Source organism: Ovis canadensis, chromosome 1 (assembly GCF_042477335.2).
Source record: "Ovis canadensis isolate MfBH-ARS-UI-01 breed Bighorn chromosome 1, ARS-UI_OviCan_v2, whole genome shotgun sequence".
In the NCBI taxonomy this organism is placed as follows: Eukaryota; Metazoa; Chordata; class Mammalia; order Artiodactyla; family Bovidae; genus Ovis; species Ovis canadensis.
The window spans coordinates 109,984,637-110,128,815 of NC_091245.1; the positions used below are offsets into that span (position 1 = coordinate 109,984,637).

The 144,179-nt window shown below is 38.1% G+C and overlaps 4 protein-coding genes and 2 pseudogenes across 4 annotated transcripts; 3 read left to right on the forward strand and 3 right to left on the reverse strand.

The window, feature by feature from the left end:
* Nucleotides 1-13,766: 13,766 nt before the first annotated feature.
* On the reverse strand, nucleotides 13,767-14,705 carry LOC138430016 (olfactory receptor 10K2). The gene has a single exon (XM_069571649.1). The coding sequence runs from the start codon at nucleotides 14,703-14,705 to the stop codon at nucleotides 13,767-13,769; it is 939 nt and encodes a 312-aa protein (XP_069427750.1).
* A 10,718-nt stretch (nucleotides 14,706-25,423) lies between these two features.
* LOC138437397 (olfactory receptor 10T2-like) lies at nucleotides 25,424-26,346 on the reverse strand (annotated as a pseudogene).
* A 9,374-nt stretch (nucleotides 26,347-35,720) lies between these two features.
* LOC138430019 (olfactory receptor 10K1) lies at nucleotides 35,721-36,662 on the forward strand. Its single transcript, XM_069571664.1, has one exon. It carries the CDS (start codon nucleotides 35,721-35,723, stop codon nucleotides 36,660-36,662), a length of 942 nt encoding a protein of 313 aa, XP_069427765.1.
* Nucleotides 36,663-58,029: 21,367 nt separating this feature from the next.
* LOC138430021 (olfactory receptor 10R2-like) lies at nucleotides 58,030-58,986 on the forward strand. Its single transcript, XM_069571673.1, has one exon. It carries the CDS (start codon nucleotides 58,033-58,035, stop codon nucleotides 58,984-58,986), a length of 954 nt encoding a protein of 317 aa, XP_069427774.1. The 5' UTR covers nucleotides 58,030-58,032.
* A 971-nt stretch (nucleotides 58,987-59,957) lies between these two features.
* On the forward strand, nucleotides 59,958-113,025 carry LOC138437448 (olfactory receptor 10R2-like; annotated as a pseudogene).
* Nucleotides 113,026-128,783: 15,758 nt separating this feature from the next.
* Nucleotides 128,784-129,761, reverse strand: OR6Y1 (olfactory receptor family 6 subfamily Y member 1). Its single transcript, XM_069571689.1, has one exon. The coding sequence runs from the start codon at nucleotides 129,759-129,761 to the stop codon at nucleotides 128,784-128,786; it is 978 nt and encodes a 325-aa protein (XP_069427790.1).
* Nucleotides 129,762-144,179: the final 14,418 nt, after the last annotated feature.

A 144,179-nucleotide genomic window follows, 5' to 3' on the forward strand; every position in this document is an offset into this window, starting at 1 on the left:
TTTTACAAGTCCTGGTTTACAGAGGGAAGATGCCAGCACTCTGTTGAAGCAAAAAACAAAAAACCCACAAAATATGTGCATTGAATATGGAAGAAGACATTTTTCAGTGCCACCCCTCCTCTAGGTGTCACGCTTGGGACTGAACTAGCTGGCAACAACTCTCCTGAGGAAAATGGGAGTGAAATGACTGAGTGCCCATGTCCCCCAGCTGTGTGGGATGTTGCTGGAGGAAAGTTTTTCTCTCCTAAAGCACCCAGGGTACAGGCAAGACTTTCATGACTAGATGGAGAGAGGGGATCAGGAACTGCTAAGCCACTTCAGTCGTGTCCGACTCTGTGCGACCCCATAGACAGCAGCCCACCAGGCTCCCCTGTCCCTGGGATTTTCCCAGCAAGAACACTGGAGTGGGTTGCCATTTCCTTCCCCAATGCATGAAAATGAAAAGTGAAAGTGAAGTTGCTCAGTTGTGTCTGACCCTCAATGACCTCATGAACTGCAGCCTTCCAGGCTCCTCCGTCCATGGGATTTTCCAGGCAAGAATACTGGAGTGGGGTGCCATTGCCTTCTCCAGGGATCAGGAAAGGTAGATACAAATATGAGAGCGCATTTAAAGGATCTGGTTTCTGTTGACTGTAATCAAGATGCTAGCAGCAAGTCCACATACAAGCTTTTGGAAAACCTCACTTGAAGATCTCCCCTAACTGGCCCATGGGTACCCCAAATACCCAAGTACCAAGCCCAAATCTTCCCTGCTTTTCAGCCAGCTCCTTTTGAAGGATCCTGAAATGACTGTGAGAGTGAGCTATGGTATTTAAAGAAGGCAAGCAGAAAACAGAGTCTATGGGCAAGGGACAAAGCACAAAGTTGGGCTATAGCACCACCTTCAGGAAAATGAAAGAGATTTCCAATATCTGATCAGGTGTGTTAAAAGATCAAGAGAAGACAGGAAAAATTAAGAATTCTGCTACTTAAAACACAATGGATGATACAAATTACAATATTGGATGAATCTTGAAAACATACTAAGTGAAAGAAGCCGGTCATGTATGACCACATCATATATGATTCCATTAATATAACATGTCCAGAATAGGCAAACATATAGAAACAGAAAGTAGGTTAGTAATTGTCTAGGGATGAGAGTTGGGTAGGAAGACGGAGGCATGTAGGCTAAAGGTGTGGATTAACTTCTTAGGTTAATAAAATGTTCTAAAACTGATTGTAGTGATGGGTGTATAACTATGTGAACATACTAAAAGCCATTGAATTAGACTCTTTAAATGATTGACTTCTGTGGTACATGGATTATATCTCAACAAAGCAGTTAAAAGAATAATTCTGCTACATGAGGGAGCATGGAGCAGATGTTCCCATGCAAGGTCAGGAACGTCCAGTGTATAAGTAGGACCAACAAATGTATCTTCCACCTGAAGACAGTTAGTAAGGAATGCGGAGGTTACAACTCCTTCAAGTGCCAAAGTAGCAATGTACAATTTCGAGATATGCAAACAGTCAAGGAAACATGACTTGATCAAATGATCACAATAATCCTCTAATAACTGAGCCCAAAGGTACAGAGATATGTGAATTGTCCAATAAATAATTCAAAATAACTTTTTTGAAGAAACTTAATCACTTCATACTTTGGCCACTTCATGCGAAGAGTTGACTCATTGGAAAAGAGTCTGATGCTGGGAGGAGTTGGGGGCAAGAAAAAAGCGGATGACAGAGGATGAGATGGCTGGATGGCATCATCAACTCGATGGACGTTAGTCTGAGTGAACTCCAAGAGTTGGTGATGGACAGGGAGGCCTGGCGTGCTGCAACTCATGGGGTCGCAAAGAGTCAGACACGACTGAGCAACTGAACTGAACTGAAATGAAATCACTTCATGGGAAATAGATGGGGAAACAGTGGAAACAGTGTCAGACTTTATTTTTTGGTGCTCCAAAATCACTGCAGATGGTGACTGCAGCCATGAAATTAAAAGACGCTTACTCCTTCAATGGATGTTATGACCAACCTAGATAGCATATTCAAAAGCAGAGACATTACTTTGCCAACAAAAGTCCTTCTGGTCAAGGCTATGGTTTTTCCAGTAGTCATGTATGGATGTGAGAGTCAGACTGTGAAGAAAGCTGAGCGCGAAGAACTGATGTTTTTGAACTGTGGTGTTGGAGAAGACTCTTGAGAGTCCCATGAACTGCAAGGAGATCCAACCAGTCCATTCTGAAGGAGATCAGTCCTGGGTGTTCTTTGGAAGGACTGATGCTAAAAGTGAAACTCCAGTACTTTGACCACCTCATGCGAAGAGTTGACTCATTGGAAAAGACTCTGATGCTTGGAGGGATTGGGGGCAGGAAGAGAAGGGGATGACAGAGGATGAGATGGTTGGATGGCATCACTGACTCAATGGGCATGAGTTTGAGTAAACTGCGGGAGTTGGTGATGGACAGGGAGGCCTGGTGTGTTGCAGTCCTTGGGGTTGCAAAGAGTCGGACATGACTGAGTGACTAAACTGAACTGAAATAGTATAGTATGTGAATTATCTCTCAGTTAAAAAAAGCTAATTAAGTCATAAATACATACTTGAAAAAATTCATTAATATTTGTAGAATAATTTAAAGATTGATAGTAGATTATCTACCTATCTATCATCTATCTGTCATGATTCTCTCTCTAACTAAGGTGTTTTTGTGTGTGCATGTGTGTATATTCATAATCAGTTTAATTATAAAGAGTGGAAATTCAAGGAAATAAAGTTGAGGAAGAGAGGACATTCACGATATTTGTTACACATTGTTTCTTTTTTTACTCTGAGCACCATGTTATTTAGATAGTTTGACATTTATTTTTAAAAAACCAAATATATTTTATATAAAAATGTACTAAGGAACCACTAAGAAATTTGCTATTGGAACAGACAGCAAAGTGTATTGTTTTTCACTGCATCTAAAAAATAATAATTAGTTTAATAGAAATGGGGAGGGGTATTTTTTTAACAAGATAATTTTTATTGAAATATATTTATTATACAAACCTAATAGCCTCTTTTTATTTTTTTTAATTTATTTGCTTTTAATTGGAAGACAATTGCTTTAGAATATTGTGTTGGTTTCTTCCATGCATCAGTATGAATCAGCCATAGGTATATGTATGTCCCTTCCATCCTGAACCTCCCTCCCATCCCAACCGATGCCTCTATGTTGTTGCAGAGCACTGGATATGAGCTTCCTGAATCATACAGCAAATTTCCACTAGCTATCTGATTTAAGATCTTCACGACCCAGATAATTATGATGATGTGATCACTAATCTAGAGCTGACATCTTGGAATGTGAAGTCAAGTGGGCCTTAGAAAGCATCACTACGAACAAAGCTAGTGGAGGTGATGGAATTGCAGTTGAGTTGTTTCAAATCCTGAAAGATGATGCTGTGAAAGTGCTGCAGTCAATATGCCAGCAAATTTGGAAAACTTAGCAGTGGCCACAGGACTGGAAAAGGTCAGTTTTCATTTCAATTTCAAAGAAAGGCAATGCAAAAGAATGCTCAAACTACCGCACAATTGCACTCATCTCACATGCTAGTAAAGTAATGCTCAAAATTCTCCAAGCCAGGCTTCAGCAATACGTGAACCGTGAACTCCCTGTTGTTCAAGCCAGTTTTAGAAAAGGCAGAGGAACCAGAGATCAAATTGCCAACATCTGCTGGATCATGGAAAAAGCAAAAGATTTCCAGAAAAAACATGTATTTCTGCTTTATTGACTATGCCAAAGCCTTTGACTGTGTGGATCACAACACACTGTGGAAAATTCTGAAAGAGATGGGAATACCAGACCACCTAACCTGCCTTTGAGAAATCTGTATGCAGGTCAGGAAGTAACAGTTAGACCTGGACATGGAACAACAGACTGGCTCCATATAGGGAAAGGAGTATGTCAAGGCTGTATATTGTCACCCGGCTTATTTAACTTCTATGTAGAGTACATCATGAGAAACTCTGGACTGGAAGAAACAAAAGTTGGAATCAAGATTGGCGGGAGAAATCTCAGTAACCTCAAATATGCAGATAACACCACCCTTATGGCAGAAAGTGAAGACGAACTAAAAAGCCTCTTGATGAAAGTGAAAGAGGAGAGTGAAAAAGTTGGCTTATAGCTCAACATTCAGAAAATGAAGATCATGGCATCTGGTCCCATCACTTCATGGGAAATAGATGGGGAAACAGTGGAAACAGTGTCAGACATTATTTTTTTGGGCTCCAAACTCATGGTAGATGGTGACTGCAGCCATGAAATTAAAAGACACTTACTCCTTGGAAGAAAAGTTATGACCAACCTAGATAGTATATTCAAAAGCAGAGACATTACTTTGCTGACTAAGGTCCGTCCAGTCAAGACTATGGTTTTTCCAGTGGTCATGTATGGATGTGAGTGTTGGACTGTGAAGAAGTCTGAGCACTGAAGAATTGATGCTTTTGAACTGTGGTGTTGGAGAAGACTCTTGAGAGTCTCTTGGACTGCAAGGAGATCCAACCAGTCCATTCTGAAGGAGATCAGTCCTGGGTGTTCTGTGGAAGGAATGATGCTGAAGCTGAAACTCCAGTACTTGGGCCACCTCATGTGAAGAGTTGACTGATTGGAAAATACTCTGATGCTGGGAGGAATTGGGGACAGGAGGAGAAGGGGACGACTGAGGATGAGATGGCTGGATGGCATCAAGGACTTGATGGACGTGAGTCTGAGTGAACTCTGGGAGTTGGTGATGGACTGGGAGGCCTGGTGTGCTGCGATACTTGGGGTCGCAAAGAGTCAGACACGACTGAGCGACTGAACTGAACTGAATGTACATGTTTTATTACTACTCTCTCAATGCATCCCACCCACTCCTGGGACATTTCAAAATGAAGAATTGTGTTATGGGTTGGATTGTGTCCCTCTGAAATCCATATGGTGAAGTCATAACCACTGGTACCTCAGAATATGACTGTTTTGGGAAAACAAGGTTTTTAAGCAGGCAATGAAGCTGAAAATAGGTCATTAGAGTGGACCTTAATCCAGTATGACTGGCATCTCTATAAGAAGAGGAAGTTTGAATACAGAATTACAGAAGAGAGATGAATGAAGGCACAGGGAGAAGATAGCTAAACACAAGTCAAGGAGAGAGGCCACAGAATAAACCAAGCTGATGACATTTTGAATTGGATTTCTAGCTTTCAGACTGTGAAAAAAAAAATTCTGTTATTTAACTAGCCAGGTCTATGATACTTTGTTACAGCAGCCTCAGCTAACTAATACAGAACAATGTGGCATAAATATATTTTGCATATTTAGAAACTTGGCTGGAGGAGCAGGTGTGAGGAGAGAGGAATTTGAGGATAATTCATGCAGGATCTTAAGACCAGCACAAAATGTCTACTTTTGTTGGTTGTAAATTGTGAACTTTTGAAACTCTGAGGAAGAGAGGAATTTGATCTGAAATTTTCTTAGCTTGAGATCCATGAGCATCATTAATTTAGTAGTGGAGAGACCAATAGGAACAGAGATTTTAGGAGCAGTTTAGTGACCTAGGAAGATCAATTACTGCCAGATAATTATGACACAACTGTTTATCTTTCTACTTTACTCAATACTGTTCAAAATAATCTCATCCTTATCTACTTTAAATGAAGACGTAGATCAATAGAGCAGAAGACACCCATATCCTTATTTTACAATGAATAGTCCATGGCCCAAACTAAGAAAGTAATTTACTTGGTAATTTTCTAGGTCAAAGAGGTCACACATTAAATATGTTCTCTTTCCTTGCAAATTTTCACTTTGTATGACCCCAAACAGTATGGGAAGTGAGGAGGAAGCAGTGGTACTGGTTGATTTATGAGGTCATCCTCAGAACTGAGTTCTGTGTCATTGCATGGGAAGAGGGTCATGGTGTCCAGGAGTGTGTGTGACAAAACACGGGAAATAGTTTCCATGACTGTTGGGCAATGTTAGTGCCTTAATCACAGCATGAGGCTGTGGGGACAGTGGTACTGGACATACCGCTGGAGTGAAAATTCAACTGAGCTCTAGGAAAGGGGTAAGAGTGGTTTCTCTGCCATATATTTACCTGCAGTGTGATTTTAAAAAATTACATAATCTCTACTATATCCAGTGTTTACAAATGTGGTAGAGGGCTAAAAATCCTTACTTAGCTTATCAAAAATTTTAAAGTAACAAATTCACACACAGAGACATATATATTCCTCTATATATGTGTATTCCTGGAGAAGAGCATGGCAACCCACTCCAGTACTCTTGCCTGGACAATCCCATGGATAGAGGAGCCTGGTGGGCTACAATCCATAGGGTCACAAAGAGTCAGTCACTGAAGCAACTTAGCATTCATGCATCTATGTGTATAAAGGTGACTTGAGGGATTTATGATTAATATTATGCTTGAAACTTGGGAATATTTATCATATTATCAAACAATGTATATTTGAGTGGCATTGATTTAAATTTAAAGATGAAATAAGGACAACTGGTATGTCTTCACAGTTGAGGCATCCTCTCCTTGTATACAGAAGCTCTATATCCAAGTTTTATTCTGTATCCCTCAAAAAGGTTTCTTTGTATCTTCATTTTAATAGGTCTCAACTAGAAATTATGAAATGTTTCTAGATGATTTGCAAGGTAAACGATTAAAATTCTCCAATTTGCAAATACCTTCCTTTAATCTTTTCACACAGATCTATGTTGAACTTCCAAAGGAACTCATATACCAGAACTAACCCTTTCATTTGCAAGCTGTTCAGGGATTTACACCTAAATTTTCCTGCGGGCACACACACAGTTTCTGTCACATCTTCCTAATCCCCCAGATCATTCTCTGTAGAGTTCACTTCTACAAATTCCTTCTGAGCAGTTGAACCACTGATTGTTACCAATGATGTCTCTTTCGTCTCTTGCCAAGCCCAGATAGATACATTTGCTCTGTAGCTGTGTTATCAAATCCCCTGGAAATGATTATGACATTATGTTTGATACAAATTTTTTCCATCTTAATAATAAAGATTCACCAGGGAAAATGAGCAACTTTCTTGATTGGGACATAAGTTTAAAACCGGATATCGTGCAAAAACTGACATCACGTTTCAAAAGATTTTCCATAGGGGAAAGTGCAAGATAAAATGAAATGGTTGGAAAATTATCTGAGAAAGTATAGAAGACTTTGAGGGGGGAAGGGTGGAAGAAGTATAGGAAATTACTTCACGAGCATTAAAGGAGTTTCAATTAATGCATGAAAGTTGAGTTAGTTAGTACAGAAAGAATGAGGGGTATTTTGCTGGAAACTGGGAATTTTTAGAACCCTGTTTTTACCATGAGCTGGTCACCTTCTTCCTACAAGTTATATGCGTGTGTGTGCTAATTTGCTTCAGTTGTGTCCAACTCTGTGTGACCTTATGGACTGCAGCCTAACAGCCTCCTCTGTCCATGGGATTCCCCAGGCCAGAATGCTGGGGTGGGTGGTTGTGCCCTCCTCCAGGGGGTCTTCCTGACTCAGGGATCCAACTGGTGTCTCTTCTTGCATCTCCTGAATTATCAGGCAGGTTCTTTACCACTAACTCCACCTGGGAAGCCCTTTTACTGACTGTATTTCTGGTCACTTGTCTCAAGGCCCTGTTGTGCCACAGTCCCATCTTAATTACAAGGATAGTAGGAAGAGGATGACTCTACACTTATAAAATGTACATGTGTGCTTTTCTAAGGAATTATCTTCTCAAATGAAGGATGTCTGGGAAAAATTAAGATAGTTCAAGTAGAATTAATCTTTTATTTGACAATGGCTGGTTTTCTCAAAATGTGTGAAACTATTAGCAGCTCATTAAATTCATCAGGAAAGGCAAAAAGGCAGTCAGGAATTTAGAAAAAAGTAATATATTGAAATTTTCTCTGAATATTTCTACCCAATCAACCAATCAATTCTCAATCTTTGTGAAAGCTAAGTTTGTTTTATTTAAAAAAAAAAAACTTTTTATTTTGTATAGGAGTATAGCCAATTAACAATGTTGTGGTAGTTTCAGGTGGACAGTAAAGGGATTCAACCATACATATACATGTATCCATTCTCCCCCCAAATAACTTCCCATTTAAGTTTGTTTTATTTCACTGATTGGGGAAACAAAAATCTGTGTGTCTTTCACTGACTTATATGGAGTATACATCCTAAAGGCAGGAGAATCATTGTATTTTCTAGGCACAAAGTTATTTATCTTTCTCTATGTAAATGTCTATGTGGTATTATCTAACTGCTCTCAACTGTAATTCACTCTTCTATGTATAACTTAGGTTGATATCTTTAAAATTACATTTTATTGAATCATAATTGATTCATTTATTCATGGTAAAATGTGTTTTAGAAAATCAGTTCTAACATATAGGGCCAGCCTGATAAGCCACAAATCCAATTTACAGGCAACTATGTTACATCATGTGGCTTCCTAGGTGGTGCTAGTTGTAAGGAACCCACTTACAGATGCAGGAGGCCTAGGAGACATAGATTTGACCCCTGGATCTGGAAGATCTTCTGGAGCAGGGCATGGCAATCCACTCCAGTATTCTTGCCTGGAGAATTTATGGACAGAGGAGTCTGGTGGGCTGCAGTCCATGGGGTTGCAGATAGTCGGACACAACTGAAGTGACTTAGCACACATGCATGCATGTTATAATCTTGCCAACATCACAGAAATTCCCTAATTCATCCTCGATTTTCCTGCAGTGTATTCGAAAGAGATATATACATAGGATATGTGGGGAAAGAGCAAATTAGCCACGATGGTGTGGTCAGGCCCTCTAGCCCCAAGGCCTCTTACTCTTGCCCCGTGTTTTGTAATGTAAGCCTGAGATCACTTGTAGCACTGCACGTGTGCACCACGGGGCACTCACTTGGTCACGGGCTGCTTTGTGTGGTGTGCCTATAGGCGCTCCACCTAAACCACGGTGGAGTTACTGCTGTGTCATGGCCCTGTCCATTGGGTCAGTCACAAGAGGAGAAAATAGAGTGTCTACTGCTACAGTTTCTGCATCAGCCAGGAGAGAATTCTGTTATGGCTGCTGTGCCAGCAGAGGAGAGGTTGTTGTGTTAGGTTATGCTATATCTGTTGCCAGGAGAGAATAATCGTGTCTGCAGTTCCTACGGCTCCTTGAGCCTTTTTCCTGTCTCTTAGCTTGAGCCTTGCCTACCCTGGGTTCAGCAAACAGCATGCACAGTGAGATACAAAGAGACAATTAGTTTCGCAAGCAGGATCAGCAATTAACTGGTGTAGTTGGTAGGATACCCAGCAGGTAGGGAAGCCTGAGGCTCTGCTGGAAGGAGGAAGCCACAGGCCACACACAGTATGTGGTAACTTGTGGCTGTGATCCTCTAGGTGTGGGCTCGATTGGAAGATTGGGAGGCAGTTGACAGGTCACTGGATAATACTGAAAAGGCTTTAGAAGTGGTGAGTTCCTGTTTCCCAAACAAGGCAGCATGGACTGCTGCGCGCACTTTGGGGTGGATTTTTCTGACTGCCCTGAAGGAGAATATGGATAGTGCTCTACATAATGTCATGCCAGGGAGAAATATGCAGAGATGCTTGGAAGAACTAGAGCAATGTATCCTGGCATACAAAGCTTCCTTGGTGGCTCAGATGATAAAGTGTTTGCCTGCAATACGGGAGACCTGGGTTTGATCCTGGGTTGGGAAGATCCCCTGGAGAAGGCAATGGCACCCCACTCCAGTACTCTTGCCTGGAAAATCCCATGGACGGAGGAGCCTGGTAGGCTATAGTCCATGGGGTTGCAAAGAGTCAGACATGACTGAGTGACTTCTCTCTCTCTTTTCTCTCTATCCTGTTATTAGAGCAAGAAGCCCTTGGGCCTGAAGAACCCAGAATTTCTAACAGTGAGGCAGTAAGTGACAGTGATGATGAACATTATGAGAATGCGGGTTCCTGCATGGCAGCAGGCCTATGGTACAGTGGAAAATGAAGCATGAGCAGTCCATAGCCTGGGGGGTCATCCTTCAGGGATCCCCGATGTGACTGAGTTCTGTGATGTAGATTTAGGCTGTGTTCTCTGATGTAGGTTTAGAACAATGTACTGTAAAGTCTGTGTCCTGTGATGTAGATTTAGTTGATGGAGATTTAGGCTTTGTCCTCTGATGTAAGTTTAGAACAGTATACTGTAAAGGCTGTGTCCTGTGATGTGCTACTGACCTCTGATTCTCTTGTAGTTTTAGAACAATATGAAAATATTTGGTATCTTGTGGGTAGGCTGGGAATGCCACAAAAATCCCCTCCTTGAAGGGGTGGGCCCTGTGCCTATGGGGGTTTTGCGGGTCCTTAATAATAAAAACTCCTCAGGGTTGGAATTGCAGAGATGGTGGACTGGAGCTGGCCATGGATATAAGGGCACTCCACATGTAGTGGGTGTCTCTTCTGGCACTGTGAGGGTGGAGACTGTGACGTGAGCTCCAGGTGATCCCTGGCGTTGGGTTTTTCTTTGTGCTGGGGGTGTGACTGTTTTAGTTTCTACTGTCGTTGCAGGATGTGGGTTCAGGTAGTGGCATTATGCTCTGGGGGGATGCTGCAGAGGGTGGAACCTGCATTGTGAGATGAGAGATCCTGAAGGAGTGGAGTGTAGGGAAAGAGCAAATTAGCCAAGATGGCCTGGCCAGGCTCTCTCACCCCATGGCCTCTCACTCTTGCCTCACGTTTTGTAATGTAACAGTTGAGATCACTTATAGCACTGCATATGCACATCGCAAGGTTTATGTAGCAGCTGAGTTCACTTAGAGCACTGTGAATGCATGGCATGAGGTACTCGGTCATGGGCTACTGTGTGCCTTATGCATATATGCTGCTGCTGCTGCTAAGTCGCTTCAGTCGTGTCCGACTCTGTGCGACCCCATAGACAGCAGCCCACCAGGCTCCCCTGTCCCTGGGATTCTCCAGGCAAGAACAGTTGGAGTGGGTTGCCATTTCCTTCTCCAATGCATGAAAGTGAGAAGTGAAAGTGAAGTCGTTCAGTTGTGTCCGACTCTTAGTGACTCCATGGACTGCAGCCTACCAGGCTCCTCCGCCCATGGGATTTTCCAGGCACGAGTACTGGAGTGGGGTGCCATTGCCTTCTCCGATGCATATATAAGCTCCCCATAAATAATAGCAGAATTACTGCTGTGTCAACAGCTATGTCCATTGGGTCAGCCAGAGGTGGAGAGAATAAACAAACCAATTTATTATTATTGGCTGAATTTATACCTGAAACTTAAGTGTAGATTTCTCTGTAAGCTCAGCTGAAATACATGACCTAGTTTGGAGGCTGAAGGGGCTTTTCTTTCTCACTCAAGCCAATCCCAAATTCGAAGATCTTACCTCTTTCCTGCAAGTTACATACGAATATAGAGGGGAGCTAAAATTAACCATGGGCCAAGGGTGTATGTGAGAGACAGGGACTTTGCTCATGTGTCTATGAAAAGAGGAAAGAGGGCAAGATGTTTAGTTCTAACCCATGAGCACAGGCTCAAGGCCAAATTAATGTTATGGTCATATAGGAAAAAAAAAAAAAAAAGAGGAAGCATAAACTGCCAAAAGGAGGATCATTCTAATATACATTACCTCTTCACACACAGTGATCCTTCCTACTTGTGAGTGTTATGCTATCTGACTCAAAATGATGGTATCCATAAATCTTGGGAAAGAACAAAGCAAGAGATGGGAGGCTTTTTTGTTCCTCCTCCTTTAATACCGTGTACAGCAGGATAGGGATTAACTACACCATATGATATAAAGGCCATTTACATCATACTTATCAGTAGATTTTTTACACAGACGTTAATGAGTCTACAGTTTTTGGTTTTTTTTTGTAATCTTGTGTTGAAGATGAATTCTTGTGCATTCTAAACTCTGTTAAGAAAGTCATAGCCTTCACAAAGGGTCATGCAAGAGCATTGTAGGAGCATTAAAACAGGAAGTGAGTGATGTGGGATCAGTATTAATTCTACTCACTAATGGAAAAGGCATTTTAATTTTCTGAGAGTCAGTTTTCTGATCTATAAAAAGTAGATTATAATATGTACTTCCTAGGTCTGCTCTAATGTTCAAGTAAGGTGACATTTTTAAACAGAAGCACATAATTACAGATTGGACAATTAACACATTAAACTGATTCACATGAGAGGTTATCAGTTTATTTCCTTTTCATGAGACAACTTGATAGGCTGGAAGTCTGGGCTGAGCAATGGAGCTAAAGAAAAGACGACTTGATGGCCAAATTAAATTTGCTCTGGTCCCTGGGGTTTCATAGGTGGCACTAGTGGTAAAGAACCTGCTGGTCAATTTAGGAGATTTTGATCCCTGGGTTGGGAAGATCCCCTGGAGGAGGGAATGACAACCCACTCCAGTATTCTTGTCTGGAGAATCCCATGGACAGAGGAACCTCATGTGCTACAGTCCATGCCATCACAAAGATTCGGACATGACTGAAGTGACTTGGCATGCACTATGATCTTCAGGCCCCTCCTTCAGGAAGTTTCAAGCTTCAGAGAAGTGCAGTCGGCTTGCGTTAGTAGCAGACAAGCTCAGCATCCCACATTAAATCAGGGCTTGTGAATAAAACAGTCCAGTTTCTACCCTCTTCCTGCAATCCCTGAGAGTATATAACATTGATGAGGAAACTTGTGGAAGAAAATAATAAGAATGGAACGATTCTGTCAGAAGACCTTTATTAGCAAGTCAATCTTGGAAAAAATATATAAAGCAGGGAGGCAGCTTTCTCCAAGGAGCTCTTTGTTTGCTCTCATTTCTGTAGGAACATAAGTAAAATGTTCAACTCAAAATCTGGCTTGAAGTGCACATGAAGATCCCCAAGCTTCATGAGACAGATGCTATTTGCTCTTTACACAGACTTTTCTACTTAATGGAGTGGTTAAACTTAGCCTGCTTTTCTTGCCCAGTCTGTGTGATTTTAGGTCTTCTCTTTAACCAATGTCCTTGTGAATATCTTTAAGGAATTCTACTAAATTTAGATTTGTACTGGTGCATAAAAAAATACATTAAAAAAAACAGTTCTCAATACACTAGAAACATAGAAATTGATATCTTTTTGAATAATATTCTTATTTGAACATTGGATATAACTTATGCACCAAAAATTGTAACTTTACAAATGCCATCTCATCTAAAAATTGTGTCCTAAGTTAAGCCAAAGACAATGAAGGGTGTTTGTTCTTTATAAAGACTGAATATTATTTGATGGTTTTGTCTACTTACTCTGCTTTATAAATACAAATAATGTTTTCCATCTATAGGTTAAAATTTTTTGGAGAATAGAATAAAAAATTAAGATTTTGAAAAAATGATAAAATAAAATAATACAAATTGTGATCTGACTATCTTAACATCCAGAAAAGGAGGTAATAAAGAGAAGGAGCTTTCTGGGTTGCTAAACCAGAGAGTTAATATTGTACAGTATTTTGTACATTTACAATCTGGCTGAGATTGGGTAATAGTGTTTGCAAGAGTAAAAATTCTGAATCTGTGTATATTTTCCTACAGTAGCCATCCAATATTTTTCTGCTAATCAAGAGGACTTCAGTAGACAAAAATTTATGTGACCATGACAAGATAATATTTTTTTTTAATAACTGAGAAATATCTCTGTTCTTGAACACTGCTCATTGCTTGATCATTTTTACTCAGGGAATTCTTTCCCCATGTATTTAAAAATGCAGAATCTAGATTAATGTCATGATAAACAAATTGTTCTTCCCACAACTCTTTGAAGAGCTAATTTGAACTCTTTATTTCTCAAACTGTAAACCATAGGATTGAATAATGGCGTTAGGATCGTGTAGGATACTGATATGAGAGCATCCTGGCTTGAGGAATAGTTGGATTTAAGCCTTAAGTAGATAAAGGAGGCACAGCCATAATGGACAATGACAATAATGAGGTGAGAAGCACAGGTGGAAAAAGCTTTGTACCTGCCTAATGTGGAAGGAAACTGGAGTATGGCAGAGATGATGCGAATATAGGATACCAAAATCAACAGCAGGGGGATAATCAGGACCAATGCGCAGAGCATGATAATGACAATCTGACTAAAGTGGGTATGGTAAGATGCTACCTTAAGAACAGGAGAGATGTCACAGAAGAAGTGGTGTAGTTGGTTGGAGGAGTTAAAGGGCAGGTGAAATACCAAGGATGTGATGATCTGTGCGACAATAAAGCCACAGGCACAGGCAGCAGCCACTAGTCCCACACACACCCCATGCCCCATGAGCACTGTGTAGCGCAGAGGGTCACAGATGGCCACGTAGCGATCATAACCCATGGCTGCCAGCAGGAAGGAGTGAGAGCAACCTAGAAAGAGGAAGGAAAACATCTGCATAGCACAGCCCAGAAAGGAGATGGTCTTCTTCTGGGCCAGCAGGTCAACCAGCATCTTGGGTACAATGACGAAGGTATAACAAGTTTCAAAACAGGAGAGGACAGTAAGGAAGAAGTACATGGGGGTGTGGAGGGCTCTGTCCAGCACAATGGTGGAGATGATGATGGCATTGGTGCCCAGGGTGAGCAGGTAGACGAGCAGGAAGGCAGCAAAGAGCAGCCGCTGTAGCCCAGCCAGAGAGGAGAAGCCGAGGAAGACAAACTCTCTCACCAAGGTCTCATTGACACACTCCATGGACGATATATCATCAGGAGACAATCTGAGAGGGAAGACAGTGCCAAGAAAAATCCCTGAAAAAGAGAAGAATCCCAAGAAACTGGTGATAATAGAACATGTATTCTCAGGTTTTGAGTTTACTCATTATTCTCCTTCCTTTTTTTTTTTTAACTTTACTATTATTATTTTTATTTTACTTTACAATATTGTATTGGACAGTCATCATTCTCCTTCCTGGTTTTTGTAAGACATGAAGAAGCATCTAAAATTATTCAAAGCTAGCATCCAACTTTGAGTTGCCCCAATATTTTTAACATCATAGGAAAACTTTCTTGACATTTCTTTTTTACAGATGTATAAAGATTTTAGGAAACCAGTTACATCTCCTGATTTCTGGAGAAAAGTGTTGTGTTCACCCTGATGTTTTCTGCTTCTATAGGTATACCATTCCATCTCCCCAACTTAAACCTTATGAAATAGACACATCTTTTCTTCCTCCATCTATCCCCTTGATTCTTTGTCCAGTGCCTAAAACAATGATTTTTATTGCTTAGAAGGTAAATTTATTACTAAATAATTACTATTATATTTCTAATTCCAGGATCCTCAATTCTCAGGACAATTAATACATTTATACAAATATAATCTTAAATTTTATCCTTGCAAACACATGTAAAATTGAATACTGTAGGAATAAAATTAATTTTGAATTTAGATAGATATAAGCTTTAATCCTGACTCTGGCATGTTCTTGTGGTAAGATCATAAGTTCTCTAAGTCCCACTTTCTCATTTGTATCATGAGAAAAGTAATTCTTACCTTCTAGGGCTATACAGTAAATTAATTGGAACCATGTATTACAAAAGAGACATTCAATACATAGTGCTTAATAAATAATTTCGTCTAATCACTTTTTTTGTTGTTCTTTGGGAATTGGAAATATTTTCATCAAGGATAAAATGAGCATTTATTTAACTCATGGCAAGTTGTTGAAGCTGCCTTTCTGTACTTGCTTAGGGGTGCAGAGGGGATTTAAGAGAAATTATCATTCCTCTGAGTTCTCCAAGCTTGATTAAAAGTAACTTGGTCTTGCTGGAGTCCTGTTCTGCACTGAAACGGAGGCAAGGTGACTGATCTTGAAGTTCCAAGCAAGTTCTTTGGTATTTGGTTTGGTTTCCTCGGTGGCTCAGAGGTTAAAGCGACTGCCTGGAATGCGGGAGACCCGGGTTCGACTCGGGAAGATCTCCTGGAGAAGGAAATGGCAACCCACTCCGGCACTCTTGCCTGGAGAATCCCATGGAGGGAGGAGCCTGGTAGGCTACAGTCCATGGGGTCACAAAGAGTCAGACATGACTGAGCAACTTCACTTTCACTTTCTCTGTAGTCTGAGTCACACAGGCAGGTTATCCACACCTTGCAGAGAGCAAAGGTGGTTTCCCAAAATTCCTATTTTGGAGGGTGGGGGTATATAGGATAAGTTTAGAAGATAAACTTGTATTGCATAGTCAGACTTAGTCACGTACGAATAACAATTTAGAAGTTTCTCATTGTGGATGCTCTATAAATAAATGATGCACACTTTATGTATGTTTTAGTCTACATATTTGGAAATCAGCATCAGCTCTTTGAAAATGAAAACATGAAACTGTTAGTCACTCTACATGGCATTCTACAGGCAAGGATGCTGGAGTGGGTAACCATTCCCTTCTCCAGGGGATGTTCCCAACCAAGAGACTGAACCCAGGTCTCCTGCATTGCAGGAAGATTCTTTGCCATCTGAGACACAAGTGGAGTCCTTTATTGAGTTCTTACAGATTAGAGATGAAACACAAGCTGGAATCAAGATGCTGGGAGAAATATCAATAACCTCAGATATGCAGATTACACCACACTTATGGCAGAAAGTGAGGAGGAACTGAAGAGCCTCTTAATGAAAGTGAAAGAGGAGAGTGAAAAACTTGGCTTAAAACTCAGCATTCAGAAAATGAAGATCAAGTCATCTGGTCCCAGCACTTTATGGCAAATAGATGGGAAAACAGTGGAAACAGTGACACAATTTATTTTGGAGGGCTCCAAAATCACTGCAGATGGTGATTGCAGCCATGAAATTAAGACACTTGCTCCTTGGAAGGAAAGTTATGATCAACCTAGACAGCTTATTAAAAAGCAGAGACATTGCTTTGCCAACAAAGGTCCATCTAGTCAAAGCTATGGATTTTCCAGTAGTCATGCATGGATGTGAGAGTTGAAATATAAAGAAATCTGAGTGCTGAAAAATGGATGCTTTTGAACTATGGTATTGGAGAAGACTCTTGAGAGTCCCTTAGTCTGCAAGGAGTCCAACCAGTCCATCCTAAAGGAAATCAGTCCTGAATATTCATAGGAAGGGCTGATGTTGAAGCTCAAACTCCAATACACTGGCCACCTGATGCGAAGAGCTGACTCAGTTGAAAAGACCCTGATGCTGGGAAAGAGTGAAGGTGAGAGAAGAAGGGGATGACAGAGGATGAGATGGTTGAATGGTGTCACTGATTCAATGGACATGAGTTTGAGTAAACTCCGGGAATTGGTGATGGACAAGGAGGCCTGGTGTGCTGCAGTCCATGGGGTCACAGAGTTGGACATGCCTGAGCAACTGAATTGAACTGAACTGAAAGATTAGAGTAGATTACTTAATAATATCCATATTTTATGACTTTATCATTTTATTATATTTTAAGCATTACAGTTATAAATATAAATAAAATAATTTTTCCTTTCTCATGGAAGTGATAATAAAATAGTTAGGCATATTATAAGACATACTATCATAAATATCATCAAGGAAGAAGCAAAATATCTCAAAAATCTTGAGAAAAACCAAGCAACTTCATGGAAATCTTTGAAGAGCAAATGCCATTTGAATGTCACCTATAAACATTTTGATAAAAATATGGACTGTCAGAGTCAGTCTTTATGTAAACCTTGTGATGTAGCTGACTAATCTTCCTTAATGTTGATTAGCCCTTCAGAATTGAACAAATACATGTCATTTTGTTGTCAAGCATAGAGATACATCCTTTTTACAAAGGAAATACCTAAATTTACATAGTTCTGTGAACTGAGAGACACTCCTTTCTTCTCTTTTTCTTCCTTTCCTTTCTTTACCAAAACTGTCACATTGAGGTCACAAACTCAAAAACAAAGAAAAAACCCAATTCAGTTAACTTCTTTGGGGATCATCATCCCAAATATTATTCCATCTGTACGTTTCCAGGAAGAAAAAATAGGATATAACTTTGCTATCAGCTTATCAACAGAAATTTAGATCCATTATGTAGAAATATAACATGAACTATCATTTATTATGTTTTTCATAATGCAGATAGGATGAAAATACTGTTATATTTGGTTTCTTATTTGGTCCTCATCATGATCTCATGAGGTACATATTACTTTTGATTTCTTCACTGTAAGAGAGAATAATTTGAGAATCAAATTGTTTGGAGACTCCTTTCAAATTCACACAGCTAGTGGAACAAGCACCAAACTATGAGTATTCTGACTGGCATAGGAATAAAATGTGTGTGTGTGTGTGTGTGTTGGTGAGAAAGGAAAAATAGTATTCTGTCACCTCCTTACATAGGATGGTATTTTAACAAAAGGATTCCTCCCTAGAGAAGGAAATGGCAACCCGCTCCTGTACTCTTGCTTGGAAAATTCCATGGACAGAGGAGCCTGGCAAGCTAAAGTTCATGGGGTCTCAAAGAGTTGGCCACGACTGAGCACATCTGCACATACTGTGATCTAAAATAGTTGTTTCATTTTTATATTCCTTCCAAAAGAGTTTGGGACTTCCAATTCTTCCATATCCTTACCAATAAGTTTAGGCTTTTTTAAAATATAAATTTATTTATTTTAATTGGAGGTTAATTACTTTACAATACTTTTGATGTCTTTAATAAATGTGTAGCATTAAGAAAAAAAAAAGGAAAAAAGGATTCCTGTTACAATTTTGTTACAGGCTCAAGTCCCAACCCCCATGTGTATTAGCTATAGGACTTCAACTTGTCTGAAGTACTTTCCTCTTCCTTATAACAGGGTTCATTCAGATACCAGCTAACCTACTTTTCAAAGTTTGTTCAAAATGAATAAGAGAATATCATTGCAAAGCTTAAAAATTACAAAATATTAGTTCTGTAATTGTAATTTGGAGTTGAAAAGGGGAGATGGTTTTGAGAATATTTTTTATCATACTGCTTGGTATACTCCATTGATTTCAGGAAGGGTATATAAGATAAAGATTATTCCCAGGACTGAGGAAATGATATTGCATTTTTGTCCTTGTTTCATACTCAAGAGGATCTCCAGAAAACTGGGGTCATATATGTTATGTATAGCTGTGACAAAGTAAAAATGTTAATTGCTCATTCATGCCTGACTCTTTGCGACCCGATGGACTGTGGCCTGTCAGACTCCACTGTCCATGGAATTCTCCAGGCAAGAATATTGGAGTGGATTGGCATTTCCTCCTCCAGGGGAACTTCTTGACCCAGGGATAGAATCCAATCCACATCTCTTATGTCTCCTGCATTGGCAGGTGGGTTCTTTACCACTAGTGCCATGCTAAGTAAAATAAGCCACACACAGAAGGACAAATTCCATTTGTAAGTGTTATCTAAAATAGTCAAATTCATAGAAAGAGAAAGTTGAATTGTGGCTGCCAGGGCCTGGGGCAAGGAAGAGAGAGAGGAAGTGGCTGTTCATTGGTGTTAAGTTTCACTTCTGTGAGATGAATGTGTTCTAGAGATCTGTTGTATAATATTGTACCTATAGCTAACATTTTGTTATTGTATACTTAAACATTTACTAAGAGGGTAGAGCTCATGTTTGTTGTTCTTACTAAAATGAAACTAAAGTCTTGTGAATAAAGTGTTGTTGAATGTACTTTTGAATTAAATCAGAACCAAGACTGTGTCTATGTAAATTTAGGAAAATCAATGAGACAATTAATTTAAAATATATATATAAAATGTACATGCATAGTTCCATAAAAGTTCATTTTAAAATGTCACTAATCGTGACTAACATTATTTGGAGTCCTCATTCTTGGGTGTGGCTATCTCTGTCTTTCACTGCCACTGCACCAGTGTGGGCCCCTCACCCTTCTCTGTCTCTTACCTGAGCTGAGACAGCACAGGTCCTGCTGGGGATTAGATGTTTACTCTTATTCCCTGTCCATTGTCCAGTTGCTCATTTCTGTAGGTGCTCAGTCCAATGTGTTGTCTGTTATTCATAGATGGGCCCCCATTTGCCTCTCTCTTTCCCAGAGGCACAGTGACTACAGGAGCTAGAATTCAGTTGAAATGGGAAATGGGAAAAGATCAAAAGGGCAGAGGCTACTGATCTCTACTCAGGGGTAGAGATATGCTGATGGTCTGGGGCTAAGACCCAGACCAAAATCAAATGTAACTAATTTCTTCTTGACATTCTGTGGCAACCGACCAAAGACCACAGGTCATATCTAATAGTGACCACAGAAGTGTTGGCACTTTCATTGCATTTATTGGTAGTGGGAGGTTTCTCTGTGGGTCTCCTGATGCCAGAATCATCACCACGGAGATGTCGCACTGGGTTTAATTAAACAGCTGAATTGATTGTGGAAAGTAGAGGCAAGTTATCAAATACCAAATTGCTCCAAATTGTACTCAAGCACTAGGGCTTGGGGAATGGAAGGCTCTAAGCCTTACTCTCAGATGTAACAATTTTCAAAAATTGACTATTTTAAATTGATTTCTCAATTTTATGTTACCAAAGGATTGAAAGATGTAATTCATGATGATAGGTACATTATAAAGCATGTTTGTTCAGTGTAAAATGTGCTTTTGCACTTATAATTGGGGATATATCTTTCTGTTGGGCTGAGAGGACCAATTGAGCAATGTTGCTTTAACAGTAAAGGCCCAGGTCAGGAAAAGTTGAAAGGAGATTGATTTCACCATTAACCACTGAGTTCATTTTTATTGCTCTTTATTCCATTATCCAGAAACTAATATAGCATACTGTTACACATAGGAGACACTAAAGATGTACTGAATGTTGGATGAATAAATGGTCACAGGTAGCATTATCCAAATTATATAAGTGACCTCTTAAACAAAAATATCATCATTTATTTTCCAGTTTCCAAAATTTCTGGTTTCTACTTGCCTGTGGCTAAGCTAGAAATGGATGATTTCAAAAGCAATGTCAATAAATGTCAATAAATATTAAAGTCCCCTAACAATGGCTTGATGCATAGTAAGAACTCATCAACTATCTGATAAATTGAGAAATAATGATATTGAGAGCAAATGTGAAAACAAAGGAATAACAAAAAATAAGTGAGATAGAGAAATAATAAGTAATAAAAGTGAAATTTTAGATATCTGATTCTAAATGCCAAGCATTTTTGTTGTTGTTGTTATTGGTGTCCATCATTTATTCCCAATGCACGTAGTTTTTTTTTTTTAAACTTTTTTAAAGTTTTTTTTTTAATTAACATATGATAGAGATGGAAAAAGCTGTACATATTTAATGTATACAACTTGATGAATTTTATATAAGTATATATCCATGACCAGACAACCTTATCTGCCTCCTGCTAAAACTGTATGCAGGACAAGAAGCAACCATTAGAACCAGATATGGAAAAAGGCACTGGTTCCAAATTGGGAAAAGAATACATCAAAGGTGTATATTGTCACCCTGCTTATTTAACTTATATGCAAATTACATCATGTGAAATGCCAGGCTGGATGAAACACAAGCTGGAATAAAATTTCTGGGAGAAATATCAATAACTTCTGATATGCAAATGACACCACTTTTATGGCAGAAAGCAAAGAACTAAGAGCCTCTTGATGAAAGTGAAAGAGGAGACTGAAAAAGTTGGCTTAAAACTCAACATTCAAAAAATGAAGATCATGGCATCCAGTCCCATCACTTCATGGCAAATAGAAGCGGAAACAATGGAAATAGTGGCAGACAATTTTTTTAGCTCCAAGATCACTGCAGATGTTGGCTGCAGCCATGAAATTAAAAGATGCTTGCTCCTTGGAAGAAAAGCTATGACCAACCTAGACAGCATATTAAAAAGCAGAGACATTAGTTTGCTGACAAATATCTGTCTAGTCAAAGCTATGGTTTTTCCAGTAGCCAGGTATGGATGTGAGAGTTGGAACGTAAAGAATTGATATTTTTGAATTGCGGTGTTGGAGAAGACTCTTGAGAGTCCCTTGGACTGCAAGGAGAGCAAACCAATCAATCCTAAAGGAAATCAATCCTGAATATTCATTGGTGGGATTGATGCTTAACTTGAAGCTCCAGTACTTTGGCCATCTGATGGGAAGCACTGACTCATTAGAAAAGACCCTAATCCTGGGAAAGATTGGAAGAAGGAGGAGAAGGGGATGACAGAGGATGAGATGGTTGGATGGCATCACCGACTCAATGGACATAATTTTGAGCAAGCTCCGGGAGATGGTGAAAGACAGGGAAGCCTGGCGTGCTGCAGTCCATGAAGTCACAAAGAGTCGGACACAACTGAGCAACGAACAACAATATATATCCATTAAACAAACACCACCATTAAAACCATAGACATATTCATGACCTACCAAAATTTTCTCTAGCTAACTTTATTATCATTTATTATTAATTGTGATAAGAAGACATAAGGGCTATCCTCTAAGAAAATTTTAAGTATATAATACACTACTGTTATCTCAAAGCAATATACTGTACAGTACATCACCAGTTATCTTGCTAACTGAAATTTTGTACCCTTTAACTAGCATCTCTACATTTCCTTTATTCCCATCATCCTATTGTCTGCTTCTATGAGTTTAACTATTTTACAGATTCCGCACATAAGGAGATCATGCAGTGTTTGTCTTTCTGTGTCTGGCTTATTTCTCTTAGCATAACACTCTTGAAATTCATCCACGCTGTGGTAAATGTTAGGCTTTCCTTTGTTTTTTTTTTTTTTTTTTTAATATTGTGCTCTCTCTATATATACCACATTTAAAAAATCTATTTTCTTTGATACATACCATTAGGTTGTTTTCATATCTTTGGTATTGTGAATGGTGCCACAATTAACATGAGAATGCAAGTATTGCTTTGTGATTCTAATTTCAATTCCTTTCGATAACTGCCCCAAAAGTGGGATATCTAGATCATATGGTAGTTTTATTTTGAATTTTAAAAGAACTTCCATGCTGTTTTTCCTAATGGCTGTACCAATTTGTATTTCCACCAACAGTGTACCAGAGTTTCCCTTTCTCCACATCCTTGCCAATGTATTATCTTTTCATTGATAAAGGTCATTCTATCAGATGTGAGATGATATCTCACTATGGTTATAGTTTGCATATCCCTGATGATTAATGATTTTGAGTATTTTTTATACACCTTTGACTTTTTTTTTTTTTTCAAATTGGGGAATGCATAGCCTCTATTAATGGTTCTAGGAAACACTGGATAGCAACATGCAAAATAATAAAATAGGGCCCTTCTGCTACACCATACAAAAAGATGAACTCAAAATGGATTAAAAACTTAAACATAAGGCCTGAAACTATAAAATTCTTAGTAAAAAAAAAATAGAGAAAGAACTTCTTAACATTTGCCATTGCAGGCTTTTTTAATATGCCCCCAAAAGTACACATAACAAAAGCAAAAATAAGTAAGTAGAATTATGCCAAACAACTTCTGCACAGCAAAGAAACAATCAACAAATTAAAAAGACAATCTGTGAAATACAAAAATAGTTTTGCAAACAATGTTTCTGGTAAAAGAATAATATCCAAAATATATAAGGAGCTCATACAATTAATAGCAAAAAATGGCATTGAAACATGTATAATATCATATATGAAATGAATCTCCAGTCCAGGTTCAATGCATGACACTAGATGCTTGGGGCTGGTGCATTGGGATGACTCAGAGGGATGGTACCAGGAGGGAGGAGGAAGGGGGGTTCAGGATGGGGAACACATGTATACCTGTGGTGGATTCATGTTGATGTATGGCAAAACCAATACAATATTGTAAAGTAATTAACCTGCAATTAAAATAAATAGATTTATATTAAAAATTTGATTAAAATTGGGTAAATAAGCTGAGTAGAGATTTTTCCAGAAAGAAATATAAATGGACACACCCACTACTTGGAGTAATATTCTGATTTTATTATATTTTAAATTTTGTTCTCATGTTCATTGAATTGCTTCATCCTGAAATTTCAGGAGGAGCAGGTAATATTTACTAAGTCAGTCAGAACATTGGATTTTTCCTGTAGTGTTTGATTCAAGATGAGTATGTGATCCAAATCTGTTCAACCAGGATTAACAAGATTCAGTTTCCCAACTTTTGTTTTTACATCCAAGGAAGTGAATTATTTCTTCCTCTGGACTAGATTTTGTGAGCTAAAGTTGTTAGAGCCTGCTGAGCTTAGGCTAAAAAAAAAATGGGGCCAAGACTGAAGAAGCAGATCTATGTGGTGCATCCAGATAACTAAGGATGACTGTTTGAACTCTGTATCAAATGTGGTGCCAGAACCACAGTAGCACTGAATTTTTCAAGCTTAAATAAACCACATTATATTTTTTGTTAATGCCAGTTTGAGTTCAATTATCTTTTATTTGCATCCCAAAGAATCTTAAATTATAAGACCTGACTGCATTCCATGACAGATTGACGATGACTTGGAGTATGTCCTATTAAGGCAAGAATTACTGTGTAAAAATATAAGAAATTAGAAAAAAGGTAAATAATGATACCTTAATAAGGTAAATTTGGAACCATTACATAGAAATGTATATAGTGAACAAACATATGTATTAAATTTAATTTTAAAATTAAACAACAAGGTTCATACTAGCTAATTCAAAACATTTGTAATTGAGTCTTATTGTTCTCAGGTATAAAACATCTAAAGGATGTGATTTCCAATAGTACTTCCAATAGAAGTATTGATCATATTGATTAAATCATAAATAATAATTGGATATCCAGGCAGAATGAAAGATCTGCAAAACAATGTGACCACATCACACATTTAAATATCAGCCTAATATCCTAAATGAAAAGTGTAAGTATATCTACTCTCAGCCCACTCAGATCTCTGGTTTCTATGAACCATCACTATGGATTTAAGAGTGGAGTCTCTATTTTGTACAACCCTCTGACTTTCCTGAAAGTAAGCTCTGCTGGCTTTCAAAGCCAAACATTCTTGAGGTCATCATTCTGTCATAAGGCCCCTGATTTGGGGCTCAGCTCAGGCTTCTTACTTCTTATGGAGAATCTCTGTGATTGTAATAATAATCTGTCTGTGAGTTTCCCACTCAGGTCATCAGTTGTGACTCTTCTTGTGGCTGTAGTTCCTTCCTTATATCTTTAGTTGTAGAAGATCTTTTCTGCTAGCTTTCCAGCCTTTCTCATCAATAGTTGTAACTGATGAGGTTATAAATACTGTAATTTTGATGTGTCCATAAAAGGAGTTAAGTTCAGAGTCTTCCTACTCCACCATCTTGTCCAATCCACTCATAATGACTTTCCAATAAAAACGATTCAGGTAACTTTAAGTCTTTCTATCTTTCTTTTTTGACACAAAAGATTTATTTGCCTATCAAATTGAAGTTCCATCCAGGACACTTTCACGAATATAATTTTGCCAACTTATCAACTCACACATATCATTTTGGGAAATGATACTATAAGAAACTTTTCAGAGTAGGCTTCCCTTCCTTATTCCTCAATGTGTAAGCAAGTTGTTTGAGTAGAGTGGTGATCACTGCATAGGTCACTGCCGCAAGCTGGTGTATGAGGAGTACAGGGATCAATAGATAAATGAAGCACAGCAAGAGTGGACAATGACCACTGTGAGGTGGGAGGACCAGGTGGTAAAGCCTTTACACCTCCTTATACAGAGATCTTGAGGATTGTGGAAACAATGAAGGCATAGGACATGAAGATCAGCACTAAGGGAACCAGCAACACCAGAATACTGAGGAAGAAGATAACCATCTCCTTCAGGTTGGTGTCTGTGCAGCCCAGTTTTATGACTGGGAAAATGCTACAGAAGAAGTGGTTGATCTGACTGGAGGCACAGAAGGGAACACTAAACACCAAGGTGTTGACAACCACAGAGGTCAGGAAACCACAGAAGCTTAAGGCTGAAACCAGCATGCAGGTGGCACAGCTTACAATGAGTGTGTAGTTGAGAGGGTTGCAGATGGCAGTATAGTGATCATAGCCCATCACAGCATTTAGAAAACAGCATTTAGAAAACAGCATTTCCACAAAGAAATAAACAGGGAAGTAACTATATTCTGAGAAAGAAATAGTATTGTGGAAACAGCTGGTCAGCATTTTGGTACAATGAGCAAGATGTAACAGGTTTCAGAGCACGAGGAGATGAAGGAAAAGAAGTACATAGGAGTGTACAAAGCCTGATCCAAAGGAATGACAGCCACGGTGGTGGCACTGGCCATTAGAGTGGTCAGGTAGACCAGGAGGAAAAGAAGAAGAGAAGGATCTGCAGATGGCCCAGCTTTAAGAAGCCTATAAGGATGGACTTGGTGGTCATATTCTGGTTCTACCTCACCAATAGGCACTGGGAACCAAACTCAGACATCCTTACCTCCAGAACAGAAAGAATATGACAAAAGTGAGGTGCTTCCATGGAAACCACGAATGCATTTCTGTACAAAGCTAATGATATTGATACGAAAACAATTAGTAACAAGTTAAGCACACTAATAAAGGAAGGAGGGGAAAGCAGGAGGCATGAGAAGCAGCGACATAAGTTTAAAAATATTCCAAGTTAATGATACCTGAATAAGTTAATCTCTATAATTGTTCTCATTCTTTGTATTATGATTTGCATGGAAGATTCATACAAAGCACATTAAAATCAGTCAGTGATTTTAAGCTCATCTCATCCAATCCTGCCATTTTATGGAAGAAGAAAATGATTTATTTAATTGACGTGTTAATCCAAAGCTAATGAAAGGAGTAAAATAATGAACTTAGAGAGGAAATCAATCAAATATAGACTAAGGAAATAGACAAAAGAATCAATAAAACTAAAGCTTTTTTTAAAAAATTAAATTGACAAAGTCTTAGCTAAATCAACCCTACACATGGACATCACCAGGTGGTCAACACTGAAATCAGATTGATTATATTCTTTGCAGCCAAAGATGGAGAAGTTCTATACAGTCAGCAAAAACAAGACTGGGAGCTGACTGTGGCTCATATCATGAACTCCTTATTGCCAGATTCAGACTTAAATTGAAGAAAGTAGGGAAAACCACTAGACCATTCAAATGAAGTCACTCAGTTGTGTCTGACTCTTTGCAACCCCATGGACTGGAGCCTATCAGACTCCTCATCCATGGAATTTTTCAGGCGAGAATACTGGAGTGGGTTGCCATTCCCATCTCCAGGGAATCTTCTCAACCCAGGGATCGAACCAAGGTCTCCTGCATTGTGTGCAGACGCTTTACCATCTAAGCAACCAGGGAAGCCACTAGGTCAGATCATTCAGGTATGACCTAAATCAAATCCCTTATGATTATACAGTGGAAGTGATTTAAGGGCCTACATCTGATAGATAGAGTGCCTGATGAACTATGGAATGAGGGTTCAAGCTGGTTTTAGAAAAGGCAGAGGAACCAGAGATCAAATTGCCAACCTCTGCTGAATCATGGAAAAAGCAAGAGAGTTCCGGAAAAACCTCTATTTCTGCTTTATTGACTATGCCAAAGCCTTTGACTGTGTGGATCACAATAAACTGTGGAAAATTCTGAAAGAGATGGGAATACTAGAACATTTGATCTGCCTCTTGAGAAACCTATATGCAGGTCAGGAAGCAACAGTTAGACCTGGACATGGAACAACAGACTGGTTCCAAATAGGAAAAGGAATACATCAAGGCTGTATATTGTCATCCTGCTTATTTAACTTCTATGCAGAGTACATCATGAGAAATGCTGATCTGGAAGAAGCACAAGCAGGAATCAAGATTGCCAGGAGAAATATCAATAACCTCAGATATGCTGATGACACCATCCTTATGGCAGAAAGTGAAGAGGAACTAAAAAGCCTCTTGATGAAAGTGAAAGAGGAGAGTGAAAATGTTGGCTCAAAGCTCAACATTCAGAATACAAAGATCATGGCATCTGGTCCCATCACTTCATGGCAAATAGATGGGAAAACAGTGGAAACAGCGTCAGACTTGATTTTTTAGGGGTCCAAAATCACTGCAGATGGTGATTGCAGCCATGAAATTAAAAGACGTTTACTCCTTGGAAGAAAAGTTATGACCAATCTTGATGGCACATTGAAAAGCAGAGACATTACTTTACCAACAAAGGTCTGTCTAGTCAAGGCTATAGTTTTTCCAGTAGTCATGTATAGATGTGACAGTTGGACTGTGAAGAAAGCTGAGCACCGAGAAATTGATGCTTTTGAACTGTGGTGTTGGAGAAGACTCTTGAGAGTTCCTTGGAGTGCAAGGAGATCCAACCAGTCCATTCTAAAGGAGATCAGTACTGGGTGTTCTTTGGAAGGACTGATAAGAAAGCTGAAACTCCAGTACTATGGCCACCTCATGCAAAGAGTTGACTCATTGGAAAAGACTCTGATGCTGGGAGGGATTGGAGACACAGGAGAAAGGGATGACAGAGGATGAGATGGCTAGATGACATCACCAACTCAATGGACGTGAGTTTGAGTGAACTCCGGGAGTTGGTGATGGACAGGGAGGCCTGGCGTGCTGCGGCGATTCATGGGGTCACAAAGAGTCAGACACGACTGAGCGACTGAACTGAATTGAACTGAACTAGCTAAATTAAGGAGGAAAGAAGGGAAGACTCAAATAAAATAAAAGAAACAAAAGAGGAGATGTTATAATATATGCCTCAGAATGTTAAAAATGTAATAAAAGATATTATTACCAACTGTGTACCTCTGAACTGAGTAATTTAGAAGAAATGAATAAATTTGTAGAAACATTAATCTACCAAAACTCTATGAAGAAGAAACAGAAAGTTTAAGTAGACAAATAACAGATAAAGATATAAATCAGTAATTAAAAATCTCCCAATAAAGAAAAATCCAAGATCAGGTGGTTTTTGAGCTAATTTTACCAAGCATGCAAAGAATGATACACACCCTTATTAAATGCTTTGAAAAAATAGAAGAGGATGGAATACTTTCAAATTTAAATAATGAGGCTAACATCATCCTGATAACAATACCAGATAAAGACAACAGAAAGACTACAACCCAATGTCCCTAGAGAGTATAGATGGAAAAACCTCAACCGAATACTAGGAAACTAAACACAAGAGAACATTACATTTATCATATTTTATTCTTACGATACAAGGGTGGTTGAAGATGTACAAATCAATCAATGTGCTGTATCACATTAATGAAATAAAAAGCATCATCAAATAAATATATGTAGAAAAAGTATTTGACAAAGTTCAACATCCAATCATGATTAAAACTCTCTCCCAATAGTTATAGAACTTACTTTGACACAGTAAAGTTGGTGTACAAAAAGCCCACAGCTAAATCATAATCAATGAGAGAAAATGTAAAGCTTGTTATCTAAGATTGGGTACAGTGGAAAGGATTCCCACTTTCATCACTCCTATTCAGCATAGTGCTAGAAGTCCTAGTCAGAACAATTAGACAAGGAAAAGAAATAAAAGGCAACCAAATCAGAATGAGAAAAGTATTTCTATTTGCAGATGATGCAAACATATACATAGAAAACTCTAATAATTCAATCTGAAAATGTGTATTAAAACTAATAAACAAATCTAGTAAAGTAGCAAGATACAGAATCAACATAAAGCTAAGTATGTTTCTATACACTGTCAATAAATTATCCAAAAAGGAAATTAAGAAAATAACCCCATTCATAATAGCAACAGACAGAATAAGACATTTAGGAATTAACTCAGCCAAAGAGGTGAAAAACTTGTACACTGGTAATTGTAAAATACCGAAGAAGGAAATGAATGAAGAAACATGAAAGAAAAGACATCTAACCACCAGATAAATGGAAAGACTTGCAGCATTCACAGGCTGAAAGAATTTATATTGTTAAAATGTCTATATTATCCAATGTGATCTACAAACTAAGTTCAATTCCTATGAAAATTCTATTGACATTTTTTTAAAAAATAGGGAAAAAACCCCTTGATATTAAATATAGAACCACAAAAGACATGGAATAGCAAAGCAATCTTGAAGAACAAAGGTTGAGGCCTCACTCTTTAAGATTTAAAAATATATTACAAAGCTACAGTATTCAAAATGGTATGCCACTGGCAAAATAAAAAACACACAGACCAAAGAAACTGAATAGAAAGCACAGAACTAAGTCCATTCATTTATGGTCTATGTATAACTTGCAGATCTATACTTTACATTTAAATTTTTGCATTAAGCCAAACGTTTTCAGAAAAATAAAATCAATTATATAGTAATTATAAAAAGTAGGATCAATATCCTAACTAGTGTAAAAATCTCCTTTCCATCTGTGGATGATTTGTAAATAGAACAAAGTAGACTCAAATAACCAAGGGCAAGTTTCAACTTCTGTTTTTGTGTTTCCTGATAGAAGCAACACTCCTTGGAAAAATAACAACTCTAAACTATGAAGCCCAATATTATGTAAGTCATTAGAGGTAATAATGAAAAGAATCATTTCCACCCCCCCTCCCCCCATTACATTGATTCACAGATGTAACATATTTTTGTTGTTGGAGAATAGGCACGATACATTGTTTGCTAGCTCAGAGCATACACTGCTTTGAGTAGACCTATGACATTCCATCATGTGTTGTCACACAGGTGGTGCTTTGCCTGAGCCTTCAGTAAGCCATTTTATTGTATATTATGACACCTACTTCTAAGTGATGTGTACATAGAGAGAGCCTGGTTTCTCAGTTTTATTTACTAAATAAAATGGTCTTACGGATTTGTGAGGTAATTAGTCAAAGACAAATTTTCCAAATATACATAGATCAATTTCATAGATCTCCTATCTGCCTCTTTGTAATAGAAGCAAGCTCTTTTTATTGCTAAGGCATCTGACTATTGGGGAAAGTGAACCTCTATATCACTTGTCCTTTTACAAAAGTGTCTTATTATTCCATGTAAACTTTATAAATTTGTATTGTTGGGTTGCTTTCACAATTTATGCTGGAGTTTGAATTAGAATTATGTTGATTTTGGATTAGCTTGGATGAAATTGACAACTATATATATCTAGTTATTCTAGTAAAAATTTGTAAAATAACCAGAAATTTAATGATAATGCTCAACTAGATTTTAACAAGACACTTGTCAAAAATCTAGATTTTTGCAGAACACTCCTATGCTCCTACTTAGAATTTCTATGAACAAGGACCTGAGAAGATAAATTTGCAATTATGCCCTCCTTTGACTCATAAATAAAGCTTAGACTCATTGGACAAACATACTTGTTTCCTGACTTAAAATTCAATGAAAAATTTCCTCTTGGTCTTTGCATTACAGTCTCAATTGTGGTGATTTCTCCTTCAGAATCCTTAACAGATGGACTCAACTTCCAGTGAAGACAGGGGCCAATTATCCTTATGGCTCCTACTCCCCAGGTTCCTCAACTAAAGCTACCTTGTGACATTATTTTTCCATAATGACCTTAACTTCTAATAAACCCCAGGACAATGTCTCCAAGGCAATAGATCAAGCCTCAGGAGTCCAACAATCACAGCATATGCTTCTAGTAACCACACCGGATGTTGGTCATCAGAATTTCTAAAGATAATGATTTTGCCTGGAAATGCTGAGAGTCCTTATGAACAGGAGAGGCTACCTCTGTTGATATAGAGGAGAGCTTCTGTCTCAAGGCAGATTCACACTCTTCTGCTGATATTTCTTCAAGTACTGATCTTTGGCATAGCATCTACTTGTCAAGGGAACCTAGATTCTGAATAGCTGTTTCAGTCTGAGTTGAAAGGAGGAGAGCAATGTAGGTATTTGTTGAGCAGTGAGAAATATCAATCTAGTTAGTCTGGGGCTTTGTGGGGTCTAAACCTTGGTGAGTGGTAATATTGTCAACACCTCCTCCCATTGCAATTCTGGTGGGTGACAGGATTAAGAAGGAAAACCAAGGTCTGCTTTTAACTCCAGGTACTAAGAGTGACTGGAGTTGGTTCATATAGTTCTTCAAATTTTCCTTAATGATCAGACTGGGTCAGTTTTGCTCCCAGCTAGATCTTCTTTTCTTTTCTTTCTTTCTTTTTTTTTTTTTTTAACTGTTTGCCTCATGAACTAAGTGAAACACATACTTACTGAACCTGCACTTCTCTATTTGCTGTGTACTTATGGATATATTTTTAGCTATAATTGAAACCTGAGTACTTAAGCTCCATTTTAGTAAGGAAATTCAGGATTTTCATGTGTATCTAAGAAAACAAAAATTCCACTTCTTTAATATCTGAGGCTGTGTACATGATTTCTCTCGATTTAACTGATTGATGAATGTTTTCCCTAAGTATTTGAAAACGTCAAAATGTTTGGATCTGAAAAACGATAGATTTGCCCCTTTTTGAGGTACCCAGTAGCCTGGATTATTGGGTCAGTATTTAATTCTAAATTATATAAAATTCCTTGAAGCATCTAAAGAGTTACAAAAATAAGAGCAGAAATGTCATCTCTAAGGATCATAACCTGAATTCCATCCCTAGGTTCTAAAATATCATAAAGGGAGTTTAGGGATCATCTAACTAGAGAGTTTTGGACTTTCTCAGTTGAAATGTCTCTTGAAGGTCAGTAATGAACTCTTCAGTTCAGTTCACTTCAGTCGCTCAGTTGTGTCCGAATCTTTGCGACCCTATGAATCGCACCACGCCAGGCCTCCCCGTCCATCACCAACTCCCGGAGTTCACTCAGACTCACGTCCATCGAGTCAGTGATGCCATCCAGCCATCTCATCCTCTGTCGTCCCCTTCTCCTTCTGCCCCCAATCCCTCCCAGCATCAGAGTCTTTTCCAGTGAGTCAACTCTTCGCATGAGGTGGCCAAAGTACTGGAGTTTCAGCTGTAGCATCATTCCTTCCAAAGAAATCCCAGGATTGATCTCCTTCAGAATGCACTGGTTGGATCTCCTTGCAGTCCAAGGACTCTCAAGAATCTTCTGCAACACCACAGTTCAAAAGCATCAATTCTTCAGCACTCAATGTTCTTCACAATCCAACTCTCACATCCATACATGACCACAGGAAAAACCATAGCCTTGACTAGATGGACCCTAGTCGGTAAAGTAATGTCTCTGCTTTTGAATATGCTACCTAGGTTGGTCATAACTTTTCTTCCAAGGAGTAAGTGTCTTTTAAGTCAAAACTTTTTCTACAGGATATTATTTTAAGAGCCTCTTGTTAAGTACTTTCTGTTTATTACAGTTATTGCCTGGTTACATTTAGTTTTAAAAATAAAGAAACTGAATACGCATGTTAAGTACTTTGACAAAGTCACATAAAGCTATACCTAAAATATATATCTCCAATTGAGGCATCTTTAACCTTAATTTTACAGCCTGTGAGTTTTCAGCTGGAAGATCTTTTTAATCTTCTACTCTTAAATCTTTCTATCGCTAATACTGATATAACACACTGTGGTGGTCTTTGATGTTTTCTTGGGCAGAGCGGTCTGATCTGCCTTCTCAGATATACTTTGCCAGTGGGTCTCCGTAAATCATGAAAAGGGCAAATATATAAATCATGTAACTCATTTAGAATATGGGGTTATATTTACAATATAAAAATGTCATCTAATTGAAATCAGCTGCCCTTATGAGTCTGAGTGATATATATATATATATATATATATATATATAGTATTGGATAGATACAGGTGCTCCTTCAGTAGCAGATAATTTTAACTTCTGTGGTCTACTCTACAATTTACACTCAGTGGCATGAGAATATAGTTAGAATTAGATATGGATTAGTTGACAGTAGATCCAGAAAAATCTTGGGAAAATGATAAGAAAACGATAAGCAATGATCATAAATTGAGATTTCCCTCAGTGTTTTGAAAGAGACAGAAATTCCTTTACCCAGATAAAGATATTATATAGATAAACTGCCTGATTGGTTTGCAGTTTCTTCATGTAGAAAACATACATATATTATATATTTAAGTATACACATACATATGTATGTGTATATACATACAAGTATACACATACACATACATATATATATATAATGGTGATATACATGATATTTACATTCTTTATATGTAATAACAATACATCCGCAGTTACAGAATGAAAAAAATTCCCTGTCATTTGTGTTAAAGAACTTTAAAATCATCATGTATATCTTAATATTAACTTCAAATAATTACATCTACTAAGTTTATGATCAATTTGTAGTAATTGAGAAAGAAAAAAAACATATCTTTTCAGAAATTTCTTGTTACCTAACTTAAGGTCTAGAAAATCAAGTTTTGCTATTGTCATAAAAAATGTAAAAACAAAAATTTCTGGTAGTGGATGCAAGTAATTCCTCAACACAAAATGATGAAAAAGTTTAAACATACTGAAAAGGGCATAAATGAAGGCTGGTTACAACCAATAAATGCTAAATGATTTTGTACCCAAGAAGCATTTTATTGGCTTTGACAGTTGGGGAATACACCCACGATAGAATTATCGGATATAAGCCCTATAAACGACTTTAAAATAGCAGTTTGCAAACTGGATGTAGTAGCAGAATATTTAAAAGGAATCTTTCTTTTGGACTCTGGGAGAGGGAGAGGGTGGGATGATTTGGGAGAATGGCATTGAAACATGTATAATATCATATATGAAATGAATCGCCAGTCCAGGCTCAATGCATGATACTGGATGCTTGGGGCTTGTGCACTGAGACGACCCAGAGGGATGGTACGGGGAGGGATGAGGGAGGGGGGTTCAGGATGAGGAACACGTGTATACCTGTGGTGGATTCATGTTGATGTATGGCAAAACCAATACAATATTGTAAAAAGGGATCTTATTGTCATAACAATATGAAAAATATATAAAGCTTATTATTTGATTAGGAGTTGTAATCCTGGAAAACTGTCCAATTGTCTCATTCTCTGTCACTTTGTATAACATTTTTGCAAAGCTCTATTTTCCTGAGGCATCTCAGAATGGGGGAAGGTGAAATGTGTTTAAAATGCCACAAAGTGCATGAGATTCTTTTTAAAGTCTGATGATTCTTTTCCTAAAAAAAGGAGAAACTTTTCTTTAATGTTATCTTCTGTTCCACTCTTCCTCAGTGCTCTAGTTTGTAGAACTTCTGGCAGTGTTCCTAGTTGGTCTGAAAACTATTTTTTTTTCATATTGTTTTGGCTATTGACATAAAATTTGACATAAAATTGTCATAATGAGTAACTGACATAAGGTATATGATAGTCTTTCCACATATCTTATAACAAGCTGTCAATGACACATATCCCCCCACACTTTTATTCAGAGATCATCTAATTCTTCCTGTCCCTTCCCATTTTGTGGTTGGTTATCTAAAGTTCACCTACTGTGTCTAAGCGTCTCATTCTTAATTCTACTTTCTGATCAAGCTCAGATAGCTGAAGTTTAACATGTTTTTCACTTTTGGAGAGCTATTTTCCTTTGGCTTGTAGTGAGCAAGAAAAACACAGTAATTCATAAGTACAAGGGAAAAATAATTTCATGTATGTCCTTAATCCTTAGCTAGAGAGATAATATGTTCTTGGCCTTGACAAAAAGTCTGTTAATTGGTTGTCAGTTGCTCTGTTCCACATTTAGCCTTAATTCTTATTTTGGCAGGTGTTTTTTGGAGGGAATCAATGAGTTCCATCAAACATCTGGAGATGCCTGCCACCTGAAGACTTTGTGCTCAATTCCTCATGCACGTCTCCATCTCTGAATTCTGGCCTCGGGCTCTGGCTTTTGTGTATTGCAGTGACCATGGAGTGGGTCAATGAGACCTTGGTGAGAGAGTTTGTCTTCCTCGGCTTCTCATCTCTGGCTGGACTGCAGCAGCTGCTCTTTGCTGTCTTCTTGCTGGTCTACCTCTTCACCCTGGGCACCAATGCCGTCATCATCTCCACCATTGTGCTGGACAGAGCCCTTCACACCCCCATGTATTTCTTCCTTGCTGTACTCTCCTGTTTTGAGACTTGCTATACCTTCATCATTGTACCTAAGATGCTGGTTGATCTGCTGGTCCAGAAGAAGACAATTTCTTTTCTGGGTTGTGCTATCCAGATGTTTTCCTTCCTCTTTTTAGGTTGTTCTCACTCCTTCCTGCTGGCAGCCATGGGTTATGATCGCTATGTGGCCATCTGTGACCCTCTGCGCTACACAGTGCTCATGGGTTATGGGATGTGTTTGGGACTAGTGGCTGCTGCCTGTGCCTGTGGCTTCACTGTGTCACTGGTCACCACCTCATTAGTATTTCACCTGCCATTCCACTCCTCCAATCAGCTCCATCACTTCTTCTGTGATATCTCTCCTGTCCTCAAGCTGGCGTCTCATCACTCTCGTCTAAGTCAGTTGGTCATATTCATGCTTGGTGTATTTGCCTTAATTATTCCCCTATTACTTATCCTGGTCTCCTACATCCGCATCATCTCTGCCATTCTAAAAATCCCATCCTCTGTTGGAAGATACAAGGCCTTCTCTACCTGTGCCTCCCATCTCATTGTGGTAACTGTTCATTATGGTTGTGCCTCTTTCATCTACTTAAGGCCCAAATCCAATTACTCTTCAAGTCAAGATGCCCTAATATCTGTGTCTTATACAATCCTCACTCCATTGTTCAATCCAATGATTTACAGTCTAAGAAATAAGGAATTCAAATCAGCTCTTCGAAGAGCAATGGTCCAGACTTCATATCCTGTTAATTAAAGAACTAGTTTTTTAACCGTTCAGTTAATTGTAAACCTTTTATGTGCCAAGTAAAATGTGCTTTCAAATATTTTTTATTTAAATGACAGTTTTCATATGAAAAGAATGGGACTCAAAGAACTTAAGATATTCTGGCTATCTGCCATGAGTAATACTCTAAGAAGGCCATGCAGACATGAAAATATAATTCATTTCTAGAATAAATTTCATTTTATTTCATTCCTGTAAAGATTAATCATTCAAAAACAAATATATCAGTTAATGAGAGCAAAGATACACCCAAGCTATCTAGTTCAAAGAATAGAAGAAAAAATAACTATTCTTACCCCTCCTGTTATCAGTTCTCCCTTTCCTGAAGAAAACAGGTAACCTTGGTCCCTTTCATTCTACAACAAACTTTAGTGCCCCTTTTTGTTTCCTGATTCTTTCCCTCCCAGCTCAATCTACATATTGAAATGGCTTTGCTTTTACCTGAGGTTGTTCTGTCCTTTCCTTTGAGATTGGAAGCTTACTATGGAGTTTCCTTCCTATGTATGTTTATGCTGTTTTAATATTATCCTATCATAGCCTCCAAATTTATACCCTGAACGCGATACCTATTTATTCTCTTCAAGGCAGCTACTAACACTGAATAACTGATGAAGTATCTCAAGTAATCTAAACAAAGGAGCTGAGTTAATATTAATAGGATGAAGAACATGATTTTTCTAATGACCAGAAAATCCATGGAAAATTCCTTCAGTGACTCCACTTTCCATAGAGGATGACATCAAGAATTCCCTGTTAGCAAGGATTTATCACCTAATCCCTGCCTGCTTCTGTGGCATTATTATTTCTAACATTATTACTATCCATTTCTCAGATGTGCCTCATCATGAACTTTGAAATTAGTGTATTATTTACTGGTCCTCAAAGTGACACTATTCTGTGTCCTGCCATGGTTTTGCACCTGCTGCTTCTTCTTGGAATAATATTAAAAAGGAATGATGGAACCACTTTTAGGTGCATGGCTGCCTGTGTGGATGAGCTGACATTCACCAAGGTTGGACGTGAAGGAAGCTGAGCAAATTTGGCAGCAAAAGACGGCAAAATAGGCAAGGCTATTCTACAAACATCCCTTTGGTTCCAAGCATTATATGAGGAACAGTGTAGACAAGGTCATGTTTAGTATAATGAATTTGAATTTCCTGAAGGCCACAGATTTTATATAAATACAACATTGTCAACACTGTTTGGTTTTCTTCAATATTCTTTCATTGAAATGATTCTGAGATGAAATATAAAGGATTTTTTTCCTTCCATAGAAGGGTGGAAAATCTAAGCCAGCAAGATCTCAGAATTCTATTTTACTTTTATGGGAGTAATTTTGCTTAGCTCTGTTCAATAGCTTGAATAGCCCTGTTCAATAGACTCCTTGACCACATTATTTTTTGGTAATTACAGCAAATTATGCCTTTGTTCACAATGGGATGGAGTGAGGGAACATGAAGGCATATGCATAAATCCATTCTTAATACAAATAACATCACTCAAAGAATAAACCATACATTTGGATTCCTGTGAAAAAGGGAATTATTATAAATTTCTATTTCAGATAATGTGGAACTAAAAGTCAAAACTTACTGGGCATAGACTTAAGTATTTCTCAACTCTAACAGAAAATCTTACAGTCTTACAGTGACACTCTTCAGATCTTTACTCTGAGGCAATAGTTTCCTGAAGTAACTTGAATCTGATCTTTCCCTTGAAGCCATTTTTTATTTTCAGAATCTTTGCTGGAGAGATTAGGGATAGTATGAGGAAACATTTCATTTTCAAGCCTGGCACTTTCTTTCACCTTACTAGAAATTTCTCATGAGTTCACTAAATATTTTTTCTGTATTCCAAGCCATAACAATGCAAACTTTCCAAGAAAGCACACAAATGCCCCCCACTTTTTTCTGTTTGATTGCTATTTTGTTTCTACTCTTTGCAACCCCATGGACTGAGCCTTCCAAGCTCCTCTGTCCATGGGATATCCCAGGCAAGAATACTGGTGTAGATTACTGTTTCCTCTCCAGGGGATCTTCATGACCCAGGGATCAAATCTGTGTCTCCTGCTTGGCATGTATCACTGAGCCTCCTGGGAAGCCCGTTTTGTGTCAAACTATATAACCGCTTCCTCTCTGTCCTTCAATGGCTTGCCATCGGTTGTCTCAAGGTTCTTACTCCTTTCAGTGACAGATACCTAAAGCAATTACAGATTTTCCTACCATCCACTGCAAACTCAATGCCATATTTTAAAGTTTAAGTTATAATATCACCTTGATTTTACATACCAAATTCTGTTTTAGCTATTTTTTACCATTTAGTAAACTAGCCAGAAGTTTAGCTAAGATAACAATAGTTATTTGTTTTACACACAAATCCACAGTTTTGGCAGGCCTTCATGTGATAACTTGTATCTACTCTTTGTGAGGTCACCTTGGTTGGCCCAACGTTGGCTGAAGGGTCATTTACAAAATTGATCACTTATGTGACTGGTTAGTTCATATTAAATGCTGATTGTGTGGAAATTTGGGGCTGTTCAGTCTTGGTTTCTTACCACAAGGGTTTTATAAGCCTGCTTGGGCTTGCTCAAAATATGGTACCCAGAGAAGGAGATCAAGATAGCAAAGAAGTAGAAAGCCCAGAGATAAACCTGTGCACCTATCAGAAAGTTATCTTTAACAAAGGAGGCAAGAGTTTACAATGAGGAGCCTCTTCAATAAGTGGTGCAGAGAAAAATGTGTGAAAAAAGTGTGAAAGAATGAAACTAAAACCCTTCCTAATATTATACACAAAAATAAACTCAAAATGGATTAAAGAGCTAAATGTAAGGCCAGAAACTATAAAGATCTTAGAGGAAAACATGGACAGTACACTTTTTGACATAGATCTCAGCAAGATCCTCTTCGATCCAATTCCAGGAGTAACGGAAATAAAAATGAACAAATGAGGCCTAATTAACATTCAAAGCTTTTGTACAGCAAAGGAAACAATAAACAAGATGAGAAGACAACTCTCAGAATGGGAGAAAATAATTGCAAACAAAGAAACTTACAAAGGATTAATCTCCAAAATATCTAAGCAGCTCATGCAGCTCAATACCAGAAAAACAAATAACCCGATCAGAAAATGGGCAGAAGACCTAAACAGATATTTCTTCAAAGAGGACATACAGATGGCAAAAAAAAAAAAAAAAAAGGAAAAGCTGCTCAGCATCACTAATTATGAGAGAACTGTAAATCAAAACTACAAGGAGGTATCACCTATACCAGTCAGAATGTGCCATGCTAAGTCAGTTCAGTTGTGTCTGACTCTTTGTAACCCTGTAGACTATAGCCCATTGGGTTCCTCTGTCCATGGGATTCTCCAGGCAAGAATACTGGAGTGAGTTCTCATTCCCTCCTCCAGAGGGTCTTCCCCACCCAGGGATGGCCATCATCAAAAAATCTGCAAACAATAATTTTGGAGAGGATTTAGAGAAAAGAGAACCCTCTTGCATTGTTCATGGGAATGTTTAGTGATAGAGCCACTGTGGAGAACAATATGGAGATTCCTTAAAAAACTAAGATTAAAGCTACTACTGTATGACCCAGCAAGCCCACTACTGGGCATATACCCTGAGAAACCATAATTGAAAAAGACACAAGTAGCTCAATGTTCATCGCAACACTATTTACAATAGCCAGGACATGGAAGCAACCTAGATGTCCATAGACAGATGAAGAGATGACAAAGCTGTGGTACTTTTATACAACAGAATATTAGCCATAAAAAGGAGTGAATTTCAGTCATTGGTAGTGAGGTGGATGAACCTAAAGTCTGTTACACAGAGTGAAGTAAGTCAAAGAAAACAAATATAGTATATTAATGTGCATATATATGAAACCTTAAAAATGGTATTGATAAACCTATTTGTAAGGAAGGAATGGATACAGAGACAAAGAGAATAGACTTGGATATAGAGGGGCAAGAAGAGGGTGGGATGAACTGAGAAAGTAGCATTGAAATATATACACCACCATGCATAAAATAGACAACTAATATGTTAGTCATTCAGTCATGTCCAACTCCTTGCAACCCCGTGGGCCATAGCCCACCAGGGTCTTCTCTCCACAGAATTCTCCAGGCAAGAATACTGGACTGGGCATCCATTCTCTTCCCTGGGGACCTTCTAGACCCAGGGACTGAACCCAGGTCTCCTGCATTGTGAGCAGATTCTTAGCTATCTGAGCCACCATTGGGAAGCTGCTCTATAACACAAGGAGCCAAACTTGGCATTCTGTGTTGACCTAGAAGGGTGGGATGGGGAAGTGAGAGGGAGGCTCAAGAGGGAGGGGGGATATATGTGCACAACTATATATATAGTTATGACTGATTCATGTTTTATGGCAGAAAGCAACAGAATATTGTAAAGCAATTATCATCCAATTAAAAATTAAATTAATAAATAAAAATTTAGAAAGGAGATTACAGAGCAGGACAACCTGCTCCACCCATGCATTAAAAATACAGGTTCATGTGGAACAATTCTCAGTGAAAACAAACTGTAGACTAGTGGAAAGACTCTTATATAACTAAGACTATAAGAAAGAGCCATCAGGTTGGGCCATGCACCTCTGAGAGCAGACAGAGGAAAGGAGGGAAATTACACAGACATAGATCAAGCAGTTGAAACCATATATTGCTGCCATTTTCTTGAGGTCTGATACCAGAAAGTCTAGGTCATTAGCTGGTTTGAAAAGCAGTGGGACTGACAGCAGGGCTGTAGAACCTAGGCCCTACTCATGAAGTACATGCACATGCTTGCTTACACACCAAACAAGGTGGAAGAAACAGATTGAAACTGCCCAGAACTGTGGCCAGGTTTCCACAACCATCCTGGTGCTCACTCTAGCCCCTTTCTGGTCCCTCTTTCTCTGTGACACAGCTCCCACTAGGGTGAAGGTGCTGCAGCAGGGGAGAGTCCACAGTTTCAGGGGACAAAGTCTGCTCAGATGAGCCCAAGATTCAAACTGAGTGCTGGCAACAATTATTGGCATCCATGGGAGCAGAGGGTCAGAAGTGGTCCAGAATTCTGACTGGTGCTTGGATAGCATCAGCCCATGCCCTTATTTATGCCATATCAATTTAATATCATAGAAGTATACAGGCTGTTTTATCCAAAACACATCAACATATATATAGTTTCCCCCTCCCCACCAAGTGCACAGGGAACATTCCTCAGGATAGATACAATACTACCACAATACAAGTCTTAACAAATTTAAGAGAACAGAAATTATAGCAAGCATTTTTTTTCTTGTCATAACAGTATGATACTAGAAATAAATTATGGTAAGAAAAATGAGAAAAAAAACAAAAATATGCAGAGACAAAACAACATGTTACTGAAAAACCAATAGGTCAGTGAAAAATTACTTTTTTCTTCAAATAAGAACTCAGAAATGTCTCAAGACAAATGAAAATAAAACATACTTTCCAAAATCTAAGAGATGCAACAAAGGCAATTTTATGAGGAAAGTTTATAGTGATACAGGCCTACCTCAAAAAAGAATATCAATATCAAAAAAAACACTATGTAACATACCATTTAAAGGAATTAGAAGAACAAGCAAAGCCATAGTTAGTCAGTAGAATGAGGGAAAATAAAGAGAGAGAGAAAATAAATTAGAGACCAACAAACAATAAAAATGATAAATGAAACAAAAAACGGTTTTTTTTGAAAAAATTACAAAAAATTCACACTTGAAGCTCAATAAAAGAGAAACAATTAAAAAGAGAAAAGAGAAAAGATTAAAATAAACAAAATCAAAGATGGAACAAGAGAAATAGCAACCAATAGCACAGAGATAAGAAAAAAAATCATGAGACTACTACAAACAATTACATGCCATCAAATGTGCTAACCTAGAAGAACTGGATGAATTTCTAGAAATATACATTTCTTAATACTGACTCAGAAAGAAATATACAGTCTAAACAAACTTACCATTAGAAATAAAATTAAATTTGTAATTTTAAAAAGAAACAAAACCTCCCAGCAAACAGAAGTCCAGGACAGGATAAATTCACAGGGCAAATTCAAACACATAAAGAAGAATTAATGTTTATTATCAAATTATTCCCTCAAATTGAAGAGGTGGAAATACCCCCAACTTTATATATTATTCAACACCACCTGTTACCCTGATACCAAAACCAGAAATAAAGAAAATTATAGGCCAATATCTCTGATGAATATAGAGACAAAAATCCCCAACAAAATTTAGTAAACCTAATTCAAAAATATATAAACTGACTTGTACACCATGATCAAGTGGGATTTATTCCAGAGACACAAGGATGGTTCAATATCTGCAAATTTGTCAATGTCGTACACCATGTTAACAAAACTAAAGGACAAAAATCATATGATGATCTCAGTAGATGCAGAAAAAGAATTGGAAAAAAAATATTTATTCATGATAAAATCTCTCATCAATATTGGTATAGAGATAGTATATCTTAACATTATAAAACCCATTTATAACAAACCTACAGCTAACATGATACTCAATGGTGAAAAGCTGAAAGCTTTTTCTCTAAAGTCAGGAACAATAGAAGCATATCCATTCTTAACACTTCTATATAACATAATATTGAAAGTTGTAGCCACAGCAAACAATAACAAGGAATAAAAGTCATCCAAATTAGAAGATAAGAGGTAAATTGTCACTATTTGCAGTTGACATAATGCTAAATATAGGAAATGCTAAAGTCTCCATAAAAATATTAGACCTAATAAACAAATTTAGTAAAGGTGCAGGATACAAGATTAACTCATTGAAATCTGTTGTTTTTATATACACCAATAATGAACTGTCAGAAGGGAAAAGAAAGAAAACAATTCCATTTAAAATCACATCAAAAATAATAAAATACCTAGGCATAAATTTAACCAAGATGTGAAAGATCTGTATTCTGAATACTATGAAACAATGAAGGGAATTGAAGATGCTACAAAGAAATGAAACTATATCCTGTGTTTATAGATTAGAAGAATTAATATTGTTAAAATGTTCTTACTACTGAAAGCAATATACAGAGTCAGTACAACTCTTACCAAAATACTTTCACAGAAGTAGAACAAATAATCCTAAAATTTATGCAGACCCATAAAAGACCCTAAATAGCCAAAGTAATTTTGAGATGAAAAAATAAATCTGGAGGTATCACACTCCTGATTTTAGATCATATTACAAAGTTATAGTCATCAAAACAGTATGTGCTGTTTTGAAATATACCCATATACCTATGATAAGTTAATCTATAACACACAAAGCAAGAATATGTACTGGAGAAAAGACAGTCTCTTCAATTAATAGTTTTGAGAAAAGTGGAAAACTAGCTACATGTTAAAGGAAAAGATCAGAACATTTTCTTACACCATACAAAAATAAATTCAAAATTGATTAAAAAACTAAATGTAAGACTGAAAGCTATAAAACTTCTAGAAAAAAAAAAAATCAAGACATGCTTTGACAGAAATCATAGCAATTCTTTCTTTCTTTTTTTTTTTTTTTTTTTTTGATCTGTCTCCTACCTCATTCTGTTCCATAGGGAACAAAAGGAAAAATGTAAAACAATGAAACAAGAACACTTTCTGACACCATACACAAAAATAAACTCAAAATGGATTAAAGCTTTAAATGTAAGGCCAGGAACTATAGAGCTTTTAGGGGAAAACACAGGCAGTACATCACAGCAAGATCCTCTTTGACTCACCTTTTAGAGTAATGGAATTAAAAACAAAAGTAAACAAATGAGACTTAATCAAATGTAAAAGCTTTTGCAAAGCTAAGGAAAAATTAAACAAGATTAAAAGGCAACTCTCAGAACGGGAGAAAATAATTGCAAAGTAAACAACTGACAGGATTAATCTCCAAAATATTCAAGTAACTCATGACTCTCAATGAGCTCCTTGAGCTCATTAATTGAACTGAACAACAAACAACCCAATTAAGAAATATTTGGAAGACCTAAACAAGACATTTCTCCAAAGTAGACATACAGATGGCCAGCAAATACATGAGAAGATGCTGAACATGGCTCATTATTAGATACAAATCAAAACAACAATGAAGTATCACTTCACACTGGTCATAATGGCCATCATTTAAAAAAGCTACAAACAACAAATACTGGAGAAGGTATGGAGAACAGCAAACCTTCTTGTGCTGTTGATGCGAATATAAATTGATACAGACACTATGGAGAACAGAATGGAGAGTCTTCAAAAAACTAGGATTAGAACTAACATTTTTTGTTGTTCAGTCATTAAGTCACGTCTGACTCTTTGTGACCCTATGAACTGCAGCATGCCAGGCTTCCCTGTCCTTCACTATCTCCCTGAGTTTGCTCAAACTCATGTGCATTGAGTCAGTGATGCCATCCAACAATTTCATCCTGTTTGCCCTCTTCTCCTCTTGCTCTCAAACTATCGCAGCATCAGGGTCTTTTCCAATGAGTCACTTCTTCCCATCAGATGGCCAAAGTATTGGAGCTTTAGCTTCAGCATCAGTCCTTCCAATGAATATTCAGGACTGATTTCTTTTAGGATTGACTGGTTTGATCTCCTTGCTCTCTAAAGGACTCTCAAGAGTATTCTCCAGCACCACAGTTTGAGAGTATCAATTCTTCAGCACTCAGCCTTCTTTATGGTGCAGCTCTCTTGTCCATACATGACTACTGGAAAAGCCATAGCTTTAACCATATGGATTTCTGTCAGCAAAGTGATGTCTTTGTTGTTTAATATGATCTATAGGTTTGCATAGATTTTCTTTCAAAGAGCAAGCATCTTTTAATTCCATGGCTGCAGTCACTGTCTGTCGTGACTTTGAAACTCAAGAAAATGAAATCTGTCACTGTTTCTATTGCTTCCTCATCCATTTATCATGAAGTGATGGGACCACATGCTACTATCTTAGTTTTTTAAATGGTAAGTTTTAAGCCAGTTTTCTCACTCTCCTCTTTCACCTTCATCAGGAGGCTCTTTAGTTTTTGTTTGCTTTCTGCCATTAATGTGGTATGATCTGCATATTTGGGGTTGTTGATATTTCTCCTGGCAATCTTGACTCCAGTTTGTGCTTCATCAGCCCCACATTTTGCATGATGTACTCTGCAGATAAATTAAATAAACAGAACTACCATATGACTCAACAGTCCCACTACTGGGCATATAAGCTGAGAAAACCATAACTGAAAGAGACACAGGTACCCCAATGTTTTTGATCACTTTTTACAATAACTAGGACATGAAAACAACCTAGATCTCCATCAACAGATGAATGGATATAAAAATTGTGGTACACATATATAATGATATATTACCCAGCAATAAAACAAAAGCATTTGAATCAGTCCTAATGAGGTGGATGAAGCCTATTATACAGAATGAAGTAAGTCAGAAAGAGAAAGACAAATATTGCACATTAGCACATGTGTATAGAATCTAGAAAGATGGTGTTGATAAACCTATTTGCAGGATGGAAGTAAGAAATAGATTTAAGGGACTAGATCTGATAGATAGGGTGCCTGATGAACTATGGATGGAGGTTTGTGATATTGCACAGGAGACAGGGATCAAGACCATCCCCATGGAAAAGAAATGTAAATAAGCAAAATGGCTGTCTGAGGAGGCCTTACAAATAGCTGTGAAAAGAAGAGAAGTGAAAAGCAAAGGAGAAAAGGAAAGATATAAGCATCTGAATGCAGAGTTGCAAAGAATAGCAAGGAGAGATAAGAAAGCCTTCCTCAGTAATCAATGCAAAGAAATCAAGGAAAAGAACAGAATGGGAAAGACTAGAGATCTCTTCAAGAAAATTAGAGATACCAAGGGAACATTTCATGCAAAGATGGGCTCAATAAAGGACAGAAATGGTATGGACCTAACAGAAGCAGAAGATATTAAGACGAAGTGGCAAGAATACACAGAAGAATTGTACAAAAAAAGATCTTCATGACCAAGATAATCACGATGGTGTGATCACTCATCTAGAGCCAGACATTCTGGAATGTGAAGTCAAGTGGGCCTTGGAAAGCATCACTATGAACAAAGCTAGTGGAGATGATGGAATCCCAGTTGAGCTATTTCAAATCCTGAAAGATAATGCTGTGAAAGTGCTGCACTTAATATGCCAGCAAATTTGGAAAACTCAGCAGTGGCCACAGGACTGGAAAAGGTCAGTTTTCATTCCAATCCCAAAGAAAGGCAATGCCAAAGAATGCTTAAACTATCACACAATTCCACTCATCTCACACACTAGTAAAGTAATGCTCAAAATTCTCCAAGCCAGGCTTCAGCAATATGTGAACCATCAACTTCCTGATGTTCAAGCTGGTTTAGAAAAGGCAGAGGAACCAGAGATCAAATTGCCAACATCCGCTGGATCATCAAAAAAGCAAGAGAGTTCCAGGAAAAAACCCTATTTCTGCTTTATTGACTATGCCAAAGTCTTTGACTGTGTGGATCACAATAAACTATGGAAAATTCTGAAAGAGATGGGAATACCAGATTACCTGACCTGCCTCCTGAGAAGCCTACATGCAGGTCAGGAAGCAACAGTTAAAACTGTACATGGAACAACAGACTGCTTCCAAATAAGAAAAGGAGTATGTCAAGGCTGTATATTGTCACCCTGCTAATTTAACTTCTATGCAGAGTACATCATGAGAAATGCTGGGCTGGAAGAAGCACAAGCTGGAATCAAGACTGCCGGGAGAAATCTCAATAAGCTCAGATATGCAGATGACACCACCCTTGTGAAGAGGAGCTAAAAAGCCTCTTGATGAAAGTGAAAGAGGAGAGTGAAAAAGTTGCCTCAAAGCTCAACATTCAGAAAATGAAGGTCATGGCATCTGGTGCCATCACTTCATGGGAAATCGATGGGGAAACAGTGGAAACAGTGTCAGACTTTATTTTGGGGTGCTCCAAAATCACTGCAGATTGTGATTGCAGCCATTAAATTAAAAGACACTTACTCCTTGGAAGAAAAGTTATGACCAACCTAGACAGCATATTCAAAGGCAGAGACATTATTTTGCCAATGAAGATCTGTCTAGTCAAGGCTATTGTTTTTCCAGTAGTCATGTATGGATGTGAGAGTTGGACTGTGAAGAAAGCTGAGCTCCGAAGAATTGATGCTTTTGAACTGTGGTGTTGGAGAAGACTCTTGAGAGTCCCTTGGACTGCAAGGAGATCCAACCAGTCCATTCTGAAGGAGATCAGCCTTGGGATTTCTTTGCAAGGACTGATGCTAAAGCTGAAACGCCAATACTTTGGCCACCTCATGAGAAGAGTTGACTCATTGGAAAAGACTCTGATGCTGGGAGGGATTGGGGGCAGGAAGAGAAGGGGACGACAGAGGATGAGATGGCTGGATGTCATCACTGACTCGATGGATGTGAGTCTGTGTGAACTCTGGCAGTTGGTGATGGACAGTGAGGTCTGGCGTGCTGCGATTCATGGGGTTGCAAAGAGTCGGACATGACTGAACGACTGAACTGAACTAAACTGAATGGAGATGCAGAGATAGAGAACAGACTTGTGGGCACAGTGGGGGGAGGAAAAGGTGGGACAAACTGAGAGAATACATGGAAACATATACATTACCATATACAAAATAAATAACAAATGGGAATTTGCCGTGTAACATGGTGAGCTCAGCTCAGTGCTCTGTGATAAGCTCGAGGGGTGGTATGTGGCGGGAAAGAGGAGGGGTTTCAGGAGGGAGAGGACATACATATACTTGTGACTGACTCATGTTGATGTGTGGCAGAGGCCAACACACTACTGAAAAACAATTATCCTCTAATTAATAAAAACTAAAAATAATATAAGCAGAATATGTTATGACAGAAATCATAGCGTTTTTTTTTTTTTTTTTTTGGTGGGGGATGTCTCCTACACCATATGGAACAAAAGCAAAAATCAGCAAATGGACCCAATTAAACATAAAAGATTTTGCACAGAAAGGGAAACCAGTGACAAAATGTTTTCCTGCTGAATAGGAGGAAGTATATGCAAATGATGTGACTGGTAAGGTGTTAATATTCAAAATATATAAACAGCTCATACAACTCAATATAAAAAAAGATTAAAAAATGAGTAGCTGTTCTGAATAGACAGTTTTCCAAAGACATACACATGACAGACACATGGAAGTATGCTCAATATCACCAACAGAGAAATGCAAGTCAAAACCACAATGTAAGAATTACTATCATCAAAAAGTCTATGAACAACAAATGTTGGCAAGTATAAGGGAAAAAGAGAAACCTAGCACACTGTTTATGAGAATCTGAACAAGTACAGCCACTATGGAAAACACTATTGGGTTTCATCAAAAAAATAAAATAGAACTACCACATGATCTAGCAATTCCACCTGACATATATCTAAAGTAAATGAAAGCAGTAATTTAAAAAGATACATGCACCCTAATGTTCATAGTAGCTTTATTTATAATAGCCAAGGTACAGAATCTCTCTCTCTTTCTCTAGAGATTCACTATTACTGAGTGAATATATACACATATATACACACACATATACAATGGAATGTTACTCAGTCATGAAAAGAATGAAATTTTGCCATTTGCAATAATTTGAATGAACTTGGAAGGCATACTTAATGAAATTAGACAAAGACAAATATAGTATGCTATGTTTATATGCAGAGTCTGAAAAAAAAATAAAATAATTCACAGATATAGTGAACAATCCTGTAGATATCAATAGGGGAGGGAAGGTGGAATGGGAAAGATGGATTTAGAAGATTAAGAGATAATTTTGGGAATGCATGTAAGAATTAAAGATTTTAAAATTTAAAAAATAAAAAACAAAAAACAAAAAAAAAATAAAAAAAAATAAAAAAATAAAAGCAAGAAAAAAAAATAAAAAAATAAAAGAGATAGCAAGATATGTAAACTAAGAAAATAGTGTCAACCCATCTAGCAGCTAGGAAAGATACACAGGACAGAAGCCAACAAGGATGGTAGAGGGGGGAGCCCCCAACTGCAGTATCCGTCTGTCCCCATGCCACTGAATAGCCCGCTATGGGACTAGCTAACCTTGGTTAAGGCAATTAAGTATTTTGTTACTTATAGCCCAAACCGAGATAACAGAGAAGCTAAATTAAACAAAACCTGAGATAATCTTGGTAAGATAACTAAAACGACAGCAGGTATTTTGGGTTAGCTTATGAATCTTTTTTTGAAAAAGAGTATGCCTTTCATTATATTCACAATTTTTTAACTTCAAATTTCAAAACCCAAAATTGTTTTAAGAGAACCAGAAGCAATGGGAAAACAATAAATTCCTTTGTAATTTAAAAAAATAAAATAAAATAAAATAAAATAGCTTGCATATACATGGAATCTAGAAAAATGGTACTGATGAACCTATCTGCAGAGTAGGAATAGATGCCACTGTACAGAACAGACCTGAGGTCAAAGAAGGGGGAGGAGAGGGCTGAATAAATAGGGAGAGTCTCACTGACTTATGCACAGCACCACGTGTAAAACAGATAGCAAGTGGGAAGCTGTTGTTAACACAGGGAGTTCAATTCGGTGCTCTGTGATGACCTAGAGGGGTGGGATGGGAAGGAGGCTCAAGAGGGAGGGATATATGTATACACATGGCTGATTCATATGGCAGAAATCAATACAACAATATAATTATTCTCCAATTTAAAAAAAAAACACAAAAAATAATTCATTTCTGGTTTTTAACTGATCTTTCTCAGAGTCAAAGAACTCAGATGATCTATTGGTTTTATAATTTTTATGATAAGCAACTTGTGCCTGCATGATCAGTCACTAACTTGTATCTGACTGTTTGCAACCCCATAGACTGTAGCCCACCAGGCTCCTCTGTCCATGGGATTTTCCAGTCAAGAATACTGGAGGGGGTTGCCATTTCCTCCTCCAGGGATCTTTCTGACTCAGGGATCAAACTGGCATCTCCTGCATTGGTAGGCGGATTCTTTACTATTATTGCCACCTGGGAAGCCAAAGCAACATGTACTAAGATGCTAATAAAGCCTCCTTAAATGAAGATCTACACAGGGTAAAATATAAAATTTATATAAAGTACAATATAAAGTTTGAAATTACTTGAGCATTTTCTTTTACTTTGATTAGATCTGTGGAATTAAATTTCTCAAAAAGATGGAGTTAATAAAAAACTATATAGCCTTTATCTTCAACTAAAAAAAAAAAAAAGAGATAATTTACTATGTATAACACAAATAAACTGTCAGTATATATACAGTATACTGGTGATATATATATATATATATATATATATATATATATAGAGAGAGAGAGAGAGAGAGAGAGAGAGAGAGAAACTGGCAGACTCTAGAGATCAAAGTTTGTAAACCACTGTGCCATCACGTTTGCTATAATCTATTGATTTAAGTAGTCATTTGGCCTACCCAAATTCAGTGGGAAGTATATATATATATATATATATATATATATATACACTGCCAGTATATACATATATATGTGGTGTGTGTGCGAGTTAGTTGCTCAGTTGTGTCCAACTCTGTGAATCCCAAGGACAGGGGAGCCTAGTGGGCTGCCGTCTATGGGGTCGCACAGAGTCGTACACGACTGAAGTGACTTAGCAGCAGCAGCAGCAGCAGCAGTGACCCCATGGACTGCAACCTGCTAGGCTCCTCTATTCATGAAATTATCCAGGCAAAAATACTGGAGTGAATTGACATTCACTTCTCCAGGGGATCTTCCTGACCCAGGGATCAAACCCAAGTCTCCTGCATTGTGGGCAGATTCTTTACCATCTGAGCCACCAGTTTATGTTGTAAACAGAGGGAATATAGCCAATATTTTAACAATAATCATAAAGGGAGTATAATTCATGAAAAAATAAATCACTATGTTATGTACTTGAAACTAACCTAATATCAGCTGTGTTTCAATTTAAAAAGTGCTGTTTAGGGAACAAAAGTTGATATTCCGAGTTAGGAAGTAGAAACTGGCAGACTCTAGAGATCAAAGTTTGTAAACCACTATGCCATCATGTTTGCTATAATCTATTGATTTAAGTAGTCATTTGGCCTATCCAGATTAGGCCTATCCAGATAGACTGCTGATGAATTTTTTCACTAAAGGATTTCCTGAAAATCTAGCATGGTCACAACCTATGACATAATTGAAAGACAGTAAAGTCACTAAATCCTAGTCATCAAATTCTTATTTAATACCTTGGAATTGCCTCCTCCTTTTCCATCCCTGTAGCATCTCTAATGTAACTTATAAAAAATTGGGTCACATGAGTCCCTAAGAGAGACATCTTTGAGTATCTAGTACAATATTTTCCCATTTCTAGCCCAGAGTATATGAACTCACTGGCAGAGGGAATAAATATGCAGTATGAAAATTGAAGGTAGTCCTACTAAGGGAGAAGTCTCAACTAACATCTGTAACAGGCACTGTAACATTTTAGTCTACAACCTAAATGTTCTTTCTTTCTTTATTGAACAAATATCAATCATGGTCACATTATATTCCAGGAAAAAATTGTTTTCTTATGTGCCTGAAAGACTTATGTTGCCTCTGATATTCTAACATATTCTCTATTCTTTGTGTCTTTCTTCCCCTTCTAACTTTCAGAAAGGAGAATATGAAGTGAATATTTTTTGCCAGCTTGAGTACAAAAATTTAGCCATTAGGTAGGGATACTCACAGGAAGTGTTTCTACTATGTTTGTTTTAACAAATAAGACCAAGACAATTTTAACGCTCTAATAAGTCCACAGAGAATTTCTATGAGGTAACCAATTAATGCCACAATGTGTTAGAAAGGGCCTTCTCTTTGACCAACTGATTCTCATAGTGTATTACTATAGTTCTACTTGCTAACTGGGGATATTATGAACAAGTATTGGACAGAATGTGGTAATTAGCTCCTTATGGAGATAGAGATCTCAATAACAAACAACGCATTGAGGTCATTCTTGATGCAAAAAGAAAAGACCATGTCATACTCACTGGGGACACACCTAAACTATCCAAGGCACAGGTGGAATTTTTGTGTTGAACAATGTATATAGCTCTCTTATACTGGTCTAGAGTTTGCAGAAAATGGAAGAAGAGCCCTGGGACATTATGATGGGGAAAATAATTTTGGCAAATTTCACCAGAAAGTTTAATAGAAGGTTCCAAGATGTGTCTGAGAGTAAAGACATCAGTATGTCACTGGGCATTAAATTCTCATTTGAAACAATATGAACATTTTATTTTTATTTAGGGAGTTTTATTTTCTTATTGAGAAGAGCAGTGACAATCTCATCATTTATCTTTACGTCAAACTTTTTAAACAGTAGGGTTTTTCATGGAGCTACTGATCTGTTTCCCCCTAGTTGTTAGTATTGGAAAATAAAAAAAACTGGTCAAATTATCAATGGGGCAATTGGATGCTGAAAAATGTAAGGATAAAAGTAAAGACCACAGTAAGAAGAAAGTAAGGCTGCAGGATAAGTTTTGAATTTTTTCATGAAATTTTTCATATTTTATGCAATACAAGAAAGAAAGATGACAAATTTAAATGGAATATGGAACATATGGAAACACAAAGTAATTTTACCTAGGAGGCACATGATGGTACAAAGGGGGCCAAGTTGCTATAAAGTAAGCTGAGATCATTATTATCAATAATTCATTAATGAACTATTTATTCATCAAGTCTTTGTATTTCACATATTCCATATATTTAAATATAGGTTATGTTTTGATGACACAGAAGGCGTGTGTTGTGGAATTCATCATTGAGGTTGTCTAGTCTATTGGAGAGATAATCAGGAGAAAATAAAGACACATGAAACAACCTCTAAATATACTAAGCTTTAGATACACTAGAAACAACAAATTCTCCCTAGACAGATTAGAGAAAGTTCAATAACTGGTGCCTGTAAAAAGCATGAAGAATGAGTGAGCCACAGATGAAAATTAAAAGATATTCAAGGCTGAGATTTCCCTCTGTCCCTTTCTATGAAGTCTTGAAATATAAAAGCATGTTTGGAAAACTGTGTGCATTTTAATGCAAATTCTGTGTTATTAAGATTTAGGTTGCAAATGTTGATAGAAGATAAAATTAGTTGCCTTTTTAATCAACTTAAGAAATTGGCTTTACTGTGTAGGTGATGAAACAAAATAATGAAAAATCAGCTTTTTTTCCCTACTTTTTGAGAAGGCAGTTTAATTATCCTATATGTTCTTTTCCATCTTTTCATTTTTTCCCAAGGTTTCTTTGAACACAAAATATCCCCATTTCCAAATTAAAAACAAAACAAAACCCAGCAATACCACTTGTTTGCTTGCATACCCCAAGGACTGTGGCAGCAGCCTCCCTATGGTTCTTTTGTAAAATATATAATGTAATGTAGTGATCTAAAGGGCCTTTATTTTCTTTCCTGTCCAAGTCTGCACATCCAAGTTCAAAATAAATTCCCTAACTCATTTCAACTGTCATCTCTCTGCCATGCAGCTATCTCAGATCCCAGGCTCTGTAAGTAGCAAAGCTTTTCCCCCTTCAGAATTCCCATATTCGTTTCATGGTGCTTCATGTTCTACTTTGTGTAAATGTCTCATCTCCAATAGACTATAAGCTACTCGTAACCAAGGAACTTGTCACTTCTTCTTTTATTTACCCACAGTTCTTAGGATAGTACCTGACATGTTACAGAAACTCCATAAATATTTGTCAAATGAATAAATCAATAGCTATATTTAAAGCATTTTTCCTATTTACCAATATCAATATAGTATACAATATCCCAGACTGGGTTAAGTACAGCCAACATTTTCCAAAATAAATTTATTTTCCAACTTCAGCTGCCACACAAGTTCTGAGGATGAGTTTGAAAAATTATGTGATATGTTGAAGCAGTTGGCAGGGAGGGTCATGGAATAACCATTGAATAATGTGGATTTTCTTTCTTTTCAGAAGCTCCGTCTTTCTTTGAATAGCTAATCACTGTTCTTTCTGAGGATGATCTTATAAAAGAGAAAATACTTAAAGAAAGAAGACCAGGAAGTTGGAAAGGTAGAGATTATATCCCAGGAGGAATAATACAGGAGTATTTGTTCTGGTCAAAAGCACAGTGTGTACTTTTTGTTTATAAAGTTTACAGATAAGGCTTCCATGGTGGTCAATGCGGGAGATGTGGGTTTGATACCTAGGTTGGGAAGTTCCCCTGGAGAAGGAAATGGCAACCCATACCAGTATGCTTGAATGGGAAATCTCATGGATGGAGGAACCTGGTGAACTACAGTTCATGTGGTTGCAAAAGAGACAAGACTTAATGACTAAAACCAACAAAAACAAACAACAGATGAGGTAATTCAAAAGTTCCATTTCAAAATTTTACTAGACCTTTGTCTAAGCAAAAGAACAAAAAACAGACATTTTGCTGTTTGTAGAGTATTTTGAGATCAATTATTGTTGTTTAGTTGCTAAGTAGCTTCTGACTATCTTGTGACCCCATGGACTATAGCCTACTAGACTCCTCTGTCCATGGGCTTTCCCAGGCAAAAATACTGGAGTGGGTTGACCAATAATAAAGCACTATTAAAATTAAGTTTAATTAGTGAGACAATGGAGAAAACTTCCCAATAATCAGAAAGAAAATGAGAAAGCAGCACTTTTTCTTCCAGTTTTACTGAAATATGATTGACATACAACACTATATAAGGTATATAGCATAATAATCTGATTTATATACATCTTGAAATGATTATCACAAGTTTAATGAATGCTCATCATCTCAAATAGGTAAAATCTTAAAGAACTAGAGAAAAATATTAATAATTATATTTTTTTCTAGTGACGAGAACTCTTAGGGTTTAATTTGTGTGTGCATGCTCAGTTGATTAGTTGTGTCTGACTCTTTGTGATCCCATGGGCAGGAGACCACCAGGCTTTGCAGTCCCTGGAATTCTCCAGGCAAGAATACCGTAGTAGATTGCCTTTTCCTGTTTTGGGGATCTTCCCTGACCCAGAGATCGAATGTGCATCTCCTGCACCTACTGCATTGACAGGTGGATTCTTTACCATTACACCACCTGGGAAGCCCATTGACTCTTAATAACCATCATATGTAACTTACAGCAGAATTAATTATAGTTTGGGGGATGACAGCAGTTTTTAATGAAGCATTTGCCTCTGCATTTAGAGAACAACTTTAGAGAGATTTTTCATCATGAAATGTTGAAGCAGGTTAACATTGTATGCTAGATTAATAGCAAGGGAACAAGTTTAGAAAATCCCTGAAATCAAATGACATCTACCTGGGAGTTTTCCAAAATAATTTAGAAGAGAAACTGGGGTTATTGTTATTGGTCACTTTGTTTCTTCAACAAGTTTTCGAGGACTAATATATACTAGACAATATGTCATATGTGGGTATGCAATTTCTGTCTCTGGTAAGTTATAATTTGTGGAATCAGAGATAAGCTTAAAATACTAATGGCAAAGCCAGTACAATTTTAATGATTGCGAAAGGCACCCAGATAAAATAATACAGAAAAATTAAGAAGTTGTAGGAAGGATCAATGAGTACATGCAATTTTGAGACTTTAAAGAAGGTTGCACAATTAAAAGAAGAAGAATAAAAGGACTTCTCTAGTGGCTCAGATGATAAAGAGTCTTCCTGTAGTGCATGAGACCCGAGTTCAATCCCTGGGTCAGGAAGATCCCCTAGAGAAGGAAATGGCAACTCACTCCAGTACTCTTGCCTGGAAAATTCCATGGATGGAGGAGCCTGATAGCTACAGTCCATGGGGTAGGAAAGAGTCAGACACGACTGACCAACTTCACTTCAAATATGCACTATTTCCAGATGTAGAGGATAGTATGTAAAAGGAAATGATTGTTCAAATTTTCTCTATGCTAAAGTTCATTTGAAGGAATATGTATATTGACCATTATGAGAGGAAAGGTATGTTTGGAAACAGTATGAAAGACAGAATATAATTACTTTAACTTCATAAATAATTGAAGGCCATTTATTTTTGTTAATAGGGTAGAATTTGCCCTATAAAAATACAACTCTACTGCTATTATGAAGGTGACAGAATGGGAAGAGGACTCCTTGGAGTCTATCCAATTAAAATAAATTTTAAAAAAAGCTCTTGTAATATTGCAGGTTAAGAGTTAATTTCTGGAAAAATGGGGAAAAAATGTATCATAGAAGTGTTACACACCCACACACACAAAAAAACTGATCCGATGTGGAGGATGAGAATTTTTGTGTGTCTAAATAGGCCCCAGAAGTATACAGCTTGCATGCCTAAGCAGCTTTGGAAACTTCTTAATGAGATACAGAACTTAGGTAAAGGAAGAGATTTGGGTGATAGGTTGGAGAGGATAAGAAGGTTTCAAATAAAAGTATGTAATCCAGTACCAGCAATAAGAACTGTGTCAGAATCATCAGGGAAAGTATCTGAGCCTCCTGCTTAAGAATTCAGAGATGGAGCCTGGGAACAACAGTCTGTTGGGTTTCCAAGTCAGGTATATCAAGAATAAGATATATAACCAAGTGGGAAAACAGTGAATGCTGAAAAAAATCTAATGCTAGAGTCTGTAGAGGAACCATACATTAATTCTAAAATAGTAGCACTAGTTGTAAGCCAAATTAATTTCAACAAATGACTGCATGGAAATGGGGTATGTTGTTAGTAATGAAAGAGAATTCTGTGTTTTAAGGACAAGCAACAAAAGGACAAATCAACTATTACTGACTGACCTAGATGAAGAAACTATTACAATCATGTGGGATGTAGATCTTCATACATTGGTGGTATTCCTTGTGGAATATATGTATCAGTAATATGGATAAAATTATGACCACTTAAAATCCCAATTAATGTAGATAAAAGGTTTTTTGAGGGTTAGATTATCAACAAACTAAGCAGAGATTGATTATAAAAGTCTACAAGCAGGGACTATATTTCTTAGGTATTTCTTAGGTGGCAGAAGAATAGACTTTCTTTGAGTAAATGTCTGTCCATTTCATTTGAACACTTGTCCCCAAATTCTCTGCTAAAATCATTTGCAGAAAATTAGCAATGTGGGCACATATTAATTTAGGATAAATTTTGCTTAGTTTATTGTAAAATGCTTTATTATTTTATTTTGGTTTCCTTTTTTCTCTCCCATACCAGTTGTTTCTCTTTCATACCAGACTGGTGACTTTATGAAGATTAAATCTCCCTGATTTCTTAGTTTCAAAGGACTCTTGACTTAATCATATTGACTTTATTCCATGGGATCAACTCTTCATGGCCAATTCCTCCTGTGTTACTGAGTTCTTCCTGCTGGGTTTCTCCAGTCTTGGGGAATTGCAACTTATCCTCTTTGTGGTCTTTCTTTGCCTCTATTTGATCATCTTGAGTGGAAACATCATCATCATCTCAGTCATCTGCTTGGATCAAAGCCTCCACACACCCATGTACTTCTTTCTCTGTGTCCTTTCTACCTCTGAAACTTTCTACACAATTGTCATTCTGCCCAAGATGCTTATCAATCTTCTCTCTGTGCTCAGGACACTGTCCTTTGTGAGTTGTGCTTCACAGATGTACTTCTTTCTTGGTTTTGCTGTCACCAATTGCCTGCTTCTGGGAGTGATGGGCTATGATCGCTATGCTGCTATCTGTCAGCCTTTGCACTACCCGATTCTCATGAGCTGGAGAGTTTGTGGGCAACTGGCAGTAACTTGTATTGTCAGTGGTTTCCTAATATCTCTATTGGGAACAACTTTGGTCTTTAGCCTCCCTTTCTGTGGCTCCAACAAGGTCAACCATTATTTTTGTGACATTTCACCAGTCATCCGCCTCGCTTATGCTGAAACCTACATTAATGAACTGGTCATCTTCATTGGTGGGGTCTTGGTCCTTGTTGTGCCCTTGATCTTCATCTTCATCTCTTATGGATTTATCGCCTCTGCTATCCTGAAGATCTCATCAGCTGAAGGCAAACGAAAGGCATTCTCCACCTGTGCCTCCCATCTCATTGTGGTTGTTGTCCACTATGGCTGTGCTTCCTTTGTCTACCTGCGACCCTCAGCCAAATATACATCTGGAAAAGACAGGCTGGTGACAGTGACCTATACCATCATCACCCCACTGTTGAACCCTGTGGTATACAGCCTCAGGAACAAAGATGTACAGCTGGCTATTAGGAAAATGATTGAGAAGGCTAGGTTAAGATTTTGTAATTATGTTAAGACTTTATAATTAATTTCTTTTTTCAATAGCACACACACATTTGGATCAAATGTACCACTAATGTTTAAGTCATGAAAGTTTCTAGTCTACAACTCTGTGGCCTTGGATGAGTTTTTTGACATTGTGAGGCTATAGTGTTCTTATGTAAAACAGACTTAGTAGTATGTTCATCTCAAGTCTTTTTGCCAAATTAAGGGCAAAAGTTTCCTCATCAAGGCAACTGTCACTAAAAGACAACTCTCCTACTCTTACTCTTCCTTCAGAGATAGTTCTCAAAAGGATCTTAACAAGCATTATCTCTTACCGTATGTTTGGCTTTCTAGCCACAAATCTCTGATTGTCCCTTTTGTTTAAGATTATGCCCAGCTGAAAATGAGTTGCTGAGGCCTGAATATAATGGGGATATAAGAGGAACACGTGATGGGGGGAAAATTTACTGTACTAGTTATTAGAAAACTATTTAGGTCATGACTTTAAGAAAACTATGGTTGTTCTCCAAATCTAAACTTTGTATATAGAATACAAGGATGATATAATTTTCCTTTTATACTTTGCAGGGTTTTTGTTTGCATCTAATGGATACGATGAATGTAAGCATAAGTAAAATGCAAAGCTGGATAGAACTTAAAACTCTTAAGACTTAAAAGTCAGTCTAAGACTTTAAGTCTTAAAGTCAATTTAAGACTTTACACATCTCTGCATGACCTTCTATTTCCTTCAGATTCTCAAAAAATTATATTTATAGGTGTCTTTTCGGACCAGCCATTTGAACTACTCCTTATATAACATAGGGAATGTGCTACATCAAAAAATACATCTACATGTGAAATAAATCCTTCAGTACACTTTCTGAAAATTGGCAGAAGACCCCAGACTTCCAAAAAGGCAAACTAATCTCCACAGAATGAAGTAGGGCAAAATATATGGAAAAATAGAGACAAAGGATTTGGAACAAGCACCTGTGCCTCGGAGAGGGCTCCATGAAGGAGGAAAGTTTCCTCACACTTGGAAACCCTCGGATGGATGGGGAAAGAGGACGCTGTGGAACCTCTGAGGAGAATACAGCAACAGGGGCTCAGAAGGCAAAATGGAGATAATTCATCACAGGGATTGTTGTTGACCAGCACTTTCCAGCTGAGATGCTGTTTGCAAGCCTGTCATGGCAAACAGGGACTGGGTGCTGAGGCACAGGGCTTCAGGGGTTGGACTTCAGGGAGAGGACTGGGGTTGACTGCCATGAAGATTTTCTGAGGGGGCTAATTTAACACAGCTGAAGGAGTCCAGAGAAAAGCCTGAGCCTGCCAGAGAGGCAAGAGATCATTGTCACAGGGACCCTGTCCCTTCACACACACAGATCAAAGGACCCTGCCTTTGCAAGTGCCATAGGTGGGATGAACCATGGTGTGGACTGCAACCTCAGAGGTAGACTGCCAAAGCTAGCATGAATGCCAGAGGTGGGACTACCTACGATTGCAGTTTGAGATACCAAAGGGGTAAATGCAGGTCAACTGGTCACTGCCAAAGCCAGGGCAAGTTCCCGAGGTGGGGGAAAAAATGGCTCTGTGGTTCCAACCCCAGAAGTAGCAGCTACCACCAACCCATTAGCAGGCACAGGTCATTCCCCACCCATTCCCGGGAACCTATGTAGCTTGGCTGTGTTGAGGAAGACACAACCTGGGGCCAACTTCCCTGTTGGAGCACATAAACCAACTTGAACTGTAGCAACTTCCCACAGGCTTTGGCTGCAGCAGGCACCATATGCACATCCCATTTGTGTCTAATGTATCCTTTCCTCTCCCCAGGCTGAAGGAGCAAATAAGCCCTCATACGCTGTCACTTTCACCTTTCTTGTCTGGGTAGGGAGCAGACATTGGAGGGAGGCCTATGAGCAAAGGGAGGGTGAAAAATCAAAGCTGGTCACACAGGCCCTGTGTGAAAAGGGTAAATTGCTTCTTAAGCTAAAGGTACAGAAAACTTACCCCTCAATTAGCCTGCTACTGTGGACTTTGGGAACAACTGTGGACTTTGGAAGCAAGTACAAGCTGGAGTAAGGCCAGATATGAGTCTGAGCTGACCTCAGGACATCCACAGCAGGTCCAGAAACCTTTATAGAAATACTAGAGGACTTCCTGAGTAGGCAGATTGGCTCATGCTTAATGTGTGGTTAGGAACATGGAGGACACAGAGGAATACTCTTCTCACTACCACTCTATCTCTCTATATATTTTATGTTTTTTTGTTTTTGTTTTTTATATTGTCCTATTATTCTTTTTTATTATTCCATTAATTTTTACTTTTAATTTACTTTTTCCTTTATAAAAAGCTTTTATTTTTACAAAAATTTATCTTTTCCCTCCTATTTTTATAGTACTCTTTAGTTATATTGCATTTTCCCACGTTATTGATTTTGTATTTTTGCTAGACTAGTTTTTAGTATTCACCTTCATTTATAGGTTTGATTATTGGCTTGATTGCTCTCTTCTCTGGTTTCTGTTTTTATTCTTTTTCCTCTCATTTCAATTTTGTGAGTGTATGAGTCTCTTTGGGTGTTCTTTTTTGATGAGTGTTGCTTTCACCATTTGCTTTGGGGTTTTATCTGTTTGTTCCTTTTTGTTTTGTTTGTTTACATGACTTTTTCCCCCCTCCTATATATCTTTCTCTTTATCTTTTGTGCTGGGTGGCTTGTGGAATCTAACTGCTAGAGTAGGGGGTTGGCCCTGAACCTCTGAGGTGGAAGACCAAGTCCAGGACATTGGACCACTGCATAACCCCCAACACCATGGAACATTAATTGGCAAGAACTCTTCCAAAGCTCTCCATCTCAACACTAAGACCAGGCCCCATCCAAAGTCCAGCAAGCTCCAATGCTGGACCCCTCATGCCAAACCATCAGTAAAATAGGAACACAATCCTTCCCATTAGTAGAAAGCCTGTCCAAACCCATACAAAATCCCCAGATATTCTAAAACAAACCACTGGATGTAGCACTACCCTTCAGAGAGACAAGATTCAGCTCCACCCACCAGAACACAGACACCAGTCCCTCCAACCAGAAAACGTTCAAAAGGTACTGGTCCAACCCCACCCACAAGGGGCAGACACCATGATTAAGAGGAACTATGGCCTTCCAGCCTGCAGATAGAGGACCCCAAATACACTAACTTAAGCAAAATGAAAAGACAGAGAAACAAGCAGCAGATGAAAGAATATAGTAAAAGTCCACAAGACCAAATAAATGAAGAAGACAGGGGCAGTTAACCTAAGAAAGAACTCAGAATAATAATAGTAAAGATGATCCAAAATCTTGGAAATAAAATGAAGGTACAGACAAATAGAATGGAGGCAAGGATTAAAAAGATACAAAAAATGTTTAACAAGGACCTAGAAAAAGGAGAGAATAGACAATCAGCAATGAATAATACAATAACTGAGATAAAAATACACTAGAGAGAAGCAATAGCAGAATAACTGAGACAGAAGAATGGGTAACTGAGCTGCAAGATAGAACGGTGGAAATAACTGAAACAGAGAAGAATAAATAAAAAAGAATGAAAGGAAATTAGAACGATCTCAGAGATCTCTGGAGAATTCTCTGGACAGAGGAGCTGGTGGGCTATATTCCATGGGACCACAAAGAGGCACAATGGAGCAACTAACACTGGAACAACATTAAGTACTCCAACATTCAAATTATAGTGGTCTCAGAAGAAGAAAAGGAAAAGAAAGGGTATGAAAAATTATTTGAGGAGATTATAGGTGAAAATTTTTCTAACATAGGAAAGGAAATAGCTACTCAGCTCCAGGAAGCCCAAGAGTTTCATACAGGATAAACCCAAGGGGAAACATGCCAAGACATGTATTAACCAAACTAACAAAAATTAAAACCAAAGGAAAAATGTGGAAAACAGCAAGGGGAAAGCAACAAATAACATATAAGGAGATCCCCATAAGGCTAACGTCTGATCTTTCAACAGAAACTGCAGTCCAGAAAAGAGTAGAAGGATATACTTAAAGTGATAAAAGAAAAAATCTACAACCAAGATTCCTCTATTCAGCAGGGATATCCTACAGATTCAAAGGAGAAATCAAAAGCTTTACAGACAAGCAAAAGCTAAGAGAATTTAGCACCACAAAACCAACACTACAACACAGGCAAAAGTAACTTCACTAGATAGGAAACACAAGAGAAAAAGATCTGTGAAAACAAATCTAAAATGATAAAGTAAATGGTAACAGGATTATACATACCAATCAGTTCAGTTCAGTTCAGTTCAGTCATTCAGTCGTGTCAGGCTCTTTGCGACCCCATGGACTGCAGCATGCCAGGCCTCCCTGTCCATCACCAACTCCCAGAGCTAACTCAAATTCATGTCCATTAGTTAGTGATGCCATCCAACCATCTCATCCTCTGTTGTCACCTTCTCCTCTCACCTTCAATCTTTCCCAGCAACAGGGTCTTTTCAAATGAGTCAGCTCTTCTTATCAAGTGGCCAAAGTACTGGAGTTTCAGCTTTAGCATCAGTCCTTCCAATGAACATCCAGGACTGATCTCCTTTAGGATGGACTGGTTGGATCTCCTTGCAGTCCAAGGGACTCTCAAGAATCTTCTCCAACACCACAGTTCAAAAGCACCAGTTCTTCTGTGGTCAGTTTTCTTTAGAGTGCAACTCTCACATCCATACATAACTACTGGAAAAACCATAGCCTAGACTAGACGGACCTCTGTTGGAAAAGTAATGTCTCTGCTTTTAATATGCTGTCTAGATTGGTCATAACTTTTCTTCCAAGGAGTAAGCATCTTTTTATTTCATGGCTGCAGTCATCATCTGCAGTGATTTTGGAGCTAAAAAAAAAAAGTCTGCCACTGTTTGTGCTGTTTCTCTGTCTATTTGCCATGAAGTAATGGGACTGAATGCCATGACCTTAGTTTTCTGAATGTTGAGCTTTAAGCCAACATTTTCATTCTCCTCTTTCACTTTCATCAAGAGGCTCTTTAGTTCTTCACTTTCTGCCACTAAGGGTGGTGTCATCTGCATATCTGAGCTTATTGAGATTTCTCCTAGCAATCTTGATTCCAGCTTGTGCTTCCTCCAGCCCAGAATTTCTCATGATGTAGTCTGTATATAAGTTAAATAATCAGAGTAACAATATACAGCCTTGATGTACTCCTTTCTTATTTGGAACCAGTCTGTTGTTCCATGTCCAGTTCTAACTGTTGCTTCCTGACCTGCATACAGATTTCTCAAGAGACAGGTCAGGTGGTCTGGTATTCCCATCTCTTTCAGAATTTTCCACAATTTATTATGATCCACACAGTCAAAGGCTTTGGCATAGTCAATAAAGCAGAAATAGATGTTTTTCTGGAACTCTGTTGCTTTCTCCATGATCCAACGGATGTTGGCAATTTGATTTCTGGTTCCTCTGCCTTTTCTAAACCCAGCTTGAACAACTGGAAGTTCACAGTTCACGTATTGCTGAAGCCTGGCTTGGAGAATTTTGAGGATTAATTTGCTAACACGTGAGATGAGTGAAAATGTGTGGTAGTTTGAAAATTCTTTGGCATTACCTTTCTTGGGATGGGAATGAAAACCGACATTTTCAAGTCCTGTGGCCACTGCTGAGTTTTCCAGTTTTGCTGGCATATTGATTCCAGCACTTTCACTGCATCATCTTTTAGGATTTGAATGGCTCAACTGGAATTTCATCATCTCCACTAGCTTTGTTCTTAGTGATGCTTCCTAAGGCCCACTTGACATTGCATTCCAAGATGTCTGGCTCTAGATTAGTGATCACACCATCATGATTATCTAGGTCATAAAGATCTTTTTTGTACAGTTCTTCTGTGTATTCTTGCCACCTCTTCTTAATATCTTCTGCTTTTGCTATGTCCATACCACTTCTGTCCTTTATCGAGCCCATCTTTGCATGAAACATTCCCCTGGTATCTCTAATTTTGTTGAAGGGATCTCTAGTCCTCCCCATTCTATTGTTTTCCTCTATGTCCTTGCACTGATCACTGAGGAAGGCTTTCTTATCTCTCCTTGCTATTCTTTGGAACTGTGAATTCAAATAAGTATATCTTTTCTTTTCTCCTTTGGTTCTGGCTTCTCTTCTTTTCACAGCTATTTGTAAGTCCTCTCAGACAACCATTTTGCTTTTTTGCATTTCTTTTTCTTGAGGATGGTCTTCCTCCCTGTTTCCTGTACAATGTCTTGACTTCTGTCCATAGTTCATTAGGCACTCTGTCTATTAGATCTAGTCCCTTAAATCTATTTCTCACTTCCACTGTATATAAGGAATTCATGATCTGAGCCATAGTTAGCACCCAGTCTTATTTTTGCTGACTGTATAGAGTTTCTCCATCTTTGAATGCAAATAATATAATCAATCTGATTTCAGTGTTGACCATCTGGTGATGTCCATGTGTAAAATCTTCTCTTGTTTTGTTGGAAGAGGATGTTGCTATGATCAGTGCATTCTCTTGGCAGAATTCGATTAGTCTTTGCCCTGCTTCATTCCATACTCCAAGGCCAAATTTGCCTGTTACTCCACGTGTTTCTTGACTTCCTACTTTTTCATTCCAGTCCCCTATAATGAAAAGGACATCTTTTTTGTGTGTTAAATCTAGAAAGTCTTGTAGGTCTTCATATCCCATCAGGAAGCTTTTATAACCCTCTTATCTTTCTCTATCAGAGGGCAGACAGATTGAAAACTATCATCACAGAAAATTAACCAATCTAATCATATGTACATATCAATAATTTACCTTAAATTTAAAGGCAAAAGACACAGATTAGCTGAATGAATACAAAATGAATACAAAATGAATACAAAATGAATACAAAAACAAGACCCTTATATATGCTGTGTACATGAGACCCACTTCGAACTGAGGGACAAACACAAACTGAAAGTGAGGGGCTCAATAAAGGTATTCCATGCAAACAGAAATTTAAAAAAAGGTGGAGTAGCAATACTCATATCAGATAAAATAGACTTTTGAAAAAGACCATTACAAGAGACAAGGAAGGACACTACATAATGATCAAGGGATCAATCCAAGAGGAAGATATAGCAATTATAATTACATATGCACCCCAAACAGGAGCACCTCAATACATAAGACAAATGCTAACAACTATTAAAGGGGAAATTAACAATAACATGATAATAGTGGGGGACTTTAACATCCCATTCATACCAATGGATAAATAATCCAGACAGAAATTTAATAAGGAAAAACAAGTTTTAAATGATAATTTGCACCAGATGCACCTAATTGATATCTATAGATGTTTTCCCTATTCCCTGGAGGTTCAGACAGTGAAGGTTCTTCCTGCACTGCAGAATACCTGGGTTCAGAAATCATAAAGCAGAAATAAATGAAAAAAAAAAAGTGAAGGAGACAATAGCAAGGATTAATAAAACTAAAAGCTGGTTCTTTGAGAAGGTAAACAAAACTGACAGACCATTAGCCAGATTCATCAAGAAGAAAAGTAAGACTCAAGTCAACAAAATTAGAAATAAAAAAAGACAAGTTTCAGCAGACAACACAGAAATACAAATGATTAAAAGAGACTACTATGAGCGACTATATGCCAATAAAATGAATAACTTGGAAAAAATGGACAAATTTTTAGAAAAGTTCAATATTCCAAGGCTGATCCAGGAAGAAATACAAAAGATGAACAGACCATCACAAGCACTGAAATTGAAACTGTGATCAAAATTTTCCAACAAAAAATGTCCAGGGCCAGATGGCTACACAGGCGATTCTACCAAACATTCTGAGAAGAAATAAAACAGATATGGTTCAAACTCCAGAAAATTTGCAGAGGGAGAAAAATGCCAAAAACCATTCTACGAGGCCACCATTACCCTGATACCAAAACTGGAGAAGGATACCACCAAAAAAAAAAAAAAAGAGAAAATTACAAGCTAATATCATTGATCAACATAGATGCAAAAATGCTCAACAGAATTCTTGCAAACAATCTAGCATACAATAAAAAGATCATATATCATGTTCAAACGGACTTTGTCCTAGGGATGTGAAGATTCTTCAGTATATAAATCAAACAATGTGATACTTCATATTAATAAACTGAGAGATAAAAGCCATATGATAATCTCAACAGATGCAGAGAAAGCTTTTGATAAAATTAGAAACCTATTTATGATAAAAACTCCCCAGAAAGTGGGCATAGAGAGAATATACATCAATATGGTAAAAGTCATGTATGACAAACCCACAGCACACACTATTTTCAGCAGTGAAAAACTTTAAAGCATTTCCTCTAAGATCAGGAATAATACAAGGGTACACAATTCCATTTCTATTATTCAACATATTTTTGAAAGTCCTGTGAACATCAACAGATGGTCAATACTGAAATCAGGTTGATCATATTCATTGCAGCTAAAGATGGACAAGCTCTTTACAGCCAGCAAAAACAAAACCAGGAGTTGATTGTGTCTTGGATCATGAACATCTTATTGCAAAATTCAGACTTAAATTGAAAAAAGTAGGTAAAACCACTACACTGTTCAAGTATGACCTAAATCAAATCCCTTAAGATTATACAGTGACAGAGAGAAATAGATTCAAGGGATTAGATCTGATAGAGCGCCTGAAGAACTATGGACAGAAGTTCATGACATTGTGCAAGAGATGGTGACCAATACCATACCAAACAAAAAGAAATGCAAAAAAGGCAAAATGGCTGTCTGAGGAAGCCTTACAAATAGCTGAAAAAAAAAAAAAAGAGCAGTGAAGGCAAAGGAGAAAAGAAAAGATAAAAGCATCTGAATTCAGAGTTCCAAAGAATAGCAAGGAGAGATATCAAAGCCTCCCTCAGATCAATGCAAAGAAACAGAGGGAAATAATAGAATGGGAAAGGTTAGATATCTCTTCAAGAAAATTAGAGATACCAAGGGAACATTTCATGCAAAGATGGGCTCGATAAAGGACAGAAATGGTATGGACCTAATAGAAGCAGAAGATATTAAGAGGAGGTGGAAAGAATACACAGAAGAACAATACAAGAAACATCTTAATGACCCAGGTAACCGTGATGGTGTGATCAATCACCAAGAGCCAGACATCTTAGAGTGCAAAGTCAAGAGGGCCTTAGGAAGCATCACTATGAACAAAGCTGGTGAAGGTAATAGAATTCTAGCTTATTAATTTCTTAAAAGATGATACTGTGAAAATTCTGCACTCAATATGCCAACTAATTTGGAAAACTCAGCAATGGCCATAGGACTGGAAAAAGTCCATTTACATTCCAATCCCAAAGAAAGGCAATGCCAAAGAATGTTCAAACTAACATACAGTTGCACTCATCTCACATGTTAGCAAAGTAATGCTTAAAATTCTTCAAGTCAGGCTTCAACAGTACACGAAATGTGAACTTCCAGATGTTCAAACTGTTTTTTGAAAAGGCAGAGGAACCAGAGATCAAACTGCCAACATCTGTGGGATCATCAAAATAGCAAGAGAGTTCCAGAAAAACATCTGCTTTATTTACTATGTTAAAGCCTTTGACTGTATGGGTCACAACACACTAAAAATTTCTTAAAGAGGTAGAAATACCAGACCACCTTATCTGCCTCCTGAGAAATTTGTATACAGGTCAAGAAGCAACAGTTAGAACTGGACATGGAACAATAGACTGGTTCCAAATCAGAAAAAGAGTATATCAAGGCTGTATATTGTCACCCTGCTTATTTAACTTATATCCAGAATATATTATGTGAAATGCCAGGCTGGATGAAGCACAAGGTGGAATCTAGATTGCCAGGAGAAATATCAATAAACTCAGATATGCAGATGACACCACCCTTATGGCAGAAAGTGAAGAAGAACTAAATAGCCTCTTGATGAAAGTGAAAGAGGAGAGTGGAAATGTTGGCTTAAAGCTCAACTTCAGAAAACTAAGATCATGGCATCTTGTCCCATCACTTCGTGGTAAATAGATGGGGAAACAATGGAAACAGTGAGAGACTTTATTTTTTGGGGCTCCAAAATCACTGCAGATGGTGACTGCAGACATGAAATTAAAAGACACTTGCTCCTTGGAAGAAAAGCTATGACAAATCTAGACAGCATCTAGGTTAAAAGCAGAAACATTACTTTGTGGACAAAGGTCCATCTAGACAAAGCTATGGTTTTTCCAGAAGTCGTGTATGGATGTGAGAGTTGGACTATAAAGCTGAGCACCAAAGAATTGATACTTTTGGGCTGTGGTGTTGGAGAAGACTCTTGAGAGTCCCTTGGACTGCAAAGAGATCCAACCCATCAATCCTAGCGGAAATCAGTCCTTACTATTCATTGGAAGAACTGACACTCCAGTTGAAACTCCAATACTTTGGCTACCTGATGCTAAAAGCTGACTCATTAGAAAAGACCCTGATGCTGGACAAGATTGAGGGTCACAGGATAAGGGGATGACATACGGTGAGATGGTTGGATGGCATCACCGATTCAGTGGACATAAGTTTGAGCAAACTCCAAGAACTGATGATGGATAGGGAAGCTTGGAGTGTTGCAGTGCATGGGTCTCATAGAGTTGGACATGACTGAGAGACTGAACTGACCTAAACTGAATAGATATGCAGATGACACCACGCCTATGGCAGAAGGTAAACAAGAGCTAAGGATCCTCTTAATGAAAGTGAAAGAGGAGAGTGCAAAAAATGGCTTAAAATTTAACATTCAAAAAGCTGAGATCATGGCATCTGGTTCCATAACTCCATGCCAAATAGATGGGAATCAAAGGAAACAGTAACTCACCCTACAAGGCCACCATCACCCTGGTACCAAAACCAGACAAAGACAACACAAAAAAGAAAACTTCAGGCCAATATCACTGATGAACATAGATGCAAAAATCGCAAACAAAATTTTAGCAAACAGAATTCAGCAACACATTAAAAAGCTCATACACCATGATCAAGTTTGGTTTATTTCAGGGATGCAAGGATTCTTCAATATATGCAGAGTAATCAATGTGATACATCATATTAACAAATTTAAACAGAAAAAACATAGGATAATCTCAATAGATGCAGAAAAAGCCTTTATCAAATTTCAGAATCCATTTATGATTAAAACTCTTCAAAAAATGGGCATAGAGCGAACCTACCTCAACATAGTCAAGGTCATATATGATAATCCTACAGCAAACATTATTCTCAATGGTGAAAATCTGAACGCATTCACCCTAAGATCAGGAACAAGACAAAGGTATCCACTTTCACCACTATTATCAACATAGTTTTGGAAGTCTTAGCTACAGCAATGAGATGAAAAAGAAATAAAAGAAATCCAGATAGGAAAACAAGAAGTGAAGCTCTCACTGTTTGCAGATGACATGATATTGTACATAGAAAACCCTGGTGGCTGTACTAGTTTGCATTCCCATTAACAGTGTAAGGAGATTCCCTTGTATCCATACCCTCTCTAGCATTTATTGCTTGTAGACTTTCAGATAGCAGCCATTCTGACTGGTACCTTATTGTGGTTTTGATTTGCATTTCTTTGATAATAAGTGATGTTGAGCATCTTTTCATGTGTTTGTTAGCCATCTGTATGTCTTCTTTGGAGAAATGTCTGTTTAGTTCTTTGGCCCATTTTTTGATTGGGTCTTTTGTTTTTCTGGAATTGAGCTGCAGGAGTTGCTTGTATATTTTTGAGATTAATTTTTTTTCCCATTGCTTCATTTGCTATTATTTTCTCTCATTCTGAAGGCTGTCTTTTCACCTTGCTTATAGTTTCCTTTGCTGTGCAAAAGCTTTTAATTTTATTTAGGTCCCATTTGTTTATTTTTGCTTTTATTTCCAGTAATCCAGCAATCCCACTGGTGGGCATACATATTGAGGAAACCAGAACTGAAGGAGAAATGTGTACCCCAATGTTCATTGCAGCACTATTTATAATAGCCAGGACATGGAAGCAACCTAGATGTCCATCAGCAGATGAATGGATAAGAAAGTTGTGGTACATATACACAATGGAATACTACTCAGTCATTAAAAATACATTTGAATCAGTTCTAATGAGGTGGATGAAACTGGAGCCTATCATACAGAGTGAAGTAATCCAGAAAGAAAAACACCAATGCAGTATACTAACACACATATATGGAATTTATAAAGATGATAACGATAACCCTGTATGCAAGACTGCCAAAGAGACACAGATGTATTGACCAGCCTTTTGGACTCTGCGGGAGAGGGCGAAGGTGGGATGATATGGGAGAATGGCATTGAAACATGTAAATTTTCTTATGTGAAACGAATCGCCAGTCCAGGTTTGATGCATGATACAGGGTGCTTGGGGCTGGTGTATTGGGATGACCCAGAGGGATGGGATGGGGAGAGAGGTGGGGGGGGGGGAGGTTCAGGATGGGCAATACATGTACACCCATGGCAGATTCAAGTCAATGTATGGCAAAACCAATACAATATTGTAAAGTAAAATAAATAAATTAATTAATTTAAAAAATAAATTAAAAAAAATGAAAACCCCAAAGACGGTATCAGAAAATTACTAGAGCTAATCAGTGAATTTAGCAAAGTCTCAGGATACAAACTCAATACACAGAAATCACTTGCATTTCTATATACTAAAAGTGAAAAATCAGAAAGAGAAATTAAGGAATCAATCTCATTCACAATTGCAACAAAAAGAATAAAATATCTAGGAATAAACTTACCTAAGGAGACAAAAGAGCTGTACACAGAAAATCATAAGACACTGATTAAAGAAATCAAAGATGGCATAGACAGGTGGAGAGATATTCCATGTTCCTGGGTAGGAAGAATCAGTACTGTGAAAATGACTACCAAATGCAATCTAAGGATTCCATGTGATCCCTATCAAATTGCCAATGTCATTTTTCATGGAACTAGGGGAAAAAATTCACAGTTCATATGGAAACCCAAAAAAGCCTGAGTAGCCAAAGCAGTCTTGAGAAAGAAGAATGGAGCTGGTGGAATCAACTTTCCTGACTTCAGGTTATACTGCAGAGCTACAGTCATCAAGACAGTATGATACTGGCACAAAAACAGAAGCATAGGCCAATGGAACAAGATAGAAAGCCCCAAAATAAACTCACGCATGTATGGGTACTTTATTTTTGACAAAGGAGGCAAGAATATACAATGGACAGAAACAGCCTCTTCAATAAATGCTGCTGGGAAAAGTGGACAGCTACATGTAAAAGAATAAAATTAAAACACTTTTTAAGACCATACATAAAGATAAACTCAAAATGGATTAAAGAGCTAAATGCAAAGCGAGAAATTATAAAACTCTTAGAGGAAAGCATAGGCAGAACACTTGATGACATAAATCAAAGCAAGATTTTCTATGACCCACCTCCTAGAGTAATGGAAATAAAAACAAAAGTAAAGAATTGGGACCTGATTAAACTTAAAAGCTTTTGCACAGCAAAGAAAACTATAAACAAGACAACCCTCAGAATGGGAGAAAATAATAGCAAAGGAAACAACTGACAAAGGATTAATTTCTAAAATATATAATCATCTCATATAACTCAATACCAGAAAAACAACCTAATCAAAATGTGGGAAAAAGACCTAAACAATATTTATCCAAACAAGACATACAGATGGCTAACAAACACATGAAAAGATGCTTGACATTGTTCTTTATTAGAGAAATGTAAATCAAAACTACAATGAAATATCACCTCACACCACTCGGAATGATCATCATCAAAAAGTCTATAAACAATAAATGCTGGAGAAGGTGTGAAGAAAAGGGAACACTCTTGCACTGTTGTGGTAATGTAAATTGATATAGCCACTATGGAAGACAGTATGGAGATTTTTTTAAAAACTGGGAATAAAATCACCATATGACCCAGCAATCTGATTCCTAGGCATATACCCTGAGGAAACCAAATTGAAACAGACACATGTATCCCATTGTTCATTGCAGCACTATTTACAATAGCTAGAACATGGAAGCAACCTACGTGTCCATCAACAGATGAATGGATAAAAAAGGTGTGGTACATATACGCAATGGAATATTACTCAGCCATAAAAAGGAACATATTTGAGTCAGTTCTAATGAGAGGATGAAGCTAAAGCCTATTATATAGAGTGAAGTAAGTCACAAAGAGAAAGATAAACATTGTCTACTAACTCATATATACGGAATCTAGAAAAATGGTACTGAAGAATCTATTTGCAGGTCAGCAATGGAGAAACAGACGCAGAGAATAAACTTATGGATATAGGGAGAGGGGAGGAGAGGGTGAGATGTATTGAAAGAATAACATGGAAACTTTCATTACCATATATAAAATAGACAGCCAACGGGAATTTGGTGTATGACTCAGGAAACTCAAACAGGGGCTCTGCATCAACCTAGAGGGATGGGATGGGGAGGGAGATGGGAGGAGGTTCAAAAGGGAGAGGCTATGTGTTTACCTATCGCTGATTCATGTTGAAGTTTGACAGGAAACAACAAAATTCTGTAAAGCAATTATCCTTCAATTTAAACATTAGTTAATTAAAAATAAATTAATAATACTCTGAGAAGAGGATAAAAGAAAGAAAGAAACATAAAAGCATTTATTAAGAAGTCAAACAGGAAAGGACAGAATACAGGAGATATTAAAAAATTATGGAGAGGGAGGGAAAGATGGCGGAGGAATAAGACGGGAAGATCACTTTCTCCTTCACAAATTCCTCAAAAGAACATTTCAACGCTGAGCAAACTTCACAAAACAAATTCTGTAGGCTGGCAGAGGACATCAGGCAACCAGAAAAGCAGACCTTTGTCTTCAAAAACAGGTAGGATAAAATATAAAAGACGAAAAAGGAGACAAAGGAGGTGGGGAGGGAGCTCCGTCCCTGGAAGGGAAGCCCGTCCCGGGAAGGGAATTTTAAGAAGAGAGGTTTCCAAACACCAGGAAACACTCTCCCTGCCGAGTCTGTGGCGAGCCTTGGAAACACAGAGGGCAACATAACAGGAAGGAAAAATAGATAAATAATTAAAACCAACAGATTACAAGCCCAACAGTAACTCCCCCAGCGGAAAAGCAGCACAGACGCCTGCATCCGCCATTGGGAAGTGGGGGCAGGGCAGGGACGCGCGGGAGGCGCGGGCTGCAGAGCTTTGTAAGAATTGGGCAGGAACGCCCCACGCGCAACCAGAACGATCTAACTTGGGCTAGCAAACCAGACTGTGGGATAGCTACCACGCGAAAAGCTCGAACATAAGACCCCGCCAGGACCGAGCACAGAACAAAGGACGGAACGGAAAAAGCCGGCTGCAGACCATCCCCCGCCGGGGACAGGCAGCCAGAGCCGTAAGGTCTGGAAAGGGGCAATTGCAGACCCGGAGAGACTTTACTTACCTAACTGCAAGCAGGCTCCTTTGCTAAGACTTCTGGGGGTGTTGGACAGTCACAAACTGCCTCACGGGGTGCGCCAGCGGTCCACCCAGAAAGCTGAGCAGCAGCGGCAGAAAAGGTGACAAGCCGCGGCAACTGCGCTCGCCAAACTCCTGAGCTACTCGGACCTGGGAAGGGCACAAAGCGCAGTTCCAGCCGAATCTGTGCCTCTGAGGGCTGCCTGAGCGCCGAACCTGGGCGGCTTGGACCGGGGAAGTGCACGCAGCCTAGGGCCAGCCCCAGACGGTTCCCTGCTGAGCATCGTAGAACCGGAGCAGTTTGTGCGCCGCGAGAAAGGACAGGTCAAGCGGAGCAGAGATACTGTATGCACACGACAGTGCTATTTGTTTGCAGCATCCCCCCTCCCCACAGCGCGACTGAACTAGTGATCCTAAAAAACCAGCAAACAGAAGAAGTTAATCAGAGGGAACCACCTTGGAAGTGATCCCACACGGCCCATAACACCAGAAAGGGCCAGATAAATATTCTTTTTTAATATTTTTAAAAGCATTCCCTTTTTTTTTTTTGCTTTTTTTTTCTAACTTTTTTTTTAATTCTTAAGTCTTCTTTTTCTCCGCTAATTTTTATTTCTATAACCTATTATTACTATTTTTTTTTAAAGACCTTTTTTTTTTTTTTTTTTTTTAAGGCAAACACCATATATAGTCTTTGGATGGTTGTTGATGGTTTTTTTTTTTTTGATTGTTTGTCTGTTTATTTGTTTTTTAATAATTCTTTTTCTTTCCTTTTTTTTCTTTCTTCCTTTTTCCTTCTGCTTCTCTTTAATATTGTATCTTTGAAAATCCAACCTCTACTCTAGATTTTTAATCTTTGCTCTTAGGTGTTTATTGCCAATTTTGTACATTTAAAAACCCAAACTTCACTACCCCAGTTTACCTGAGAGCGAGATTACTGGCTTGACCACTCTCTCCTCCTCTGGACTCTCCTTTTTCTCCACCAGGTGGCCTCTGTCTCTTTTCCCCCCCATCTCTCCTCTATCCAACTCTGTGAATCTCTGTGTGTTCCAGACGGTGGGGAACACCTAAGGAACAGGTTACTGGCAGGATTTGTCTCTCTCCTACACATTCCTCTCTCTGATCCTCCTGGTCACCTCTGTCCACTTCCTCCCTCTCCTCTTCCCCGTATAACTCTGTAAATACCCCTGAGCGGTCCAGACTATAGAGCGCACATAAGGAAGTGACTACTGGCTAGTTTGCTCTCTTCCCTTTTGATCTCACCGCATCTCATTCCAGTGACCTCTAACTACCTCCTCCATCTTCTCTTCTCCTTATAACCCAGTGAACCTCTCTGAGTGTCCCTCAATGTGGAGAAACTTTTCATCTTTAACCTAGATGTTTTATCATCGGTGCTGTATAGATGGAGAAGTCTAGAGGCTACTGTAAAAATAAAACTGAAAACCAGAAGCAGGAGGCTTAAATCCAAAGCCTGAAAACATTAGAGAACTCTTGAATTCAGGGAACATTAAGCAATAGGAGCCCATCTAATGCCTTCATACCTACACCGAAACCAAGCTCCACCCAAGGGCCAACAAGTTCCAAAACAAGACATACCACGCAAATTCTCCAGCAACACAGAAACAATCCCCTGAGCTTCAATATACAGGCAGCTCAAAATTATCCCAAAACCTTTGATGTCTTGTAACCCATTACGGGTTACTCCACTGCACTCCAGAGAGAAGAAACCCAGCTCCACCCACCAAAACTCCAACACAAGCCTCCCTAACCAGGAAACCTTGACAAGTCACTGATAGAACCCCACCCAAAGTGAGGAAGCTCCATAATAAAGAGAACTCCACAAATTACCAGAATATAAAAAGGCCACCCCAAAAGCAGCAATATAACCAAGATGAAGAGACAGAGGAATACACAGCAGGTAAAGGAATAGGAGAGCTGCCCACCAAACCAAACAAAAGAGGAAGAAGTAGGGAATCTACCGGAGAAGGAATTCCGAATATTGATATTGAAAATGATCCAAAATCTTGAAATCAAAATGGAATCACAGATAAATAGGCTAGAGACAAAGATTGAGAAGATGCAAGAAAGGTTTAACAAGGACCTAGAAGAAATAAAAAAGAGTCAAAATATAATGAATAACACAATAAATGAGATCAGAAACACTCTGGAGGCAACAATTAGTAGAATAACGGAGGCAGAAGATAGGATTAGTGAAATAGAAGATAGAATGGTAGAAATAAATGAATCAGAGAGGAAACAAGAAAAACGAATTAAAAGAAATGAGGACAATCTCAGAGACCTCCAGGACAATATGAAATGCTCCAACATTCGAATTATAGGAGTCCCAGAAGAAGAAGACAGAAAGAAAGATCATGAGAAAATCCTTGAGGAGATAATAGTTGAAAACTTCCCTAAAATGGGGAAGGAAATAATCACCCAAGTCCAAGAAACACAGAGAGTTCCAAATAGGATTAACCCAAGGCAAAACACCCCAAGACACATATTAATCAAATTAACAAAGATCAAACACAAAGAACAAATATTAAAAGCAGCAAGGGAAAAACAACAAATAACACACAAGGGGATTCCCATAAGGATAACAGCTGATCTTTCAATAGAAACTCTTCAGGCCAGGAGAGAATGGCAAGACATACTTAAAGTGATGAAAGACAATAACCTACAGCCCAGATTACTCTACCCAGCAAGGATCTCATTCAAATACGAAGGAGAAATCAAAAGCTTTACAGACAAGCAAAAGCTGAGAGAATTCAGCACCACCAAACCAGCTCTCCAACAAATTCTAAAGGATATTCTCTAGAAAGGAACCAAGAAAAGGGTGTTTAAACCCGAACCCAAAACAACAAAGCAAATGGTAACGGGATCATACTTATCAATAATCACCTTAAATGTAAATGGGTTGAACGTCCCAACCAAAAGACAAAGACTGGCCGAATGGATACAAAAACAAGACCCCTCTATATGCTGCTTACAAGAGACCCACCTCAAAACAAGGGACACATACAGACTGAAAGTGAAGGGCTGGAAAAAGATATACCACGCAAATAGAGACCAAAAGAAAGCAGGAGTGGCAATACTCATATCCGATAAAATAGACTTTAAAACAAAGGCTGTGAAAAGAGACAAAGAAGGCCACTACATAATGATCAAAGGAACAATCCAAGAAGAAGATATAACAATTATAAATATATATGCACCCAATATAGGAGCACCGCAATATGTAAGACAAATGCTAACAAGTATGAAAGGGGAAATCAACAATAACACAATAATAGTGGGAGACTTTAATACCCCACTCACACCTATGGACAGATCAACTAAACAGAAAATTAACAAAGAAACGCAAACTTTAAACGATAGATTAGATCAGTTAGATCTAATTGATATCTACAGGACATTTCACCCCAAAACAATCAATTTCACCTTTTTTTCAAGTGCTCATGGAACCTTCTCCAGGATAGATCACATCCTGGGCCATAAATCTAAACTTGATAAATTCAAAAAAATCGAAATCATTCCAAGCATCTTTTCTGACCATAATGCATTAAGATTAGATCTCAATTACAGGAGAAAAACTATTAAAAATTCCAACATATGGAGGTTGAACAACACACTTCTGAATAACCAACAAATCACAGAAGAAATCAAAAAAGAAATCAAATTATGCATAGAAACTAATGAAAATGAAAACACAACAACCCAAAACCTGTGGGACACTATAAAAGCAGTGCTAAGAGGAAAGTTCATAGCAATACAGGCATACCTCAAGAAACAAGAAAAAAGTCAAATAAATAACCTAACTCTACACCTAAAGCAACTAGAAAAGGAAGAGTTGGAGAACCCCAGAGTGAGTAGAAGGAAAGAAATCTTAAAAATTAGGGCAGAAATAAATGCAAAAGAAACAAAAGAGACCATAGCAAAAATCAACAAAACCAAAAGCTGGTTCTTTGAAAGGATAAATAAAATTGACAAACCATTAGCCAGACTCATCAAGAAGCAAAAAGAGAAAAATCAAATCAATAAAATTAGAAATGAAAATGGAGAGATCACAACAGACAACACAGAAATACAAAGGATCATAAGAGACTACTATCAGCAGTCGTATGCCAATAAAATGGACAACGTGGAAGAAATGGACAAATTCTTAGAAAAGTACAATTTTCCAAAACTGAACCAGGAAGAAATAGAAAATCTTAACAGACCCATCACAAGCACGGAAATTGAAACGGTAATCAGAAATCTTCCAGCAAACAAAAGCCCAGGTCCAGACGGCTTCACAGCTGAATTCTACCAAAAATTTCGAGAAGAGCTAACACCTATCCTCCTCAAACTCTTCCAGAAAATTGCAGAGGAAGGTAAACTTCCAAACTCATTCTATGAGGCCACCATCACCCTAATACCAAAACCTGACAAAGATGTCACAAAAAAAGAAAACTACAGGCCAATATCACTGATGAACATAGATGCAAAAATCCTCAACAAAATCCTAGCAATCAGAATCCAACAACACATTAAAAAGATCATACACCATGACCAAGTGGGCTTTATCCCAGGGATGCAAGGATTCTTCAATATCTGCAAATCAATCATTGTAATTCACCACATTAACAAATTGAAAAGTAAAAACCATATGATTATCTCAATAGATGCAGAGAAGGCCTTTGACAAAATTCAACATCCATTTATGATAAAAACTCTACAGAAAGCAGGAATAGAAGGAACATACCTCAACATAATAAAAGCTATCTATGACAAACCCACAGCAAACATTATCCTCAATGGTGAAAAATTGAAAGCATTTCCCCTAAAGTCAGGAACAAGACAAGGGTGTCCACTTTCACCGCTACTATTCAACATAGTTCTGGAAGTTTTGGCCACAGCAATCAGAGCAGAAAAAGAAATAAAAGGAATCCAAATTGGAAAAGAAGAAGTAAAACTCTCACTGTTTGCAGATGACATGATCCTCTACATGGAAAACCCTAAAGACTCCACCAGAAAATTACTAGAGATCATCAATGAATATAGTAAAGTTGCAGGATATAAAATCAACACACAGAAATCCCTTGCATTCCTATACACGAATAATGAGAAAGTAGAAAAAGAAATTAAGGAAACAATTCCATTCACCATTGCAACGAAAAGAATAAAATACTTAGGAATATATCTACCTAAAGAAACTAAAGACCTATATATAGAAAACTATAAAACACTGATGAAAGAAATCAAAGAGGACCCTAATAGATGGAGAAATATACCATGTTCATGGATCGGAAGAATCAATATAGTGAAAATGAATATACTACCCAAAGCAATTTACAAATTCAATGCAATCCCTGTCAAGCTACCAGCCACATTTTTCACAGAACTAGAACAAATAATTTCAAGATTTGTATGGAAATACAAAAAACCTCGAATAGCCAAAGCAATCTTGAGAAAGAAGAATGGAACTGGAGGAATCAACTTGCCTGACTTCAGGCTCTACTACAAAGCCACAGTCATCAAGACAGTATGGTACTGGCACAAAGACAGACATATAGATCAATGGAACAAAATAGAAAGCCCAGAGATAAATCCACACACATATGGACACCTTATCTTCGACAAAGGAGGCAAGAATATACAATGGAGTAAAGACAATCTCTTTAACAAGTGGTGCTGGGAAAACTGGTCAACCACTTGTAAAAGAATGAAACTAGATCACTTTCTAACACCGTACACAAAAATAAACTCAAAATGGATTAAAGATCTAAATGTAAGATCAGAAACTATAAAACTCCTAGAGGAGAATATAGGCAAAACACTCTCAGACATAAATCACAGCAGGATCCTCTATGATCCACCTCCCAGAATTCTGGAAATAAAAGCAAAAATAAACAAATGGGATCTAATTAAAATTAAAAGCTTCTGCACAACAAAGGAAACTATAAGCAAGGTGAAAAGACAGCCTTCTGAATGGGAGAAAATAATAGCAAATGAAGCAACTGACAAACAACTAATCTCAAAAATATACAAGCAACTTATGCAGCTCAACTCCAGAAAAATAAACGACCCAATCAAAAAATGGGCCAAAGAACTAAATAGACATTTCTCCAAAGAAGACAAACGGATGGCTAACAAACACATGAAAAGATGCTCAACATCACTCATTATTAGAGAAATGCAAATCAAAACCACAATGAGGTACCACTTCACACCAGTCAGAATGGCTGCGATCCAAAAATCTGCAAGCAATAAATGCTGGAGAGGGTGTGGAGAAAAGGGAACCCTCCTACACTGTTGGTGGGAATGCAAACTAGTACAGCCACTATGGAGAACAGTGTGGAGATTCCTTAAAAAATTGCAAATAAAACTACCTTATGATGCAGTAATCCCAGTGCTGGGCATACACACTGAGGAAACCAGAATGGAAAGAGACACATGTACCCCAATGTTCATCGCAGCACTGTTTATAATAGCCAGGACATGGAAACAACCTAGATGTCCATCAGCAGATGAATAGATAAGAAAGCTGTGGTACATATACACAATGGAGTATTACTCAGCCGTTAAAAAGAATTCATTTGAATCAGTTCTGATGAGATGGATGAAACTGGAGCCGATTATACAGAGTGAAGTAAGCCAGAAAGAAAAACACGAATACAGTATACTAACACATATATATGGAATTTAGGAAGATGGCAATGACGACCCTGTATGCAAGACAGGAAAAAAGACACAGATGTGTATAACGGACTTTTGGACTCAGAGGGAGAGGGAGAGGGTGGGATGATTTGGGAGAATGGGAATTCTAACATGTATACTATCATGTAAGAATTGAATCGCCAGTCCATGTCTGACGCAGGATGCAGCATGCTTGGGGCTGGTTCCTGGGGATGACCCAGAGAGATGTTGTGGGGAGGGAGGTGGGAGGGGGGGTCATGTTTGGGAACGCATGTAAGAATTAAAAAAAAAATTAAAAAAATAAATTAATTAAAAAAATAAATAAATAAAAATTTTTATTTTTATTTTTTTATTTTATTTTTTTTTTAGTTTTTTATTTTTTACATTTTAAATTCTTTAATTCTTACATGCATTCCCAAACATGAACCCCCCTCCCACCTCCCTCCCCATAACATCTAAAAAAATGTAAGCAAAAGGCTAGTTACAATGACTGGTATAGTTTGCCAATGATGTAAAGATTAAGGATTTTTCAAACTTAACCACACCATGAATCCTAGGTACAAATTTCCTCCAGAAAACATGTTACTGAAAAGCATTTTCTGCTTTGCCCAAAAAAAGTGAATGATGTTTTTTTAAATGAGGCATCTCTCCAATAACACAACTGTAGGCTATAGAACAATCTAATAGCTGATGGTGCTAAGCAATGATTGTTCCTGAGCTGTAATATAAAACCTTAAAAATCTGTCTAATTTTTATGTTTAAAATTATAATCATAAAAATGTTTTAAAAAAACAAAAAAATAAAAAATTATGGAATCAAAGCAAAAAAGCAGAAGAATGAGTGCTGAAAGTAGAGCAGCACAAGGCGGAAAATAAACCAAAAGGAACCAGTCACAACACAGAACTCTTTGGAATCCTCCTCACAAGTAAGTCCCTCAGAATAAAATTTCTTTAACGTTTTCCTAAGAAACAGCTTCTCAGTCAGTCCTTCTCAACTTATCTGCTATGAAGGATCAGTTAGTTTACTTTTTCCATTTGCTCACAAGCCAATACTTCAGCAAAACATAACAAAAATGAATTGTTGGAAAAAAGAAAAGAAAAACCTAACTTTTCCATTCTCTGTTCTAAAAAATGTGTTCACTGATTAGATGTTTCAATAATATAAAATTTTATAAAAGTTGCTTAATACTTACAATTTACTTATTTATTTTTCTTCTATTGAGATATAATTGGCATACAGTGAAATTAAAAGATGCTTACTCCTTGGAAGAAAAGTTCTGACCAACCTAGACAGCATATTCAAAAGCAGAGACATTACTTTGCCAACTAAGGTCCGTCTAGCCAAGGCTATGTTTTTTCCTGAGGTCATATATGGATGTGAGAATTGGACTGTGAAGAAGGCTGAGCACCGAAGAATTGATGCATTTGAACTGTGGTGTTGGAGAAGACTCTTGAGAGTCCCTTGGACTGCAAGGAGATCCAACCAGTCCATTCTATAGGAGATCATCCCTGGGATTTTTTGGAGGGAATGATGCTAAAGCTGAAACTTCAGTACTTGGCCACCTCATGCAAAGAGTTGACTCACTGGAAAAGACTCTGAAGCTGGGAGGGAGGAGGAAAGGGGACGACAGAGGATGAGATGGCTGGATGGCATCACTGACTCAATGGACATGAGTCTGAGTGAACTCCAGGTGTTGGTGATGGACAGGGAGGCCTGGTGTGCTGTGATTCATGGGGTCACAAACAGTCGGACACGACTGAGCGACTGAACTGAACTGAACTGAACTGAATGTACAAGTTTAATGTATACAGCATAATGCTTTGGCTTATATTTACCATTAAATGATTATCATAATAAGTTTAATGAGCATCTATCACTTCATATACATACAAAATTAAAGACTTTGAATCTTAGTGTGAAATCTTAGCGTTTACTTTCTTAACTTTCTGATATATCATACAGAAGTGTTAATTGTAATTATCATGTTGTACATTGTCTCTGATATTTATTATATTATGATTTGACATTTTAACCTTTTTACCATCTTCCTCCAATTGCCCCTCTTCCCATCTACCAACTCTGATAACCACAAATGTGATCTCTTTTTGTATGTCTGTCTATTTGATTTTGAAGTTTAAATGTTCTACAACACTATGTTAGTTACTGTTACAGAATATAGTGACTCAATGTTTCTATAAATTTCAAAATGATCACCACAATAAATCTAGTTATATAAACTATACAAAGATACTACATAAATATTGACTCTATTCCCCATACTGTACATTGTCACATACATTCTCAGACGAAATGTAAAAAGTGCATAGAATAGAAAATAAAATTAGTTTACTCATGTGAAATATATTTATGAAAGAACAGCACATTATATTCACTTTTTTATGGAAACAAAAACACTGACAGAAAAGTTGACAAATAATGGTTGGCATATTGATAAATTATCACAAAGTGAACATAAATGGGTCAAAAAATAGAATATTACACACTCTTTGCTCACTCCCTCTTCTCCAACAGAGACAAAACTTGTGCCTTCTAATATCATGCATTAGCATTTTTCTAGTTCAAAACTTTATAATGATAGAATTATAGAGAATGTATGCTTTAAAACTATTATTATAGTTTTCTCCTGTTTCCCTCCCCCCCCCCCCTTTATAATCTGCTTTATCCGTTATGGTCTTGTCTATGGGCAGGTCATGGTGGAGAGGTCTGACAGAATGTGCTCCACTGGAGAAGGACCACTTCAGTATTCTTGCCTTGAGAACGTCATGAACAGTACGAAAAGGCAAAATAGTAGGATACTGAAAGAGGAACTCGCCAGGTCAGTAGGTGCCCAATATGCTACTTGAGATCAGTGGGGAAATAACTCCAGAAAGAATGAAGGGATGGAGCCAAAGCAAAAACAATACCCACCTATGGATGTGACTGGTGATAGAAGCAAGGTCCAATGCTGTAAAGAGAAATATTGCATAGGAAACTGGAATGTTGGGTCCATGAATCAAGGTAAATTGGAAGTGGTCAAACAAGAGATGGCAAGAGTGGACGTCGACATTCTAGGAATCAGTGAACTAAAATGGACTGGAATGGGTGCATTTAACTCAGACGACCATTATATCTACTACTGTGGGCAGGAATCCCTCAGAAGAAATGGAATAGCCATCATGGTCAACAAGAGTCCGAAATGCAGTACTTGGATGCAATCTCAAAAATGGCAGAATGATCTCTGTTCGTTTCCAAGGCAAACCATTCAATATCACGGTAATCGAAGTCTATGCCCCAACCAGTAACGCTGAAGAAACTGAAGTTGAAAGGTTCTATGAAGACCTACAAGACCTTTTAGAACTAACACCCCCAAAATGTGTCTTTTTTAATATAGGGGACTGGAATGCAAAAGTGGGAAGTCAAGAAACACATGGAGTAACAGGCAAATTTAGCCTTGGAATACAGAATGAAGCAGGACAAAGACTAATAGAGTTTTGCCAAGAAAACACACTGGTCATAGCAAACACCCTCTTCCAACAACACAAGAGAAGACTCCACACATGGACATCACCAGATGGTCAACACTGAAATCAGATCGATTATATTCTTTGCAGACAAAGATGGAGAAGCTCTATACAGTCAACAAAAACAAGACCAGGAGCTGACTGTGGCTCAGATCATGAACTCCTTATTACCAAATTCAGACATAAATTGAAGAAAGTAGGGAAAACCGCTTGACCATTCAGGTATGATCTAAATCAAATCATTTATGATTCTACAGTGGAAGTGACAAGTAGATTTAAGGGCCTAGATCTGATAGATAGAGTGTCTGATGAACTATGGAATGAGGTTCATGACATTGTATAGGAGACAGGGATCAAGACCATCCCCATGGAAAAGAAATGCAAAAAAGCAAAATGGCTGTCTGGGGAGGTCTTACAAATAGCTGTGAGAAGAAGAGAAGTGAAAAGCAAAGGAGAAAAGGAAAGATATAAGCATCTGATTGCAGAGTTCCAAAGAAGAGCAAGAAGAGATAAGAAAGCCTTCTTCAACGATAAACGCAAAGAAATAGAAGAAAAGAAAAGAATGGGAAAGACTAGAGATCTCTTTGAGAAAATTAGAGATACCAAGGGAACATTTCATGCAAAGATGGGCTCAATAAAGGACAGAAATGGTCTGGAACTAACAGAAGCAGAAGATATTAAGAAGAGCTGACAAGAATACACAGAAAAACCTTACAAAAAAGATCTTCATGACCCAGATAATCACAATGGTGTGTTTATTAACCTAGAGCCAGACATCCTGGAATGTGAAGTCAAGTGGGCCTTAGAAAGCATCACTATGAACAAAGCTAGTGGAGGTGATGGAATTCCAGTTGAACTATTTCGAATCCTGAAAGATGATGCTGTGAAAGGGCTGCTCTCAATATGCCAGCAAATTTGGAAAACTCAGCAGTGGCCACAGGACTGGAAAAGGTCAGTTCTCATTCCAATCCCAAAGAAAGGAAATGCCAAAGAATGCTCAAACTACCACACAATTGCACTCATGTCACATGCTAGGAAAGTAATGCTCAAAATTCTCCAAGTCAGGCTTCAGTAATACATGAACCATGAACTTTCTGATATTCAAGCTGGATTTAGAAAAGGCAGAGGAACCAGAGATCAAATTGCCAACATCTGCTGGATCATGGAAAAGGCAAGAGAGTTCCAGAAAAACATCTATTTCTGCTTTATTGACTATGCCAAAACCTTTGACTGTGTGGATCACAATATACTGTGGAAAATTCTGAGAGAGATGGGAATACCAGATCACCTGACCTGCCTCTTGAGATATCTGTATGCAGGTCAGGAAGCAACAGTTAGAACTGGACATGGAACAACATACTGCTTCCAAATAGGAAAAGGAGTACATCAAGGCTGTATATTGTTACCCTGATTATTTAACTTATATACATAGTACATCATGAGAAACACTGGGCTGGAAGAAACACAAGGTGGAATCAAGATTGCTGGGAGAAATATCAATAAGGTCAGATATGCAGATGACACCACCCTTATGGCAGAAAGTGAGGAGGAACTAAACAACCTCTTGATGAAAGTGAAAGAGGAGAGTGGAAAAGTTGGCTTAAAGCTCAACATTCAGAAAATGAAGATCATGGCATCAGGTCCCATCACTTCATGGGAAATAGTTGGGGTAACAGTGGAAACAGTGTCAGACTTTATTTTTTGTTTGGCTCCAAAATCACTGCAGATGGTGATTGCACCATGAAATTAAAAGACGCTTACTCCTTGGATGGAAAGTTATGATCAACCTAGATAGCATACTCAAAAGCAGAGATATTACTTTGCTAACTAAGGTCCGTCTAGTCAGGGCTATGGTTTTTCCTGTAGTCATGTATGGATGTGATAGTTGGACTGTGAAGAAGGCTGAGCACCAGAGAATTGATGCGTTTGAAATGTAGTGTTGGAGAAGACTCTTGAGAGTCCCTTGGACTGCAAGGAGATCCAACCAGTCCATTCTGAAGGAGATCAACCCTGGGATTTATTTGGAAGGAATGATGCTAAAGCTGAAACTCCAGTACTTTGGCCACCTCATGAGAAGTTGACTCATTGGAAAAGACTCTGATGCTGGGAGAGATTGGGGGCAGGAGGAGAAGGGGATGACAGAGGATGAGATGGCTGGATGGCATCACTGACTCGATGGACATGAGTCTGAGTGAACTCCGAGAGTTGGTGATGGACAGGGAGGCCTGGTGTACTGGGATTCATGGGGTCGCAGAGTCAGACACGACTTAGGGACTGAACTGAACTGAACTGATCATGCTTATTCAGTCTTATTATTTCTCCAAATTTGAACAATTTATGAAATAGTTTCTCTTTTTTCTTTCTGAAACTTCCCCCATATTGTACAGTATGTGCTGTGCTGTGCTTAGTCACTGAGTCGTGTCCATATCTTTGAGACCCCAAGATCTGTAGCCTGCCAGGCTCTTCTATCCATGGAGATTCTCCAGGCAAGAATACTGGAATGGGTTGCTATGCTCTCCTCCAGGAGATCTTTCCAACTCAGGAATAGAACCCAGGTCTTCCCCATTGTCGGCAGATTGTTTACCATCTGAGCTACCAGGGAAGCACAATTTTATAGCTATATTCCATTATCCCCCATGTTGTACAATCTATTCTTATAACTGATTTTCTACATAACAATTTGTACCTTTTAATCCCTACCCGTGTATTGCCCATCCCCCTTTCCTCTCCCCACTGGTCACCACTAGTTTGTTCACTATATCTGTGAGACTACTTTTTTTGTTGTATTTACTAGTTTGTTGTATAATTTAGATTTTACATATGAGTGATGCAATGCAGTGTTTATGTTTATTTGTCTGACATTTCCCTAGAGGAAGAAGAGAGCAACTCACTTCAGTATTCTTGCCTGGAGAAGCCCTTGGAAAGAAGAACGTGGAGGGCTACAGTCCATGGGGTCACAAAGAGTCAGAGACGACAAACTGACTAAGCACACACACACATCTGACACTTCACCTAGCATAAGACACTTCAAGTATATACCAAGTCTATCCATGCTGCTGCAGACAGCAAAATTTTGTCAACATATTAATACACATATATATGTACACTACATTGTTTTTCTTTCCATTCTTCTGTTGATGGACCCTTAGGTTGCTTCTACATCTTGGATATTTTTAATAACCCTGCCATGAATATTGGGGTGCACATAATTTTTAAATTAATGTTTCTTTCTTTTCTTTCTTTTTTTTTAGATTTTACCCAGGAGTAGAATTTCTGGGTCATATGATAGTTCTATTTTTATTTTTTTGGAAAAATCTTCCTACTGTTTTTCACAGTGGCTGCACGAATTTACATTCTCAGAAATGGTTTTATTAATACCTTCATTTCTGCTTCCAGGTGCTTCTCTATTTCCAAAACTCTTTCTCCGACCTCTCATAATGAAATTATTTTGAATTCTGATTTTTGCTGTTATTTCACATATTCTATGGATTCTTAAACTTCTTTTAACTTATTTTGAAATGTTTGGTTAGTTTCCACTTATTTGTGAGTACATCTTCCAGGCTTTTGTAGATTGTATTCCCTGGGAATCACACTCTGAGAGACAATGGCATGGGGAATATGTATTAATACATGCCTGGCATTAACAACTGGGGAATGAAGGGGATGTATTGGGCAGGGAGAAAAGCCCAGCTGAAGGCACTCCCAGTGTTAGCCTCAGCTTGCCTGACGGTGAGCTCTTTAGAAGTGTTCTGAGTTGGGCCAAGATGGCCAGGAGTTGATAAAACGGTGTCAATCATCGTTTGGATATGGCTGTTACAGAAAGAGTGGTAATTTGTGTGAGGTGTCTATGTTGCTGACAAAAAGCTTAGAGAGACAGACCCTGAAGTCTAACTACCCAAAGCTGGGGCAACAAGTCCTTTCTTTGAAGTAAAATTTGCACCGGGCATCTTGGTTTCCACTACATAAGTGCAGGATAATTTTCTACAAGGTTATTGTTATGCTTTTTTTTCTATAATAATTTTATATGGAATCTGAGCATGCTTTTTTTCTGAGTTCATGTTTCAGTGAGACTGATTTTCACGTACTTTTAGAAGGGGAGGCTGCTATAACATAGTATTGCTAGCTTTGTAGCAGTAGGGCTCCCTCTTGTGCTGTCATTAAAATGTATTGAACTCTTAATTGGAGGCTGTAGACTTTTCTGTTTTTGGCTAATGCTTTCAGATTGGCCAATTGAATTTTGAGCTTTTGCTTTAGGAAGTTGCTTTTTTGTCCTTGCTGTTCTCATGACATTAGGACTGTCAGAAGAATTTGCTTCTTTGCTTTCTATTTCACAATTTTAATACCATCCATTTTGTGTTCCTTGAATATATTTTGTTGATTGACTTTTTGAAATGTAGCCTCTGGAGTCTCCGTGTACCTTTTTCACTCACATTTTTCCTTATCTTACATTTAAATTAAAGGATAATTTACATAAATAAAGTTTAGGTATATTAAGTGTAAGCTATTTGTGAGTTTTTACAATAACTTTACAATTTTACAATTGTATGTTTTTACAATAACCCATTTAACTACCACACAAATCAAGAAATACAAGATTTTTGTCACACAAGTTATTTTATGCCATTTTCTAGTTGACTCCCTACCTCAGAAAAACATAGCTTTGGTTTCTCTGATCTAGCTTTATTGAGACGTATTGACAAATAACATTCTGGAAGGTTAAGGTGTACAATGTGATGGTTGACACATGTATATATTACAAAATGATTTCCACAATAAGGTCATATAACACTACAATTATATCACATAATTATCTCTCTTTTTTGGTGAGATGATTTAAGATCTACTCTCTCAGCAACTTTGAATTAGATAATACAGTAGTATGGTTAACATGATTGCCATACTGTGTATTAAATCCCCAGAACCTATCCGTCTTATAAATGGAAGCATACACCCTTTGATAAATATCTCCTTATTTCTTTCAACCCCATTGCCTGGCAACACCATTCTACTCTGTATGTCTATGATTTTAACATTTTTAGATTCCACATAAAAGTGAGATCACATAGTATTTGCCTTTCTGATTGACATATTTCACTTAGCATGATGCCTTCAAGATCCATTCTCATTGTTGCAAAAAAGCAGTATAAGTTTTTTTCTAGATAAATAAAAAATAATTTTTACAATATATTTTATTGGGAACTAATGTGTATATGCATGCATGCATGGATGCTCAGTCTCTTCAGTCACGTCTGACTCCTTGTGACACTATGGGCTGTAGCCTGCCAGTCTTCTAAGTCCATGGGATTATCCTGGTCTGTTCTTCTCCAGAGGATCTTCCCAACCCAGGGATTGAACCTGTGTCTCCTACACTGCAGGCAGATGGTTTACCAACTGAACCACCAAGGGAAACCCAAAATATTTAGACTTATATGTAAATATTTATATATTTTTCCTTTTTTCTTAAAGAGTTTTTTAAATATTTGGTGTTTCTTTTGTCTTGTCTAAGAAGCATTTTCTTAAACCAAGGCTAAATAAATATTCCCTTACATTTATTTCTAGAAGTTTTATACCTTTAGCTTTTATGCATGCTGTGAGTTTATGTTTCATCTTTTCACTGAATACATTGAGACATAATTAAATATACTTATTTATATTTAATAAATATAAATATACTTATTTATATTTGATATAATGTGTTTGATGTGTTTTGACAAAACCACCCATGTAACCACCATCATGGTCAAGATACAACACATATTCATCACCCCTAAACTTTCCCTCATGCTCCTTCCTTATGAGTACCCTATATCGCCACTAGTCCCAAGAAACCAACTTTTTGTCACTAAAGCCTTGACAGTACTACAAATTCATGTGAATAGAATCACATAGTATGTAATTTTTTACTGTTTGGTTTCTTTCACTGGATCTATTTTTGAAATATTGGGGTGATGCAATAGTTTACATTCTTTTTTTTTTTTCATTGTATAAATACACCACACTTTATGTATTCAGGTACATGATGATGGACATTTAGCTTTTTCTCAGTTTATAGCTCTTAGCAATAGAGCTGTACAAATATTTGTGTACATGCATTTACATAACTCTGTGGAGATATTTTTCATTCTACTATGTAAATATCTAGGTGTGGAATTGATCTATATATGTAAATATATGCTAACTTTATGAGAGTTTGACAAAGAATTTTACCATTTTACACTCTATGCACACTCTCAACAGCAATATAGGAGGGTTACCAATTGCTTGACATGCTCAATACAACTTGCCAGTCTTAATTTCATCCCTCAAGTGGATACACAGTAGTATCAAATTATGGTTGGAATTTCCTTGATGACTAAAGATATTGATTAATTTTTTGTGTATCTATTGGCCATCTCTGTAATTTCTTTAGTTAAGTGCCTCTCAAATTTTTTATCCATTTCCTAATTTAAATGTCTTTCCAATTTCTAGATTGGATCATTTGTCTCTTTATTGAATTTTAAGAGTTCTTTATATTTTCTAGGCATAAGTTTTTTCACATATATATCATGCAAATATTTTACCACGTTTTAATTTGCTTTTGCTTTTTTATCAGTGTCTTTTGAAGAGCAATCTTTTTTGGTATTGCTAAAGAAGTACAATATACTGATTTTGAATTTTATAGTTTGTATGTTTTGTCTTATATTCAAGAAATATTTGCAAAATGTAAGCTAACTGACATTTTATCCAATTCTATTTTCAAGAAGTTTTTTTTTTAATTTTATTTTTACTTTATTTTACTTTACAATACTGTATTGGTTTTGCCATACATTGACATGAATCCACCACGGGTGTATGCGAGCTCCCAATCCTGAATCCCCCTTCCACCTCCCACCCCATATCATCTCTCTGGATCATCCCCATGCACCAGCCCCAAGCATCCTGCATCCTGCATCGAACATAGACTGGCACAGATGTATAGAACGGACTTTTGGACTCCGAGGGAGAGGAGAGGGTGGAATGATTTGGGAGAATGGCATTGAAACATGTATACTATCAAGAAGTTTTATAATATCAGCTTTTGCAGCCAGGATATAATCCATTTTCAGTTGATTTTGTTTTATATGGTGTGAGAAAATTGTATGTTTTTATGCAACATTATTGAAAAGGTTATCCTCTTAGGACTTTGTAAATCATATGTTCTTTTATCTCTGCTAGGAAAGAATTCATTGAGAGGCAGAGTGATAGATCAGGAATGAGTTTATTAGTATAGGGCACTTGTGAGAGATACAAGTGGGCAGGCAAGGAAGTACTATCCTGAAAGTTTAGTGGGCTACATTTTTATAATCAGTGGGAAAGGTGGGGAGGAAAAGAAGACCACCTTCTTCCTCATTCTTGAGTAGATGTCACACTTCCATCACTAGCTCCTCCTCCCAATCAGTCAGGGGAGTTCTTTTGTCCCTACTTTCATCACTGAATTGCCTTGGCAACTTTATAGAAAATTAATTATCTTTATCAATATAGGTCTATTCCTGGACACCATATTTTGATCTATTTGTCTAAATTTACACTAATACCTGTCTACTTAAATGCAGCTTTATAAATAAGTCTTGGTATAATTTCCTCTGGGTTCTGTTTTGTTGGTTCCATTTTCTGTCATATGTGAGAAGGTGATATACTTCAGAACTTACTGCAAAGCCATCTTCTTGGGTACTGGAGGAGGCTGTCTATGGTAAGTTGCTTCAGTACGGAACTCACTGGGAAAATGTCTGTGGAGACCTTACTGCTGAAACAGAGATAGATTCTTCTGAGTGTCCCACAAGCCGCTAACCTCCAGACAGCAGCAAACACATTAGAAACAGGTACAGAATTGTCTTCTAATTCTGGAGTCCAATTATCACCTTCTACGGACAAAGCTTAGTATAGTGTCAGCTAGCAAGGGAGAAATATTCCAGGATCATAGTTAGGGCAATTAAAGGAAAGTTTAGAACTGAAATGCAATTATATTTTCAACTTTCGCGGTCTACAAAGAGTTAATAATGCATGACTATACCTGAAATGGAAAAGCTTTGGAATTACATAGATCCATTTACCACCAACCTATCCTTTGTTTTAAAGTGTATTTCATCTCTATATTAAAAACCCATAAGGAAATATAATAATTTTGTTTTGCTTTATTCATACATATTCCAAATAAGAAAAAAATAATCCTTTATGTTTTCTCAAGTATTTATGATTTTAATGTTCATCAATTTCTTCTTGATGGTAGTTTTTAGGATCTATATTTATTCGTAGCATCCTGAATATAAAGGTGAAGTTTTGGAGCAAGGATAGATTATTACTATATATAGCAATAGCTGAATAGGATTTTATTGACTTAGTTGTTCTGACAAAGGTCTGTATAGTCAAAAATGTGGTTTTTCCAGTAGTCATGTATTGATGTGAAAGCTGGACCATAAAGAAAGCTGAGTGCTGAAGGATTAATGCTTTTGAACTGTGATGTTGGAGAAAAATCTTGAGAGTCCCTTGGACTGCAAGGAGATCAAGCCAGTCAATCTTAAAGGAAATCAGTCCTGAATATCCATTGGATGGACTGATGCTGAAGCCAAAGCTCCAATACTCTGGCCACCTGATGTGAAGAACTGACTCATTTGAAAAGACACTGATGCTGGGAAAGATTGAAGGCAGGAGGGAAAGGGGACGACAGAGGATGAGATGGTTGGATGGCATCACCGACTTGATGGACATAGTTTGAGCAAGCTCTGGGAGTTGGTGATGGATAGGAGAGCCTGGTGTGTTGTAATCCATGGGGTTGCAAAGAGTTGGACACGACTGAGTGATTGAACAAAACTGAGTCTTTCTGAGGTTACTGATGAGGGCTAGATGTCACTTTGAGGGCCTGCACTACATAACAGAAATCCTAAAATTGGAAATCTAGAGCTTATGTAGAAAATGAATAGTTGTTAACCTCCCTGAATGAAATGTAAATTCAAAATTGTGGGATGATAAATATCTCATAATTATTTAACTATATTTTATATTTCAAAGTGTGTCCTTTAAGTTAGATCTCAGGTTGCTTTACTCAGAAAACCTAAGATGAAAAATAAAAATGTTCACTTTATAACACCTAACACCTACGTACATTTCTGTAGAATATAATTTCCTTTTCTTGAAGGTTTTTTTTTTTTTTAATATTTCAGGTAGTATGGATCTATTGATGACAAATTCTCTCTCTCTCTCTCTCTCTTTTCTTTTTGCTATATAAAATGTCTTTATTTTGTTTTTAATCTTCAAAAATATTTGTAGTGGAAATACAATACTGAATTGGTATTTTTATTATTTTTTTTCATCATGTTTAGGTTTATGTTCCACAGTTCTCTGGGCTCCAAGTTTCTGGTAAGAAGCCAGCATTAATTTCACTGCTGTTTCACTCATTGTGTGACACCTTTTTTTTTCTTTTGTTCTTTCAAGAATTTTTTTTTATCCTTTATTTTAAGCAGTTTGACTATGATGTACCTAGGCATGATTTTCTTCCCATTTATTATGTTAGACGTTTGTTGAGACTCCCAAATCTGTAAACTGAAGTCTTTAAGAAAATTTGTGAAATTTTTGGCCATTATTTTTTCCAAACTTTTTCTACCTTATTTTCTACCTCATTCCTTTCTAGAACTCTAATTACACATGCGTTGCATAATTTAACATAGTTTTCCAGGTGCTTGAGGTTCTGTTTACGTTTTTCATTGTTTTCTAATCTTCTTAACATTGTATTCTTTCTTTTGATATATATTCACAGTCACTGATTTTTTACTCTGTTATCTCAATTCTGTGAATCTAATCCAATAAAGTTTTTTTTTTTTCCAGATAATGTATTTTAGTTCTATCATTTTTTCTTTTGTTCCTGTGGTTTTTATTTCTCTTCTAAGGTTTCTAGTATGCTTACAAGAAAGCACATTTTCTTTTATATCACTGAACATAGTTATCATAGCTGTTGTAAAATCTTAGTTTAGTAATTTCAATGTTGAACTATATATATCATTAGCTTTATACTGACTGCCTTATGTCTTGCAAATCATCACATAATCTTGGCTTTTTTATGTAAAATAATTTTGGATTTCAACTACAATCTAGTGAATATTGTGTTGTAGAGATTCTGTTACGTTAAACTGAAAATTGTTGGTACTTTTAGTTTTAGCAGATAAAAAACTTACTCAGATCAAAACTGAAGGATTTTTAACTTGGGTGGTAGTTCAAATCTCTGTTTAGTTCCTTTGTACTTCTGGACTGCTTTGAGTCTTTTTCACACATATGCTTCAGAAAAATAAACCAGAAGTTTGAGTAAAATATATTCAGAGATTTTGAATTTGAAATGCAAAAAGAGCAAAATGGTTGTCTGAGGAGGTCTTACAAATAGCTGAGAAAAGAAGAGAAGCAAAAGGTAAAGGAGAAAAAGGAAAGATATACCCATCTGAATGAAGAATTCCAAAGAATAGCAAGCAGTGATAAGAAAATCTTCCTAAGTGAACAATGCAAAGAAATACAGGAAAACAATAGAATGGGAAAGACTAGAGATCTCTTCAAGAAAATTGTAGAAACCAAAGGAATATTTCTTGTAAAGATGGGCAAAATAAAGGGCAAAAACAATTTGGACCTAACAGAAGCAGAAAATATTAAGAAGAGAAGGCAAAAATGCACAAAATTATACAAAAAAAAAAAAATCTTATTGACCCAGATAACCATGATGGTGTGATGAGTCACCAAGAGCCAGACATCCTAGAGTGCAAAGTCAAGTGAGCCTTAGGAAGCATCACTACAAACATGCTAGTAGAGGTGATGGAATTCTAGCTGAGCTATTTCCTAAAAGATGATGCTGTGAAAATGCTGCACCCAATATATCAGCAAATTTGGAAAACTCAGCAGTGGCCATGGGACTGGAAAATGTCAGTTTTCAATCCAATCCCAAAAAAGGGCAATGCCAAAGAATGTTCAAACTACCTCATGCTTACACTCATTTCATATGCTAGCAATGTAATGCTCAAAATCCTCCAAGCTAGGCTTCAACAGTACATGAACTGAAAACTTCCAGATGTACAAGCTGGATTTAGAAAAGGGAGAAGAACCAGAAATCAAACTACCAACATCTGCTGGAATATAGAAGTAGCAAGAAAATTACAGGGAAACATCTACTTCTCTTCCATTGACTATGCTAAAGCCTTTGACTGTGTGGCTCACAACAAACAGTGGAAAATTCTTTAAAAGATGGGAATACAAGACCATCTTACCTGCCTCCTGAGAAACCTGCATCCAGGTTGAGAAGCAACAGTTAGAAGCAAACATGTAACAGCAGACTGGTTCAAAATTGGGAAAGGCTGTATATTGTCACCCTGTTTATTTAATGTATACTGCACAGTACATCATGTAAAATGCTGGGCTGGATGAGCTCAAGCTGGAATTAAGATTGCTGGTAGAAATAACAATAACCTCAGATATACAGATGACACCACCCATATGCAGAGAGAGAAGAGGAATTAAAAAGGCCCCTGAATGTGAAAGAGGAGAGTGACAAAGCTGGGCTAAACCTCAACATTAAAAAAACGAAGTTCATGAAAGTCAGTCCATTACTTTATTGCAAATACATGGAGAAACAATGGAAAAAGTGATTTTATTTTCGTGGGCTCCAAAATCGCTGCAGACATTGACTGCAACCACGAAATAAAAAGATGCTTGCTCCTTGGAGGAAAAGCTATGACAAGCCTCAGTTCAGCTCAGTTCAGTCGCTCAGTCATGTCTGACTCCCTGCGACCCCATGAATTGCAGCACACCAGGCCTCCCCGTCTATCACCAACTCCCAGAGTTCACTTAAACTCGTGCATCGAGTCAGTGATGCCATCCAGCCATCTCATCCTTTGTCGTCCCCTTCTCCTCCTGCCCCCAATCCCTCCCAGCATCAGAGTCTTTTCCAATGAGTCAACTCTTCGCATGAGGTGGCCAAAGTACTGGAGTTTCAGGTTTAGCATCATTCCTTCCAAAGAACACCCAGGGCTGATCTCCTTTAGAATGGATTGATTGGATCTCCTAGCAGTCCAAGGGACTCTCAAGAGTATTCTCCAACACAACAGTTCAACAGCGTCAATTCTTTGATGCTCAGCTTTCTTCACAATCCAACTCTCACATCCATACACGACCACAGGAAAAACCATAGCCTTGACTAGACGGACCTTTGTTGGCAAAGTAATGTCTCTGATTTTCAATATGCTATCTAGGTTGGTCATAACTTTCCTTCCAAGCAGTAAGCATCTTTTTATTTCATGGCTGCAATCACCATCTGCAGTGATTTTGGAGCCCCCCAAAATAAAGTCTGACACTATTTCCACTGTTTCCCCATCTGTTTCCCATGAAGTTATGGGACCAGATCTAGACAGTGTATTAAAAAGTAGAGATATTACATTACCAACAGAGGCCCGTATAGCCAAAGCTACGACTCTTCAAGTAATCATGTATGGATGTGAGAGTTGGACAATAAAGATGTCTAACCATGTAAGAATTAACACTTTCATACTGTAGTGTTGGAGAAGACTCTTGAGAGTCCCTTGGGCAGCAAGGATATCACACCAGTCAATACTAAAGGAAATCAACCTTGAATATTCATTGCAGAGACTGATGTGGAAGCTGAAGCTCCAATACTTTGGCCATCTGGTGCAAAGAGCCAACTCATTAGAAAAGACGCTGATGCTGGAAAGCATGAAAACAGAAGGAGAAGGGGGTAACAGAGGATGAAATGGTTGGATGGCATCACTGACTCAGTGGATATGAGTTTTAGCAAACTCCAGGAGATGGTGATGGACAGGGAAGTCTGGTGTGTTGCACTTCATGGGGTCACAAAGAGTGGGACACAACTGAGTGACTATAAACAACTCTGGCTCTCACTTTCTAGGCTTCTTTCACCACATTCCAGCTGTTCTGGTTACCTCTGACTCTATCTTCCAGTCCTTCATGCCAAAAAGTCTGTTAGTTCTCATTTTGAATCTTAAGTTGAAGAAACTAGGGAAAACCACTAGATCATTCAGGTATGACCTAAATCAAATGCCTTATGATCATACAGTGGAAGTGACAAATAGATTCAAGGGATTAGATCTGAGAGACAGAGTGCCTGTAGAACTATGGATGGAGGTTATTGACATTGCACAGGAGGCAGTGATCAAGATCATTCCCAAGAAAAAGAAATGCGAAAAGGCAAAATGGTTGTCTGAGACAGTCTTACAAATAGCTGAGAAAGAAGAGCAGTGAAGGCAAAGGAGAAAAAGAAAGATACAAGCATTTGAATAAAGAGTTCCAAAGAATAGCAAGGAGAGATACTCAGTGATCAGTGCAAAGAAATAGAGAAAAACAGTAGAATGGAAAAGACTAGAGATCTCTTCAGGAAAATTAGAGATACCAAGGGAACACTACATGCAAAGATGGGCTCGATAAAGGACAGAAATGGTATGGACCTAAAGAAGCAGAAGATATTAAGAAGAAGTGGCAGGTATACACAGAAGAACTATATAAAAAGATCTTCATGACCCAGAAACCACGAAGGAGTGATCATTAACCTAGAGCCAGACATCCTGGGATGCAAAGTCAAGTAGGCCTTAGGAAGCATCACTATGAACAAAACTAGTGGAGGTCATGGAATTCCAATTGAGCTATCTCAAATCCTAAAAGACAAGGCTGTGAAAGTGCTGCACTCAATATGCCAGCAAATTTGGAAAACTCAACAGTAGCCACACGACTGGAAAATGTCAGTTTTCATTCCATTCCCTAAGAAAGGCAATGCCAAAGAATTTTCAAACTATTGTGCAATTGCACTCATCTCACATGCTAACAAAGTAATGTTCAAAATTCTCCAAGCCAGGCTTCAACAGTAGGTGAGCTATGAGCTTCCAGATAATCAAGCTTGCTTTAGAAAAGGCAGAGGAGCCAGAGATCAAATTGCCAAGATCCATTGGATCATCTTTGTGTGAAATATTCCTTTGGTATCTCTAATTTTCTTGAAGAGATCTCTAGTCTTTCCCATTCTGTTGTTTTCCTTTATTTCTTTGCATTGATTGCTGAGGAAGGCTTTCTTATCTCTTCTTGCTATTCTTTGGACCTCTGTATTCAGGTGCTTATATCTTTCCTTTTCTCCTTTGTTTTTCACTTCTCTTCTTTTCACAGCTATTATTAAGGCCTACACAGACAGCCATTTTGCTTTTTTGAATTTCTTTTCCATGGGGATGGTCTTGATCTCTGTCTCCTGTACAATGTCACGAACCTCAGTCCATAGTTCATCAGGCACTCTACCTATCAGATCTAGTCCCTTAAATCTATTTCTCACTTCCAGTGTATAATCATAAAGGATTTGATTTAGGTCATACCTGAATGGTCTAGTGGTTTTCCCTACTTTCTTCAATATAAATCTGAATTTGGCAATAAGGAGTTCACGTTCTGAGCCACAGTCAGATCTTTATCTTGTTTTTGTTGACTGTATAGAGCTTCTCCACCTTTGTCTGCAAAGAATATAATCAATCAATCTGATTTCAGTGTTGACTATCTGGTGATGTCCATGTGTAGAGACTTCTCTTGTGTTGTTGGAAGAGGGTGTTTGCTATGACCAGTACATTCTCTTGGCAAAACTCTATTAGCCTTTGCCTGGCTTCATTCCGTATTCCAAGGCCAAATTTGCCTGTTGCTCCAGGTGTTTCTTGACTTCCTACTTTTGCATTCCAGTCTCCTATAATGAAAATGACATCTTTTTTGGGTGTTAGTTCTAAAAGGTCTTGTAGGTCTTCATAGAACCGTTTAACTTCAGCTTCTTCAGCATTACTGGTTGGGGCATAGACTTGGATTACTGTGATATTGAATGGAATGCCTTGGAAACAAACAGAGTTCATTCTGCCATTTTTGAGAATGCATCCAAGTACTGCATTTAGAACCCTTTTGTTGACGACGATGGCTACTCCATTTCTTTTAAGGGATTTCTGCCCACAGTAGTAGATATAATGGTCATCTGAGTTAAATTCATCCATTCCAGTCCATTTTAGTTCACTGATTGCTAGAATGTCAACGTTCACTCTTGCCATCTCTTGTTTGATCACTTCCAATTTGCCTTGATTCATGGACCTGACATTCCAGGTTCCTATGCAATATTGCTCTTTACAGCATTGGACCTTGCTTTGATCACCAGTCACATTCACAGCTGGGTATTGTTTTTGCTTTGGCTCCATCCCTTCATTCTTTCTGGAGTTATTTCCCCACTGATCTTAAGTAGCATATTGGGCACCTACTGACCTGGGGAGTTCCTCTTTCAGTATCCTATCATTTTGCCTTTTCATAATATTCATGGAGTTCTCAAAGCAGGAATACTGAAGTGGTTTGCCATTCCCTTCTCCAGTGGACCACATTCTGTCAGACCTCTCCACCATGACTCCGCCTGTCTTTTTAGACCATGCCAAAGCCTTTGACTGTGTGGATCACAATAAACTGGAAAATTCTGAGAGAGATGGGAATACCAGACCACCTGACATACCTCTTAATAAACCTATATGCAGGTCAGGAAGCAACAGTTAGAACTGGACATGGAACAACAGACTGGTTCCAAATAGGAAAAGGAGTACATCAAGGCTGTATATTGTCAACCAGCTTACTTAACTCATATGCAGAGTACATCATGAGAAACGGTGGGCTGGAAGAAGCATAAGCTGGAATCAAGATTACCGAAAGAAATATCAATAAGCTCAGATATGCAGATGACACCACCCTTATGGCAGAAAGTGAAGAGGAGCTAAAAAGCCTCTTGATGAAAGTGAAAGAGGAGAGTGAAAAAGTTTCCCTAAAGTTCAACATTCAGAAAACTAAGATCATGTCATCTAGTCCCATCACTTCATGGGAAATAGATGGGGAAACAGTGGAAACAGTGTCAGACTATTTTTGGGGGCTCGAAAATCACTGCAGATGCTGACTGCAGCCATGAAATTAAAAGACACTTACTCCTTGGAAGAAAAGTTATGACCAATCTAGATAGTGTATTGAAAATCAGAGACATTACTTTGCCAACAAAGGTCCATTTAGTCAAGGCTATTGTTTTTCCAGTGATCATGTATGGATGTGAGACCTGAACTGTGAAGAAAGCTGAGCACCGAAGAATTGATGCTTTTGAACTGTGTTGTTGAAAACTCTTGAGAGTCCCTTGGACTTCCCTGGTGGTTCAGATGGTAAAGCATCTGTCTACAATGTGGGAGACCTAGGTTTGATCCCTGGGTCAGGAAGAGTACCTGGAGAAGGAAATGGCAACCCACTCCAATACTGTTGCCTGGAAAATCCCACGGATGGAGGAGCTTGGTGCAGGTTACTGTCCATGGGGTCACAAAGAGTCAGGCATGACTGAGCGACTTCACTTCCTTTCTTTTTTCCTTGGACTGCTAGGAGATCCAACCAGTCCATTCTGAAGGAGATCAACCCTGGGATTTCTTTGGAAGGAATGATGCTTAAGCTGAATCTCCAGCATTTTGGCCACCTCATGTAAAGAGTTGACTCATTGGAAAAGACTCTGATGCTGGGAGGGATTGAGGGCAGGAGGAGAGGGGACGACAGAGGCTGAGATGCCTGGATGGCATCACTGACTCAATGGACATGAGTCTGAGTGAACTCCGGGAGTTGGTGATGGACAGGGAGGCCTGGCGTGCTGTGATTCATGGGGTCGCAAAGAGTCAGACATGACTGAGCGACTGCACTGAACTGAACTGACTGATTGGATCATTGAAAAAACAAAAGATTTCCAGAAATGCATCAACTGCTGCTTTATTGACTTTGCCACAGCTTTTGACTGTGTGGATCACAATAAACTGTGGAAAATTCCTGAAGTGATCAGAATACCAAACCACCTGACCTGCCTCCTGAGAAATCTGTATGCAGGTCAAGAAGCAACAGTTAGAAAAGGGCATGGAACAACTGACTGGTTCCAAATAGGAAAGGTGTACATCAAGGCTGTATATTGTCACCCTGCTTATTTAACTTATATATAGAGTATATCAGGCGAAATGCCTGGCTGGATGAAGCACAAGCTGGAATCAAGATTTCTGTGAGAAATATCAATAATCTCAGATACACAGATGACACCACCCTTATGGCAGAAGTTGAAGAAGAACTAAAGAACCTCTTGTTGAAAGTGAAAAATAGTGAAAAATTTAGCTTAATAGTCAACATTCAGAAAACTAATATCATGGCATCTAGTCCCATCACTTCATGGTAAGTAGATTACTAAACAATGGAAACAGTGAGAGACTTTATTTTTCGGTGCTCCAAAAATCACTGCAGATGGTGACTGCAGCCCTGTAATTAAAATACACTTACTCTTTGGAAGAAAAGCTATAACCAACCTAGACAGCTTATTAAAAAGCAGAGAGATTACTTTGTCAACAAAGGTCCATCTAGTCAAAGCTATGGTTTTTCCAGTAGTCATGTATGGATGTGATAGTTAGACTATAAAGAAAGCTGAGCACTGAAGAATTGAAGCTTTTGAGCTCTGGTGTTGGAGAAGACTCCTGAGAGTCCCGTGGACTGCCAGGTGATTGAATGAGGCCATCCTAAAGGAAATCAGTCCTGAATATTCATTGGAAGAACTGATGCTGAATCTGAAGCTCCAATACTTTGGCCGCCTGATGAGAAGAACTGACTCATTGGTAAAGACCCTGATGCTGAGGCAGATTGAAGGCAGGAGGAAAAGGGAACAACAGATGATGAGATAGTTGGATGGCATCACTGACCCAATAGACATAGTTTGAGCAAGCTTTGAGAATTGGTGATGGGCAGGGAAGCTTAGCATGCTGGAATCCATAGGGTTTCAAATATTCGGACACAACTGAGTGACTGAACTGAAAAGAACTGGAATCTTACTCTTTTCAGAAACAGTGCTAGCTGTGTTCTTTATTCAAACAAAAACTCTATCAGAGAGTAAACCTCTTGTGTACTTACCTTCTTCCTAGTGTTGAATGCATTCTAGATGTATCTGCTTTTACCCTGTCTCTACTGTCTTCAAGTAGTTTCTCTTTGTATTTCTTCCAGAGTTTGTAATTGTTATCTTCAAGAGGTTTAACAGAAAAAGTTCTGAACTCCTTTAGATGAGAAGTAAAGTTTCTACTTGCCTTTACTTTTGTGAAAGTTACAACCCAAACGTTTTCATAAAATATTTTATGCAATTTAAATACCTTTTTTTGGTCTAATTAGTTGAAATTATCTAATTTCAACTGAATCATTCTGTTGAAAATTGATGCAGGTAATAAAAAATTATATTCAGTGTCTTAAGAAAAAAAAATGTAGTTCGAGACATTATGTGCCTATAAATTATTGGAAAGTTTGAAATAACCAAGAGTCTGTCACTGGACTTAGTGATTGAAGAACACTTGACCATTAGCTGAAATCTACAGATCAAGAAAATGCTGCTTCTGGTGGTGTAACCATTTTACAGTCTTCTCAAAGCACTCCCAAAAATAGGGAGCAGAAACTTAGTCTAACTCCTGCAGGAAATTCTCAGCACTCAGGTTCTTAATAGTTTGCCTCTCTATATAATCAAGATGAAAGAAAGATGACCTCAACTTTGCCTTCCATGTTACTATCATGAGGAAAACAAACAGAAGAATGAAACTGAAATAAAGGTCAAAGGAGAGCTAAGAAAAGAGATAAACTGAGCCTATGGAGATGTCATAGTCTATGATTCACAATTTTCCTGCAACTCATCATTTGATATTCAGATGTTTCTTCAGATATTGGAGTGATGAGTTGAATTTCTTTTATCTACTGAATCTTATATAACAAGATTTTTTTTTTTCACTTTTTGCAATACAATAAACAAAAATTATCCTGGAACCACTTAAAGTATATTAGTTAATGGACGAACCCTATTTTCTCCATTTCATACCGTATATTGGGTGAAAAGTTCTTTGAAATCAATCACACATTGCTCCAATTTCTATCTAGAAAGCATATTGATTAAATTAGATATTTAGCTGTGTGCAACTGACAATCTTTTGAATAGCAAAGAGTTTTAAGACTTTCATCTTTATTTTTCCCCTCTGCTATTTGGATGGTGGTGATGGTTAATCACTAAATCATGTCCGACTCTTGCGACTCCAGGGACTGTAGCCTGCCAGGTTCCTCTATCCATGGGATTCTCTAGGCAAGAATACTGGAGTGGGTTGCCATTTCCTTCTCCAGGGGATTATCCCAACCCAGGAATTGAACCCAGGTCTCCTGCATTGCAGGTAGATTCTTTACCTACTGAGCTATGAGGGAAGACTTTTGGATAAAGGGAACCTATTTGGATAAAGCCACCTTACTGCAAAAGAAACCCAGCAAGAGTGTGAAGCTGAGTTAAGTGAAAGACAGAAAGAGAAAAACTATTCATTTATTCAACAAATATGTATTGGATGCTTACTATGAATCAGGCAATAGCCTAGAGATGGGCTAAAAATTTAGCAAAACAGGAAAAAATTCCCCATGGAGGTTGAAATAGAGATGTAAATGAAAATTATATATATAATCTTAAATACACATAAAAATATGTGTTAAAGAGAAAAGGCAAATTATAGATGAAGATGTTTTCCAGAGGTTGACCTCTGAGTCAAGACTCAGCATACTGCTGTAATGCAAGTCTATGAATCGAGCCATATCTGATCAGAAATGTCTTGAACTTTCTAGTGATTTATTTTTTTTATGTGGGCCATTCTCAAAGTCTTTATTCTGGCCATGAGGCATGTGGAATCTTAGCCCCCTGACCAGGGATCATACACTCAATCCCTGCATTGGAAGGTTAAATCTTAACTACTGGACCACCCAATGATTTACGCCAATAGATTCGCTTTCCTTATGCTGGGTTATATTGTGCTTCATTTACATGAAAATCAAAGCTACTGACTAACATGACACAGTCTTTTAACAATTTTTAAGATTTCTTCTTTACATTTTCATCTCCATATCTATCTTCCCTTTATGTGCAGAGTATGTTTTGTGTATCAGTCTTCCCTTGTGGCTTAGACATAAAGTAACTGCCTGTAACACAGAAGATTTAAGTTCAGTCCCTCTGTAGGGAAGATCCCCTGGAGAAGGAAATGGGTACCCACTTCGGTATTCTTTGGTAGATAATTGCATGGACAGAGAGTCTGGTGGGTCATAGTCCATGGGGTCACAAAGAGTCAGACAACTGAGGGACTAACACTTTTATTTTTACTGGGTTCTCCAGAGAAACACAACCAATAGACTATATTCACATATATTCTAGTCACAGAAATTGGTTCATTAAATTATAGAGATTATCCTATATCCACAACTGTGTCAAAAAGTGCTTCTGGAAATGTGACTAACTGTGGTATTTTTCAGATTTATTTCTGCCCTGATACCTTCGAGGTCTTTGAACAGATTTTTTTAAAGGTTTATGGTGAGGACTTGGCCTGAAAACCATGGGGAATTGTTTGCTTGAGAAGATACACTGAGCAGACAAGATGGCCAAAACACCAAGGAATTCTGCAACTATTAGGCAGAACTGTTGTGCACATTTGAAAACTGTTGGAAGCAGCAGTAGCCATTGTTATAGCTCTGTTGGTAGCCTCTGAAAATGGTATACCTGGAAATAAAGACTCTGAGTCAGTAACCATCTCACTTGGGAGTTTCTGCTCATTTGAGGACAGCTGCTAGGGAGTTCTGTCAGCTACATCTCAACCAAGAACCACTGACAGGAACTGCAACAAAGTCAAGTGGGAGAAGACCTCGATGCTAAGTGCCTGAAATCTGTTCTGACCTCCCATTGTGAGTTGCACATGAGAGAGAGAGGGTGAATTTTTCTTCATTATCTCACAGAAGATGAAGAATAAAGGTTTCTAGAAAACTAAAAGTCTAGAAATTGTGATGGCTGAGTCCAGCAACAGAAAGCTTGACTTTAACCTCATTTCAAATACAGTATATGAAAACAGTGGCATACGTGTGTACAGCAGGCAATTACCTGTTTTTTCTTCTCTCACCTGCCTTGGATCTATTCACCAGAGAATTGTGAGAAAGAATGAGGATAATTAGGGGACTGGCCAAGGCTTCTAGGATGCTACCCAAGATTTTTTCATCCTATTCCCTATCCTTGAGGCATACACTTGATTGGAGATCTTTTCGTCTCCATCAAGCTTGGAAGAAGTATAGTATTGTCTCTATGATCCACATCTAAACAGTTCATGGTTATCCTTCAGTCCTCAAACCAGCTCTTTGCCATTGTTCTTCAAAATCGCAGTTTTACTAGCTACCATATCACCCTTTCTCATCCCTCACACTATGTGTTCCTATGCCCCTCTCCTTCGTGCAGAAACTGAATTTATAGAGTTCAGATGAAACTAGACTAAAAAGGATAACTTTTCTTCTTTATTTGCAATGATAAAGCAGGCTTTATTGGTCTTGGTGAAGTCCAAGGAGGAAAAGGGTTTTCTTCCTTACCTAATGACCTCAGAAAATTCAGTCCTGTGTTACCTATTGTAATATGGGTTTTCCATATTTACTTCTCTTTTCTTAATTTCCAACAGTTTTCAGCTTCTAATGAGCTATCAGGCAACCTGGGACTAATTGCCAGCTAATTGCCAGTATTAACCTTCTCCTGTGTCCTTTTTAGCCTGTTGGACCTATGAGATTTAGGATCTACATTGTTTTCTACATTCTGTTTACTCATTGAAAGGACTGGAACTGTGCCAGAATTAATGCTGCAATAATGGATCCCTGGAGTTTGGGAAAGTATAAACATAAACCAGCATGCTGGGGCCACAACTAATAAGAGACAAAAGAAAAGTTCTTCAATGATGCTTTAGGGGATACTTCTCATAATTCTCAGCAGAGGAGGTAGGAACACAGTTTGGAGGTATTGAGATGTCAGTAGTAGAAAGAGAATAGAGTCATTTAAAAATAGAAATTATTGTAGTAATATTCATTTTTGAGTCTTATTTTTATTAGATTGTGAGGTTTCACTGACTTCTAATAGCTTTGTTTTAGGGAACATAGAGAAATAGCCCTTGTTGGGTTATTTCATGGGGAAAGTTGAGCAAAATTAGTGTTTGGGTATAGTGATAGAGAGGTCTCCAATGAAAATTATAGAAATGTTCTAATCATCGCATGAGTTTTAATCCGTCTATGAGTGATGGTTAAAAAGAGCATATAGGGAAAGCAAGGAACAAATACACAAGGTAGACTTAAAAGTTGGAGAATAATATAGGGCTGTGGGGTGATAAATAGAGCATCACCAATGAATTGTAGTAGGCACAGGAATGGCTATAAATAAGTGTCATAGAATATGCTTCCCTAGTCCATGGAACTTACTTCCTTTCTATCAGCCATCTCTGAAAGACTGATTCCTTTTGAAAGTATTTTCTGGGTAATTGAAAAAGAAAGGACAGAAACTGCTAATTCCTTACCAAAAATGAAGTTTCAACATTTAGTTCATTTAATGCCCATTCTCAAACATCACATGAAACTATTCCTGGTGACAAAGGTATATTTAAAAAAAGTCTAACAGGGAATGAAGGAATAAAGGAAATATAACTGACTTATTTTTCCTTACAGACTTTCTACTGTCTTTAGCTCTCACACTCCTAACATTCTGTGGACAAATAATCTACTGCATAATACTCATAAATGGGAAGTGAGGAGGTAAAATAAATTACATTGTTCAGGGAATAGCTTGGTGGTTTGTTTTGTTAGATATCTAACAACAGTAGACCATTCAGGTATGACCTAAATCAGATCCCTTATAATTATACAGTGGAAGGGAGAAATAGATTTAAAGGACTAGATCTGATAGATAGAGTGCCTGATGAATTATGGAATGAGGTTCGTGACATTGTAGAGGAGACAGGGATCAAGACCATCCCCATGGAAAAGAAATGCTAAAAAGCAAAACGGCTGTCTGAGGAGGCCTTACAAATAGCTGTGAAATAAAAGAAGTGAAAAGCAAAGGAGAAAAGGAAAGATGTAAGCATCTGAATGCAGAATTCCAAAGAATAGCAAGAAGAGATAAGAAAGCCTTCCTCAGTGATCAGTGCAAAGAAATAGAGGAAAACAACAGAATGGGAAAGACTAGAGATCTCTTCAAGAAAACTAGAGATACCAAGGGAGCATTTCATACAAAGATGGGCTCGATAAAGGACAGAAATGGTATGGACCTAACAGAAGCAGAAGATATTAAGAAGAGGTGGCAAGAATACACAGAAGAACTGTACAAAAAATCTTCATGACCAAGATAATCACGATGGTGTGATCACTCACCTAGAGCCAGATATCCTGGAATGTGAAGTCAAGTGGGCCTTAGAAAGCATCACTACAAACAAAGCTAGTGGAGGTGATGGAATTCCAGTTGAGCCATTTCAAATCCTGAAAGATGATGCTGTGAAAGTGTTGCACATAATATGCCACCATATTTGGAACACTCAGTAGTGGCCACAGGACGGGAAACGGTCAGTTCTCATTCCAATCCCAAAGAAAGGCAATGCCAAATAATGCTCAAACTACCGCACAATTGCACTCATCTCACATGCTAGTAAAGTAATGCTTAAAATTCTCCAAGCCAGGCTTCAGCAATACGTGAACCGTGAACTTCCTGATGTTCAAGCTGGTTTTAGAAAAGGCAGAGGAACCAGAGATCAAATTGCCAACATCCACTGGATCATCGAAAAAGCAAGAGAGTTCCAGAAAAAAACATCTATTTCTGCTTTATTGACTATGCCAAAGTCTTTGACTGTGTGTATCACAATAAACTATGGAAAATTCTGAAAGAGATGGGAATACCAGACCACCTGACCTGCCTCTTGAGAAACCTATATGCAGGTCAGAAAGCAACATTTAGAACTGGACATGGAACAACAGACTGGTTCCAAATAGGAAAAGGACTATGTCAAGGCTGTATATTGCCACCCTGCTTATTTTACTTCTATGCAGAGTACGTCCATGAGAAACGCTGGACTGGAAGAAGCACAAGCTGGAATCAAGATTGCCAGGAGAAATATCAATAACCTCAGATATGCAGATGACACCACCCTTATGGCAGAAAGTGAAGAGGAACTAAAAAGCCTCTTAATGAAAGTTGAACGAGGAGAGTGAAAAAGTTGGCTTAAAGCTCAACATTCAGAAAACGAAGATCATGGCATCCGGTCCCATCACTTCATGGGAAATAGATGGAGAAACAGTGGCAGACTATTTTGGGGGGCTCCAAAATCACTGCAGATGGTGATTGCAGCCATGAAATTAAAACACGCTTACTCCTTGGAAGAAAAGTTATGACCAACCTAGATAACATGTTGAAAAGCAGAGACATTACTTTGCCAACAAAGGTCCATCTAGTCAAGGCTATGGCTTTTACAGTGGTCATGTATGGATGTGAGAGTTGGACTGTGAAGAAGGCTGAGCATCGAACAACTGATGCTTTTGAACTGTGGTGTTGGAGAAGACTCTTGAGAGCTCCTTGGACTGCAAGGAGATCCAACCAGTCTGTTCTGAAGGAGATCAGCCCTGGGATTTCCTTGGAAGGACTGATGCTAAAGCTGAAACTCCAGCACTTTGGCCACCTCATGCGAAAAGTTGACTCATTGGAAAAGACTCTGATGCTGGGAGGGATTGGGGGCAGGAGGAGAAGGGGATGACAGAGGATGAGATGGCTGGATGGCATCACTGACTCGATGGACATGACTCTAAGTGAACTCCGGGAGTAGGTGACAGACAGGGAGGCCTGGTGTGCTGCGATTCATGGGTCGCAAAAAGTCAGACACGACTGAGCGACTGAACTGAACTGAATGACACATGAAAGTATTTGGAAGAACCAAAGTTTTGGTAATAGTAGTAGTAATAATAATAAAAGCAATGTTAGGGTATCAGGAGAAGTTGGGTCTGGTTAATATTCTGTAAGTTCTTGGTTGTGTGACACATTAACACAATTATAACTTTGCAGTGTGATCTGATAGATTGTGAGCTGAATCTATGTTCCCAGATTCTCCAAATAAAGCTTAAAATTCCATCATCTCTTTCATGACTTTACATTATGTCTTTCACAGATGCCATCTTTAAAAAACTAAAATATTTAGTCATCAATTCATTAAACAAATAGTTCTTAAGTAGCACTTTGTATTTATGTTATGGGAAATATAAAACTGCTCCAAAGGCATTCACAGTCTGATATATGAGAAAGTAGAGGCTGGTACTTTCACGATACATTTCATACAGAACAGAAAGTCACTAAATTAAGAGAAGGGAAGTTCATGTCCCTCTTATCATTGGAGACCAGAGTAGTCAGAGGTCACAGCTTCTATCTGAGTTTCTAAAATGAATAGAATGTGCACACAAGGTTTTCCAGGTGAAGGTGAAAGTATGAGTAAAAGCACAGAGGTGAGATACTGCAAGATGAGAAGGCATAATCTTGCTGTTTGTTGAAGAAGGCAAAGTGATTTACAATTATTTCACTTAAGAACAGTACTCAACCTAAGATAGATACAATTTAAAAATAGATATGGAGTAATTAGATATATTACTTTAATTTATCAATAAATTAACACATTAATGAATTGATAAACTGATGAAAGTGATGACTTGCCTACTCAGTGTTCATGCTCTGTTGCTAATCATGTCTGACTCTTTGTGAACCTGTGAACTCTAGCCTGCCAAGATCCTCTGTCCGTGGGATTTTCCGGTCAAGAATTCTGAAGTGGGCTGCCATTTCCTTCTCTAGGGGATTTTCCTGACCCAGGTATCAAACCTGCATCTCCTTCATGACAGGTGTATTCTTTATCACTGAGCCACCAGAGAAGCCCTGTCTACTTAGAGAACATATCAAGTCTACCTATTAGCCTACTGGTCACTGTGCTACACTCAGGTAGAAAAATGAAACATAGGTTTGCTTCTCTTGAAATGCGAGAATGTGAAGCAAAATCATTCAAAGATGGTATAGATTAAGAAATATACCTTGAAAATGTAAGATCGACAGCTGGTCTCTGCAACTGAGCTACTTTAGGTAGAAGTTTTTCTTTTTGTATTCTTTTTTGTGCCTTATATTTTCAACTATTTGGTTGCTTTGATCTTTTTATTACTTTAAAAATTCAAACTTGATTTTAGTTGAATTGCAAAAAGGATTTTCTCATCCTTTAGTAAGGAGAAATTGGAGGAGCTGAAACTCCTTGAGGCCAGGTGCACCCAACGCAATGCTGAATTGTGTTGGAAATCCAGGTAAAATGTGAGTAGACACAATGGCTCATTTTGAAGTAAGGTCCGATGTGTTTGATTTATTTTCTTTTGAAGTTTGAAACTACAATTAGAGCAGAATCAGAGAATTATCTTGGCAGAATGGTAGGTATTTAGTAATATCAATGGCCAACCTGACTAGTAATAGTAATATCAATGGCCAACCTGTAGTAACTTTGTGTTTCTCTAGAGTCACCTAAATATACTAAAATCCCAACCAACTCTCTTCTATTAAATGTGTGAAATTGATTGATTAAGGGGAAAGGATGTACTTAAGTCAACACAATATTATTGTCTCTGTAAAAGCATGCAAATAGGAATTGGGATGCATGTTGGTCTGGTAGTTCTTTTTTTTTTTTTTAATAAAATAATTAGGTTAAAAACTAAAACCTGAAGTAGATATATGTTTAAATTATGTCCAAAAGGAAGCTTAACAAAAACTAACACTACTTCCTGAAAATTACATAACTTATGTAGCAGAAGCTGACATTTACTAGAAGTTTACAGTGTGCATGTGCTCTGCTCAGTGCTTTAATTTTCATAAGAAAACTAGGAAAGAGGTGTTTTTAGTATTTTATAATTATACATGAAAAAGCTGAAACACAAAAAATTACACAGATAATAAATGATAGAGTTAGGCTGATATGCAGGAAGTTTCAGACATTTCCATTCCCTAATTGCTATTTGAAGTAGGGAGTGTGAAAATAATTTCCTAGACTTAAACACTATGAAAGATACAGAAATATCACTGGAGACATGTACTCTTGAGTTTTGGAAACAATTCCATGAATTGACATGGTCCGCTGGGCATTTCCTACTAGCATTAGTCCTTATCCCTTCTCCTATTTCTTGTTCCTCAATCCATAGTGGAACTATCTCCACCTTTCATGCAAACACTTTCTTCACTTTTGTCCTCTGTAGATCAATCTTGGGAAACAAGTCAACCAAGTTAATTATTCCTCTGTCACAGAGTTCCTATTGATGGGATTCTCCAACCTTGGAAAAATCCAGTTCATCCTCTTTGCTGTTTTTCTGTGCCTGTATCTGATTATCCTGAGTGGAAACATCACCATTGCCACTGTCATCTGCCTGGATTGCAGCCTCCGCATACTCATGTATTTCTTCCTAGGGATCCTTTCCATCTCTGAGACATGCTATACCTCTGCCATTCTTTCCAAGATGCTCATAAATCTGTTGTCTCTGCTCTGAACAATCTCATTTATTAACTGTGCCACTCAGATGTTTTTCTTCCTTGGTTTTGCTGTCACTAATTGCATGCTACTGGGAATTATGGGTTATGACTGCTTTGTTGTCATCTGTCATCCACTTCAGTACTCTATCCTTATGAGCTGGCAAGTCTGTGGACAATTGGCAGCCACCTGAGAGTCCTTTGGACTGCAAGGAGATCCAACAAGTCCATTCTGAAGGAGATCAGCCCTGGGATTTCTTTGGAGGGAATGATGCTGAAGCTGAAACTCCAGTACTTTGGCCACCTCATGAGAAGAGTTGACTCATTGGAAAAGACTCTGATCCTGGGAGGGATTGGGCCAGGAGGAGAAGGGGACGACAGAGGATGAGATGGCTGGATGGCATCACGGACTCGATGGATGCGTGTCTGAGAGAACTCCGGGAATTAGTGATAGACAGGGAGGCCTGGCGTGCTGCGATTCATGGGGTCGCAAAGAGTTGGACATGACTGAGCACCTGAACTGAACTGTGCTGTAATTGTCTTTTTGTTTTCATTGATAGGCTTCCGCTTAGTTTTTTGAACTACCTTTCTGTCCCAACAAGATTAACCATTACTTCTGTGATATCTGCCTTGCCTGTACTGATTCCTATATCAATGACCTCGTCATCTTCATTGGTGGAGTTTTAGCACTCATGGTCCCTATGACTTTTATCTGCATCTCTTATGGCTTCATTGTCCATGCCATCCTGAGGGTCCCATCAGTTGAAGGCAAGAGAAAAGCCTTCTCCACTCGTGCCTCCCATCTTGCTGTAGTCATTGTCCACTATGGCTGTGCCTCCTTTGTCTACCTGCGGCTGTCATCAAAGTACTCATCCAGCAAAGATAGACTTGTGACAGTGACCTACACAGTTGTGACTCCATTGTTGAACCCCCTGGTGTCTAGCCTAAGGAACAAAGATGTCCAAATAGCCATTCAAAAAGTGATTGGCAGAAGAGGATTTTATTCTGAAGCTCTGTAATGAGAATACGTCATAACTACAAAATACTCTTTTCTGAGGGTATACCAATAACTGTAAAAGTGATGATAGTGTTGTCTTTTATTCACATAGCAGTTTATAACCTCATAGTGAAAGCTTCTCCATGGTATTAATTTGATAGGTTTGGTGAAGTGCAATCTTAAAATTGGGGTAATTATTAATATTATACATATTTGAAATGTTCTTAAACTTAAACAGGGAAGTATATTTTAAATTAATTTTATTGGAATATAGTTGTTTCCCAATGTTTTAGTAGTTTCTACAGTACCAAAAACTGAATAAGCTGTTATATCCTTAGGTAAGAATAATTTTAGTGTCTTCCAGGAAGGAGAAGTAACATACTGTGAATGGCAATTCAATATAGAAGGTTCAGTCTTTATAAATTTAAAGTTTAGAAAAACCTCAACAGGACTCTTTATTTTAAAAAATCATTAAGAAAATGGAATAAATCTAGTTGAAATTTAATATAACCATGAGTTATCAGTGTTGAAAAGGACCCAAGTCTATCACTTCCAATTGCTCTGTCATTGCAGGGATCTTACCTGCAGTATTTCTGCCTCTAGTTTAACCACTGTTAAATATCACTGTTATAAAGCTCCACTTTTATATGCTGTCTTCCTTTTCATTATGCATATTATTTCTGGAGATGAATATCTTGCATATATTTTTTAACTTCCACAGCAGAGATTTAAATATTTGAAGATGAATAATGTATGCTTTCCCTAAAACACCTTTAACCTAGCTGATGAATCCTGGTTATTTTTCTCTGGATTACTCTCAAGGTACTTTTCATTTGATTAATAGCATTCTTTCATAGAGTCATGAGGAAATGGGTACAATAATCCTGGTGACTTTCGATAATCCTCTCCCTAGTCTTTAAAGCTAATTTTATGTTAATACATCCAGTTTCTTCTCTATAATTTTTCTATAAATTCTAGTGCATGTGTATTCTTTTCTGACCCCTATGTTTTTCAGACTAGTTCAGTTCAGTCGCTCAGTCGTGTCCGACTCTTTGCGACCCCATGAATCGCAGCACGCCAGGCCTCCCTGTTCATCACCATCTCCAGGAGTTCACTCAGACTCACGTCCATCAAGTCCGTAATGCAATCCAGCCAATTCATCCTCGGTCGTCCCCTTCTCCTCCTGCCCACAATACCTCCCAACATCAGAGTCTTTTCCAATGAGTCAGCCCTTCGCATGAGGTGGCCAAAGTACTGGAGCTTCAGCTTTAGCATCGTTCCTTCCAAAGAAATCCCAGGGTTGATCTCCTTCAGAATGGACTTGTTGGATTTCCTTGCAGTCCAAGGGACTCTCAAGAGTCTTCTCCAACACCACAGTTCAAAAGCATCAATTGTTCGATGCTCAGCCTTCTTCACAGTCCAACTCTCACATCCATATGCGACCACAGAAAAAACAATAGCCTTGACTAAACGGACCTTAGTCAGCAAAGTAGTGTCTCTACTTTTGAATATACTGTCTAGGCCGGTCATAACTTTTCTTCCAAAGAGTAAGTGTCTTGGCTGTAGTCACCATCTGCAGTGATTTTGGAGCCCCAAAAAATAAAGTCTGACACTGTATCCACTGTTTCCCCACCTATTTCCCATGAAGTGATGGGACTGGATGCCATGGTCTTCATTTTCTGAATGTTGAGCTTTAAGCCAACTTTTTCGCTCTCCTCTTTCACTTTCATCAGGAGGCTTTTTAGCTCTTCTTCACTTTCTGCCATAAGGGTGGTGTCATCTGCATATTTGAGGTTATTGATATTTCTTCCAGCAATCTTGATTCCAGCTTGTGTTTCTTCCAGTCTGGCGTTTCTCATGATGTACTCTGCATACAAGTTAAATAAGCAGGGTGACAATATACAGCCTTGACATACTCCTTTTCCTATTTGAAACCAGTCTGTTGTTCCATGTCCAGTTCTAACTGTTGCTTTCTGACCTGCATACAGATTTCTCAAGAGGTAGGTTAGGTGGTCTGGGAATCCATCTCTTGCAGAATTTTCCACAATTTATTGTAACCCACACAGTCAAAGGCTTAGGCATAGTCAATAGAGCAGAAATAGATGTTTTTCTGGAACTCTCTTGCTTTTTCCGTGATCCAGTGAATGTTGGCAATTTGATCTCTGGTTTCCTCTGCCTTTTCTAAAACCAGCTTGAACATCAGGAAGTTCACAGTTCACGTATTGCTGAAGCCTGGCTTGGAGAATTTTGAGCATTACTTTACTAGCATGTGAGATGAGTGCAATAGTGCGGTAGTTTGAGCACTATTTTGCATTGCCTTTCTTTGGAATTGGAATGAAAATTGACCTTTTCCAGTCCTGTGGCCACTGCTGAGTTTTCCAAATTTGCTGGCATATTGAGTGCAGTGCTTTCACAGCATCATCTTTCAGGATTTGAAATAGATCAACTGGAATGCCATCACCCCCACTAGCTTTGTTCGTATTGATGCTTTCTAAGGCCCACTTGACTTCACATTACAGGATGTCTGGCTCTAGGTGAGTGATCACATCATCATGAATATCTGGATCGTGAAGATCTTTTTGTACAGTTCTTCTGTGTATTCTTGCCACCTCTTCTTAATATCTTCTTCTTCTCTTTGGTCCATACCATTTCTGTCCTTTATCGAGCCCATCTGTGCATGAAATGTTCCCTTGGTATCTCTATTTTTCTTGAAGAGATCTCTAGTCTTTCCCATTCTGTTGTTTTCCTCTATTTGTTTGCATTGATCACTGAGGAAGGCTTTCTTATCTCTTCTTGTTATTCTCTGGAACTCTGCATTCAGATGCTTATATCTTTCCTTTTCTCCTTTGCTTTTCGCCTCTCTTCTTTTCATAGCTATTTGTAAGGCCTCCCCAGACAGCCATTTTGCTTTTTTGCATTTCTTTTCTATGAGGATGGTTTTGATCCGTCTCCTGTACAATGTCACGAACCTCATTCCATAGTTCATCAGGCACTCTCTCTATCAGATTTAGTCCTTTAAATCTATTTCTCACTTCCACTATATAATCATAAAGGATTTTATTTAGGTGATACCTGAGTAGTCTAGAGGTTTTCCCTAATTTCTTCAGTTTAAGTCTGAATTTGGTAATAAGGAGTTCACGATATGAGCCACAGTCAGCTCCTGGTCCTGTTTTTGTTGCCAGTATAGAGCTTCTCCATCTTTGGCTGCAAAGAATATAATCAATCTGATTTTGGTGTTGACCATCTGGTGATGTCCATGTGTAGAGACTTCTCTTGTGTTGTTGAAAGAGTGTGTTTGCTATGACCAGTACATTCTTTTGACAAAACTCTATTAGCTTTTGCCCTGCTTCATTCTGCACTCCAAGGCCAAATTTGCCTGTTACTCCAGGTGTTTCTTGACTTCCTACTTTTGCATTACAGTCTGCTAGAATGAAAAGGACATCTGTTTTGGGTGTTAGTTCTAAAAGGTCTTGTAGGTCCTCATAGAACCATTCAACTTCAGTTTCTTCAGCATTACTGGTTGGGGCATAGACTCGGAGAACTGTGATATTGAATGATTTGCCTTGGAGATGAATAGAGATCATTCTGTCGTTTTTGAGATTGCATCCAAGTACTGCATTTCGGACTCTTTTGTTGACCATGATGGCTACTCCATTTTTTCTGAGAGATTCCTGCCTGCAGTAGTAGATATAGTGGTCATCTGAGTGAAATTCACCCATTCCAGTCCATTTTAGTTTGCTGATTCCTAGAATGTCAACGTTCACCCTTGCCATCTCTTGTTTGACCACTTCCAATTTGCCTTGATTCATGGACCTGACATTGCAGGTTCCTATGCAATATTGCTCTTTACAGCATCAGGTCTTGCTTCTATCACCAGTGACACCCACAGCTGGGTATTGTTTTGCTTTGGCTCCATCCCTTCATTCTTCCTGGAGTTATTTCTCCACTCATCTCCAGTAGCATGTTGGGCACCTAAGGACCTGGGGAGTTCTTCTTTCGGTATTCTATCATTTTGCCTTTTCATACTGTTCATGGGGTTCCCAAGGCAAGAATACTGAAGTGGCTTGCCATTCCCTTCTCCAGTGGACCACATTCTGTTAGACCTCTCCACCATGACCCTCCCATCTTGGGTTGCCCTGCAGGCATGGCTTGGTTTCATTGAGTTAGACAAGGCTGTGGTCCTAGTGTGATTAGATTGACTAGTTTTCTGTGAGTATGGTTTCAGTGTGTCTGCCCTCTGATGCCCTCTCGCAACACCTACCATCTTACTTGGGTTTCTCTTACCTTGGATGTGGGGTATCTCTTCACGGCTGCTCCAGCAAAGCACAGCCACTGCTCCTTACCTTGAATGAGGGGTACCTCCTTACCGCTGCCATTCCTGACCTTCAGGGCGGGATAGCTCCCCTAGGCCCTCCTATGCCTGTGCAGCCACTGCTCCTCGGGTTGCTCCTCCCAGCCGCTGGCCCTGGCCTCAGGCTCAGGGTGGCTCCTCAGGGTCACCGCCCCTGGCCTTGGGCCCGAGGTGACTTCTCCCAGCCGCCACTGACTTCAGACAAGGGATAGCTCCTCTCGGCCACCATCCCTGACCTCAAACGTGGGGTGTCTCTTCCTAGCCGCCCCCCTGACCTCGAACACGGGGTGTCTCCTCCCACCTGCCCCTGACCTCGGATGTGGGGTAGCTCCTCTCGGCCGTGCTTAGTGCACCAGCTCGCAGCCACCTGTGCTTAGACTAAAGTATTATATATTATATATTCACAGTCCTTTCATTTTAAAGCATACTTTGATCAGATTGCTTAGCTGGATATTTCTTTTTCAGTTATCACCAATCTCTTGTTTCCTGCAGAAGGTATTGTGCTGGGCGCCAGCGTGAGGAACTCCGCCCATGGCAAAGGTCATGAGGAACAAGGCTTGACATATATGCAAAGGCATGATCAAGCCTCAGGAAACCCCCTGTTCCTGAGCATCTAACCCCAAAACCAGAGTCTGTTTTATGCTTTCACCTACACCTCTGACTTTACGGGGGGCTCTCCCCCATAACCGTTTCTCTCAGAGAAGGAGTAAACGTGCAGCTCCAAGGCAATAAAAATTCTTGGGCGTGACAAGAGTGTTTCAGCTTATGGACTTCTCTGAAGGTTATCTAGCCCACCTGTATAGGTTCGTTCGGCCACATGTGATTGTTTACAGCCTCCCAATCTGAGAGGCACGAGATGTTTTAGACTTACTAAAGGCAAATTCTTTTGGGGAGTTAGAAATTATTAGTATAATGGATTGGTTAGGAACTATATTGGTGAAGGGTTCTTTGTTTGTTGTGTCAATAATTGCTGCTAATTCCCTGCTCTGGGTGGGACAAGGATGTTTCAGGTCAAACCTCTCTGCTGACAGACTAGCTTGTGTGACAGGATGATCCATATTCCTGCCACTATGCACATGATTGTTTACTACCTCTTAACCATAAACAGCACAAAGAGTTTTGGAGTATTTTGAGAGTCTTAATTAGCATAGGGCTTTTTCTTGTTGAATCTATGATTGCCACCAGGCCTCCATATCCGTAGGCACCTGGGAATATATTAATCAGTATATTTGGACTATAGAAAAGGAAATATAGTAGTTTTTGATGTTAGCAATACTAGACTTTTTGAGTTAATGGATTTTCTCTTTTGTAATAGATCACTGTACTTTATTATAAATCACTGTGTCATTGTTATGTACAAATGTAACTTTATCATATCTTAAGACTAAATCTTAAGGGGAGCATTGGTGAAAGGATTTTCATTTGTTGGGCTGATGTTTGCTGCTAAATCTCCATGTTCCCTACTCTTATAATGAATATAACTAGCATATAGGAAGAAATAAGTATTAACCTTTAAGCATATAGGAGAAATAAGTATTAACCTTTAGGATTAATCATGTTAACCTTGGGTTAAATAAATTCCTTTCTTGATTGCAACTCACTACACCCTCACCCTATAGGAATGTAACTTTATTTGGAGGGTGGTGCCTGGTTTAAGAAAAAACACACTTGAAAAAAATAAGTTTTTTGGTTATCAGAAAGAAAGGATCATAAAATGTCAGCAGGTTTCACTCATGGCCAGAAGATGATGTAATATCCCTAAGACCTTTTTTTAAACATTTATGTGAAGCACCTGATTTTGATAAAGGTCAGGACTGCTGACCCCCGTGTGACTCTGTATTCATCCCTATGTGTAACAAAAGGTATATAAGCAAACCCCAAAATAAAGAAATTGGATCAGTTTCCAGAAAGACTGATTCCCTCATGTCGTTTCTTTATTGCTCCCGTTTTCTGGCTGAATTCCCATCTGGAGCATGGATGCTATTCCATGTAATCCAAGTTATTTAGCCTCTTTTTCTCCACTAATCTTCCTACTACACTATCCATTTCTAATCTCTCTATATCTGTAATTAAATATGTATTTTTCCAAAGATGCTGACTCTGTCCCCACCTTCGAATCACCCTGGATCCACTGGGCTGGACCCTGGCAGTATTGTGCATATTCTCACTTCCACTTAAACCAATTAACTATTCTCCCCTCTCATGGCCTTTTCTGTCACTCCTTCCAAACACAATGTTACCTGATATCATTGCATCATACTTTAGAGGAAATGTAAGGTATCAACCAAGACACCCTCTTTTTTGTCACTGCATTTGTAAATATACTTGTACCACAATAATAATAATATTTTTCTTAATTCCTATTGCAGTAGAAACAGTTCTTTTTTAGTTCTTTAGTTCTTTCTCAAATGCCTCTTTCTTTTCAAATTATCTGAATTTTGTCTGTTTATTGTTTGTCAGTGTTCCCTGAGTCCCTCTCCATGCAATTAGGTTTTAATTTTTTCTATCTTAGAAAACAAGAATTGATAACTTGAAATTGTGCAAATATATTTAAAATGTGAATGCACCTAAAATTTTCAGATTGGGCACTTTCAGGCTAGTTATGTCAGATCATACATGCCCTCCAACATATATATATGTAAAGAAAGCTAGAGGAATGCAAAAAAATTGATCATTTGAGTGGATCAATCCAGTCCCAAGTTGAAGACATTTTTACTTCCCTCTGGTTTTTTAGTATGTGCGTGCTTAGTTGGTCAGTCGTGTTCAACTCTGCAACGTCATAGACTGTAGTCTGGAAGTCTTCTCTGTTCATGGGATTCTCCAGGTAAGAATACTGGAGTTGATAGCCATTCCATTCTCCAGGGGATCTTCCCAACTCAAGCATCAAACCTGTGTCTCCTGCAGTGCAGGCAGATTATTTACTGTCTGAGCCACCAGGGAAGCCCATCAAGTACATATATCAACATGTTAGTAAAGTTATCTTTGTTTTAAAAGACCTATATTTAGAAAACACTGGTGAAAGAAATCAAAGATGACACAAATAGATGGAGAAATATACTATGTTCATGGATCAGAAGAATCAGTATAGTGAAAATGAGTATACTACCCAAAGCAATCTATAGATTCAATGCAATCCCTATCAAGCTACCAATGGTATTTTTCACAGAACTAGAACAAATAAATTTACAATTTGTATGGAAATACAAAAAACCTTGAATTGAATAACCTGCCCAATATTGAGAAAGAATAATGGAACTGGAGGAATCAACCTGCCTGACTTCAGGCTCTACTACAAAACTATAGTCATCAAGATAGTATAGTACTGGCACAAAGACAGAAATATAGATCAATGGAACAAAATAGAAAGCCAGGAGATAAATCCATGCACCTATGGACACCTTATCTTTGACAAAGGAGGCAAGAATATACAATGGAGAAAAGACAATCTCTTTAACAAGTGATGCTGGGAAAACTGGCCAACCACCTGTAAAAGAATGAAACTAGAACACTTTCTAGCACTATACACAGTAATAAACTCAAAATGGATAAAAAATCTAAATGTAAGACCAGGAACTATAAAACTCCTAGAGGAAAACATAGGCAAAACACTCTCTGACATAAATCACAGCAGGATCCTCTATGATCCACCCCCCAAGAGCAATTGAAATAAAAGCAAAAATAAACAAATGGGACCTAATTGAACTTAAAAGTTTTTGCACAACGGAGGAAACTATAAGCAAGGTGAAAAGACAGCCTTCAGAATGGGAGAAAATAATAGCAAATGAAGCAACTGACAAAGAATTAATCTCAAAAATATACAAGCAACTCCTGCAGCTCAATTCCAGAAAAATAAGCAACCCAATTAAAAAATGGGCCAAAGAACTAAACAGACATTTCTCCAAAGAAGACATACAAATGGCTAACAAACACATGAAAAGATGCTCAACATTACTCATTTTCAGAGAAATGCAAATCAAAACCACAATGAGATACCATCTCATGCCGGTCAGAATCAGTTCAATTCAGTTCAGTTGCTCAGTCATGTCCGACTCTTTGTGATCCCATGGACTGCAGCACACCAGGATTCCCTGCCCATCACCAATTCCCAGAGCTTACTCAAACTCATGTCTCTTGAGTCGGTGGTGCCATTCAACCATCTCATCCTCTGTCGTCCCCTTCTCTTCCCACCTTTAAAAAGTCTACAAACAATAAATGCTGGAGAAGGTGTGGAGAAAAGGAAAAACTCTAACAATGTTGATGGGAATGCAAACTAGTACAGCCACTATAGAGAACAATGTGGAGATTCCTTAAGAAACTGGAAATAGAACTGCCATACAACCCAGCAATCCCACTGCTGGGCATACACACTGAGGAAACCAGAACTGAAAGAGACACATGTACTCCAATGTTCATCACAGCACTGTTTACAATAGCTAGGACATGGAAGCAACCTAGATGTCCATTGGCAGATGAATGGATAAGAAAGCTGTGGTACATATACACAATGGAATGTTACTCAGCTATTAAAATGAACACATTTGAATCAGTTTGAATGAGGTGGATGAAACTGGAGCCTATTATATAGAGTGAAGCAAGTCAGAAAGAAAGACACCAATACAGTATGTTAACACATATATATATGGAATTTAGAAAGATGGTAATGATGACCCTATATGCGAGACAGCAAAAGAGATACTGATATAAAGAACAGATTTTTGGACTCTGTGGGAGAAGGCAAGGGTGGGATGATTTGAGAGAACAGCAGTGAAACATGTATGTTATCATATGTGAAACAGATCGCCAGTCCAGGGTCGATGCATGAGACAGGACACTCAGGGATGGTGCACTGGGATGACCCAGAGGGATGGGATAGGGAGGGATATGGGAGGAGGATTCAGGATGGGGGACACATGTACACCCAAGGTTGATTCATGTCAATGTATGGCAAAAACCACTACAATATTGTAAAGTAATAAGCCTCCAATTAAAATGAATGAATTAATTTTTTAAAAGTTATCTTTGTTTTGCTGTTATGGACAATTTTTAGTTGATTTTTATTTATTATTTATCTTTGAGGGTTTTTTTTTTGCATGTGTTGTGCACTTACTATTTTCATAACATGAAAAAAATAAAACCTAAAAATGAAACATGGCACTTCCTTCTATTATGCTCCCATAGTGCTTGGGTGCCTTATTGTAAACAATCCTCAAGAACTATTAATATAACATGTTTGACATGAAATATTCCCATAGAGAAAAGAAAAACTGATTCCATATTGGATCTGTTCTTTTCACTTTAACCTTTGTGTTCTATTGCTTTTGCTACAAATTAATCACCAAAGGGATGTTACCTATAGGCTTAAATTATATAAAATGCCCATGTCTGGGAGCCTTGCCTTCCCTGTAATAAGCATTAAGTTAAAATACCTTTGTTCAGCTCACAGGAAACTTCCTGACTAGGTCCACCTGCAAATGACTGCAGGAAGGAAGAAATTAACACACTATAGAACAAGGACTTTACCCCCACCCCTTTTAGTGTAAAAGAAACCTCATTCTAGCTCAGGCGAGATTGTTCTTTGGGAGACAAGTACATCATCTTCTCATTCTGCTGACTTTATGAATAAAGTCTCTATTCCTTGTTCCAGCAACTCTTCTCTAAAATTTATTGGCCTATTGTATAGTGGAGATTCCCAGGTGGCTCAGTGGGTAAAGAGTCTGCCTGCAGTAGGAGACGCTGATTCAATCTGTTGTTTGGGAAAATCTCCTGGAGGAAGGCATAGTAATCCACTCCAGTATTCTTGCCAGGACGATCCCATGGACAGACGAACTTGGCAGACTCCAGTCCAGACGGTCACAAGAGTCATACATGAATGAAGCGACTGAGCACAAGCGTAGTAAACAGTACTAGCTTGGACTCAGATTAACAGTTTGTGAAGGTTTTTTTGAGTAGTAGAAAGCAGTTTTAGTATCAATATTGACAAATAAAGATGTGGGAGGAATCAACTGACTGATATCAATTTAATAAATTGCTAAAGCCAGATTTCAGATTCTCTCAATTATTTACTCTATTTTTATTTACTGAGTACCTGTTATATGGTGGAAGAAACAAAGATAAACATTTTTTTCTGCTTTAAAATATTGAATCTACTATGTAGTTTCCCAAACTTCTCACCCAGAGAAGAAGTGATTTTTTATTAAATAAATGATGCTAATAGCTATACAGCCTTTCTCTTTTTCTTCAGTTCCCTTCCCTACATGTCTTTAAATTAAAATATCTTATATCTAATTTAATTAATATCAACAATACAGTAAATAATTACCTCATCTCTTCCTACAATGAATTAATAGGACTTGGACTGGAACCCACCTCCACCTTAAAAAATGGAACACTGAAAACAATATGCAAAACATCAATTTTCAGACACTGGGCAGCAGGCAGCATAAGATGTAGTCCTTGAGATAAGAGAGACGATTTCTCTACCTTTTAACCTGTGAGCAGTTTCCAGGGTGCATAGCAGAGAATATGGACCCCAATAGCAGACCCTAGAGGAAACTGACTCTAGTTTAAAAAATGCTGAGAATGAGGTTTCTGGTGAAGAGTCCAAAAGAGAAAAGAACAATCTCTGATTGACTGATTTAGCTAGAGGTACTTAGTTTAGTCATGTAGAAAAGTAGCCGTGTCTGGGCATTAAGCTGAAGGTAAATAATTTCACAGAACACAATAAATATTACTCTGTGCTTATGATGTGGTGAGAAAAATTTTTGTTTTAGAATGTTTAAATACTAAAGTTAGAAGTTTAGTTACCGCAGTTTTTGGCAGAGGGGGAATCCAAAGAGTGCCAGGGAATCTAACGGAATTAAGACAGAGATTGGAGTACAGAGACGATGAAAGGGCTTTTTACAAAACAGAGAACTAGAGAGGAGTTAGCACACAGAAAGAGCTCTACATATCTAAAAAGAGTCTTTGGCATCAAGCCTTTGGCATAGTACTGACAAACACATCTATAAGAAGAAACTACCACTTATTGAAGGAGGGGGAAAAGCTACTGTATGCAGTAAACCACACTATTCCTGAGCTCACAAAAGAAGAGTTTGTGTTCTCAGCAGCCAGAGTAGACTTTGTAGACTACACAGCACAAAGTAGAATCCTAACAATATTTGCCTAGTAGTTGGAATAAATCAGTACTAGCCTGAAGGCTGTTTTGACACAACTTAAAAACTTTAAGCAAAGGCTTAAAATTATTTCGCTGATCTTAAATAAAACAACATTGGGCCAGAACAATATATGTGTGTGTTAGTTGCTCAGTCGTGTCCAGCTCTTTGCAACCCCTTGGACTGTAGCCCACCAGGCTCCCCGTCCATGGTATTCTACAGTCAAGAATACTGGAGTGGGTTGCCAATTCCTCCTCCAGAGGATCTTCCCAACCCAAGGATCAAACCTGGGTCTTCTGTATTGCAGGTAGATTCTTTACCATCTGAGCCACCAGCGAAGCCCAAAACAAACACAAGCATGATCCACTGGCCAAGAATCAAACCCCCGTCTCCCACGTGGGAGGCGAGAATTCTATCACTGAATCACCAATGCCCCCATAACAATATATAATCATACTTAAAATAATAAAACAAAATTTAGTAGTAAAACAATGAAATCTAATTTCTGATATCTAATGAAAAGATACTAGACATTCAAAGATGTAGAAGGAATATAATCCATAAGCAGGAGATATATTATTCAATAGAAACAGATCCAGATTATTTCATTGGCAAAAATTACCAAATATTTAAGGGGAAAATAATATCAGTTCTATACACTCATTCTTATGGACTGGAAGTTCATGTCCCCTCAAAATTTGTATGTTACAGCTTCAACCTGCAGTGTGACTCTATTTGGAGATGCAACAATTGTGCAGAAAATTAAGGTTAAATGTGATTGTGTTCTTTTTCTCCACCCCATGCACACACAAGAAGAGGTGCCTGCCTGCTTACTACATACCAGAGCAAATCCTCACAGGAACTGAATGGGTCGCACCTAATTAGATTCTGTACTTCAAAACTGTGAGAATATAAGTTGCTTACTGAAAGACACTTTTAAGAAAATAAAAGGCAAGCCACGAAGTGCAAGAACATATTAGCAAAACAAATCTGACAAATAATTGCACCAGAGTATAAGAATTCTTAAAGCTTAGATCTTTCTGACCCAAGGATTGAACATTGGTCTCCTGAGAGGCAGGCACATTCTTTACCGTCTTGAGTTCCCAGGGAAGTCCTAGAAATAAGATAAAAACTCTAATTAAAAATTGGATAAAATATTTGATTAGACACTCTGAGGGAGAGAGCAAATTAGCCACAATGGCATGTTCAGACTCTCTGGCCCCACGTTTTGCAAAGAGTGAGTATGTAACAGCTGAGATCTCTTGCAGCACTGTGCATACACATGATGAAGTACTCATTTGGTCACCAGCTACTTTGTGAGGAATGCCTGTATGAGCTTCACCATGAAAGCCCTTTGGAGAAGGAAATGGAAACTCACTGCAGTGTTCTCACCTGGAGAATCCCAGGGCCGGCAGAGCCTGGTGGGCTGCCATCTATGGGGTCGCACAGAGTCAGACACACGACTGAAGTGACTTAGCAGCAGCAGCTGCTGTATTGGGGCTACACAGGAGCGACACAATAGTTATGTTATATGAGGTTATGTTAAGGCTCTGTTATGGCTATGTTGTGGCTGCTGCTATGGTCGCTGCGTCAGCCAGGAGAGAGACTGTGTTATGGCTGCTCTTCCAGTCAGAAGAGAATGAACATGTCTGTAGTTCCTATGGCTCCTTGAGTGTCTTTCCAGCTTCTTAGCTTGTGCCTTGCCTACCCTGGTTCAGTGAACAGTACAAACAGTGTGAACAGCAAGACAGTTGGCTTCATGAACAGGAACAGAAATACACACTCCCACAAATAAGTTTTATAAATTTCAAGAAAGTAAATGAAAAAATGCTCATCATTAGGGCAATGCAAGATAAAACCAATGAGATACCAAAAATCACATCAGAAGTTTAATATTGCTAACAATTGATAAGGTCATAAATCAACAGAAAGTCTCATAAATTGCTTATAGGAATGTAAAACTTTTCAGCTACTTTGGAAAATTTGACAACTTTTTCACAAATTTAAGCAAAAACATCATATTACTCGGTAACAATGCCATGTATGCATGCATGAAAAGTTGCTTCAATTGTGTCCGACTCTGTGTGACCCTATGGACTGTAGCCTGCCAAACTCTTTTGTCCATTGGATTATCCAGGCAAGAATACTGGAGTGGGTTACAATTTCCTCTTCCAGGGGATCTTCCCGACCTGGGATCAAACCTGCATCTCTTACATATTATGTAATAGCAGGCAGTTTCTTTACCACTACCACCATCTAGGAAGCCTAATGATGCCAAACAACCCTCATATTCTGAAGAGAAATTAAAGTTTTATATTAACTAAAAAAACCTTATTTTAAACATTCTTAGAAGATTTATTAATAAAACCCCTAAACTAGAAATAGACTGAATGTCCATCAGCTTGTTGAATGTCCATATAGCAAATTGTGTTATAGCCATAGAATGAAATAGGACTCAGCAATTCCATAAAACTTATATATAATTACAATTATTAAATAACTATAATCTATAATTATGATAATCAGATCATACAACTGATATATATTATAATTATATACATATATAATATTTGTTTAATATATTCACTTCAGTTCAGTCACTCAGTCATGTCCGACTGTTTGCAACCCCATGAATCGCAGCACACCAGGCCTCCCTGTTCATCACAACTCCCGGAGTTCACTCAGACTCACATCCATCGAGTCAGTGATGCCATCCAGCCATCTCATCCTCTGTCGTCCCCTTCTCCTGCCCCCAATCCCTCCCAGCATCAGAGTCTTTTCCAATGAGTCAACTCTTCGCATGAGGTGTCCAAAGTACTGGAGTTTCAGCTTGAGCATCATTCCTTCCAAAGAAATCCCAGGGCTGATCTCCTTCAGAATGGACTGTTTGGATCTCCATGCAGTCCAAGGGACTCTCAAGAGTCTTCTCCAACACCAAAGTTCAAAAGCATCCATTCTTCAGCACTCAGCCTTCTTCACAGTCCAACTCTCACATCCACACATGACCACAGGAAAAACCATAGCCTTGACTAGACGGACCTTAGTTGGCAAAGTAATGTCTCTGCTTTTGAATATGCTATCTATATATAATTACATAGAAGAATCATAAAAGCAATATGATAAGTGAAAATAGCCTGACTCAGAAGAGTACCTACTACATGATTTCATTTAAAAGAATTCCTAGAAAAGGCAAAGCTAAACAGATAAAAACCATGTCAGCTGCCAGTGGATAAGAAACTTAATTTAAAAGGACACAAGGAAACTTTTCAAGATGGTGTAAATGTTCTATATGGTGACTGCTGTTGTTTCAAAATTACATACTTTTATAAAATTCATTGAACAACACACTTGAAAAAGGTGAAATTTATTAATAGAATCATACTTTACAAAAGTGAATTTGAAAAAACTAATTGTAATAGAAGAAATGAAAAGTAATTGGCCATAAAATCTATGCTTAAGGACATACAGAAAAGCTGTTCTTTTAATGTTTAACATAATGATATTTTTAAAATTTCACTTGGGCTTTCACAATGCCACTCATTGGTTTTGAACATTTTTTTAATCTATAAATGAGTCGATTAAGATGAAATGGTAACTTAGATGAACACTTGCCAATGTTTTCTGTGGAAAAATAGAGACAGAGAAAAAGAGGAGGGAGAGAGACAGAGGGACATAGAGAAAGACAGAGAAAAGAGCAAAGAAATCTGTAAATCTATAAAAGGAAAGAGGGACTAAAAAGAGTGGATTTATAAGGGAAGAAAACAAAAGAAGTGAAAATAACAATGTAGAATAGACACAATTAGAATGGAATGAAGGAGGAACTGGAAGGCTCATAAATTTAAAATGTATTCACAATTCCCATCTTCATCTCCTGATTTCAAACATGTATATATTCAATTATTCTTTCAACAAATATCTATGAAGCACCTACTATGTGTCAGACACAGCTGAATGTACAGATGATGCATTAATAAATTAAACAAAAATCTCTCCTTTCAGTTAATATTTTAGTGGGAGAGAAAAATCTATTTTCATAATTTTTGGAAAGTATTTAAAACTTCTCTGCGGACCCAGAAGGAGAGGCTATTTCTTGGGGCTATCCCTCTAGCCATGTTTGTGCATGCACACACACATGTGCGCATGCACACACACACACACACACACACGCTAAGGAGATCAGTGTTAAGGTACTAGAGGTTGATAAATAACCAAAGGCAGAAATGTGGGAAGACTATGTGGGAATCATCTCCTGATCCATGCATGAAGGGATTCTACACATTAATTAATCACAGCCCCATCTTCCCTGGGTTCACTGCCTTTGCAAAGCATGGTCTTCCTGAGGGCTGCCTTAACTTCATGGTTTCTCAGACAGTAAATGACAGGGTTGAGGAGTGGGACAATGACTGTGTAGAGCACAGACACCATTTTGTTGGAATTATAGGCATACATACGCTTAGGGCGGGCATAAGTGAAAAGGGTGGTGGAATAGAAGAGAATTACAACTGCTAGGTGAGAGGCACAGGTGGAAAATGCCTTGTGGCGTCCCTGAGAAGAAGGGATCCTGAGGACAGTGGTGAGAATGGTGGCATAAGATGCCACCACTACACAAAGGGGAACAGCAATGACCATGAGGGCCAAGAAGAAATCCACTAATTCAGCTTGTGAGGAGTCCTCACAGGAAATATTGAGGAGTGGGGAAATATCACAAAAGTAGTGATTGATATGAGGTGTGCCACAGTAGTGAAGTCGGGCTATGAAAACTATCTTAATCATGGCAGTCATGAGTCCACAGAACCAGCATCCTGCAGCCAGTGTACCACAAAGCTGGTTGGTCATGATGAGTGGGTACTGTAGTGGGTTACAAATGGCTACATAGCGGTCAAAGGCCATTGCAGCAAGGAGGATGTACTCAGTGCAGACAAAGGTCACAAAGAAGTAAAGCTGAGTCATGCAACCATTGAAGGAAATTGTCTTGTCATGACTGAGGAAGTCTATCTGCATCTTGGGGCTGATGACTGTGACATACCACATCTCCAGGAAAGAAAGGTTGCTGAGAAAGAAGTACATGGGCTTGTGCAACTGTCCATCACTATGAATGACAAAGACGATCAGAAAGTTCTCTACAAGTGTCAGAAGGTAAATTGCCAGGAAAACAAAGAAGAGGAGTAGCTGGAAGGCTGGCTGTGTTGGAAATCCCAGGAGAACAAAATGTGTTGTCACTGTATGGTTATCTACTTCCAGAACCTTGGTAATCATAACTGGCTGTGGACATAGACAAAATCAGTTCCTTCCGTGTCCCAAGCACCAACCTACAGTTTTTGACTGTAGAGCCCACCGCCTGGAAACTCATCACAGTAGAAGCTCTCTGGCCTTTATATCTTTACTTTCTTCCAAATTATGATTAGAGAATCAAAACTTTTCAGCCAAAATGTACTTTCAGAAGTTCATGCTTTATTATTATTATTTTTTAAATTAGTCTGAGAATGCATACAACGTCACACAGAAATGGAATCTGAACCTCCTAACTCTCAGCTTTATCCTTTCCTAATACATCACTTAGATGTATTGGGAGGATGTTAGACATAGGAGAATGGCCTTTATACCAACCTTTAAGCAACACGTTTTCATCTACTGAATACAGAAAGAAGGTGGAGGGCTCATTTGCTCATTTTCCATATTTAATTGTGTAAGTTGTTATCTGTTAAACAGATAGATGCCTCCTTTTCTTGACCTATTTACCTGGGCTATAAAGCTTGAGTGAAATGATATTTGATCAAATACACAAGACTCATAGCAAATTCAATGTGAATAATCACTGGCTTCTCAGAGAACAAAATTGAATGGATAGTTTAAAAGGTAATGTGGAGAAAAGGAACACTCCTACACTACTGGTGGGAATATAAACTGATATAGCCATTATGGAGAAGATTAGGGAGATTCCTTAAAAAAACTAGAAATAAATTTACCATGTGACCCAGCAACCCCACTACTGTGCATATACCCTGAGAAAACCACAATTCTAAAAGACACATGTACCCCAGTGTTCACTGCATCACTATTTACAGTAGCCAGGACATAAAAACAACATAAATGTCCATCTACAGATGAATGAATAAAGAAAATGTGGTACCTGCATACAGTGGAATATTACTCAACCATAAAGAGGAATGAATTTGAGTCAATGGTAGTGAGGTAGATGAACCTAGAGTCTGTTATATAGAGTGACATCAGAAAGAGAAAAAAAATGTCATATATTAATACATGTATATGGAATCTAGAAAAAAATGGTACTGATAAACCTATTGTCAAGGAAGGAATGGAGATACAGATGTAGACAATAGATTGAGGACCCAGTGGGGAAAGGAGAGGGTGGGATGAATGAAGAAAGTAGCATTGATATATATATACACTATTATGAGTTAAATAGATAGCTGGCAAGATGTTGCCATATAACACAGGGAACCCAGTCTGGTACTCTGTGATGACCTAGAGGAGTGGGATGGGGGAGGAGAGAGAGGTTCAGGAGAAAGGGGCTATATGTATAATTATGGTGATTCATATTGTACAGCAGAAGTCAACAGAGCATTGTAAAGCAATTTTCCTTCAATTAAAAAACACATTTTAAAAGAAGTAAAAGAGTTAATATTTCCCTTGATACAATTCATTATATAGGGTGATATCTTAGAAGTATGAAAAAAGTACATTTAAATCCCACTTTTGTCCCCACTCTAGTTAGGAGAAGATACTACATAACTTTTAGAATATTATATATTTTATTTCTAAGGTATGTGTAAATAAAATTACATTACATTTTGTGAACATCTAATGAGTTGTAGAGTTTAAGTTCCTATAGATGTTTGCTGTTATCATTTTAGGATTTACCACTAACCTCCCCAAAAGCCTGCCAAAAAACCAATAAAGATCTTAATGGTAGCTGCTAAGTCGTTTCAGTCATGTCCGACTCTGTGCGACCCCATAGATGGCAGCCCATCAGGCTCCACCATTCCTGGGATTCTCCAGGCAAGAACACTGGAGTGGGTTGCCATTTCCTTCTCCAATGCCTGAAAGTGAAAAGTGAAAGTGAAATTGCTCAGTCATGTCTGACTCTTAGGGACCCCATGGACTGCAGCCTACCAGGCTCCTCAATCCATGGGATTTTCCAGGCAAGAGTACTGGAGTGGGGTGCCATTGCCTTCTCTGCTTAATGGTAGAGACCACTGTTAATAATAAAGATGGAGGAAACGGTAAGACCTTTTCAAAGGCATTGAAGAACTCACAACTTGTTTGAAAGTAATATCCAAAAAAAGAAGTAATGAGATGCCTTTTACCATTAATGACCCTTCTGCATTTTTGACCAGTCATTCAGCAAAACCTATGGCCTTCTAGACTGAGTTGAGAACCATTCTAAAAACTGCTACAGGCTGGATGCCTTACCTTTTCCAATCTTTCTCTGTGTCTTACTGCTTGATTCTTCTTTTCTGTTCTTATCCAGAGGCAGTCACTCTTGTTCTCTGTGTGTCTCAACAATCTTGCTTTTGTTTACATGAAGATGGGGGACAGTAGAGAAGGTTATTTATTTATTTTCCTGAGGAAACAATCATGGAGTAAAAGAGATAGAAAGCTACTGTCCACCCCATCCATTTCTCTTGTCCTACTTAGATCTCAGCTTTAGGATCCCAAAGAAAGGCAGAAGAGTCAACTCAGTTATCCATGTTTGGAGAGGAAAATGGGCTTCCCAGGTGGTGCTACTGGTAAAGAAGCTGCTTGCCAATAAAGGAGATGTAAGAGACACAGGTTTGATTCCTGGGTCTGGAAGATACCCTGGAAGAGGGCATGGCAATCCACTCCAGTATTCTTGTCTGGAGAATCCCATGAACTGTAGGAGCCTGGTGGGCTATAGTCCATAGGGTCTCAAAGAGTCGGACACTACTGAAGTGACTTGGCATGCACGCAAAAGAGGAAAATAGACACTGTTAACCAAAAAGGGGATCAATTTATAATAGTGCAAATTCAACAATTTTGTCTTATGTTGGAATATGGACATACACACACGCACACACACACACTTAACACAAAACTTGGCCTTGCTCACTAGTCTAGGATTCACTAGGTAGTTGGACAGTGGAGCTTATAAATAAGGCAAGGTTTATGAATTCTCCCTCGTTATAAGTTATTTTTTCTTCTAAGCATTAAATTGTTCCTTTGAGATGCTAACACACTGCCAGATGTGCCAAGAGCACAGCTTTAAGTTGAACCTCTGAAAACAGTTTTAAAGAAAACTTGTCTGAGAAATAAAACTTTAGAGTGTGAAGAATCAAATTGTCAGGATAAGAGCCAAGAGGGGTGAAGATTCCAGCATCTTGGAACTCAAACTCATTTGGTAGCAATAGATCTGTTCCTTGGAGCCCACCCTCAACTATCCATGTGGACCTAGCTCATAGAATTATAATATTTTAAAACCAATGGAATTTTAGTTCACCTTCTGCCAGGAGCCAGTGTGAGGAATCCCGCCCGTGACAAGGTCATGAGGAAGGAAGCTGACATACGCAAGGCGTGCTCAGACTTCAGGGACCCCTCTGGAAATTCTTAAGCCTGTACCCCAACAAAAATCTGCCAGTTTTGTGCTCTGCTTTTCCACTCTTCTGACACTCTCTGGAAAAAGTCAATTCAGGGCTTTAGTCTTCTGCATTTGAAAGAGTGTTTCAATCCAAAAACCCCTCTAATGGCTTTCTAGCCTGCCTGCAGGACATGTGATTGTTTGAGGCCTCCTGACCGCAGGAGGCACAGGAAGCTTAAAACATCTTAGGAATGTAGGGGCTTCCGAAGAGTCAAAATCTTTAGAATAAGACTAATTAAAAGTTTCATTTGTCGAGTCAATGCTTGCTGCTAAATTTTCATATCCTTTATTTTTAGTTACAGTTGGTATATAGAAAAGCAAGTAGTAGACCTGGTATTAGCAACATTAGATCTTTGAGTTAAGTACCTTCTTTGTTATAACCCACTGCACCTTTGTTCTATAGAGATGTAACTTTAGCGCTTTAAGGATATGTAGATTAAAGAAAAACACTTCAGGGGAAATGAAATTAACATTCATTAAGGAAGAGGGCCAAAAAGTGTTAACAGGTCTCTTGGCCAGGAGATAATGTAAATCACCTGAGACCTTTTGTATACAAAATGATGTATAGAAAGAGTCTGGGCTGCGAACGCTACATAATTTTGTGTTACCCATTGATCTCCATGTTTTATCAAAAGTATAAAAGGCCTTCTGAACAATAAAGGATTGGACCAGTTTCTCGGACTAGTCTCTCGGCCTGGGTTCTTGAGAATCTGGCTCCCCCACCCCGCCCCCCCCACCGCCCCGTGTCTCTCTCTCTCTTCTTCTCTCCCTTTCCCTCCCTCCGCTCTGTAGTTTAATTTCAGGCTGAATTTCCATCTGGGGCACGAGGCCCGCCAAGTCTACTTACTTGCCATGGCTGTTAAGACCCGCACGAAAGGGAGCCTAAGGTGAGGTACCCTTAGATATTCAAGTGAGCGCTGGTGGCCCAATGTAGATGGTGCAAATTCCTTGTCTGGAATTTTATTGGTCTTCCGCGTAAACCAAGCTATTCAGCCCTCTTCCTCCACTTAATCCTCCTACTACACTATTTCTTCCTAATCTAATCTTATATCAATCAATAAATAAGTTTTTCTTACGCCAACGCCGTCCACCCTTCGAATTCCCTGGATCCACCGGGGCTGGACCCCAGCAACCTTCTTTTTTTGTTCATGTAGTAGAAGTGAATCCCAGAATGCTTAAATGATTTTGTGAATGTCAAGCAACTATAAAGCAGCAAAGTAGCAATTTATTGATAACATTTTAGCCCTTGGCAAAATGGTTATCTAACAAACTCTGTTCAGTTTAATTTCTTCTTCTGCTGCTGCTGCTGCTAAGTCACTTCAGTCGTGTCCGACTCTATGCGGACACATAGACAGCAGGCCACCAGGCTCCCCCGTCCCTGGGATTCTCCAGGCTAGAACACTGGAGTGGGTTGCCATTTCCTTCTCCAATGCATGAAAGGGAAAAGTGAAAATGAAGTCAGTCAGTCATGTCTGACTCCTAGCGACCCCATGGACTGCAGCCTACCAGGCTCCTCCATCCATGGGATTTGCCAGGCAAGAGTACTGGAGTGGGGTGCCATCACCTTCTCCTATGGACCAATAATCTAAGCATAAATGAGACACTTCATCTTACATCTTAGCTTGCTTTGAACAGAATTCTAAAAGTTAATGTAAATCTTACAATCATAATGTTTTTCAAAAACCGCATTTCACAAGAACAGAGTTCCAGAAACACAGGATCGTATTGCTGCAAGGAACCACATAGATCAAGTGATTTTCTTGTTGTTTAGTCACGAAATCGTGTCTGAGTCTTTTGTGACCCCATGAACTGTAGCCCACCAAGCTACTCTGTCCATGGGACTTCTAGGCAAGAATACTGAAGTGGGTTGCGATTTCCTTCTCCAAGGGATCTTCCTGAGCCAAGGATTAAGCCAGTGTCTTTTGCATTGGCAGGCAGATTCTTTACCACTGAGTCACCAGGGAAGCCCTAAATGATTTTAGTCCTCGCTAATTTTGTAAGTATTCACCTAACTTTTGCCTGATCCTGTCTAGGAACAGAAAATAGTGTCTAAAATACAGCCATACTTTTAAAAAAGAAACCACTGATTGGGAGATATAGGGCCTTCTCTAGTGGAACATAGTGGTGCGACATTCATGGATTCTGCTTCTGTTTTCTGAAACTTCAAAGAATAAGTCTCATTTCTTTCTGCAAGGATAGGTTTCATGCTCTGAAAACAGCTATCAGCTCTGTTAACCTCAATCCCCACCCCAAACCCACTAATATATTACCCCTGCCTCATGTTCCCTTGTCTTTCTTTCTTTAGACTAAACCATTCAAAAAAAATTTTTTTTTGTCTCATCTGGTTGTTATTCCCTCTGAAGTTTGTGATCATCCTTCCTGAATAGCTCCAGTTAAACTGGAACAGTTAATGAGGAGAAATGTCAGAACACTATGAACAATAGCACAATATTTAAGGCTTAACTTCATTCTGAAAACAGTTATTAGGAACAACTTTATCTCATTGAGACTTCCAGCAACGAGGATCAGGAGGCTCTGATTTCCAAGGGAGAATGTAAATAAGTCTTCCCAAAAGGTAATGGGTTATCAGTGCAGTGGTCATGCTCGGATGGGAAGGAAATTGCTGTTGTTTGGAGAGAAATGGATGCCTAAGACTAGAAGTGAGGAGCAAGGGAGAAAACTTGTACACTCAAAGCACTCCCAGAAGTAGAGGCATTTGAAGTTGTCATGCCAGCTCTGTGGAGATGGATCTGACCAAACTGAGGATGCCCCAAATCTCCAGAGTAGGACACAGGTAGAGAGATGTGGCAGGGTAATCATTTGTGTTCAACATAACAATTTTTTCAGGGAGATGAGAAAAAGGTATAGGTTGGACAGAGGCCAGCATACTAGTCTTGGACCCTCAATGACAAGACATTTTCTAAAGGAGAGAAACATAATTTTACTCTTTCAAATCAGTTTTAAAAGGATGTAAATCTAGTCCATCTCCCTTTTCCCAGAATCTCTTAGGAACAAATATGCTTCAGGTCTATGTGCATTGCAATTCCCAAGTTTGTAGCAGGGCAAGATAATTATCTGTGATTCAGTGACCCTTCTGTACCTCTGAATCTTTGAGTTGATTTTGAAGACTCCAATGGAAAAAATCTATGTGTCATATCCCTGACCCCATATACCCTTTATAACTTTTCAAAACCATGGCTTCTGTTTTGAAATAATTTTTATTCCTGTCTAGTGAGATTTAGAATAATGATTGAATTTCTGTATGTCTCATTTGAACATGATAATCTTTGTAGTTTATCTCAAGATCCCAATTTGAGAATAAATGTGACCATATGATGAATTTTATGAACAGTCAACATGATGGAAAGGGAAATTTACCTTCTTCCTGTTATGGTACTATGAAGAGAAGTGAAATCTTCTTTATCTTCTAAGGATTTAAGTTATCAAAACTGCAAACAGTGTCACACTCACCAGCCCCTGTCCGTATTTAACATAAAAACAAACATACATATTTACATACCTCTATTCCAACTACTGCTCCTCACATACATATATTTATCTGTGTACTCTCATACATGAGAGTTTTCTCTCTTTCTGTCTCAAATCAGAATACACCTGGACCCTGCACTTTGCAAGGCATAGTTTGGGGCTAATGCATTAAACTGAAATATCTTCAGGAGGGCAATTTTTAGAGAATCAGGCATTTTGCATCTACAGTGTGTTCTTCAATAGTAGACATGATAATCTACATTACACAATATCCCTGAATTCCTAACATTTTTCATACATCATAATACACATAGGTGCTAAAGAAATCTTTGTTGATTTGAAATTCATATAGGTACATAGTTTATGCCCCAACTACACACTATTGCTATACTACTAATTATAGACTCAAAGATGACAAACTGCTTTTAAAAAATCAATCAGCTGAAAGCACCAAAGAATCAATGATTTAAATAAAAATGATTTTCATATACCCTCTGCTTCCCTTCATAATAATGAATAATTAAAAACTGGCCAAATTTTCCTTTTGGAAATATCTGAGTCTTTTTTTTTTTCAACTTACTATTTTATCAGTGATGGAACTTATGACTTTTCCAAGCCTTGTTCAGGAATGGTCAGCTTTCATGGAGAGAAGAGAAATCACGTAGACCAGGAGAAGGAAGGTACTGTCCCTGAACCTAGAGAGTTGCTGGCAAATCTGGTGTGTTTCTGCTCAGCATGAAGAAGGGACAGAATAGATTTATTTGTGCTTTTGCCTGCTTCTAAGCTACTGAAAAAAACAACTCCCTTCTACACACCAAGGGCTTCCAAACAGGCACAGACCTCAGGAAAGTATTTGGCTTTTCTAGGGCTCAAGGGGATACTTGGGGAATGTCAAGGGAAGAGCTGGCTAGTTAAGTGGAGTCTGGAGGAACAAGAGAGACCTCCGAGTGGCTTAATGCACACTGCCCTTCTGTTTAACAGACTCTGGGGAAGAGAAGTGTGGGGAAAGTGCATGCGTGTGCACATGTGTGTGTGTGTCTGTCTGTCCTCCTCTATTTCTGGGGAATGGTCTCACAAATAACAAGATCCTTCTGGGGATGATAGTGCTTATAACCCAAACGATTCAACATAACATAAGAATGATATTCATCCATTCTTATTTGGATGAATATATGAACAAACACACAAGTATATGAACAAACACACACATACAAATTCCAAATACACTAAGATACTGTGTACACAAATATCAACTCCATACAATGACATGATTCTCATGCATAAGTAACTTAGTAGATATAACAAAAGTATTATATTTGTATAAAGTCTGTATTTTCTAAATGGAATAAGGATACCTGTATGTTTACTCTTACTATCTATAAATAGTACACATCCAGAAGCTATAACGTAAGGGTATTCAGAGAAGATAGAAAGTAATAAGGTTATATAGAAAGTACACTGGGATAGAAATTGGAAAGTTACCTCTTTAGACGTATACAGTTGAATATGCTGTACATGGGCTATAGTACCTGTACTCCAGAGATGATTGATTAGTCAGAGAACCACAGGCCCAAGAGCAGGGCAGAAAGTTAACAGTATCTGTGGGGATTTGATATACCTTACTATGAAGAATGTTGACTAGTAAAGGAGCCTATCATTTTCTGGAGCTAGGATAGATGAGGAGCAGTCAAGATAAAACAACCTTCCTAAATACATAATTAGGATATTTATTTAAGTGACAAAATTCCCTTTTAAGAAGGAGAAAGATTTTCAGATTACAATGATCCTTGCTCTTATTTGGTATCTATTTATTTAGTAAATATTTATTGAGCATCTTCTAAGTTTCAAGAACTATTCTGGATCTATGGATCAGCAGTCTTTCAAATAGTTTACTGCAATAGTTTTACTCAGCACTTGGCATTTAATGATCTTAGGCTTATTATGATCATTATATGAATTAATATATGTAAGGAGTTTGAAACACCACCGTGTAATAAGTAATGTAATAAGCAACATAAATTCATGATCTTGCTTGTGAGTATTTGTATCATTCTTAGCAAATTGAGAGTATTCAAAATGTTAAATAATATAAGTTCCAATATCCTTTGTAATATGCTTACACGGGAACATAAGAAATTTGGGCATTTTTGGAATTTCCTAAATATTTGAATGAAATAATGAAGCTGTTTCTAATTAAGTGACTCCATGAACTAACTGGCTTCTTCAGGGATTGTCTCACCTTTCTAGTCTTCATTTTAAGCTAGTTTTAGAACTCACTATATGTTACTTCTTAAATAAAACTTCTATTCATTTAATTGACAACATTTAGAGGGAGGAGCCTGGAAGGCTGCAGTCCATGGGGTCTCTAAGAGTCAGACAAGACTGAGCGACTTCACTTTCACTTTTCATTTTCATGCATTGGAGAAGGAAATGGCAACCCACTCCAGTGTTCTTGCCTGGAGAATCCCAGGGACAGGGGAGCCTGGTGGGCTGCCGTTAATGGGGTCACACAGAGTCGGATATGACTGAAGTGACTTAGCAGCAGCAGTGAATGATAGACAGAGTTTCTTAAAAATAAATTAAAAATCTATTTAAAAATCCCTGGATGTTAAAGAGTTCTCAAAGGTAGAGACATTGTCCAGTTCCTAATACATGTCTGGTGCTTAGTAAGCACCTAAAACTCTGTTGAGTTAGGGAAGAGTGTCCATTTGATTTGTCCATTTTATTTATATGCCATAATAAATGTATAACATTAATACAGAGGAAAATGAGAAAGCAGCAAAGGACTTGGTTGACTATATACTATTATTGCAAGATTTATTGATAAAAGTAAAATTACTATATGAGAATGTAAAAAACAAAACAAACAAACAAAACTTTGTAGCTACTATTGCGAATGTAGAACTGATTAAAAAAGAAAAATGTCTTTTTTCATTATAATTGTTTATAGTCATTCCTTGGCGCTTGGGCTTCCCACGTGTCACAGTGGTAAAGAATCCTCCTGCCAAAGCAGGAGAGGCAAGAGATGTGGGTTCGATCCCTGTGTTAGGAAAATCCCCTCGAGGAGGAAATGGCAATTCACTCCAGCATTCTTGCTTGGGAAATTCCATGAACAGAGGAGTCTGACAGCTACAGTCCATGGGGTCCCAAAGAGCTGGACACAACTGAGCAGCTAACACTATTCCTTGGTGCAAAAATATACATATATATATATATATATATATATATATATATATATATGTATATAGTTAGAGCTCTGAATACTCAAAGTAAAAATGGATTTTTAAGTTTGTTCTTTATTGTCTCCTGTTCTAGAAAAGAAAAAAAAAAAGATACTGAAAAAAAAAAAAAGGTAGAAATTACACCTTGAGTTGAATGAGAAAAAGTACAGAGCTTACATACTATAATGTGTCTGGCCATGGAGAAATATTCAACATAAACATGTATTCAGCTTTAGTAAGAAAAAATAGAGTAGTTGTTAAATGAATAAGTTAAAGTTTACTGGGGGAATATTTTTCCTCATATTTTTATAATAGTTTCTGAAAATTATACATTTTCTATTTCCTCTTTTAAGTTATAAATTTTTGAGGCAGATAATCAGATTTTGTGCTTTCTATGCTGCATTTTATGAATAATAATCACACAATTTATGCTTTCTTTTTAAATATAGGAACATTTTTAGTCAAATGTGATGAACAGTTCTGCCATTTTAAAGGAGATTGATGATTTTATTTAAAAAAATCATTTGCTATTATTTTCTCCCATTCTGAAGGCTGCCTTTTCCCCTTGCTTATAGTTTCCTTTGTTGTGCAGAAGCTTTTAATTTTAATTAGATCCCCTTTGTTTATTTTTGCTTTTATTTCCAGTTTCTGGGAGGTGGATCATAGAGGATCCTGCTGTGATTTATGTCTGAGAGTGTTTTGCCTATGTTCTCCTCAAATAACTAATCTCAAAAATATACAAGCAACTCATGCAGCTCAATTCCAGAAAAATAAACGACCCAATCAAAAAATGGGCCAAAGAACTAAATAGACATTTCTCCAAAGAAGATATATGGATGGCTAAAAAACATAAGATATACAGATGGCTAAAAAACACATTAAAAGATGCTCCACATCACTCATTATCAGAGAAATGCAAATCAAAACCACAATGAGGTACCATTTCACACTAGTCAGAATGACAGAGATCCAAAAGTCTACAAGCAATAAATGCTGGAGAGGGTGTGGAGAAAAGGGAACCCTCTTACACTGTTGGTGGGAATGCAAACTAGTACAGCCACTATGGAGAACAGTGTGGAGATTCCTTAAAAAATTGCAAATAGGACTGCCATATGACCCAGCAATCCCACTGCTGAGCATACACACTGAAGAAACCAGAATCCAAAGAGACATGTGTACCCCAGTGTTCATCACAGCACTGTTTATAATAGCCAGGACATGGAAACAACCTAGATGTGCATCAGCAGATGAATGGATAAGAAAGCTGTGGTACATATACACAATGGAGTATTACTCAGCCATTAAAAAGAATACATCTGAATCAGTTCTAATGAGGTGGATGAAACTGGAGCCGATTATACAGAGTGAAGTAAGCCAGAAAGAAAAACACCAATACCGTATACTAACACATATATATGGAATTTAGAAAGATGGTAATGATAACCCTCTATGAGAGACAGCAAAAGCGACACAGATGTATAGAATGGACTTTTGGACTCTGAGGGAGAGGGAGAGAGAGAGGGTGGGATGATTTGGGAGAACGGCATTGAAACATGTATACTATTAGGTAAGAAACGAATCGCCAGTCTATGTTCGATACAGGATATAGGATGCTTGGGGCTGGTGCAAGGGATGATCCAGAGAGATGATATGGGGTGGAAGGTGGGAGGGGGGTTCAGGATTGGGAACTCATGTACACCCGTGGCTGATTCATGTCAATGTATGGCAAAACCAATACAGTATTGTAAAGCAAAATAAAGTAAAAGTAAAATTTAATTTAAAAAAGCATAAACAAAAAAAAATCATAATCGACTACTACTTCTTTGTTCCCTTTCTATTATCCCTCTCAGGTAAAAACTTGGCTATACTGAGTACACATTTATAACCTAAACAAAACAAAATAAAGTGTGCTGTGCTCATTTACTTCAATTGTGACTGACTCTTTGCAACCCCCTGGACTGTAGCCCACCAGTCTCCTCTGTCCATGGGATTTTCCTGGCAAGAATACTGGAGTGGGTTGCCATTTCCTACTCTAGGGGATCTTCCCAACACAGGGATGAAATGATGTCTCCTGTGTCTCCTGCATTGCAGGCAGATTCTTAAGTGTAGCAAAATAAAATAAAACTGACTTCCAGGAATGACAAAATAAGCAATTTTGTGAGAAGTGTAATGATCTTTCTCTAGAAACTTAGAAAAATGTATTTCATTAGAAAAAAAAAAACCTAAAACTAAAAATTATTTGAAAACCTTCTAGAAGAATGCAATACAAAGTTACATAAATATATCAAATATTAATGTATTACCTGAAAATTTTTTAAAAGCACAAATCTCAATAACTTCCATAAATGGCAGTTAATTTTTATCATTTGATTTTAAAAAATGGGTATAAGTATTTGACTGAGAAGCTAGCACACACACATAATAATTTAGAGAAAAGGCTTCCCTGGTGGCTCAGATGGTAAACAATCTGCCTGCAATGCAGGAACCTGGATTTGATCCCTGAATTGGGAAGTTTCCCTTGAGAAGGGAATGGCAACCCACTCCAGTATTCTTGCCTGGAGAATTCCATGGATATAGGAGCCTGGCGGGCTACAGTCCGTGGAATTGCAAAGAGTTGGACACAACTGAGCGACTAACACACATATAAGTATTTGCTGATGTAGGTTCAAATTCTCAATCGTACTAACAAAGACTTATGATTTTCGTATATTTCTGTATCTTCAGACTCCACATATTGACCTTTCTTCTTTATGTTTATTACCTTACAAAGAGCTGGTGTCCCCTCAGGCATTATATCCAAGTTCAACATAAAGAAAGAGGAAGCCCCAGTGCCAGCTACATTTCTTTTAAAATGAAAGCCTCCAAGGCAGAATTCCACCTATATTTTATTTGATAATGGGGTATATGATCACTCCTAACTGACAGAAGAGGTAATAAATCTAATACCTGGCAAAGAGATACAGATTCATTGTTTGAGTTCAGCATGTTTTCAGCTGAAAAAAAAAATCAACTTGAAAAATAAACTATCTACACTAATTATCACACTGTAGGAATCTCACTCTGTAGGAAAAAATAAATTAGGAGTGTCATCTTCGCTTCCAGAAAGAATGTGACTTGACAAGAGTCATACAAAGAGGATATTATCAGTTGACATTCTCTAATTCTTCTCTTTCAATATGTAGACAAATATGTATCAGTATCTAGACAAAATCGAAGACCAAAATAATTGAGGAAAAAAATGTTCTATGTTTAATATCCTAACAAAGAGTTGTCATATGTTCTGATCATTTGAAAAGGAGTGTGACCTTCAACCTAATGACAGGTGTGACTCAATCTAATGATAGCTTGGCATAATTTTAAATTAGATAATTGGAAATGCTAAACTCATTGCCATCTACACATAATTACACAAGGATGTTTGCAGTTTTGCTTTCCACATATGTCCTAGAGAATAATGTCAATCTGCCAATCTCCATTTGAATGAGTGAATGTGATGCATGGTTAGTATTTAGAACAGGCACATCTGTTTCAAAGTATATAATCAAATTGTTAGTGAAAATAAACATGAGGGCTTAGCATTTATTTTTTCCAATTTTTATTTTTGAGAAATAATTGACATATATCAGGGGCTTAACATTAACTGAGTGCTCACTGTGAGCTATTCACAAACCAGACCTTCTTAGGCTTTACCAAACAATCAAACTCACACACTGCAAAAGGTCACACTTGGCAACAATTTTACTTGGAGAACTGTAGGATAAAAACACAGCATGGCAGCATGACACATTGAGGGATTTCTCTTATGTGGAAGGAGTGCTGAAAGTAGACGAGGGCCTAATCTGGATGCAAAGTCATAGCACAGGTGTGAGGACATGCGATTCACACAAAGCGGTGCTTGAGCCAGCTTGACTTCAACTCCTGAAGACGCACAAGAGCCATTATCTCTTATAACAGTTTCCTGGGCAACCAGAGTTTTCTGAAAAAGACATGCCAAGTTATAAAAATTGTTGCTGTTCAGTCACTCAGTCATGTCCAACTCTTTGCAACCCCATGGAGTGCAGCACAATAGGCTTCCCTGTATTTCACCATCTCCCGGAACTTGCTCAAACTCATGTTCACTGAGTCAGTGATGCCATCCAATCATCTCATCCTCTGTCATCCCCTTCTCCTCCTGTCTTCAATCTTTCTCAGCATCATGAAGCTATGACCACTGGATATTTATAATTCTTTCATATTCTCCCAGTCCAGACTTTTACTAATCAAGACACTTGCCTCATGAGCAATGTTTCTTAGCAATATTTAGTAAGCTTCCAACAGACTAGAACTATAAAGTAAACCCAAAGTGAA

What these genes read in the sequence shown, in the direction of transcription:
- LOC138430019 (XM_069571664.1), top strand. Translation starts at nt 35,721, where the DNA reads ATGGAGTGGGTCAATGAGACCTTGGTGAGAGAGTTTGTCTTCCTCGGC.
- OR6Y1 (XM_069571689.1), bottom strand. Translation starts at nt 129,761, where the DNA reads ATGATTACCAAGGTTCTGGAAGTAGATAACCATACAGTGACAACACAT.
- LOC138430021 (XM_069571673.1), top strand. Translation starts at nt 58,033, where the DNA reads ATGGCCAATTCCTCCTGTGTTACTGAGTTCTTCCTGCTGGGTTTCTCC.
- LOC138430016 (XM_069571649.1), bottom strand. Translation starts at nt 14,705, where the DNA reads ATGGAGTGTGTCAATGAGACCTTGGTGAGAGAGTTTGTCTTCCTCGGC.